The sequence below is a fragment of the Hemicordylus capensis genome, chromosome 7, assembly GCF_027244095.1.
Source record: "Hemicordylus capensis ecotype Gifberg chromosome 7, rHemCap1.1.pri, whole genome shotgun sequence".
NCBI lineage: Eukaryota > Metazoa > Chordata > Lepidosauria > Squamata > Cordylidae > Hemicordylus > Hemicordylus capensis.
Window position 1 is genome coordinate 14625040 of NC_069663.1, and position 128523 is coordinate 14753562.

A 128523-nucleotide genomic window follows, 5' to 3' on the forward strand; every position below is an offset into this window, starting at 1 on the left:
ATTCAGCCATCCCAGGTCCTTGGGAAGGACTCGATGTCTGGATAAAACAAACCAGTCAATAACACCTGTCTGACTGTGTAAACAAGAAATAATATTGATTATTATAATATTATTATTAGTAGAGTACTGATGATAAAATTCAGCCATCCCAGGTCCTTGGGAAGGACTCAATGTCTGGATAAAACAAACCAGTCAATAACACCTGTCTGACTGTATAAACAACAATAATATTTATGTAAATGCAAACCGCTTTGGGAACTTGAAATGCGGTTTATAAATTCGTCATTGTTTCCCCTACCTCTGACACCAGGGTAATTCCAGGACTGATCTGACCCTTGCAAACTTTGTAAGGAACTCTTCTCCTCACCCTCCTTACAAAGCTTGCAAAACTTTCTCTCCTGGAACATAGGAAGCTGCCTTATACCAAGACAGACAGACCATTGGTCCTTCTAGCTCAGTATTGTCTACTCAGACTGGCAGCGGCTCCTCCAAGATTACAAGCAGGAGTCTGTCCCAGCCTTATCTTGGAGATGCTGCCAGGGAGGGAAACTGGAGCCTTCTGCAGGCAAGCAGGCAGGTGTTCTTCCTAGAGTGGCTCCATCCATCCCCTAAGGGGGATTTCTTACAGTGTTCACAGGTAGTCTCCCATTCCAATGCAACCAGGGCAGACCCTGCTTCGCAAAGGGGACAATTCATGCTTGCTACCACAAGACCAGCTCTCCTCCTGCCTGTGTGGAATGAGGGGGAAATGCCTTTTCTGAAAGCTGCTTTGTAATTACTTTGTTCTCATGGAATGGGAAAGTGTCTTTGCGAAAAGAGTGAGACAGAACTCAGGTTTGCACTGGTCAAGAAATGGTTAATAGAGTTTGCAAGTGTGGAATGGAAAATTCCTTGCTGAGTTACTTATCTGCCAAGGACAGACAGGGTGGGGAAAGAGGGTACGGGTGTTGCAAACTTCATTAGCATAGGCATCGAATGATCGGCTTATTCCAAACTGCCCTGCTTCTTAGAATGTGAAAGAATCTTCTCTTAATTTGCTTATCTGTCTGCTGAAGAACCGAAACTTAGGGCAAAGTCCAGCCTCAAGGCAAACACATGTGTAAATGTAATGAATTAATTGGTCCCTCGGGCTGAATGGGGGACGCCCAGCTGTGTAACAATGCCAAGGTATAAAACCCCAAGGCACTGGGTATTTGGCGCGTCTTTCCTGGTAGGCCACGAGGCACAGGAAAGAGCCACCAGCGCTGGTTTTGGTTCAATAAATGGTGACTATTGCTTCCTTCAATCATCCTTGTCTGTCTGGTTTGTGGTAACTGGGGGCCTCCCAGGTAACACCTGCCTGCCCCCTATGCCACTTTCAAAGTTTGCAAAGATCAGTCTTAGGAGCCCCTGGTGGCGCAGTAGTAAAACTGCCGCCCTGTAACCAAAAGGTTGCAAGTTCGACCCTGACCAGGGGCTCAAGGTTGACTCAGCCTTCCATCCTTCCGAGGTCGGTAAAATAGTACCCAGAATGTTGGGGGCAATATGCTAAATCATTGTAAACCGCTTAGAGAGCTCCGGCTATAGAGCGGTATATAAATGTAAGTGCTATTGCTATTAAAAGGTGGTTGACCCCCTTAGGGTCACAAGGCAAGGCAGCATTGCCTCAGGCACTGCAAACCCTGGGCTACCCTTAGGTTAGAAGAACTCCCTTCAATGACTTAGCTGGGCTGCTAACACACAGAGAAATCTTGTTTTTGATCTTTTTCGCCCTCACAGCTTTCAGAAGACCATCCTGCTGTTAGATTGATGGCTGGCTAATAGTCAGGGGTTCTTGGCTGCAATTCCCTGATCAAGTGGCTAGGAGATGCTTTCCTGAATGGGTAATCTGTCTGCCGGGGTGGAGTTTGAGATCATGGCTCTGCAGGGAGACGGGTGTTAGAAGAGTTTGCAGTTTAAAGCTAGACAGACAGAGAGATGAGAATTTCCAGCTGGAGTTAGCTGGAACTGAGGGGTGGGGCTGTCTTGGGGAGATGCACAAGTGGTCTCTGGGGTTTTGTTGCAGTGCCCATGACTTTGCTGCCTGGTAAAAATAAAAGAGGTTATTTCCTTCTAGTATTCCACACTTGTAAATATGCTCCCTGCTCAAATAAGAACATCTCCTTCTCCGTTTTCTTTTAGGAAGATTCTCAAGACATACAGGTTTCTTAGGCTTTTAATTGATATTAAAAACAAACTATTTAATGTATGTTTATTTTGTGAGATTGTTTTATTTGTTTGTGAATCGTAACTGTTTTATACTCTTTTTACATTTGAAGTGTTTTAATCTGTACATTGCCTTCATCAGGTGGTATAGAAATATGCTTGCTAGCTAGCTAGCTAGCTAGACAGAGATAGATAGATAGATAGATAGATAGATAGAGCAAAAGCTACAAAGACACTATAGCTCTCCAGTGCCCACTCCAGTTACAGAGTAGAGTGCAGAGATTCTGTTGCTGCAGTCACCTAAAGAATACACATCGAGATTGTAATACAATCTAAACCAAATAGGTTTATTGGTGAAGTACATTCTGGATAGTAAAGACCTAGCTGTGTCTAAAAGCTACATAATGGATAGATGGGGAAGGGGAGAGATGTTTCCATCTACTCTCTGGGAGGAAAGGAAGCGGACTGCCTCCTCACATGCTTTCTTGAATGGGTAATTTAACAGCCAGGGTGGGGTTCAAGATACCTGAGGAGTCAAGGCAGGGGTCACAGAGTAGAGATAAAGCAGGGCCAGGTAAGGAGACCCACACTAACTACCTCTACTCCCAATGCCCCTAGTGGTCATTAGGATAGTTGGTGCAAAAAGTTGATGCACTGGAACATGGGAAGCTGCCATATACTGAGTCAGATCATTGGTTCATCTAGCTCAGTATTGTCGACCCATACTGGCAGCGGCTTCTCCAAGGTTGCAGGCAGGAGTCTCTCTCAGCCCTGTCTTGGAGATGCCTGGAAGAGAACTTGGAACCTTTTGCATGCAAACGTACAGGTGCTCTTCCCAGAGCAGACACATCCCCTAAGGGGAATATCTTAAAGTACTCACATGTAGTCTCCCATTCAAATGCAAACCAGGACAGACCCTGATTAGCAAAGGGGACAATACATGTTTGCTACCACAAGACCAGCAATGACCAGGCTGTGTCTGGAATTTCTCACTGCATGGAACGGAAGTAGGAAGCTGCAGTTACTCGCATGTTTTGCTGAATACAGATACAGAAGTACACTTCCTATCTGTACCATACATTTGAAGGGCCTGTATCTAGGTTCACTTACACAGGTACAGTCATTCACAGACACACGTGACATACAGCATAATGTCTGAATCGGGCTATTGTCTTCATGCTTTTCCTGGAAGCTTCTAGTGGTTTGATCTTCACTACCTTTCAAGTAGGGTCCGCTTTGGCAAAAAAGATCCCATTTTCCTAGTGCTGGGGGAGCTCTCTTGAGCCCTGGCACCATCACGGAAGGTGTGCACAGAGCACTGGAGAATGTAGTCATTCCCAGTGCTTTTCAGAAAGATAGCATAGCTTACACCATCAATCAATCAATCAATCAATCAATCTTTATAAAGAGCATAACTGTGTTGTGTCCAAATATGGAAGCCACACAATTGTGCCACGTGTCTTGCACAAGCATATTCACTCTGGACTGCTAACTGTGCTTGCACAGGTCATATAAACCGCCCTGAGCCATTTTGGAGGGGTGGTATAGTAATCAAATAAATAAATAAGCGCTTACACCATTGTAGTCGTGCACATGGAAACACTAGTCAGCAAAGCGAGCTCCAGCCATCGTGCAACTCTCTTGCTCGTGAATGTTGCACTACTGCAGGGCCCTCCTGCAAATGTTGGACTACAGTTCCCATAATTCCTGACTATTGGCCACTGTTGCTGGGAATGATGGGAGTTGTAGTCCAAAAGCAGCATGAGGGCCGAAGTTGTGCAACCCTGCGCTACTGCTACATCCTTCTGCTACTGTAACACTGCACGACATGTGAGCCAAAAATATGTAATGATAACTATTTTGGGAACTTTTGTTGAAAAGCAATATATGAATATTCATCGTATTTGTGGTATAATCACATTTCCCCCCTTGGAAAATAGCATCTAAGGGGCCAAGATCCAGACCAGGACTATAGTGGGGAGTAAGGTTAAAGCCCCTCTCTGTCTCAAACTGCTAGAGGGGTCCCCAATCTATCTGTTTTAATGTTGGAAAAACAAGCACACACTTGCAAAGCATGTGCTTGAAGTAACCTTTTGTTTGACTCCGTGGTTGACAGTGCACAACATTCTGGCTGCCTTGTAATGGAACATATGCACAGTTGCTCAAGAGTGTACAACGTGCATTAATTATGCAAATGCAGTTGTGCAATGGGCAGCCATGGGAAAGAATGGTTGCCCATCGCACAACTGTGTTGCACAATCCTTGTATTTTGCACAAGAGCACTCTTGCGCAACTGTGGACAGAACATTCCACAGTATGTCAATCACCATCTACCCCAAATGATCTTCACTATTTTTTCAAGCAGGAGCCACTTTGGCAAGAAGCCTTCAATGTGAGAGCCACCCATTTCCCACTTGTGCTGACTTCTGCACAGTACTGCACTTTGCTTGAAGGGAGGGCCCTTCAAGAGAGACAGAGCCCTCTCTTAGGGCTCTAGGCATGCACGGAATGCTGGGAAGTGTAGTCTTTTCCAGGGCACTGGGAATTGGGAAAGACTACACTTCCCAGCATTCTGTGCATGCCTTCCAAGATGGTGCAGGGGCTCAAGAGTGCTCTGTGTGGAGCCCCACTGGTGCTGGGGAAAGCATAGCACTGCTTGGTGAGAATGGTGGTCTTCACACAGTGCCAGGGGGACCGTGAGAAGTACTCAACTTTGGCCTAAGCTTTGCAGAGGCCTAGTGAGCAATTAGTCAGGGAATCACACTTAGTGTTGGTGGGGGCTGCCGCTGGACCCTGGGTCTTACAACGAAGAATGCTGATCTACCCATTCTTTGACATCCTGAGCTGCTTGGTTGCATTTTGCTCCCTCTTGACTGTGCTTGATTGAAGCTCTGAGCTTTCCACTGTGATGATGATTGCAGAAGCAACGTGTTTGCAGTATAGAAGTTCAACAAGAAGTTGCATGGATCAAGCATGGTTTATACTTAGGGAGTCAAGCTATCAATCTTAAACCTGCTACGTATTTTGATGTGGTGCTTGTTCCTAGATTTAGATGAGCTCTCACTTTAGCGGGATTAAATGTTCTTCCCACAGCAGTATTGGAAGGCAGGTACAAGGGAGTTCTGCTATCTCTATGACTTTGCCCATGTGGTAAAGGGGCTATAGAATCCACCTCGCATGTTATCCTTCATTGTGATTTTTATAGTGAACCCTGTTCAAGACTTATATCTCCTATGTTAGATAATTTGCCTGGCCGGTCTGATGAATTTTACTTAAATTATCTTTTAACTAATGTGGATAATGACATTATCTATGGCGTGGCCAGGTTTTGTTATATTATTTGTCAGATGCGTACTGTTTTATTGTAAATGTTTGCTGGTCAATGACCAAATAAACCCCACCCCCTCTCTTGCAGAATGGCCAATGTCTTGTTCAAACTTATGGCAAACTCTATCCACTCAAAACAATATTAATTCTTCCTTGCTATCATCTAGCTTTTTATCCAGTCATTGATCTTTCACTTGCAAATGCTTGCAGAAGACCAAATGCTTCTGACTGTGATGGCAAGTTGACAACCCCCTGGAATGGATCTGGCTGGATTGTATCCAATTGTCAACTCTAGAGCCTTAAGGGAAGTGATTCCTTTTCTTTGGGGACAGCCGGGTAATCTTAATACTGCCCTGCAATGTAGCTGCAGGATTCAATGGCAGTAAAAGTCTAGTAATTAATTGGAAACGTTCACTTAAGGTTTGTACAGTGTGGTTTAAGTCCAAAATTTTATTTTCTGTTGGCCTCTCTCCTTGAGTCTAAACCATATCCATTGCACAGATTTCACTTGAGAAACATTCTATTTAAAGCAAATCAGAGGACAAATTTATTAATTTATTGATTGTTAGATTGCTATACCACCTTTCATGAAAATAATCTCAAGGCAGTTTACAATAAATTTTAAAAACAATAGCAAAACTATTCAGCAGTCAAAACAATACAAATATTAAATTGGAATCTAAGAAAAAATACAAATCTATTTAAAAAGTTTAACTTTATCTATATCTACACACACACACACACACACACACACAGAAACAGAGCACAGAAGCAGCAGCAACAAGAAGAAGAAAACCACTCTTATATAAAAGCCTGGGTAAAAAGCCATGATTTCACTTGCTTTCTAAAAGCTGCAATGGAGTCTGAGCCCACCAGGAGAGTATTCAAAAGCCTGGGGGCAATAACTAGAGGCAATGATGTGTTTCAATATTTTTCACTGGAAAAAAAACCAGTTTTCGGTAAAACGACCTGTTACGTACAATCAAACCTAGGTTTTGAGTAGTTTGGGCTCATTGCTGGCCTTCATGAGAGCCCCAAAACCTCCTTTAATTGGCCTGGCTTTCCAAGGTTCTTAAACTGTTCTTAATTTTTTTAAAAATTTGTTTTAAACTGTTTTTCATTTGTTTTTATTTTGTTTTAAGTTGATGGCTTTAAATGGTTGTTGGGTTTTTATTTTATTTTATTGCTGTATACTACCTAGAGCCTTTGGATTGAAAGGGCAGTATAGAAATGTAATAGATAGATAGATAGATAGATAGATAGATAGATAGATAGATAGATAGATATTCTCCCATTTCCTGTTTAGTCTTTATGCTTCTTTAGAACAATATTTCGGGCTGTCCCCACGATCCCAAACAGAGTCGCCCACCCAGGGTTGGAGAGCCACATATGTGCTCCCAATAGGTAGCTGTGTGAAAGCAAAGATCAGACTAGGAGATGGGGAGAGAGATTGTGTGGGAGCCTGGAGCTGGGTAGGACAGCTTTTCACCCACCCTCGATAAAATGCTGGGGACAGAATGTGAGTTAACCACACCTGTCCTTCCCATCTCCTGGCTCCCACATGAGGAGAGCTGGTCTTGTGGTAGCAAGCATGAATTGTCCCCTTTGCTAAGTAGGGTCTGCCCTGGTTTGCATTTGAATGGGAGGGTAGATGTGTTTAAGAGAGTAAGATATTCCCCTTAGGGGATAGAGCCACGCTGGGAAGAGCACCTGCACAGTACCTGCAAGCTTGCAGGCAGAAGGTCCCAAGTTCTCTCCCTGGCAGCATCTCCAGGGTAGGGCTGAGAGAGACTCCTGCCTGGAACCTTGGAGAAGCCACTGCCAGTCTGGGTAGCCAATCCTGAGCAAGATGGACCAAGGGTCAGACTCGGGAGAAGGCAGCTCCCTATGTTCCTGTGATCACCTCCTCCACCTCCCTTGATCTTTGAAAACACACAGCCGCCAATTGGGGCACACACGGCTCTCCTACCCTGGTTGGGCACTCCTCCAACCTTGTTTAGGGTAATGAGAACAGACCTAATGACTTCCAAGGGGTGAGGTAGCTTTCCTGAATCCCACATAAGCCCTGTTGGCCTTGCTCACCATTCTTCTCTTGGAAACGCAGTACTTCACTGAGATGCAAGCTTCCCCCTATGATTTTTGCTCCATTCCTTACAGCATGCTATGGTCCCCTTTAGCCCTCCTCTTTCCTTTTCTGTTTGATCGGCTGACCCCTCAGTTAAGGATTTAGAATTGACATCATAAACCCAATGGTGTGTCTGCTCGCTTCAGATGGAGGGAGGCTGCAAGAGTCATGTGCTTGATGCTCACCGTGGCCTCATGGGTCGAGTGCCAGACTCCCACCAAGGCACCCTTAATGAGCTGCTCTCTCCTCACATGTGCATTCTCTGCTGCATAAAACTCTCTCCAACAACAATGTGTGTGGGGGGGGGGCAGATAGGGGGAGGCAGGCAGGTAAGGGGTCCTTGGTGATCCCTTTTCTTGAGGGTTCCAGGAAACAGCTTGTGTTCTTAGAACATGTACACCCAGTTACAGAACCACTAGTGGTGATGGCCCTCTGGTGTGAGGATCTTGCACTGTCTCTTTGTCTCAGACAGTGGAGGACAGACTAGTAAGTCAGAGGGCTAGAGAGTCAAGACATTGGTCATCCCTTCTCCACTGCTCTGATGCTATCCCTTTGAAATGTAGATTGCTACTCTTAGGGATTCAACTTCCTTCCTCTCTCTCTTCCCTACCTGCCCGTCTACCTTGCAACATGGCAAGCCTCTCTCCCTGCACCATATGTGCAGAGAGGATGCAGAATCCATCTGCATCCAGCTAGATAGATAGATTAGAGATCCTAACTCCTCACTTTCCTATCTAGAATGGAGTTCCTTAATAAATGCCTTTTATATTGATTTGAAACTATGAATTGGCTCCAAGTTACTTCACTCTCAGCATACACACACGCCTAACTAAATTTCCGCTGTGTTGTGCCTCTGTGCACTCTGCTATAATGAGAAAGGGATTCTCTCACCACAGAGAATTCCCAACACTTAGAACATGTACGCCCAGTTACAGAACCACTAGTGGTGATGGCCCTCTGGTGTGAGGATCTTATAATCATGTCCCTCCCAATTTTTATTCATGAAATGTTGGTGACCCATACCTCACGAAATGTATGGGTCAAGATCGTTAGGGTTACGGTCAAGGTGACAAAATTGCTGGTAGTGGCAGAGAAGACCAGAAGGCAACTGGTGAAGTGAGGTTGTTAGGAGATCTATTTGGGGGTGGGGGTAAAGATTGGGTTGTGTTGTGTTTTACGACTTCTGCTATGAATAGTTATAACTTATCCACTGATAAAAATACCCCTTATTGTTTTAGTTATACATTGCGTTATTGTCACTCGATTTGTATCCTGTTGAATATATGGTGACCTCTTGGGTGTATTTAATATTCTGGTCTATTGACTGCAATAAATGAAAACGTATGCCTGGAAAAGTATCCTTTCCTACGCATTTCATACGAGGCACCTCCTTGGGATAAATGCTCCCATATGTCCGCAGCTGCGTCCTGTTTGTGGAGCCTGAAACTGCCTGTTCCCACTACCAGACTCCCCTCGGGGTGGGGGGCCACTGCCTTTTTCTTTGCTTAATGAAGCACATGCTCAAGACCAAGTTGCCTGCCACTTTCTCTTGCAGGATCCACTGTTGGGCTTTAGTCTACTTGCAAACACAATAATAAAAAACCCTCTTGGGAATAGCCATGAATAGAGTCATGAAGACCAAAGAAATAGGATGCTTCAAGGGCGCCATGGATAGAAAAGTTTCCAGATGACTATTGATTTTGAATAACATCTGGAAGCAAGAGTCAGAGCTGATTCATGAACAGCTGTGGAGGAAAGAGCCAGAGAACAAGCCAAGAGCAGAGCTAGGGCAGAGGCTTGTAGTGTAAAGTCATAGCATGGGCAGGAAGCCTTTCTCGTTGAGTAGAGCCAATAACCAACCTGAATAGACAGAGCCACTGCTGTACCTGGGAACCTTTTACTGCCTAGAAGTACATGAGCCAGGGCCACAAACCTTGACCATCACAGGAACATGGGAAGCTGCCATTTACTGAGTCAGATCATTGGCCCATCTAGCTCAGTATTGTCGACCCAGACTGGCAGTGGCTTCTCCAAGGCTGCAGGCAGGAGTCTCTCTCAGCCCTATCTTGGAGATGTCAGGGAGGGAACTTGGCATCTACTGCATGCAAGCATGCAGGTGCTCTTCCCAGAACAGCCCCATCACCTAAGGGGGATATCTTACAGTGCTCACACATGTAGTTTCCCATTCAAATGCAAACCTGGGCAGACCCTGCTTAGCAATGGGGACAATGCATGCTTGCTACCACAAGGCCAGCTTTCCTCCCATCAGAGGAGACCATTAGGGTGAAATTGCAGTCATTTTTGCACAGAGGAAGGGGTCTAGGGTCAGGGTTATGTTAACAATGAACAAATTATTCATTCATTCATTCATTCATTCATTCATTCATTCATTCATTTGATTTCTATACCACCCTTCCAAAAGTGGCTCAGGGCGGTTTACATTAAAATAATGTAATTATTTTACATTACAAATGGAGTACAAATGGTTGTCCTCTCTCCATGGAGTAATCTTTGGAGGACATTCCTGCCCATTTTTATTTCCATTCTTTTGACAACATCGATAATTTTTTTTAGTAGCTTAAAACACCACTGCAAATGTGGCTGCTGTGAGCCTGATGGTCAGGACAAGAAAAGCACGATAACACACAGAAAGGTGAAAATATTGTGATGCTACCACCAGTTTTCCATCTATGGGGTGTAGACGTTGCAAAAATCACAATGAGCATTCGACCCTGCAGAGGGTATCGACCACCCCAGCCAGCTCACTTACAATAGGGAAATATTGTAGACCTAGCACAGGGTTGCCCAATCCGAGACCTTGCAGCTGTTGTTGGACTACATTTCCCATAACCCCTGGCTATTTGCCATTGTGGATGGGGGTGTGGTGAGAGTTGCAGTACAACATCTATAGAGCCTCAGATTGGCCATCCCTGCCCTAGAGGCCCACCACATGGGACAGATGTACCCAGTGCTAGGGTCTCCTGGGCCTGGTAGCTCTTGACACTAAAGCCGAATAAGAACACCCTGATTCTCCCCCATACTAGGGATGTGCAAATCAATTCAAATTCAAATTGATTCAACTCAGATCTGGGTGATTTGAGTGATTCAAATTAGAATCAATTCAACCCCTTAAAAGGGCAATTTGATTTGAATTCAAAATTTCAAAATTCGATTCAAATTTTGATTCGAGAGCCATTTGGGACATTTTCTTAAATCATCCACGCCTGCTGATTGGTTAAAAAAAGGTGCCAAAACAGGGTCAAATAGATTCAAATTTGATTCAAATTATTGGACCAGATTCTAATTTGATTTGAATTATAAATGAATTTTTGAAATTTGATTCAAATTCAAAACAAATAGAAAAATTTCTTTTGTGCACATCTTTACCCCATACCTATTCAAGAAGGTCTTTTCTATGGTAGGACCCAAACTCTGTCAGTCTCCCCCTTGGCCTGATGCCAAGTCTCCCCCTTTTCTGGTGCCCGGAAAAGTTCATCTTCCCATGCTTTCAAAGACATTTAAGATCCTTTCGTCTGGCTTTTCTGCTACTGCTTTTATCTGTTGTTTTGCTGCTTTTATCTTTGTGGTTTTTATCATTGATTGCACTGTTGTGGTTATTAACATGCTATTAAGCATTATAGTTTTATACAGAATAGCAAGAACACCCTCTCTAACCTCTCTTCGGGCTGTGCTCAAGTTGAAAGAAAATCAGGGAGACTCTAGAGCAAAAGGTGGCAGATGCAACCCTGGAAAGATCTGACCATCGGTAAAAAAAATTATTCATGGTATTGCACCCCTCCCTTTCCCTCTCTAAAACAAGAAAGGAGACAGAAAAGAAAGCAGAAGTTGAAAAACCCAAACCCAAAACTCTGTTCAGAATGGGGTTTCCCCCATCCCCAGCAAACCAAAGCAGAATCTGAACTTAAAATCTCTTGGGTGCCTTGAATCTGAACTGAATCCCTAATTTATTTATTTATTTTTTAAAAAAACCCCGAATAATGTTATCCTCGGGTTTCTCAACTTTGGGTCTTGGAATGTTGTTGGACTACAATTCCCATCATGCCCAGCAGCTAATGGTCCTTGTGGCTGGGGATGATGGGAGTTGTAGTTCAACAACATATGGGGACCCTGGGTTAATAAGTTCAAAATAAGTGGTTCAATAATCCAATTTCAGGCATTCAATTTTGAATCATATTATTCCCCCCCTCCATTTTTTTTCATCCTGTTGTATGTATTTTATGTGTAAAATCTTTTAAAATGTTCAACAAATAGCATAGTGTTTCTCAGGTTAAATAGTTCTCTTTATATTCAATACTGCAAGCAAAAAAGGAGTTTGATATGGTTCTGCATGAAATGTATCTAAAGCAACTATCTTAGTGGTTACCAAGCCACTTTTGAAAATCATTGCCTGGAATGTATTTGGGCTTTAGAGAAGGACAACATTTCAAGATTTTGAAAGCAGGTCTCCAGAGCACAAGGCTGCTAAAACAGCAGAGCTTCATGTAATAGTACCTAAATAAATTATATATTGCGTCAGTGTACTTGAGCATCTTCCCTTCTTCCTCTTTTATACCAAGACTGCTAGGTTTTGGCTTGTTTCATTCTATAAGGCAGTAGCTTATGTTCTGGTCTGTGCTCTGTGACTGTAATAAAGTATTTGATTTGATAAGATAGTAGCTTGCCCACCCACTCACCAGATTCTCTGTGGGCCTGTCTTAGAGAAGCAGACAAGAAATCCCGTTAAAGCATGCTGTTTATTTGCCTCATATTGGGTACAAAGCACGATGGAAGGTATGTATAATTCTGAGCAGTGGGACATCTAACCAAACAACTTGACAGCAGTGCCCGGGCGCCTTCCTCCCCATTCCACTAGGGCAGCTCCAGGCAGAGAGAGTGATTGGTTGGATTTTTTTTTTTTTTGGCTGGGCTCTAGCGCCACTCTGGAAATGGCCAGAGAGGGTACTGCAATTCATCTGCCCCGCAAAACCAGGTGATTTGGGGGAACCAGCAGAGCCCTGGCTGGCCCAACAATAGATGTTGCTTTAAGTCAGGGGTTCTTAAACTTGGGTCCCCAGATACTGTTAGACTACAACTCCCATCATCCAAAGACAGAATTGTGGCTAGAGATAATGGGAGCTGTAGTCCAAGGAGCCCAAGTTTGAGAACCCTTGTTCTAAGTAACTCATCACCAGAATAGCCTTACAGAAGTGAACTTTATTGCAAGGCCTGGGAGCTAGAGGTGGTTCGCATCTACCGAGTGCAGCTACGGCTGCTGCTGCTACTACTACTAGGAATATTTATATACTGCTCTTCAACCAAAGTTCTCAAAGCAGTTTATATAGAAAAACAAATAATAAATACATAAGATGGTCCCCTGTCCCCAAGGGGCTCACAATCTAAAGAGAAATATAAGGCGGATACCAGCAACAGCCACTGGAGGGATGCTGTGCTGAGGCATCCAGTTGCTCTCCCCCTGCTAAATGTCAGAGAATCCCCACTTTACAAGGTGTCTCTTTGCTCAGTTAGCAGGAGCTGCCTGAAGAATCTATATATGTATTTCTTCTAGGCGTACCCGTCACTAATCCCATGTGTGGCAGCTCTCGCGAGAGTTTGCGAGCAGCTGCCAGATAGGATTAGCGCTGAGAACTGGGGGGAAATAGGGATGCTGGCTGGCAGGAACAGGAGGCGACAGCAGGCAGCCCGGCCAGTGGGAGGAGAAGGTGGCGGTGGGCTGACCTGGCGGGAGTTGGTGGCCGCTACCAGGAGTGGGTGGGCGAGCGGGAGGAAGTGGCGGGCTGGCTTTCCGGCTGGCCTGCCAGCCAGAAACCGCAGGGTGGGGGGTGAGAAGCTGGTGGGGGGAGAGGAAGTGGGCCGGCCAGCCCGACAGAAAGAGTGTGGGGAGAAGGAAAAAGTGGTGGTGGGTGGGCCAGCCTGAGGCGCAGAAGCTCTGTGCCCGGCCCAGCTCGTTGCTATTTATTTAGCTGCCTGAAGAATTGTTTTTTAAGTCTGTGCAAAGCTTTCGCCAAAGCCACATACACCACACTAGTGCAGTGCTTTTCCTAGTGCCAGTGGAGGGGGCCTCTAAGTGAAATGGAGCCTTGTGAATACCCAGTGACATCTGGGAAGGTGCACAGGAAGAGCCGGGAAGTGTAGTCTTTCCCAGAGCTTTCCCTAGAACCTTATGAGGTCATTCACACAACCAAAAACTGTTCTCTGCCTAAGTTTGGGAGCTATGTGTACTCCCAGTTTTTGGTTGTGTGGAAGCAAGGTAAGGGAGATACCTGGGTAGAAGTGACTGTGTGGAAGCAAGGTAGGAGGAAAACCTGGGTAGTTGTGTGGAAGCAAGGTAGGATTAAAACCTGGCTAGCTTTTCCTCCGGCCAGGGGCGTAACTATAATAGGGCAAGGGGAGACAGTTGTCTGGGGGCCCACTGCCTTGGGGGCCCCCCCAGAGACAAGTCACATGACTGACTCCCCTAGCTGCACACCCACCCAGGGCTTCCTTCAGTTGTATCCATCCTCCGAAATTGTTGTGAGTATTAAGACCTGGAGCTACCAGAACAGCATGTCTTTCTCTAGTACCATTCAATGACTTGCATCGTCCACAATTTACAAAACCTTTAAAAAAATAATTTAGGATGATGTTCTATTGTGGCACATAGGTTTATATATATAATTTTACTATGCTTTTTGTTACCACTATTCAACCTCGTCTAAGATTTCTTTACTTCATGATCTGAGCTTCAATGAGGGGGGCATTTTAAAATCTTATCTCTGGGCCCACTCCAACCTTGTTACATCCCTGCCTCCGACCTTGCTTCCACACAATGGATCTCTTCTCATGATCAGTTAGAAGGGCTCCAGGGAGGTCTGCAGGGAGACTGGGTTTCACTTACTCTCTCCGCAGAGGATCAGCCTCCCTTCCTTGGGTGACCGGTGGCTTGCCCTGCAGCTCCAGGGGTCAGGGTGCTGGGACGTGCTGCTGTGCATTGCCCTGCCCCCCGGAACCCCAATAATGAACTGTGTGAGCATGCAGTGCATTCTTGGGATCCCCCCCCCCACCTGAGTGTGTCAGCCACTGTGGATTTCTCACTCCCTTAACCACATTTTAGAGGGAGGCTACTTAGGCAGGTTTGCCACCGTGTAGCCACCGGGATCGGGCCTGATCCCAGTGGTTCACAAGCAAATTCACAAGTGGTTCACAAGCAAGTTCACAAGCAAGTTCACAAGTTCACAAGGCTGGGCTCCCTTAGCCTGGTTTTGCACACACGTGTGAATAGCCTCAGTGGGTAGCTTTTCCTCCTCCCTTGCTTCCACACAATCATTTCTTCCCAGGTTTTCCTGAGAGAGACTCCTGCCTGAAACCTTGTAGAGCTGCTACCAGACAATATGGACGATACGAAGTTAGATGGGTGAAGGTTCTGACTTCCGAGGGTTAGAATGAGAACTAGAAACTTGCTCAAGGCCACCATTCAGACCTGAGAAGGAATTTGACCCGAGAAAGGATCTGAAGGAATTAGGAGGAATTCTCACTTCCTAATCCAACTCTTGTGCTCCCTGGCCAACAAGTAACTTTTAACAAGGGCCATCTTTTGAACTAAGAAGGGCTATGGCAGAATCTAACATTGGTAGAGATGAAAATAATCTCCCACTAAAGGCTGGATTTCATCATGCCGTCACGTTACATAGAAGAACTGAACATCTCCAGCTGGAGTATCATCTGGTCAGACCTCCTTGGATGTTTTCACAAGGGAAACGGATCCTACTTTCCTTGACATGGTTTCGATTATGGAACGGCTTATTAAAAAATACGGGAATATAATTATGTCAGCATTGTGCTGCTATGGAAAATACAATAATGTGATTATGTTTGCTTTGCATTCTTATGGAGAATATTTTGGAACCAATGCAAACAAGCTCAGCCTAGCCTCTGGCTATATCTGTTTTTCTTGCTGAATTCTTTCTTAGGTTAAGCAGATCTTTGTTTTAAAATAGCGAATCCTGCTGGAACAAGGCATTGGGGGTTAGAGACCAACGGCACAGTCCAGAGAAGGGTACCTGCCTGGAAGAAGGCTGCTGCTCATAGATCACCTACTCGATCAGGAACTGTTAGCATAAATTGGATGCTTTTAATGGGATGTATACATGGATTGTCATCTGGGTGTATATCTGTATCTGTATTTGCACATTTGACTATGTGTCTTAATGCACAGACAAATGATGTGCCTCGCCCATGGGAAGGAGAGCTGGTCTTGGGGTCCCCTTTGGAGGAGCTCTTACCCCTGGACTTTGGGGCTGAAGTTTGGGGCCTCCACCACCCCTTGGGGCCCCAAATCCTCTTTAGTCTATCCTGGGTGGTGTGGTTGCCACACCACTCTGCTCCCTGTGCTGTGCTGGATGGCTAAGTGCAATTGTGACCTGCACTGTGTGATTTAAAGACAGAGGGGGGGTGGGGTGGGGAAAGAAATATGTGGGATGGGTATATGTTAAGTTGCATATCTGTTTTATATTCTTACGTTCTTGTGAATTCAGTTGCTGGTTGTGCCCTCAAGAACCCCCAGGTTAAAAAATACTGCGTGTGCCATGGTGTGTGTGTAGGGGGATGCTGCTTAACTTGTGGTGGTGGGGCTCAAAAGGCCTTTAGGTCCAGGCTCCAAAATTACCTAGGTGCACCTCTGGTCCCCTTTGCTGGTCCTGTGGTCCCCATAGGTCGCATACATGGGTCTTCCATCCAGGCACTGACCACACCAAGAGCTACTTAGCATCAGCAGTGTGGCTGTATCGTGTGCGCTTAGACTAGGGGTGCACAGCACAAATTCCCTGGGGGGTATTTGCTAAGCAGGGTTCACCTTGATTTGCATTTGGATGGGAGACGATCTGTGAGCGCTGTAAGATATTCTCCGTAGGGGATGGGGACATAGCTCAGGGGTAGAGCATCGGCTTTGCACACAGAAGGTCCCAGGATCAGTCCCTGGCTGCATCTCCAACAAGTTATTTGCACATGGCTTCATGCTGCGGGGTAAATATTGAATGAAGCCACTTCGAATTACACTCGCGGCATTGAGGGAAGCAGCCCCTGCCCTCTGCTCTTGGGTTTTGTCTTGATGCAAGTTCTCATGTTTTTCTCCGTGTTTTCCTTCTAGCCAATGGTGGTGGTGGGGAGATTACTAAAGAGCAATATCTGCATTTGTAAAGAGAGCATCCTTCTCATCATGCTAATGATTCTACATCAGTGCCCCTCCCTATTTGCGCTGGTGTTTTCAGAAAAAGTAGCTTAAAACCAGCATTTTTAAAATCCGGAAATACATAGAGATCAGCTAGAATTCGCATGACAAAGCCCGATTTGTGTGTGGAGTGGGTCCAAGGATCTCAAAGGGACTTTGGGGTAAGTTTGCCTGGTGTGTGAACGCACACACACTCTCTCCCGAAGGAGATTCGGGGTAGAAGCCCTGTGTGTAAAGCCTGCAGGTAGGGCTGGCAAATGCTCCTGCCTGAAACCCCAGAGAGCGGCTGCCAGTGGTCTGACTTGGACTCCAAGGCACCTGCTTATGTAACTCTTCCCTTTCTGTGCTGCACTGATCTCTGTGCTTTTGCCTGCCTGAATAGTCCTGGGCTAACTTACCTGGCACGGATGAGCCAAGCTGGAGGTTGTTAACTCCATGAAATCATAGCCTCCTTCCTTCCTTCCTTCCCTCCCTCCCTTTAAGCCCCTCCGTGGAAAAATTTGGTGTATCTATTAAAAGGAAAAAGAAATATTTAAAGCTTGATAATTATCATTTTGTTCCATAACTAAGGATTAGCAAAGCATAAACAGCGCTGTGTGAGCAGAACTTTCCTGGAAACTTGCTTAGCGAGAACGCTGCAGCAACATCAGAAGAAATTAAAATGAAAGCGGCGGGGGGGGGGCGGGCGGGGGGGAGGGAGGACGACCCAGTCTGATTGCTGCTCCCAGTGCATGTTACATAATGCTCTCATCTAAATTTTATAAGAGAAAATAAAATTGCCTGCGTATTAAAAAAAAAAAAAGACTCACATTAAAACGGATAGTGTTGAACTTCACTCAGTCTTGATCGAAATCCAAGATGCTTCACTTATTGGAAGTGTAAATTATCCTTTTATCTAACTGGTTCACTGGGAATTGATGGCCCCTTACTTTCTAAACTGATCTCCAATCAAAAACAATACCAGCTTTATGTAATAGGCAAAGAGCCTGCCGTTAGCCGCCAGTGGGTAAAACCATCCCTCTCTCCCCCTTCCTCTCTCACTCTCCCCCCCCCCACTCCAAACCAGCCCTTAATGGCTGAGCTGCAGTGATGTAATTAAATGTTCACAGAGATGCTGGGAGCTGCAAGGGCTATGGGACCAGGGGCAGGGCAGGGCAGGGGCGGGTGCTGCCACCACCCTCTGTAACTGCTGCCACTCTCCCTGGCTCCTGAGCCCCCTCGACTTCTGTCAGGGCCGGGAGCTTCCAGGGAATGTGGGAGTGCGTGCTCCCTGAGGGAGACACAGGGCGCAGGCACGCCCTCATTCCCAGAAGGCTCCTGGCTCTGACGACAGCGGTGGGGTTTGAGAGCCGCAGAGAGCAGCAGGGGCAGAAGAGGCTCTGCTCGTGCCCCCGCCCATGGTCCCACAGCCCCTCGCCACCACTCCTGCCCCCTTCCCTCCCCCAGCTTGCTGCCCTGCTGGGATAACTCTGCAAAGGGCTGCTGAGGAGGGTGGGGTAAAACACAGCCCGCCCCCTGCCCCAGCTATCAAAAATGTCATTTAAAAAAAAAATCCTGTATTTTATTTACTATCTAAAGTGTGGCTAATAAGAAAATAAAATCAATTTTTTTTCCAAATTCAATTTTTATTGATTTTAACAATAGTAATATTGTCATTCATTACAAATAAAATCAAAATTATTAATTGTCAATTAGACACATTTTGATTAATTATTTAAAATTATTATTATTTTTGTTTTAAAACTGACCTCCGCCCCTGCATGGCAAGTCACAGTTGGTTTCGACCCACCGGGGCGTTTGAGTTGTGCACCCCTGGTCTAAGGGCACATGATACAGCCACTTTGCTGAAGCTAACTAGGACTCGGTGTGGTCAGTGACTAGATGGGAGACCCATGGATGCCCCTTTTGGGGATGGGGCTGTAGCTCAGTTGAAGAGCATCTTCTTGCATGCAGAAGGTCCCACATTCATTCCCTGGCATCTCCAGGTTGAGCTGGGAAAGCTGGAAACCTTGGAGAACCACTGCCAGTCAGTATAAATACTGAGCTAGATGGACCCATGGCCTGACTTGGCATAAGGCAGCTTCCTTTGTTTTTATGGCCCACATGTTAAGAGTTCTGAAAGAGCACAGTAGTATACCATGGTGTTACCAGGCGGACACAGAACTCTTAACAAAGCATTTTCATTGAGCAATAAAGACACTAAGTAAAACTAGCAGCTTGGCACATGCAATGTGCTTCAGTACAGAGATTCAACATGCATCAGATTCGATGTGCAGATTTGACATGCTTCGTCGTGCAGATTCAACATGCAGATTCGATTCTACGTGCAGATTCGATATGTGCAGATTAGGCATGCAGATTCAATTCGTGCAGACTTGTGATTCGAAGTGCAGATTCAATGTGCAAATTCGACGTGCTTCAGATTTGATGTACAGATTCGACGTGCTTCAGAACAGAGTGAAAGCTAACTGCAGATTCACTAATCAGTTCAACATATCAAATACCCATGCCTCTGCCATCACTGGGGTGGGGGTCACTGCCGCACCTCCACCATTGTCGTCACCAGTGGAGTTGACTGCCAGAGTAGGGAACCTGCCACCGCTGTAGGAGGGCATCTGATAAGAACACAGGCCTTCATGTCTCCCTATGCCACTGCTGGGGGTGAGCTTTTCTGGGTTCCTGAGGTCTCAACAGGTATTTGGTGATGCTGACCTGATGCCCATTCTCATTACCAGGTGAGCAAAGAGACATCTTTTAAAGTCGCAATTCTCTTACATTTAGCAGGGGGAGAGCAATGGGCCCTATCTATCTCCCGAACACAGCATCCCTCCAGTGGCTGTTTCTGGTGTCTGCCTTATGTTGGAGAGCTGCTCTTGTGGTAGCAAGCATGACTTGTCCCCTTAGCTAAGCAGGGTCTACCCTGGTTGCATATGAATGGGAGACTAGAAGTGTGAGCACTGTAAGAAATTCCCCTCAGGGGATGGAGCCACTGCTCTGGGAAGAGCAGAAGGTTTCAAGTTCCCTCCCTGGCAGCATCTCCAAGATAGGGCTGAGAGAGATTCCTGCCTGCAACCTTGGGGAAGCCGCTGCCAGTCTGGGTAGACAAGACTGAGCTAGAAAGACCAATGGTCTGGCTCAGTATATGGCAGCTTCCTATATTCCTATGTTTATTTTTAGATTGTGAGCTCTTTGGGGACAGGGGACCATCTTATCTATGGATTATTTATTTTTCTATGTAAACTTTGAAAACTTTGGTTGAAGAGCGATAAAGAAATATTCGTAGTAGAAGTAATAGTAATAACAGTAGGGTTGATAAAGGGCCAAGGACAGAGTGAAGTATCCAGCCTCAATCTGGAAAGAGAAAGACCAGAAGGAATCACAGAATAAGCCCAGACAAAGCAGATGCCTCAAGACCACATCTTTTATTCACGTCTCCAGAGGGAAGCAAGATGGTAAAATGGCAATCATTTCAAGATCTTAAAAAAAAACAAAAAAAAAACCCCTCCAAAAAACCACCTAGTAGAAAAACAGGAGAATAATCTCAAACCAACGTTTCATCCAGCGCTTCCTTGCTCTAATTCAAGTAATAGGACTTTTAAAAAAGAAACAAAAAAAAAAACCCTTGCTGATCGTCGCATGATGGAGAATGTCAAAAACGTTTAAAGCTTCCTCTGGCAGAAATCCCTTCCCAGGGCAGGGGAGCACCACACAGGAAATCTCACAGCCAAACTAGCTTATCCTCTGGGCTGAATCTTTCTGCTCCGCTCATAAAGATTCTGCTATTGCTGTCACCAAGTGCTCCTGCACACAGCTTCTAATATGATTCATTACCCAGAGCAGAAATCTACTACCCTTGGATTACGAGGATGAGAGTTTGTGATGGCATGGGCATTTTAAAACTAAGATTCCCCGCTGAGAGGGAAATAACGAATGAAGCCAGGGATGTAAGCCGCAGGACATAAATTGCCGAAGTATTCAGAATGGAGATCTCTCTTCTCTGTTTTGTGGGTCCATGAAGGAAAATCCTTAAACTGTGTCATTTTTGGAGTTACGGTCTCCCGCTTGAATTTTCGCTCATTTACGTGATCAAGAATAAGGTAGGAGACGCCTCCTGCTTGCACTCCTGATAATTGATCACCTGCAGTTAAAACCGAGGTCGGAGATGCCGCCTGTGACCATGTACCAAGCAGCAGCTGGTTCAGAGGGCTTTCCCCCCTACCTTGTTAAAGACCTGGGTACGAGGCAATGGTCAACCCCTCCTGTGTTCTACCAAAGAAAACCACAGGGCTCTGTGGGCGCCAGGATTCGACACCGACTTGACGGCACACTTTTACCTTTACCTTTACAGCCGATGGGTAGGAGGGAGCCCTCCAACTCAGCAGCTGCTTAGCACACGATCCCCGACGGGGCATCCGGCCTTGATTTTAATTGACGGTCGATCAAATATCTGGAGCCGCACAGCTCCGCAACTAGGAGTAGGCTACTTGGACCCTGTTCTTAGTTGTGTGAATGAGCCTAGTGTTTGATAAAAATGGTTACCCTTTAACCATTATTCAGACTGACATGAGCCCTCTTCAGACATTATGAGTGTCCCAGGCAGTCAGGGTTACAGCAGGCAAAAGTGGTGAGGAAATCTCGATGCCCTGCTGTCAATCACCCCCTTGCACCGATGATCATGATTACCACACCGTTCATATGAAGGGACAGAGCCGTAAGCGTGGTGGTGGCAAATCCGTGAGCAGCAACCTGGTTGGATTCAGGCTTCTGCAAATGGGTTGGCCATGTTCACACTTAGGGTGACGCCCCCTTCAAATGAACAGCGCCATAACCATGACACAAAGGGGTGATTGACAGGGGGAGGACTTCCTCCCCACTTTTCCCCGCTGTAACCATGAGTTCCCAGGGCACCCATAATGCCTGAAGAGTGCTATGAACAGCTTTGACTCAAGCAGCAGCCTTTTAAAAAAAGAAGAAGAAAGAGCTGAGCTTGTACAGTTTTTCCTTTTCAAATGCATAACAAGCTTTAAAAGGAAAGGCTTCAGACATATAATCTAAACATACACTTGCAAAGCACTTCCCTACAGACAACAAACCATCAGCATTCGGATTTATACCAGGTCGCAAGGCTGAAACTAAAACCATAAATGATATCATTGCAAAGACCAAAACTCTGGTATGAGCACAGAGCCATCCAAACTCAGTTGATTCCCACCTCCTGTGTGTGTGGTCACTGGGTTAAGAAAGGGGGTTCTCAAATTTGAGTCCCCAGATGCTGCTGGACTTCAACTCCCACCATTCCTAGCCCTAGAGGCCTTTGCCATAGTCCAGCAACATCTGGGGAGTGGGGGCCCATATTTGAGAACCCCTGGGCTGAGAGGTGATGGGGCAGCACCTTCTACAACGACTTGACCTTGGGATTTTGCTAAACTATGCTAGAAAAGGAAAGATCTCCAGCATAAGATGGTGATAATAAAGATCTGGGTCGATTGAATTATATCCAGATATGGGTGGAATAAAGGTTAAATAACAGACTGAAAGCCTGGCTTGGTAGAACTATAGCCAACAGCAGAGTAGAACAAATGCAAAATTCAAAGAATATCCCCTTGGGTCCTCACTTTTTTCTCTGATGCTCCCCAGACGGCTTTATAACATTTTGCCCTCTGTAGAGTTCATTTTCACTCCTACTCTACCTGTCTGAGAGACTCCAGCAGTAATAGTCTTTAATCTGCCCGGTGAAGTTTTATACCTAGATTGTGGCTACATTTTAAATGTGACTTTATTTAAAAGGGTTAAAAGCGTTCGCTTCCTGTGTAAGCTTAGCAGAGATTAGTCTGGGGCTCCTTCTGAAATGTACAAAATGGGTGTGGGGGTGAGGAGGGAAGGAAAGCACAGCCTTGTGCCTTTAAGTCAAGGTCTGGTTGTGAGGCAATTAAGTACATAAGAACAGCCCTGCTGGATCAGGCCCAAGGCCCATCTAGTCCAGCATCCTGTGTTGCACAGTGGCCCACCAGTGGTCCTCTGGGAAGCCCACAAGCAGGAGGTGAGGGCATGCCCTCTCTCCTGCTGTTGCTCCCTTGCAACTGGTATTTAGAGGCATCCTGCCTCTGAGATTGGGGGTGGCCTATAGCCCTCAGACTAGTAGCCAGTGATAGACCTCTCCTCCATGAATTTGCCTATATAAGCATGGATGTAATTTCATTGGCCGGACCAGGAGAGGGAGGCAAGCTATACCACTGAGCCTGGACAAGATGCCTCCTTTTGGTGGATGAGCAGGGATCAAGCTCACTAGCCAGCCATTATTTGTGGTCACCACCAATTCCCTTTCTTCTCTCAGATCCTTTTCTGGCATACAGGCAGAGGGCTTAGGAGAGAGACAAGTCTTCTGTCATTTGCACTGGGGTGTGGAGATGGTAAGAAGCAGGGGGAGCCCTCTTCTTTCGCTCAGAAAGGATTCCTGCTGTTTCTTACCTTCTCAAAAAATATCCAGGGGAACTGGGAGGAGAGTTGTATGGCGCTGAGTGTCCTGCTCAAGAGGGCTGAGGGAACTTGCCATTGACGAGATGGCAAGTGGATTTGTATATGCCTGTGGATGAGTTTGGTATTTCTTTGGTACAAGTAAGCACTGGCTAGGGGTATGCACGGAACTGGCTGGTCCAGTTTGGTTCGAGTCCAGGCCCAAACCGGACCAGGCCAGTTCATCCCCTCGAACCCCTCTGGTTCGGTCTGGTCTGGGGGGGGGGGTTTCACGAACATTTTTTAAAAATATATTATTTAAAACATACCCCCTTTGGGGGAGTTGTTGGAGGCAGTGTGTGTGGGGGGCAGAGGTTCCCCCTCCCCCCACCAGCCTCCCTTCATGCCTATACTGGCCCATTCGGGCCTTCCCCCTCCAGTGTGGTGGCCATTTTGGAGGCCGCCGCACCTGCGCAATTGGACTCTGCATGACCCAGACCACAGTCGGGGGGTGTTCGGTCCAGGGTCAGGCCTCTTTGGGGTCAGACTGAAGAGGAGATGGTTTGGTATATCCCCGAGTGGTCAAACCTGTTTGCACATCCCTAGCACTGGCTTGCTCATGAAGTTAAAAACAAACCAACCAACCCAAAGCTCTCATGCACCTACATTGGGTTGCTGGAATAGATCAACCAGCACTTGGAAAGTACCTTAGCTGGGCCACAACCTTGATGAATCTCAGACCTGTGTCTAGTCAGATATGAATAGCACCACAACACACATCAACGGCTTTGTTCCTCTTACATTAGGAAGTCGTTCACATAATCAAAAACTGTGTTCTACCCAGGTGTGGGAGCTGTGTGTGCTCCCAATTTTTTGTGTGGAAGCAAGGTAAGAGGAAAACCTGGGTAGACGTGATTGAAGCTATTCCCACAATCAGCAAAAATTGGGCTAGAGAAGGCTATCCCAATTGCTTCCGATCGTGGAAATCTACGGGAGCTACATGGCTCCCAGCGGCGGCTCAGCAGCAAGCCCGCTTATGGAGCCCGCTGCTTAACCTGGATTTCAGGCGCAAAAAACCAGGTCAAAGGATTGTGTCACTGCGGCTTGGCTCCACACCACAATTCACAAGTGGCCCCCCTATGGGGAGGTTGCAAGCCTCCCGGTGTCGGGAGGCTCCCCAGAATGCCCTGTGCACTTTCGCAGGGCATTCTGGGACTTGGGGGGGCCAGGAGGCTCCCAAACCCCACCACCCCAACTGGCTCCGTGATGGAGCCGATAATCATCTGGGTGGCTGATCTGGCCACCCAGGGAGGGCTCCCTGCTTATCTGCAGGGAGAACAGATCAAGCCCGCTCTCCCCGCAAACCCCATTTTGGTGCTTCACACTCCTTGTGTGAAGCGCGTCATTGCGTGGTAGGAGGAAAACCTGGGAAGACGTGATTGTGTGGAAGCAAGATAGGAGGAAAACCTGGGTAGCTTTTCCTCCTACCTTGCTTCCACACAATCACTTCTACCCAGGTTTTCCTCTTACATCGGAACATAGGAAGTTGCCATCGGTCTATATAGCTCAGTATTGCCTTCACAGACTGGCAGCGGCTTCTCCAAGGTTGAAGGCAGGAATCTCTATCAGCCCTATTTTGGAGAAGCCAGAGAGGAAACTTGAAACCTTCTTCTTTTCCCAGAGCAGCTCCATCCCAAGGGGAATATCTTACAGTGCTCATACTTCTAGTCATATGTAACCAGGGTGGACCCTGCTTAGCTAAGGGGACAAGTCATGCTTGCTTCCACAAGACACATCCAAAAATTGGGAGCACACACAGCTCCCAAACCCAGGTAGAACACAGTTTTAGATTGTTTGAATTACCTCTATAAGTATCTAATACAGAAGTTATCTAGCACAGGGATTCTCAATGTTGGGTCCCCAGATGTTATTGGATTTCAACTCCCATAATCCCCAACCAGAGGCCACTGGGGCTGGGGATTATGGGAGTTGAAGTCCAATAACATCTGAGGACCCAACGTTGAGAATCCCTGATCTAGCAGATCACCTGGGAGCAGCTTGACAACACTTCAATTTTTCTTAGCAATAAGATACTCCACACATTTCCAGATGTGTGATACGTGAGGGCACTCCCATGTCCAGAAACTGTAATGTGGGAAATGGCTCTGGCAGTCGGTTCAAGAACCTGGAGCAACTCCCAAGACTCCTGCTTCCACGTCTCTTGCTTGAACATCCTCCTTTGCAATGAAGAGAAATCCGGAATTGCTTTAGTGCACAAGAGTGTTGCTTGCAGTCAGGTGAATAGGGACAATGGAGTAAGTGCGGGGACACATGTTCTTAGGCTGCAGGGGGTGAGGGGGCTGCCAGGGCACCCCTGCCCCCACTTCATTATCCAGACCTCTTCTATGCAATACTACCCCCCAGTCGAGGGCAGGTTTGCTGCCAGCCACGATCCTCCCCTCACATCTATATGAAGGCGGCACAGGGGGAGGAGTTGTGGTGACCCTTCATCCTCTCCAACCGACAAAGTATTTGCTTTACAGGCTGGAGAGGGCAAGGGGGCCACCAAGTGTTCCTCCCCAGAGCTGGTCATACCCCCTGCTGCATCAGGGCGAAGACAGTCCATGGAACAGCCTGATCCTGGCCCACCATCCCACTCACTCTGCCCCTGCTTGCAGTTGTCCTTTGCATATGTGAGACTCTAGTTGTTAAGCAACATTTGCTCTACAGAAAGCATCCTTAGCTTGACTCTGTGAGGCAGGTCTCATGATCAGTGAGACCCGCTTTGTCTGGGTTTGCGGGGAGAGCGGGCTAAGCCCGCTCTCCCCGCAGACGATCGGTCAGATCGGCCGCCCACACAATTGCCGGCTCTGTGACGGTTTAAGGTGCTCTGCAAACCCGGTTTAAGGGGCGGGCTACTTGAGCGGGTTACCCGCTCAGGAACCACCGGGCTCGCAGCCGAGGCTGGTGGTTCCCACGGTGGGATGAAATCGGGCTAGCGGAGGCTAGCTCGATTTCATCCCATCGTGTGAATAGCCTCTGTACCTGCCAGGAGATGCAGAGAATGCATATTAGATGAATACGCCCTTTGACAATTACCTCCCCTTATCATATCAGAATTTTGTTTTTAAAACAAGTTTATCTCACTCAGCACCATAAAGCTGTATTGAAATTTACTTGCACTACAATAATCTACATGGCAGCCCATCTTCTGTTGACTCTCTCAGTAGAGATTCTCTCTATCACCCTCACTCAGTGATGGTTCCTCTGTGCAGAAGGCTTTAAACTCCTTAACTTCTTATACAAAAATAGAACATTGTAAGACATATTGCCTCTGCAGATTTATTCAATACTGTTCAGACTCAGCAGTCTGAGTAAATCGTGCACTATTTACAAGTTTTATGTCAGCTTGACTTTAGGAAGGTTAGGGAGAAGCTTATGAAGTTGAAGATCAAAAGCAGGGAGACGGATGTGGAGCTGGTATAAACCGGAAGCCCAACATCGTTTTTGCAGTGATGTCAAAAATTTACTTACAAAGGTAAGTTAAAAAGGATACTTCTTTGACAGGTAGACATCAACTCCACTGACCAACTGAAACGAAGGAGTTCTGTTCTTTGTCACTTCACACTCTTATCATCAGCGATGGACAGCAGAGCAGCAGCCTTGTTATGGCACTCAGAAACAGCCTCACTCAAGCTGAAACCATTACCAAACTCTGTCCATGACTTCTCATTTAATGGCTTGAAGGCTTGGTGCCATTGGTCTGGTCCAAAATACTGGTCCAAACACCAAATTCCGTTCATTGCCTGCTAGATACTAGGACAATGAATTACTTGTCACTACATGTGCTTGGAAGAGATTGAGGTCATTCACACAAGCAAAAACTCTGTTCTACCCAGGTTTGAGAGCTGTGTCTGCTCCCAATTAACGGTTGTGTGGGTGAAAACAACACGGTAGGAGGAGGGAGAAGTGACTGTGTGGAAGAAAGGCAGGAGGAAAAGCTACCCAGGGTTTCCTCCTACCTTGCTTCCACACAATCATGTCTCCCTCCTCTTACCTAGTTGTTTGCACCCCACAACCGATAATTAGGAGCACACACAGCTGCCAAACCTGGGTAGAATCACAGTTTTTGCTTGTGTGAATGACCTCATAGTGTGTTTATGTAATAGAGTTACAAGCTACATCGTGTATGAGGCAAGGAACAGGAGAGTAGGGCCTCGTTCACACAACCATTTCAACCTAGGTTTAATGTGAGTTACCAACATAAGCATGATTGTGTGAACCCACCCCACAGTGGTTTATGGCCTGAAATGAATCTGAGATTCCAATCTTGACATGGATTCATGCAGTCATGTTTATGTCGGCAGCCCATGTCAAACCTAGATTTGAAAGATTGTGTGAACCTGGCCAGTATCTGCTTCTGAAGTCATATCATTGTTTGTTTGGGGGGCAGGTTAGGAATGTTTACCTATATTCTAAGGTACAACATAAAGAACAGTAAGAGAGAGATACACACTTGGTCATTACCAGCTGTGGACATTAGGGCACTGTCTTCAAGGAGAAACTGGATTTTTTAAAAAGAGCCCCTCTTCTCTACTGAAGCTTTGTACCAGACTGCTCTGTTTTTAGATTCTTATGGCAGAAGGTTCTTTTAAAAAATATGTCCCAATTTCTTCATCTGCCTTGTGTTCTTCAGCAAAAATTCCCATGGAATGGTCTCTTGCATGGCAAAGTAGGCAGGTATCTCTATTAAAACTGATGACACTACTGCCTGCTAAAGCTTCCAGTCTCCTTCAGCAGTAGAGACCTTCGGTGGGTCCACTCCACAGTACAAGGGTGAAGACTGCAGACTTGGAGCATCAAGTAATATGGCTGTACACCTTCTAGTTATTTCAGTGGAGCTTGGGTAAATTCACATGCAAGCTTTATTGAAACAGATAGAGCAGGGGTTCTCAAACTTGGGTCCCCAGAAGTTATTGGACTACAACTCCCATGGCCTGAAGATGATGGGAGCTGTAGTCCAACAACATCTGGGGACCCGAGTTTGAGAACCCCTGAAATAGAGGATGTAGGGCAGCAGTGCTTAGTGCAGTGCATGTTTAGTTGTTTTCTGCTTAAAATGAGATGAGATCCAGGCTAGATACACCTACGTATAGATCAGCAGTACTTCTGAAGCAGAATGCCTCTTAGTGGAACCATCAGATGCTTTTGAGACTTCTTGCCAGGACAGAAAAAGTCAAGACAGTACTGGATCTACCACTTCCAAAGTTCACCTTGCACTGAACCATAGGAAGCAGCACTTTCAACACAACCCCATAGTTTGGTCATAGCTTCTCAGAAGGTCTCATGCCCTTCATTCAGAGGGCCCTATCTGCACAAACGATTAACCTATCTTCTGTTAAAGCCCTCTCCAGTAGCCTTTATTCAACCTGCTTGGATTTAATTCAGGTAAACTCTGCAATTACACAGCTTGCAGTGTAGTATGGTAACCTCACAACCAACATACATAGAGATGGACTTCATGTGGAGTGCACCCCATGCCAACCCCCTTGTTTCCCCAAATGCTGCTGGACATTAACTGTCAGCATTTTGATAGCTGAAAAAAGAAGGCAGAACAAGATTTAAGAGGAGTATGGAAGAAACACAGATGCTTGGTTCTTGCTGATGAGGAATTCAAATGCACCACTCTCCCCCTTCCCCCTGTAAATCCCAGTCTGGGGCACAAAGACGACATCAAGCACAATGGTGATAGCCTGGACTCTCTTTTTAGGCACTATCAACAAGGAAGTCAGTTTGCTTGAGTTTGGCTTCCCACCAATGCAATACACAGGTTTCCTCTTATAACTGAAGGCGTTGTCAAGATCTCCACAAAAGATCAATATAATCATATTCAGATTCAATTAGAAAAAATATCTCTTCCTAGAAGGGAAGCCACCACATCCATTCCGAGTAGCAGAAGGGATCGTATCTTTCCCAGGATCCTTTCAGCAGGTGTTCCACCGGAGCATCTGAAATCACACTAGGCCGCTGCCTTTCCAAGGCCCCAGCCTAGGCGGTATTTGGTATTGGGAGCGTAGGGCCCGCGGCTGCTGAGCTGCTCTTGGGAGGCCACCCTCAGCTCCGAGCTCACCCTCCAGCCTGGTCCTGGAGCAGCTGCCTCAGTCTTCTTCTGCAGTCTTGAACATCAGGATGGCATTATAGATTTTCAGCGCAGGCCCCAGTTTGATACTTAAGATCTTAACAATGTCCGACTGGTTGAGGAGAAGGAAAGCTTCACCATCAATCTGCTGGAGGGGAGAAAAAGAAATACCTCGTTAATACCGAGGCCCAAGAGGGAATGACCGTTCAGTTTCAGTGCACCTGAAATTAACAAGAGTACGCGCGGAGACTGATAACTGGTGGCACAGTAAGCAACACACATGGCATTCCTCTTTCACCCTTTCAGTATGCTCCAGTCCTTTTGCTGGCTACACCCTTCTGCAAGAGAGAGCAAGATTATGGATTGCAGAGGCTGGTATGAAAGCATCTAAACAGTGGACTTCACTATTTTTCAAGTGGAGACTACTGGGTGTGTGTGTGTGTGTGTTTGTGTGTGTAATATTTCAATGTGAGAGCCATTTCCCAGTATACTGACCTCTGTACAGTATTGCACTTTTCTCAGTACTAAGAGGGCCCTTTGCCAGCATTCCAAGCCCACTTTCCAAGATGGCATAGGTGGCTCCGTCATGGAGCCGGCAATCATGTGGTTGGCTGATCCGGCCGCCCAGGGCTACTGCCCCGATTGTCTGCGGGGAGAGCAGGCTTAGCCCACTCTCCCCGCAGTTTTGGCAAAAGTGGGTCTCATGGATCGTGAGACCCGCCTCAATGTTTCTTCAAAACAAGTTTTCCCTGACACTCTTTCCAGACACCTGGGAAATGAAACTAATATTCTACAGTACGATAACCAGGAGACACATTCCCTTTTAGTTTGGAAAACAAATCACAATATCTCTCTCAGCCAACCTTAGCAGCTATGCATGGAAAGCACCAATCAGCATCACAAATACAGAGCTGACAAAATTTTAAGAGATTATAGGCTTTTAGGCACTAGGTAAAAAGTTTTATTTACCCAGGCATTTTAATTGAGAACCACAAAATGAATACTCTTTTGCTGATGTTATTAGTTTGTGTAAATTTATCATTGTTTCAGTGTAATTTTATTTATGGTGAAAGGCAGGATAAAAATATTTTAAATACATACAATTCTATTTTAGCATGCTCTCTTCTAATTGAAGTTCCAAGTACAACCATCATTTTCTGGCCTTGGCTCTCTAACAGTTTTGTTCAACCAATTTGGCTCCCTTTTAATACAGCTTGCACAATTTATTCTTTTAAAAATCATGGTCATTTAGTAAATAAACATTAAATGAAAATTGAAATACAGGCAGCCAACCACCCTCCTAGAATTACTTACCTAAATACAGTCTGGGCAACCCAGCTGCTGCTAATGGGCTATTATATTGAAGATCAGCAGTTCTGTCACCTATGTCCTATTCAGAGTATAGCAAGGAGGGTGCTCTTAAAATTGGTTTAATTTCATCTCAGCCTGGCTAAGAGCCTGATAAGAAATGGAATCTCTACAAGCCAAGAGCTGAATATGGGTTCTAACAGCCTGCATCCTGGCTGACATCCAGACTAACGCTGCATCCATGCTGCAGGCAAAGGATTATTTTCAATGATTTCTCCTTCCCTCTGTACCCCACTGTGCCTCCCAAAAATATGTTCCTGAAAGTTGCAGGACCCTCAGGGGCACATTTTCAGAAGGTACACTAGGTTGCAGAGGGAAGGGGAGGCTGTCAGAAATTGCCCCTTCTTTGCAGCACGCACACAGCATTAATCTGAACATCAGTCCTTGAATTTCTGGGTCACAACACATTTAGGATCTAATTTTTAAAGTGTCAGTGGAAATTTATTTAAGAACTACCACACTTTACACTACACTACACTACACTACACTACACTACACTACACACCACACACTTAACTTTCAATGCAGTTCTTCCCCCATCCTTTCATTATATATTTAGTAGATTGTTCCACTCTAAGCCACAGGATCACTTCACTATATTACTAATTTGAACTGAATATTTCGGAAGCATCCAATTTGTAATTTGTTCAATATTAAAGCTGGCTGCCTATAATTGTCGGTCTACTCAACAGTTCCATAATGCTCATGGACATGTTAGATAGCAGGCCTTGATCTCTGGAAATATTGCATGTTTTCTGTCATAGCCTGCCAAATATGAGTGTGTAGGAGGAGAAAGAGGGTGGGTCTTAAACCAGGTTCTGAACAGCAAGGCTCTGGCACTACCTCCTTTGCCATATCTGTCAGCCATAAGCAAAATAGACAGAATTCGGTGTGACAATGATGCCTCCAAAACTGCAGTACCAGCCCTGTCCCTTAGTTGTTTCAACTCAATCCCTGCTCAGCAGGCCCTACAAAGCATTAGCCTCAGAAACTTGGCACCTCCATCTAAGTAACTTGTCTCTCCAAAGAAGACTTGGCCTAGTTAAGAAGGCTATTCTCATGAGAAGCCTAACCCAGGCTAGCGCAGCCCAGGGTAGGACAGCCAAGGATCCCGATCCACAAGGATCCCGACGCTGTGCGTACACCTAACCCCAATTTGAAGCCCAGCCTTCATTTCCCCTGGAACTCTAACCCCAGCACCAGGATCACTTGCAGCCCAAGTGCGCACAGAGATGGGCGCCTAAAGCTCATTGCACAGTGCATTATGGGATATCTAGAGGTCTGTGCTGCTGTAAGCAGCACAGATCATGTGGGCACACGGCTGATGCACCAAAGACAAGTAGAGCAATTGACTGCGGGGAAGGTAGGTTGCTGCTATGATGGAAGAAAGACGGGATATAAATGCAATTAAATATATATTCCTCCACTTCTGCCTATTATGTGGTATAACCGCTATTATATTTTTAAGATTGATTTTGTAAAAAACCCATTATTCTTGCATGACTCATGAGCTTGTTGAAAACAAACAACTGTATAATAAATGGTGCTTTTAAGGCCCTAATGTAGCATGCTAAGGAAAGGGAATTGCAATTAAAAAACCCCAGCAAGTACAGCTAGTGGTCATACCATTCAATGCATGGGAATTTTTTATCCTGGCTTCTGGGGAACCTGGCATTAAACACGCTTTTAAGTATGTTACTGGCAAACAAACTGATTGAAGAATCAAATAGTGGCTGCTCTGAGTCAGTCCAATACAGTGATAATAGAAGGGAAACATGGTGATGGTTTGGCTGTCTAGCCTCTAGTTGCTTTTGATTTCATTTTGAGTGGGGAGAGATGAAGGGGATGCATGCATGCAAGAAAGGGGGTTTGGGGAAAGGGGGGGAATTCTGGGGTTCTGGAGCAAGAGAGAGGTTTCTTCCTGCTCGTGAGAGGAGAAGTAAAGTATGGATGTGCATAGGAATCCTCAGACTACACGGGCGAGTAGCAAGAGGAGGACTATTCTGCAAGAGGACATGGCCTACTTTGATGTGCAGGTTAAGCGCAAGATACACAGTGCTCTGACATCCCTCAGAATAGATTGCATTACACAGATGAGATGGACTTACCTCTTGTCGGAATAGTGCAGCCTGATCCTTGCAACCAGGTAGACGCTGGACAAAGCCAGCCACCTAAACAGGTATGAGAAACAACCAGTGTGCATATTAAAGAAACAGACCACAACCTGACAATAAAAGCACTTTCTGAAAGTCAGGCTTTTCATTTAACCTTTTCTATTCATTTGAACAAAATGAACCATTTTGGAAACATTAAGGTTATTTTTCTTGGACCCACCAGAAGAGGCTATGTGGCACATTAAGGCAAGATTTCTGATAAGGTCGAACAGAAGCTATGTTTCAGCTGACTACAGGAAAAATGGAGAAGAACTAAGAGGAGAGAGAGGTGCTGAGAGCTGACGAAATAACTGTGAAAAGCGCCTGAGCATACATGAGAGGCATCAGCAAAGCAGCAGGCGCTCCCGGAGTGCTTCATCCTAGACCCCTTGCAGAGCCGCAGAGGATGTCTTGGACCATGCCGTGCAGATGCTTGCGCCCCAAATGGCTTGGACAGGCTGTGATACAACTAGGGTAGTTTTAAGAACAAGAGAGACCATTTAAGCCTAAGCAGCAATAAGACGTCATCTTAAATCCAGAACAAATTGGCCTGGTCCACATATGCAGCAGAAGGAAGTGACAGAAGCCTGAAAAGGCACACTGGACTTTATCACTTTAAACTGTAGGTGGCGGGGTGCCAATTTTGAATGCTCCTCCTGCTTGGAGGGGGGAGGACCCTGCAAGGGGGGGGGCGCAGAAATAATTCTAGCCTAGTCCTCGAATTTTGCTAGTTTTCCTACATGCAGGAAGCTTTGTACACAGGCAGAATTCAAAAGTGGTATTCCCCCCCCCCCCATAAAATGAAGTGGTATACTCCCTTCTACCCCTTTACTACCTCAGTCTGCTGCATGCGTGGACCAGGCAGTCTTCACAATCATATGGGCCTTAGGTGGAGGAGAAAACCAAATGAGTCTTCACGTTTTACTGCAACTATTAACTGTGAAGTCTCTGGGCAGATGAGGCACAATCTAATCAAGCAACTTAAGAAACCCGAGTCCTCCCTACAGGGAACAGTTCTATTTCACAAAGCATATCCCCTCAAGTTGCTGTCAACGTGACATTTCTGTCACCAATACCAAAGGCCAAATAGTTACAAGGGACACTGTCAGAAACAATTTCCTGCTTTTTCAACGCTTGGTTATCTAACGCCTCGCTCTAAGCTTGCATAAGAGATTCAGCCCGCCCATTCTCAGTTTAGGCGATTTACATTTAAATTCCTTTCTTATGCTTCTTTGTACAAGATCCTCACTAGCTTATTCTTCTTATCCTAATGTTGGTACTACAAGAGTCAGAACATCCCAGAAAGCAGGTCTTACTCCAAGTCATATCAAAGACCTGCAACTTAAGCAAGCAACTAGGGTCGTAAGGTGGGGTTATTATACAGATCAAAAGCAGGCTCAGCTTTCCTTATATAAAAGAACCTGCTAAAATGTACAGGGGGATACAGAAGGGTCCCAAGATGAGACCTATGTGGGGAGCAGAAAGGACAAAGCTGGTGTTGCATTAGAACTAGCTGGCAGATTAGACTGAAGCTGACAATGCTAATTTCCCAAAACAGCCCACTTTGATTCGTATTAAGATCCATTAATGGTCAACTCCAGTAACGGCCAACCAAGCAATAAGCTGAAGAGGCAAGGAAAAAGCTGCAGTTGGACATTTTAAAATACACTCCATTCCACTGCAGATGCTGCCAGTAACATGGAAAGCCTCTGAATTCACCTACCCAGCAAATGTTTCAAATTCTGTTCATTTGCAATCAACAATATGGGTTTTTTTAACACCACAAATCAGTGCAGGACTTGACAAGATCTTTTTGAAATATTGCAAACAGGAACCAGCTCCACAAAGAGTTTTGGACAGGTTCCCTGCCGCCGCCCCAAATATCTCCTGTAGGATTAACTAACAAGGAGTTAAAAGTGTCACCCATTAATACATTCGTGATACAAACTCAGCCTCCAATCAAATACTATTTGAAAAACAGTCAGAGAAACAAAACCCCCAAAATTAGAATGACAGTTCTCCCTAGAGGCAAAAGATTATTGGGAGCAAGACTTTGCTTGAGGACCTGAGTGGCTAAGGATAATTTCAGCTGCTTCCAGGGGAATCACTCCCATCACTGTAGCAAGTTGTGAACATTATAAATAGCCTCCTTGGTTTCACTGGAGAAGCCATTTGGATAATATTAGAGGCCTTCTTTTGACAGAAATTGTGCTCCTGGCTCAAAGCACTTTTGAACCGTTTATAATTCCAATTGTAAGTTTAGAAACAGAGTGTCCTCTCCATGTTATAGTCTTCCTCCTTCCTCTTTTCTGATCAGTTACTAATACAAAAACGAACCCCTTCCCTTTTTACTGATGTTTAAAGGCAGTAAACCCATTCACACAATTGCCCTGCTAACTTGGCAAAGAGGCACCTTTTAACGTAGTGATTCTCTTTATTTAGCAGGGGGAGAGTAACTGGCCCTCTCCACCCCCAGCACAGTACCTCCAGTGACTGTTGCTGGTGTCTATCTTATGTTTCTTTTTAGATTGTGAGCCATTTGGGGACAGAGATCCATCTTATTTATTTACTATTTCTCTGTGTAAACCGCCCTGAGCCATTTTTGGAAGGGAAAAAAGTCAAATGAACGGAATGAATGAGTAATTCATTCAAGAAAATAAATTGAATGAAAGAGAGAATGAATAATTTGGGATCTGTGCACATTCCCATTTTGTGATTCCGTGCGAGGGGAATCAAGACCAGTGGGGAGGAAAGGTTCATCTGGGAGGTAGGTCAGCCAGGGTTTCCTCCTACCTTAGTAAAGTCCTGGGTACGAGAGCTGGATAGGACAGCACCATCCAGTCCGACAGCTCCTCTCTTACAGATGAGCACTTCCTCTGCCTCTAGCCTTGCTTCCCCCCCCCCCACACATGATCACAAAATGGGAGTGCACACAGTTCCCAAACTAGGTGGGACTTGTCAAATTGTAATCATGTGAACGACAGTGCTAGGGTAGGACTACCCCAACTGTGTCTATCAGCTTCGGCTGATACGCCAGCTGGACCTGTTTCTCAAGATCAATGACCTCAAAACAGTGGTACATTTGTTGGTGACCTCCAGACTTGACTTCTGTAATGCGCTCTACGTGGGGCTGCCTTTGTACATAGTCCGGAAATTTCAGTTGGTTCCGAATGAGGCAGCCAGGTTGGTGTCTGGGTCATTACACCTCTACTGATGTGGACCACATTACACCTCTACTGATGGAGTTACACTGGCTGCCTATAGGTTTCCGGGGAAAACACAAAGTGCTAGTTATAAAGCCCTAAACGGCTTAGGCCCTGGGTATTTGAGAGAATGTCTTCTTCATGATGAGCCCCACTGTCCATTGTGGTTGTCTGTGGAAGTCCGTCTCCAGTTGCCACCAGTTCGTCTGGTGGCCACACAGAGACAGGCCTCCTCATTTGCTGCCCCAGGACTATGGAATGCGCTCCCTATTGAGATACGATCCTTCCCATCTCTGACAATTTTTAAAAAATATTTTAAAACCCATCTATTTACTCAGGCTTTTTCAGCTTCTTGATAATGTATAGGTTTTTAATTCTGTGATTGATTTTTAAATTGTTAGTTTTTAATTGTTTTTATGTGTTTTTAACTGTTTTATCATTGTAAACCACCCAGAGACACGGGTTTGGGGCGGTATTAAAAAGTGCAATAATAATAATAAATAATAATAACTGTGATCACATGAATGAGCCTACAGTGTTGCTAGGATCATAACAAACCCTCTATGGAATGACTTGCCTTCACTCTTTATGGAATGAATTGCCCCACATTCTTTTCCCTGGTTGCAAAACACCTTAAGAGAGTTTGTTTTTTTCAGGGTTACAACTGTATCACCTTTACTGCCTGCTTCCCATACTTTGGGTTCCCAAGTAGTTAGAACATTAACAGAAGAAAACTGGGATGAATTCCTTGCTTAGTATGTTGGTAGCCTATGGGAACCGACTGAGCGCATCTCACATAAATAGGTCAGGAACTAATACCAAGACACATTTGGTACCCAAAACAGAACATACATAGGACTTTAGCCTTTGGCTCTTACTTGGAAATAAACCCTATTTGAACTCAGTGGGACTTTCATCAGAGTAAACATGCATAGCATCAAACTATATATCTAGCAGTTCCTCTGTGATTTCACAATGATCTTTCTCTGTGAAAGGCCTTTGAAATAAGTAGATAAGTATAAAGGAATATATCTCAAGGATTCATGTACTGCCTAGGCCCAAGCCATCACAATTTAGGAATTTTGCTTTCCATCCTAGTGCGAGTATTAGCTAAAAAGTCTTTGGACAGTCAGATGCATGAGGAAGTAGTGATACAGCCAGAATGAGGAAAATTAGAAAGGTTTCCTTAAAGTGTGCTGATAAAGTCAAGAAGAGTTGGAGGAGAAAAAAGACAGAGAAACATGCTGGTGTGTTTAACTTGTTCTTCACAATACTCCATAAAGTTATACATTAAGGCACCATTGTGGGCATAAAGAGTTCTCTCATTAGCAATAATTAGACTAGTCATTTGAAGAAGAACTCATTTATTTTAAATTATTCAACGCTTGTCAACAGAATTTGAGTGTGGCAATACCTTTGCCAAGAAACCCATATTTGCAAATGCAGATAAAGGGGCTTAATTTGCACATTCACTATGAATTCAACACCTGCAATTTTACGCCAAAACTCTGCATAGTTGAGGGGAGTATTTAAACTAGACAAATGAGTATTTGCCCACAACCCAGTAATAGCTTGGTCACTTTACTTCTTTTTCTCAGGAAGAATAAGTACCATCACACTACAGGGCAGCAGTTCCAATTTGGGGGCATCTTGTTTTTGGCCAAGTCACCCAAATCACTGGGTTGTGGGGTGGGGGGTGCCATAGTGTTAATATAACTGCCTCTTCTGGTTTTAAAAGGCTGAGACATTCATAGCAAAGCTTTCTGGCCAGGGAAAGAAAGTTGACAGAAAGAGGGAGAAAGTGTTGCCATCTGCTTACCTATGGGGAGGCAACACTTAACAGGTGGGTAGCTATTGTAACTGTGCTATAATATACACTTGTGTGTTTGCACACTGCCTAGTTAACACCCAATTTGAGCATAACTTGCAGTGACACCTGAAGCTTATTTGCCAAGGGAATGACATGCAATCCAGAAAATGTTTGGGACATCCGAGTCCCTGTGAAATCAATTAAACCAAAGTGCATCTAACTTCATCTGCCATTTTAATAATAACTTTATCTAATTCTACTCTTGGATGATCTATATAAAATCAGCACCAATGTTTTATACAAGAGTGTTTTTTTTTAAAAACCAGAAGAACATTCCTGTCTCTCCCTTTTCTTCTTACAGCAGAATGTGCAAGTGACAGGAAGAAGAAGGTGAAAATGTATTCTGTCTATAGCTAGATAAAGCAGGGATAGTCCTAGCTTTCTTGGGTATTTTCTGCTTTAACTTAAACACTTAAAAAATCCTGGAAAGGCCACAGTCCAATGCAGAGTACCTGCTTTAAATGCAGAAGGTACCAGATTCAATCCTTGGCATCTACAGTGAAAAAGGAGGCTTGGGAAAGAACCTCTGTCTCAGACCTTGGAGTCACTGCCAGTCAGACAGTACTGAGCTGGATAGACCAGTGGTCCGAATCAGTATAAGGCAGCTTCCTATGTTCATAACCCCTCCACCCACCCCTGCGCTCTCTCTCTCTCTCTCTCTCTCTCTCTCACACACACACACGTTTAAAGCAGTCACACCTGGCTTATTAAACTTTGAAACATCAGTCTTTCATGACATCATAATCTGATTTTCAAACCATTGCAAGTTTTGAAGCATAAAATAGGAAAGATACAAAATCCAATTTGTTAAAGAAGATAACCTTTAAAATGCACAAAGCTGCAGACCCTAAGTTTCCAGAAGAGAAACAAGTGACCCATGGGACATTCACCCACCCATACTCTGCCACTCAGAAGGAATAACTCACTGCCATTTTGAATCGGGCAGTGCAGCCACTTTCAACTCCCCAGAGACTTAAGGCAAAAGCTGATGTGCGGCAGAGCAGACAGAGATGCTGTGTCACTCAGGCCGACTGCGGGGGAAACGCCGGGGCTTGCAGCGAAGCACAGCATCCGCTTTGATGGTAAAAAACACAGCCTTGGCAGCTCAAGGCTGCCTGTCAGCAATCATGCCACGCTGTGGGGATGTTATGTGACACAGCCACACAAGCATGCGCAGGACAATTACAATGTAAAGTGAGTCAGCAGTGGAGAGAGCACAGGAAAGCCTATTGTCAGCAGAGGCCCCCAAGGGGGGAGCTGGCCAAAGTGCCGAGGCTGCCCAAGGAAGGATCAATACCGATTCGTCTGTTCCAGGTCTTGGGCTGAACTCCCCTGCTTCCCCCCTAAAATCAGCCCCAGCTGCAGAGCAGGCACAGAAAATCACTGGGGCTGTGTTTCAATCCCTTCCAGCTCGGCAGAGGGGGAGCAGCGAGTGCAACTCACCTCGTCCACACTCCATTTGGCGACGTTCTTGGCGGTGAGGCCCGAGACCTCCGGCAGCAGCTTGCAGTGTTGCTCCCAGCAGAGATGGAGGCGGTGGGTAGGGTTGGTGGAGAGGGAAGGCATGAAGACAGACTGGTGGAGGGCCTGCTGCAGTGCAAATGCTGTGTCTGTGGGGGGGGGGGGAGAGCCAGATGAGTCAGCCCTTGGTCAGGTGCAAGGGCAGGCACTCGCTTTCCCAGGCTTGGCGGCGCTCAGAGCATCCCTCCCCAGAAAGGTAAAGGAGGAAGCCCCCTGCCGTTATCGCTGCTCTGGGGGGGAGAGATGTCCCGAGGCTAACACGGAAGGGGTTGCCAGCATTCTATTGACGGGGTGGAGGCGGTTGGGTGACTGCATCTTCGGGTGGAAATTAATGGCACTGTTCCAGCTCCCAGTCTGTTACCAGCCTGCTAAGAGCGCTCGGCATGCCAGATAATGACAGGCACGGGCCACCTCCCAGGAGAGAAGGCTCCAAGGTCAGGAAGGCTGGCACTTCTTTGCAGCACCAGTCTCCATTCGCCACTCTATTGAGGCATTACGGGGGGGGCACCTCCTTTCTTCCTGTCTCTGGCCCCCGCTTCCTGGGGAATTTTGATTACTGCTGTGTCATGGTGCAGTAAGGATCAGGGACTGACCGCCTGTGTAGCAAGAACCGGAGGCACTGGTGAACGGGGCATAGCAGCATTTCCTTGGCGAACCACATGAGTTAATGATGCTTGCTGCTCCCCCTCCTCCACCAGGACACAGAGGCAAAAAGAAGGTCCCAGCCACTGGGACGTTTCAAGATCTGGTTATGAGAAAGGTCTATGGTGACACCTAGTGGCAACAATGAGAGTTTCTTCTTTATAGGATAGCAAGGACTGAAGAACCAGTCAAATACTGAGGCTTGCTTTTCACACACGTGTGCAAAACCGGGCTAAGGGAACCCAGCCAGGTTTTGCACACGGGTGAGAAATGCCAGGATTGCGTCCAATCCCGGCGGCAACACAGCAGCAAACCTGTCTAAGGAGCCTCACTTGAAAACGAGGTTAAGGGAGCAGGGGCATAGCTAGGGGAGAGGAGGCCCGTGTCCATCCCTCTCTCTGGCAGCCCCCCCGAGTGAAGGAGAGAATGAAATAGGGAGGGATGGAGCTGGAGGGCCCTCAGAAGCTGGGCGCCTGTGTTCTTTGAACCCTTTCGCTCAATTATAGCTACACCCCTGTAAGGGAGTGAGCGCTCCCTTAGCCCCGTTTTCTGGACTGGCTGCCAGTTGTGGCTAGCAGACTCAGGGTGGGGGAGAACCCCATCATGCACCACACACTCGCGTGGTGCACTATAGGAGCTCCGGGATGGGGGAGTGGGCACCCCAATCCTCGGAGCTGCTGGCAGGAGCCGGCGCTCATCTGAGCGGGGGATGTCGTGAGGATCATCTGCGGGGAGGTAAGCGCTTTCGGGCTTCCTCCCCAAATAAATGGGTAGCCCTTTCTCACTGCATGCAAGAAAGGGCTCATTGTGTTCAGTACTGGATCTCTTGCTTCAAACAGGGTTTGGGTAGGAATACTAAAAATGTTCACCCAAGTGCTATACACGTTTGGCACTACTGGAGAGCACACCTTCAGAGCCGAATGGCCTGATCCTAAATTTTGCTGTATCAACATAGAAGTGCTTCATATGGGATTTACCAACAGAGTAAAGGCACAACACATGTCATTGTGTATTTGAACAAAGCCAGAATGGAGGCCAAAATAGTTATCCTGATAAGAGGATATGATAAGAATACTCATCTGGCCACAATGGAATCATCAACTTTGTGTAAGTAAGTGAGTATCTACCAGATATAATGATGGATTTGAACCTAGATCTTGGTATAAATTTTCTGTTGCAAGTTTTGAGAACAATTAAACTTTAGCATGCTGTATTGGCAAGTGACAGATTCATTTTTAGTTGGAAATGTAAAACCAAAATTCAGATACCTATAAAACTACGCCCCAATTGACATGAACATTGTCTGAAAGCAATGTGATAATGGCAGGGTTACAGGAGAAAAATGTAAACTGATGCAAACATGTAAAGCAGGCCTGTTCAACTTAGGCCCCCCCAGGTGGTTTTGGACTACAACTCCCATAATCCTCAGCCACAGTAGCCCACACACCACCAGGGATTATAGGAATTGTAGGCCATTTGCAGGAGGGCCGAGGTTGAGCAGCCCTGATGTACAGTTACTCATTTCAGCTTAACATCGAAAAACCCAATTCAGCAAACTACGCTCTCATGGATAAATAGCCAGGAAATTCAAAATGGGTTCAATCGTTTTAAAAAGCACAAAAACAAATTAACTCACCTCTTCCATCAGCATCCTGCTTCACTAGTTGGAGCTTTATAAAGCTATGTGAGCAACCAATCCTGAAAACACACATTTGGAGGTTAGGGCAATAAAGTGCACAGAAGAGAGACAACTGCTTTTAAGAGCCTTGCACTTCAAAGAGCTATTTAAAGGTCTATAGTGGCACAAGATGCAGTGGACTAGAGCATCCTGTTTAGTCAGCATCTGATGAAGTAGATTCTAGTTCATGAAACTTTGTCACAATAAATGCAACACTTTTTAGCTAAATAAGGAATGAAATAAAAAGGAAGAATCCACGGCCAGTTTGGGGGTCATCAGTAGTTCCAATTATTCCAATTCACATGGTATCTTTTTTAAAAAGGACCTAAATAAACTAAAATAAAATAGACACACAGAAGAATTACCAGTCCCAGAACTCTCTTGGTCCACACTCTTTTCTCCAGTGACTTGCATAGGAACCTAAGAGCCCTGCTTGATCAGAGCAAATGAAAGACAGGTCAATCGGCCTACTTGTTCAGAGGCACTGAACGCCAATTTTTGCTCTGATCAAGTAAGGCTCTTCTCATGTTCTCATGGAAGTCACTGGAGGAAAGAGTGAGGTGTCTAGTGCTCTGAAAAGCCATCTAAGCAGGTATCCATCACACATCTTATGGCCATAATTCCATAAATCACATATTGATATATATGTCATATTTCTCATATTCCTAATAAGTTGTGCCATCAAGTTGTTGTCGACTCCTGGCAACCACAGAGCCCAGAGGTTCACCATTACCATCTCCCATGCAATATGAGATGATGCCTTTCAGCATCTTCCTATATCGCTGCTGCCTGATATAGGTGTTTCTCATAGTCTGGGAAACATACCAGCGAGGATTCGAACCAGCAATCTCTTGCTCCCTAGGCAAGTTCCCGCTGCGCCATTAGATGGCTGCTGTCATATTCCTACCTTTGTTTTAAACTAAAAAATCCCAAACACCTTCAGCCTTATAGGACGGTGCTCCAAACCTGATTGGCCCTGAGAGAGAGTCTCTCTTTTCTTCCCTTGGGAGTTAGATCAGTTAAAAACCTTTTCCACTTTGAACCAGTTGCTAGGTTTTGTTTTATGCCAGTGAATTCCAAACTTGGATAAGCAGTGTATCTCTACTGAGCCCCCCAAACAACTTCAAGTACCCCAACCCCAATATTGTGTATGTGTGCATGTATGTGCAGTCTACAATGAACTATAGAACAATCCCAGGAAAGCCCTCAGATACTCTGGGGGTACACAAACCACAATTTAGGAATCGTAGTTTTGGAATATTCAGCTCAATGAAGAAAGAAAAACCTCCCTGCATCTTCAACCAACCTCTATTTCCAAATTTTCCTTCTTTGCCTCAGGTATCGCTGCATCAGGTGCAAAACTTTATGACTGCTGACTCTGGCCACCTGAGCAGTCTTGCTTACCTTTTTGATTTGATTTTGGTAGTCGTAGACGACTCCCCTTCTGCCCACTCCTTCTCTTGGCTGGTCTCGGACTGTTCCGACAGACTGTAGATGCTGCTTCGGCCTGACCTCTCCCCGTCTTGTGTGGAAGACTTTCTAAGAAGAAAATAGTACTTAGTCTGTAAAAGCCCGTTTTCAACATTCCATCTGGCAAGGAACAGAATTTGGGCAGGACTATGCAGATGAAGAGGTGGGATCATGAGAGCAGGGCTGGCTTGGTTACCAGCAACTTCTGTTGGGTTCTGTGGGACAAGATAAAGGAGCTGCAATCTGTGAAACAGCCAAGAGGGGAGGCAAAAGCCAGTTTTCACTCCAGACACTGAAACTGCCATAGGCAGGGGACAAGCGTGACTCCTACCTCAGTGGAACATCCCTCTATTTTTCCCAACAGATGCAATGGTTACCTATGTCCACCCCGTCTTGTCCAGAGGCTCCACCAAGTCCTTGAACATGAAAATAAAACTGCTAATATTATAATGCCCTTATACAGAACTATGGTGCAGCCACACTTGGAGTACTGCGTACAATTCTGGTCACCACATCTAAAGAAGGCCACTGTAGAACTGGAAAAGGTGTAGAAGAGGGCAACCAAGATGATCAGAGGCCTAGAGCACCTTCCTTATGAGACAAGACTACAAAACCTGGGGCTTTTTAGTTTAGAAAAAAAGACAACTGCAGGGAGACATGATAGAGGTCTATAAAAACATGCATGGTGTGGAGAAAGTGAATAAAGAGTAATTTTTCTCCCTCTCACATAACACTAGAACCAGGGGTCATCCCATGAAACGGATTGCCAGGAAATTTAGGACCAGCAAACAGTGGTACTTTTTCACACAACACATAATCAACTTGTGGGATTCTCTGCCACGAGATGTGGTGACAGCCGACAACCTGGATGGCTTTAAGAGGGGTTTGGATAACCTCATGGAGGAGAGGTCTATCAATGGCTACTAGTTGGAGGGCTATAGGCCACCTCCGGCCTCAGAGGCAGGATGCCTCTGAATACCAGTTGCAGGGGAGTAACAGCAGGAGAGAGGGCATGCCCTCAACTCCTGCCTGTAGGCTTCCAGTAGCATCTGGTGGGCCACTTTGTGAAACAGGATGCTGGACTAGATGGGCCATGGGCCTGATCCAGCAGGGCTGTTCTTATGTCCTTATGGACAAGGCTTTTAGGGTCAGTAAAAGGCACACTGGAAACATGCAGGTGTCTGAAGAGTTTTTAGAATCTCAATGAACTGGGGAGGAGAGCTGGTCTTGTGGTAGCAAGCATGACTTGTCCCCTTTGCTAAGCAGGGTCTGCCCTAGTTTGCATTTGGATGGAAGACTACATGTGAGCACTGTAAGATATTCCCCTTAGGGGATGAGCCATAATTCAGTGGAACAGCATCTGCATGTTTGCATGCACAAGGTCCCAGGTTCACTCCCTAGCATCTCCAGGTGGGGCTGGGAGATACTCCTGTCTGTAATCTTGGACTGCCACTGCCAGTCAGTGTAGACAATTCTATGCTAGATGGACCAATGGTTTGACTCAATATAAGGCAGCTTACTATGTATCAGAGGAACTTCCCTCTGTGAATTTTGGTTGATAAACCTAGCTGTAGTGAGAGCAGGGTCAAGGAGAGCAATGTGACTCTGTCAGCAGTAAGAAAGCAGTTATTTTAAAACTGCAAGGTTTTGCCAAACTGCCAGAGCAGAGGAGGAACAGAGACGAGGCAAGGAAGAAAAGTACACCACTGCAGCAGCAAGGCCAGGAAAACTGAAGCTCTCCCTATATGTCCCATATTTCACCAAACCTTAAAGTGTAATTTGAATTTCACCTGGACTGTGGAGAATCCTCTTGTAAGTCTGTAAGTGGTGCAGACGTTTCCATCTTCTTGGGTTTCTGGACACTGGTGCTGGGTGAAGGTTTCTCTCCACCAAGGCGATCCTGCAAGGAACTCTCTCTGTTGCGATTGATTTCTGAATAGGGGCAGCCGACTAATCTGTGTCAAAAACAGTAGAACGTCCCCACAAAAACATTTATTATACAACCTTTTTGTTGCAAGGTTGCAAGCAGATTCTTTGCATGCAGAAGGTCTCAGGTTCAGTTCCTCGCATCCTCAGGTAGGGCCAGAAATAATTCTGTTTGAAACCTTGGAAAGCTGCTGCTAATCAATGCAGGCAATACTGACCTAGATGGCCCAGTGGTCTGACTTGGCAGAAGGCAGCTTCTATATTCCTTAGAGAACGATCTGTCCTACTGGCAAAGAAAATCAGTATAGTGTAGCCACTCTGCAAGAGCAACAAGAAGCAGGTACATGGGCTAAAGGGAAGCCAACGAAATGCTCAGCAGCCACAGGAAACATTGCAGAGAGAGGGAGCTTTCAGGCAGAGAAGGAGGCCGGCTGCCAAAATGACTCTGACTCTGGAACACTGAGCTCGGGGCAAAGTAAACGAAAGCAAAGTTTCAAAGAATTCATGAACAAGGCACATTAAAAAATAAACTAGCCAGAGGCAGAGAGTACGGAGGGTCAAAAAAAGAGTGACATAACACAAAGCAATGGATGCTTTAACAAGAAAGCGAAAGGAGCAGGCACGAAATGCTGGCACAAGCACAGCTATGCAGTGCGGAATGGATTCTAGCCTGAGAGCATACACTTCTTCCCTGAGAGCATACACTTGTGTGACCCTCTCATGGGGTGGGGGCCTGCTTCCCATATAGAAAAGAGAGGAATTCCTTGTGCAGATGGTGGGCTAATACCATTCTGATGGTATTAGAATTTCTACCCCAAAATCATAGGTAGGACCATTCGGGGGGGGGGGGGATCTAAATAAAAGGCCAAAGAAGCATAATACCTGTATTAGGATCAACCAAAACAACACAAAGAAGCGAGCAAGCTGATGAGTTCTCTAGAAGTCTTCTTTAGGTTGGACAGTACTTAACAATTACTACTACAAATATTTATATACTTCTCTTCAACAAAATTCTCAAGGCGGTGTACATAGAAAAATAAATAATACATAAATAAGATGGTCCACTGTCCCCAAAGGGCTCACAATCTAAAAAAAGAAACATAAGATAGACACCAGCAACAGCCACTGAAGGGATGCTGTGCTGGGGTTGGATAGGGCCAGTTGCTCTCCCCCTGCTAAATATAAGAGTATTACCACTTTAAAAGGTGTCTCTTTGCTCAGTTAGCAGGGGTACGCAAAACAAAGGTTTAGGGAGGAGACAAATTTGGGCATAATGGAAAAGCCCCAAGGTTGCAGGAAGAACTATGTCTTGCAACTACAGTATTTAATTACATCTCCACCAAGCTTCCTGAATTCCATCTTGAAGACCCTTACAAACTGCAGACTGAGGGGTTTCAATATCCCCTTTCTTTCCCCCTCCCCCTTGTTATTTTACTCACCATCTAGGCTGAAGAAGCGTTCTGGAAAACCTGTAAGTGTGCTGACGACTATGTCATATTTTAATTGGTCCTAATAAAGGTATTACCCTACTTGGGCCTTTCATCCAAGAGTCCCAAGATTTTGGTAGAATCACATACTACTGTGCAGGCTGCCAGGACCATATATCACACTGTTCCTAGAAGATCTACATTGGTTTGCTCTAATGTACCTGTTTGTTTCAGGCCCAGTTCAAAGCACTGGTTTTGATGATAAAAACCTCTGATCTTAAAAAACCTCAGATAGACCTGCCTATCAGAAGGAAGCTTTCTGCTGTACATTTCCCAACCTCATGTTGCATGGAGATTGCTCGTGGAGGTGCTCTTGCACGTGCCCTGCCACCGGAAGTATATCTGGCGACTACAAGATCTAGAGGCTTCTTGCCAATGGCACCCCATTTATGGAACTCTGTAGCCAGGAAGAGACACTTGGGACCTTTTCTGCTGGCAGGGGAACATCTTTTTATAACAAGGAGCTTCTAAATAAATAAAGCTTTCTTTTAAGTTGGAGTATTACATTGTTTGTTCCATGTCTAAAAAACCCTATTAATTACAGTATTTTATTATAGACTATTCAGAGAGCTTTCCTGTGGAGCAGTATACAAATTTAATACATAAAATCAATGATGTAGCCCTCTTGGCACGGAATGCACTGTTTCAGATTGCAGGGAGGACCAGGCTGCACAACTTTGGCCCTTGGGCAGATGTTGGACAACAACTTCCATAATCCCTTACTATTGGCCACTGGGGCTGATGGGAACTGTAGCCCTCCCAAAACAGCTAGAGGGCTGGAATTGTGCAGCCCAGAGGTAGGGGATGACATGTGTGTTTACTACACATAAAGAGCTCACTACACATGGAAAGCCACCATATCAAGACAGAAACATAGATTTAAAAAACAAAAAAACTTTCTCCCTGACATGCTACCTTTTTATATTCAGGTAATTTTTAACACAGGGAAACTTTCTGATATGCAATTCCTTCAGCAGTCTTAAAGGCCTTCAGAGTGCTCCTTTCTGGGCTATGCCACTTCAGAAGCAGGACTTTGGAGCCCTTTAAGAACCCTGTGACTTAGGAGGGTGTGGGCTATGCATTTCCCCCCTTTTATAAAAGGGAAACAATAAACAGATGTGCAGTAATCCATGACATTCTGTGCTTTGCATTTTTACATGTGTGCTGGACAACATGCTTTCAACAGAGTTAGTCTACCCACGAGGTCCCTGCGCAGGTGCAGAACCCATTCATTATGAACGCAATGGATCACGTTCCAGGTTGTATATTTATTTTTATTTAATTATTTTTCAAATTTATAGACTGCCTCAAACTTCTGTCTTTGGGAGGTTTACACCAACATAAAAATGAGAACCTAAAAACAATTTAAAACCACAAATTGTGACAAGTTAAAAAGCTTGGGTGGAAAAAAAAGTTTTTAGGAACTTTTTAAAAGTTATCAGAGATGGAGAGCAGTGTTCTCTCTAATTTTTTTTCATCTGTGCAGAATGAGTTTTGTTCTGGGCGGCAATATCAAGGCAGTGTGTGAGCACATGCATTCAGAGTGGGACCTTCCTGACTGAAACTGAGTGGGATCTAAAATTAACTGAGTGAACATTAAAAAAAACATATGAACACGCGCACACCTTGGAGGGAATAGTGATGGGGAGGTTCTAATATACAGTCAGGTTCTGATGCAACCTTTCTGCGATGCTGATATTAAGCTTGTTGGTGAAGCCAAATATAAAACACAAGAGGGAGCTATGAGCCCAACATTTCCCAGCTAAGACACACATTCATATTCACAGTTCAATGAAGCTGCATATTGGAACAGGGACCAGGCCAGTGATACACAATCTGCTGGAAATCACCCCACAAATTTTGGGCACACGTACGTGTAATGCGTTCCATATCTGGGTCCCCTGACATGACCCATTCCCAGACAACCAGGGGTGGGGCATCCCTGTCCTGCTACCGCCAATGGGTCCGTAGTCCCTAGAGAAACAAAACAAGTTCAGGAAATGATTTCACTTGCAAGCTTTACTTTTAAGTAATCAGGCAAGGAGTGGGGCAAAACAATTCCACATGTTATTTCTCTTCTCACCTAGTGGGAGCTGTAAAGCATGTCCGGTTTTTGCACACCAGCCCATAGGGTGAATATCTGGACTGTCAGCATCAACCCAGAAGTCGAAATTATGGTCCCAGCCATCAAAATGTATCTAAAGAGGAGGCAGAACACACAGGAGAGAGAGCAAGAAAAGACGAATTAAACAGGTGAGAAAATTTGCCTTGTGACAAACCGTTTGTAGTACAATTTATGTAATGTCAATGTTTTACATTGTTTTATGAAAGCCACCTTGAGAACATGTACATCTAAAAGCAGCAGAGAAATGTAATTTTCTGTCTGTGTGTGTACACACATATTACGAATAAAGCATACAGAAAAAGGCTCCCTGGACTGTCCTTATACTACCCCTTTCCTGTGCCAGATGGAAGACAAAACAGTCTAACTAGCTCTCTTTTATACGAAGGGCACTGAGTTAATCACAGGGAAAGGTATCCAGTTATTATAGCTGCCCCTTCAATCACTGGGGCTGTATCATTTCCATAGCCCCCATGAGGATCAAATGCACAGTAGCTGCTGTTTTCTTGAACACTGTGGCTGACATTCTGTCTAATGAAGCACTTACGGAAGGCTGTTGTAGCAGCGCAAAGCTGTTGTGCTGCTACTTGTGCTAAGTCTGGAGCTTGCGTGCCAGACCAGTGTTGTCCTAACAGCAGCATGCCTGATTTGTTTTAAAGGGATGTTTTGTACAAGACCACGGTGGCTGAATAGCAAACTTGTGCAATTCTGCACAGTTCGTAGTGCAACTGTTCAATCTTCTTACACCTGCACAACTCTGCTCGTTATGCAAGCGCTTCGTTAGGAGGTCAGTGATTGCTAGTAAACAGACTTGGGGAGCTTCACTAAATTACAGAGCCCCCATTGCTAAACATGACGTTTTTAATAGGGCATCCCACTATCAACTCTGCAGTCATAAAATACAGGCCAGTTTAATTGCTTGTTTAATTATGCATATGAAGGCACAATGGTAACTAAACTACCCTCATTGTTTTGCACTTGGAGTAATCCAGGTTTGCGTGGCAGTTTGAGAAAAGTGGAACAAGAGAGGAAGTATTTCATTGTCTGTACTGCAGTATAACATCCAGCTCAGGCTCAAAACAATCCAAAATGCAAATGCTCAAGAAAGTCAAGTCGCTGGTTTCAAGATGGGCAATCACCTTGAGTTCCACTAAACATATATCCATAATGCAAAAACAAAACTGCAAGTTAAAGGTTGTTAAAACAAGAAGGACCTTAGTAAAAATAAAAAGAAGGGGATGACCACAAATATGCAGCTGATGTTCTCCAGTGCACTATCATTATTATTATTTTACATTTATATCCCGCTCTTCCTTCAAGGAGCCCAAAGCGGTGTACTACATACTTGAGTTTCTCTTTCACAACAACCCTGTGAAGTAGGTTAGGCTGAGAGAGAAGTGACTGGCCCAGAGTCACCCAGCTAGTTTCATGGCTGAATGGGGATTTGAACTTGGGTCTCCCCAGTCCTGGTCCAGCTCTCTAACCACTACACCACTCTGGCTCTCTATACAAATATATAGTTGATAGGACAAAACTACATGGAATATCCTACTGTTTACTCTTAGAAGCGAGGAGTAAATGACATGGTTGTATTTATTCATTTTCCTGATCTCTTGTACGCATTTCTTCATCTTGAATTAAGCAGTCTTGGAGACACAATACTGGTTTATATGGACCATTGCTTTGATCCAGTAAGAAGGTTCTTAGATTTCCAAATACCACCCTGCTAAAAAAGAAGTGTGCTTTGAAGCAGCACTAGAGAAAACTCACTGCTGGCCTACCTATTCTGTGAATTGAGAAAGATTTTCAGTCTCTGAAGCGGACAAACCTCCATTTTCTTCAGTGCTGAATGCAAAGCTGATGTGTTTATGTGCGCATTACAGGATGGTGAGTGGAGCCATTTAGCATAGAAATTTAAGGTTAACCTGATGTTGAGGTTTCCTTTGCAAGTCACCCTCAGGGCATGAAAGCTCAAATGTTGCAAATTTATGTTAAGATGCATTCAGAGAAACTGCTCAAGGGGAAGGAAAATCAATTCAGCAAATGCCATTTCACAATAACCGACATTACAATAGCATCCAGCAAAAGTGAGCAGGCGTGTTGCAATTTATATGGGGTGAAGCAAGATCAAGCTGTCCTATTATTGTTGAAAGCCCTCTAGATAGCTTAAATGTAATGCATTACATCTAAGTGATCAGATGTTATTTTCATCCCTTCAATCAGGTGCATTCTTAGGCAAAGCAGCATAGTGGCTGATTTGAATGGAGCACATACCTTGATGCGATAGTCATCCTTTTCTGTTATAGTTGCCACCCTAATTAGCATAGGATTTCTCTTGTCTACAGCCTCTAGTTTCATGTTAACCTGGAATCCATGGGCTGGACGCTATAAGAGAATAGATTTCAAAAACAACCACCACACAGGGTAATTTGTAGAGTGGGTGTGATACTAGTATATTCGCAAGATCACACCTTTTACTCCAGACTAATCCACACCACGATATCGTGGTTCTGCACTCACAACAGGTAATGCAGCCCACCTCTTTATAATTATTTCAGGAAACCAATTTTGAGTAGAAAGAGGAGTTAAAGGCAAAGTAATCCATATTAAGATTTTTTAAACACAGGCATATTGAGACTGGAGCAGAATAAAACACTGGGGGTGAGGGAAGATCTCTGCACCATGCATTTCTGCATTAATAATTTTGACTTTAAATAACCCATGCTGACACACCCAACAGCCTAGTTCAGATCTAATAGTAAACCACAGTTTAGCATTAGAACACACTGTGGTGAGCCTTAAGCTTGTGTGTTCTTCCTTCGCTCCACCTTTGAGCACAACTGGAAACTTTTGTTTCCCATCTTATAACAAACCGGTTTCCCATTTCATCTACATATTTCAAACTGTGGACTGTACAAACCATAATTAGTTAACAAACTAGGATATAAAACTAGGAGCCGGTTATGGTTTGTACAGACCACAGTTTATAATTGCTGTATTTCACACGTAACAGGAAACTGGAATTGAAGGAGCCAGACTGCCAAACCTGTACATCCTAATGTGTGAAACCTCAGTCCCATCCAAAAAGTGACCTGAGGTTTCTCTTACAAAACTCCAATCTGAAACCTCGGATTGTAGTGGGTTTCGCAGCTCATACCCAAGGTTTCCAGCCACCTGCTGTACGTCTAAATGCAGAACTGCAGGCTGTGCTGAAACCAAAGTTGAGGGAGGAAGCGCCTCCATCTCCCTGGCTGTGATTGGCTGTCGGGGCTATCCTTCATGTCAGAAGGAAGCCCACACAGCCAGTACCCCCTCCTTCCTGCAGTCTCCCTGACTGCAGTTCGGCTCCTGTCTGATTCGCTGTCTGAATGAGGACAGGTAAGTGCATGAAAAGGGGGAGCGCGGGGGTGGGGGGGAGCACCAGTCCACTGGACCCTCGGTTATGCATTACATGTGAATGAGGACAGTATGTGGATGAAATGGGAAATTTCAGTTTTTTACAAATAGGAATGGAAGTGGAGACCATGCGTACCCAAGACTCACTGTGGTCCAGTCTTCTAATACTAAAACAAAGATTAGTATTATGTCTAATCCAGCCCAATGTCATTTAGCAACCCTAGAATAGCAATATTTGAATAACAAAGAATTCCAAGAAATTTACACTGTATCTAGATCAGGCCTGCTCAGTTTAGGCCCCCAGCTGTTTTTGGATTACAGCTCCCATAATCCCCAGCCACAGTGGCCAATAACCAAGGATTATGGGAACTGTAGGCCAACATCTGCAGCAGCGCCAAAGTTGAGCAGGCCTGATCTAGATCATGATCTTTAATGTGGCTTGCAAACATTTGTCTGCTAGCTGATAGTCAACACTTAATACTACTCTGTTATTACTACATATTAGCGCACAAACAACAAAGCCTGTTACAAAATGATTATTGCTTTTTATGTCATGGCTGATTAACAAAAAGCCAGAAGAGAGCTTGACCAACCAGTTTAAATGCTCTTGCTGGGGCTGCTTGAGAACTAGTTTCCTCCAAATACCTCTCCCAAGAGAAGCTTTTGAAATCCTTGTATTCTGCAAAGAGATTTAAAAGTATTCTCAATCTTCAAGTAGAACTGCAAACTACAAGAAATGGATATCAGTCAAGTAATGCATGGCTATGCAAGGGAACCTAGTACTCCTGATAGCTTAAATTAGAAATTAAACCACTTGCTTCTCTTACTGAACCTGTATAAAGTTTTACTGAACATATATACACACTAGCCAACCCCGCACAGAGCATCTGTGCACTCTTTGGGGCAGGCGGTTACCTCTCCCCCTGCCTTCTGCCCCAGTCTCTGCTTCCGGGCCCAGCCACCTCTCCTCCCCACCACCACTTCTGCCCCCACTTTCTTTCCCCCCTCCTGGGCCTAGAGCACCTTTCTTATGAGGCAAGACTACAACACCTTGGACTTTTTAGTTTAGAAAAAAGGGGAGACATGATAGAGGTCTATAAAATCATGCATAGTGTGGAGAAAGTGGAGAGAGAGAAATTCTTTTCCCTCTCACACAGCACTAGAACCAGGGGTCACTCCATGAAAATGATTGCCAGGAGGTCTAGGACCAACAAACGGAAGTACTTTTTCACACAACGCGTGATCCACTTGTGGAACTCTCTGCCACAGAATGTGGTGACAGCCAACAGCCTGGATGGCTTTAAGAGAGTTTTGGATGACTTCATGGAGGAGAGATCTATCAATGGCTACCAGTCGGAGGGCTGTGGACCACCTCCAGCCTCAAAGGCAGGATGCCTCTGAGTACCAGTTGCAGGGGAGTAATGGCAGGAGAGAGGGCACGCCCTCAACTCCTGCCTGTAGCTTCCAGCGGCATCTGGTGGGCCACTGTGCGAAACGGGATGCTGGACTGGATGGGCCTTGGGCCTGATCCAGCAGGGCTGTTCTTATGTTCTCATGATAAAAATGTATAAAAATGTTTTCATAAAATAGAATAAAATAAATAAATGTCCATTCCGAGTCTTTTCTTAAAAACAAAACAAACTCTTAAGGATTGTCCGAAAGAATTGCCAAAGTCCAAGCCAGTCATCAACAGTAAAGTATTTTGGAAAGAAATAGTCTGAGGAGCAGTCGTAGTGGTTTTTGAAGACATGAGCACTTAGGTGGTCAACAAGAAACTGAGGAAAGAGATGCCTAACCGCCGCTTAAGAATACTGCAGTCACGTGCTGCGGGTGGTTGGCGTCATGAGGAGCTATAGAATTCTATCCGAAGCATGGTCTGTGCAGGCACAGAACCCAATCATTATGAGTGTCTGGAACCACTATCCAGATCACAAGGCAGACACTAGCAACAGCCACTGGAGGGATGCTGTGCTGGGGTTGGATAGGGCCAGTTGCTCTCTCCCTGGACTTCCTGGGGAATGGGAAGGTATCAAAAGCTGCTGCTCCCCCACTGCATCAGTGCAGTTAGTTGGGAAGTTGTGTTAGGCTGCTCTCTCGCTGCACAGAGATGCATTTTTGCTCTGTATGTCAGTCACTATTTGAGGATAGGAGGACCGAGTTGGGCTGCAGAGTTTGTTGGGTCAACTTCCTGTTCTCACTTCCTGGTCCTGCAGTACCTTAGTCTGGTTGACTTTTACCCAATTCCTGCATCTTGTTGCTATGCACCACTACTCTAGGTAGCTTCCCCAAACTTTGCACAGCTCTTCATGAGTTCACAGTCTGGCTGGTGCAGGAGAGACCCCCAAAATCATTTAGTATCCTTTATTTGTGGAACATGTAGCTTTTCTACCATTTCAGTGCACAAGAAATACACCTTGTTCTGTGCTCCCCTCTCCTTGTGTTCTTACAGCCTAGGTTTCATTGCACATGTGTTAAGAAACATGCAGCAGATCATTTTCACTGCAAATGAAATACTGCCAATATTTTCACTGCTACAGGAAGAAATGTGCTTTCAACCTACCAGCTGGCGTCGTTAGGGGAGTTCCAGTTTCTTGGCAGTAACCAACAGGTCGAATATATGGGCTACTAGCATCACACCTGCATCCAAAAAGAGAACTGGCTCTATCACACTCAATACATGACAAGTGTAGCTATGCAAATCCTATCTGATGTTCCATTGCTGGACTAGGAGAAGACATATGGCTGGAATTTATAAATTACATTTTGAAGAAGATCTGAGGTCTTCAGTCATTAAAGCCAACATAAAGGGCCAAACTCGATGTGATATTAATCATTCCCACCAGTGTTCCCTGTAACAGGGATTGCCAGATTTTGTTGACTACAACTTCCATCATCCCTAGGTGCAATAGCCTTTGGCTGGAGATTATGGAAGTTGTAGTCAACAACATATAGGAATCCCTGTTACAGGGAATACTGAATTTCCATACCTGTGGAATCGCTCCTGCAAATACCGTGAGGCCATTTTTCCCTAACTGAGTAGACTTCTGATCTCAGACCTCAGTAGGATAAAAAACTGGGCAGAACAGGTTGGGAGGTACATTTGCAAGGCAGCATCAGAAGGCACAGAAAGGGTTAAGCCAATTATTCTCACCCTGTGGGTCACTGGGGTGACTGTGGAGAGGGAGTACCAGGGATATAAAGCAGGGATTCTCAACGTTGGGTCCCCAGATGTTATTGGACTTCAACTCCCATAATCCCCATCCAAAGGCCACTGTAGCTGGGAATTATGGGAGTTGAAGTCCAGTAACATCTGAGGACCCAATGTTGAGAATCCCTGAAAAGGGTCTTGAGGCAGGTAGCGCCTTCCTTCTCCAGCAGCCAAGACCTGGCTTGAAAAATTGTTCGCTACATTCATTTATTGAATTAATCACATGTATTCCCACCTTTTGGTCCATAACCCAAGTCAGCTTAGAACAGCAATGAAATATAGATAATCAATTAAAAAACTCTTAACATTCTAATAACTAATAATGATGACTTAACACCAAGCAAGCATAAGCTTGCATGTGTCTTCCCTAGAGTTTCAAAATGAAATATCAGGACTTGAGTTGGTGATTTCACAGAAAAGCTTCTGGGCCCAAACATATTTACCTGGAAGTAAAGTTGCACAGATTTCAATGGAACTTAAGCATGTGAAGGACCAGAGCTTCGGAAAATTAGGAAGTGAATATTTCCTTAGGAGCCAAAATACTAAATTAAAGGCTTTTGACTCAAAAATATTCTACATTGTGCACTTTCTGGGCAACATTTGCTACCACCAAGCACCACTCTAGCTGGGTTTTTCCTTACCAATAGTCATAACTTTCATCCCAGTTGTCAAAATGAATCAGCAGCCGATTATCCAACATGTCTGCAATCGTTGCCACACACATCAAGGAAGGATTCTTTTTGTCAACTGCCTCCAACTTCATCCCCACTCGAAAACCAGAAGGTGTGACTGGCTAAGGAATAGGAATAATGAGAAAAGCACTGTCAGTAGCCACATTGTGGTCCCATTTATATTCTTCTGGGTTATGCGAACGAAATACTTTTTGAAATGTCAAATGAACTCAGATTTCTATAAGCTAGTTCACACGACTGTTAATGGGGTAGGACAAGTGTCCTGCCCAGCTTCGGGAGCTGTGCATGCTCCCGATTTTAGGTTGTATGCTAGCAAAAACTTAGGTAGGAGGAGCGGGTGAGGCAGACTCAGGTAGTGGTCAAGAAATGGTTAAAGGATCTGTGTTACCAAACGGCCTTAATTGCAAATTGCTAACTGCACAATAAATCTGTCTCCTGCTGGAATGTGGAAGGGGGCCCTGGTTTGGTATCTCTAGATAACGAAGCGTTAGCCAGAACCTTCAAGGCCAACAGCTGAAGGGAGTGGAATAGTTGGAACAAGATAAGGAGGGGAAGAAGTGCTCAATTACAGTAGAGGAATACTGTCTAATTGTAATAATTGTAAAATGACAATTAAGTGATGCTAACCAATGAGGATTGTATCCACTGAATGTAATTAAGATGAGTATAACAGCTGAAGCCAGAATGTAACCGGGGCTCAGGTTTTCGGAAATTATTCCACTGAGTCTAATTGCTAGCAATAAATTCTGCTTTTTCTCAACTGCTGGTGTCAATCTCTCACTTTGAACCCGGAGGATTCTGCTACACGGGGACTGATGAGAAAAGAGCTGGGCAGGACAGATTTCCTCTTACCTCATTAAAGTGCTGAGTACATGCTGGGTCAGAAAATGCGATCCTGCCCAGCTTCCATCTTGCAGACGATCACTCCTCCCTCCTCCTACCTGGGGTTTTTGCTAACACACAATCAAAAATTGGGAGTGTGCACAGCTCCCAAAGCTGGGTAGAATGCCTGTCCTACCCCACTAATGATAATGTGAATTGGCTTTATATATGCTGGCTGCCATCCAGATTAATGCTGCACTCACATAAACATGTTGCACTAGCTACTTCCACTACGTCGAGAGCTTGCACTCTGGCATGCTGTGCCAGCACAATGCTGTTGCACTGGGGCAAGGATGTAGTGCAAGGATGTTGCACAAAGAAAGGAAAAACAGGTTGCTCACCTGTAACTATTGATCTTTAAATGATCCGCAGGTATTCAGAAAGGAAGTGACGAGATCGGCACTCTAACCACCAAATCAACTATCACTCTGACACTCAACATGGTTAGAGCGCACGAGGAGCTACAGAATTCTACCCCACAAGGTCCTGCACAGGCGCAGTGCCCAGGCTTGTGAACACCCAGTGGATCAGCTTCTTTATATTTAATTCTCTAAGACATACCCGTGGCTAATCCCATTCATGGCAGCTCTCACGAGAGTTCAGAGAACTGCCGGATAACTACGGGACGGGTGGGGTGGGGGGAAATGATGGCGGCAGTTAGCGATGGCCAGTGGGAAGAAGCCGGCCGGCGAGTGGGGAGGAAGAAGCCAGCAAACGGGCGGGCAGGGAAGAAGAAGTCAGTGGAAGAAGCCGGCGGGCAAAAGAAGAAGCGGGTGATTGGCCAGGTGGGCAGGGGAAAGGAAGAACCTGGCAGGTGTGGAGGGGAAAACGGTGGGTGGGCAAGTGGCGGCGGGTTGGCAGCTAGAGGCTCAGATGCTCAGCACCCAGCCCAGCTAGTTTTAAAGATTGTCTGTTCCAGCCAAATCCTTGTGCTAGAAAGGAGACGCTGACAAGCTGCATAACACACTGCGCAACCTTGTAATGTCCTGGAGATCTTCTGCTAGCAGTTGCACAGCTCTGCAAACTTCTTGAGTGTGTGCAATTTGTCTCACTGTGCTAGCATGTGTGTGTCTGGATGTCAGACCCAGTTTTGCTATCCTTGTTGAAGAATTCCGCAACACTGAGCATACACACACCTGTGCGACCTTCTTGCATGTGCACAGTAGTGCTCATTGCGTTAGTACAGCATCTGCCTGGATGTCAGCCACTAGCAACTCTGATAAAAGCCCAAGGGTTCTCAAGCTTGGATCCCCAGATGGTGTTGGGCTACAAGTCCCATTAGCCCCAGCCACAATGGCCAAGCCACTGTGGCTGGGCATGATGGGACTTGTAGTACAACATCATCTGGGGACCCAAGCTTAGAACCCCTGAGCTATTGCATTTCGGCAGCTGAACACAAATACCATTGGGTTTAAACATTCAGAGTTAGAGTCTAATTCCAATGAAAACTCCACTATGGCAAAAGCTAGCTATGGCCTGTCCAAGATGCAGCAGATGTCTCCCATAAACAGAGAAAGACCAAACACTGAAACCTAAAGACTCTGGAGTGGTTCAGATGTTTGGAACTTCTCCCTGCAGAGTGGCTCTATAGATACAGGCATGTGGAAAACATAACGTCCAACCTGGCTTGCCCACAATACAGTTAATTCCCAGCAATAATTTGCATATATGAGGCTGGAAAATAGGTTGCCACACTCATGTAAATCTGCCAGGAAGTGTCTCCTGTATCCATGGACATGGAGGATCAGATGTTACTTTCTCCATAAGGCTGCTCTGCATAGAGGAGTTATGAAAGGCTTTCGAATTCACTGAAATCAACGGGATCTGACAACCATTACCAAGGTACAGATTGGACATGGTACCATGCAAGTGAGCAAGCAAGGCTATTTGACAGAGTGGAACGAGAAGTGAACCAAGCCATTTAAAAGGGGGGGGGGGGAATAGCGGTATGGATAGAAAAAATGAATGTCTTTGTATGAATGAACAGAAGTATGGTTGAAGCAGATGCAAGTATCAACAAATGTTTTCAGGCTAGGGACAGAGCAGAACCGAATGTTCCGGGAAATTGCTAATGCTAGAGAAATGTCTTTAAAGACAGGACACAAGCCATTTCTGTTGCTTAAGCTAGTGATTAGCTAGAGCCAGTCAATATGGCAGGGCTGCACAACTTTGGCTCCCTAGCAGCTTTTGGACTACAACTGTGCGGTCCGGGGTGGACGAATGCCTAGAAGTATCCAGATCCTCTCTTACAGAAGGGGGGTTTGGCTTTGAAGGAATTGGGTGGGGTGTACCTGCCCATTCCCGAGCCAGGGTGTGTCGCCCAGTAGGGTGCTGGGTAGGACTTCAGAGTTCTGACCTGCTTCTATTGGCCCGCACTGTTCTCTAAGGGTGTTCCAGTTTGCCATGCCTTGTGTAATAGTTAACAAAGTTGTGGCCCTTTTCTTCCATACTAAGTCTACGGGTCTTCTTGAGCTGGGGTCTGGGGACAATGTTTAATTTTTGTTTTAAAATGTTTTTAAATTGTTAGTTGTTGTGTAATTGTTTTTAATTTGTTTTAGCTTTTCATTGTTTTATAAGTTTGTTTTAATTGTAAACCGCCCTGAGCCATTTTGGAAGGGCGGTATATAAATCAAATAAATAAATAAATAAATAATAAATAATAACTCCCATTAACCCAGCCACAGTGGCCAACAGTCGGGGATGATGGGCATTGCAGGGCAACATCTACAGGAGGGTCAAACACTCCTGCAATGGAGCGTTTCATTGCATGGTTAGTTGACTACTTCTTGTTCATACATACAAACCCAGAAAATAAATGCAGTATATTAAACACAGTGTGAGAAACTAAATAGCTTTGTTATAGAAACACTTCACACCTGATGTCTTAGGGGTTTAGAATCTGTTCTAAGCATTTGAAAGGGGCACAGTGATATTCTGGTTAAAGCTTTACAAAGGGCTGAAACAACATACGATGTAACTTAAAAGACATCACCAACCAGCACCGCCACTCACTGTGCTGAGAGTCTTGAAAAGAGTTTTTGGGGCAGCTTGAGCTTTGCAGTTCTTCAAATATACAGTCCAATTAAATTCCCCTTCCTTGTAACCTAGAGAGAGAGAGAGAGAGAGAGAGAGATTGGTAGATGAAAGCATTGTTTTATACAGTGGCAGCTATATTCAGATTGGCTTTTCAGAAATAGAAATTATGTGGGAAGAATTTGAACTTTGTGTGATAGCAGCCCTTGTGAAATAGGCAGGGGTTACAGGCTTCAGTTAACACATCTCTCCCTTTCTCCTGTGTTTTAAATACATGATTGCTGTTCTTAATCATTAATCTGAAGCTTCACAACTCTCAGGGGAAACTGAATAATAGGAAAGGAAAGTAGTGAACACATTTGTTAAGTTTTACATTACTGAAAGAGTTTCTAATTACTTTGAGATTTCAAGTGTAAAAGCGCTTTCTGTTCAAAGACTATGTCATACATTCCAGGGAAAGTGGGTTGCCCATTAAAAAATCAGCGTATGCCCCCTTTCACCCTATGAAATATATATTTTTCCACTACATATACACTGCCAAAAAACCCAACACAGAACTCAACACTCCCAGCTGCATATTTTCATGGTGTACACACTGTGAAGGAAAGATGCTTAGCCACCTCACAGAGAAAGAGATAGATGTGACATTTTTAAACTCGTACCCATTTCAAGTTCTGAATTTAATGACTTCTTCCCGTGTTTAATAATTCAAGGTGGATTTAATATGAAATACTACCAACAGTTACATTTTATTAAAAATGGCAGCCTTTAGCCAGCAATGTTGACAATCTAGAACATTTTTTAAGGGAGAAAAATTGATGTACCTTTAGGAGGGAGCAGCTTGTGACCTGTTTTTTCACACCAGCCAACAGGGTGGATGTCTGGGGAATCGGTATTAACCCAAAAGTCGTAGCACTCTGAATAACCATCGAAATGCAATCGCATTCTGTACCCCTGTACCTGCATGCATAAGGCGACTCAACATTACTCTTCTGAGAGTCATCTGCTTTGAAAACTAAATGCAGATTTTAAAAATTCTGTTCATTATGAACTGAGCTGTTTTCATAGACATTACGTTAAAAAAAAAAAAAAAGACATACAGAATGCAACTCTGCTGCTGGAGTTGCAAATCCAGAGTATCTGCTATCAGAAATGTTCTCTCCGTAAAGTTCATGCCTATATAGTGAGCAATGAAGCTGAGTTACCCTGCTATGGATTCTGCTTTAAGCAGATGGAGACCTTTACAGGTAAAGAGCCCTTTTTCACGAGCACTTACTTCCGCCATCCTTGGGTGGCCAGATCGCTCACCCAGACAAGCACCAGCTGCTGCTGGCAGCTCTGACGGTTGGGGAGCTGGGATGTGCTGCCCCACTGGAGCTCCAATAATGCACTGTGTGGGTGCACGATACATTATGGGGAACCCCCTCCCCACCCCAAGTATGCCAGCCGCGGCTGACACACGAGCAGAAAAATTGGGTTAGGAGAGCTCTCACTCTCCTAATCCCATTTTGAGGGGAGGCTTCGTGGGTGGGTTTGTCGCCATGGTGCCGCCAGGATTGAGCATGATCTCGGCAGCTCACATCGCATGCAAAACTTGGCTCGGCTCTCTGAGCCCAGTTTTTCACACGCATGTAAAAAGCCTCATAGACTTTTATTGAATATTCAGCTACCAAAATTAACTCAGAGTTTGAATTAAAATAAAAGTTAATTAGGATTTAAAATTAACCCATGATACTTATAAAAAGCCAACTGAAGATTGCCTGTTCTACCTGGAAATAGGCTTTTAGACTGCCAATATTATTTTTTCTCATTTGCTAAATTGGCACTTATATATTTCTTTTTCAAGATGTGTTCTCTCCTCAGAAGGCATTTTTAATTAAATGGAAATGAGGTACTACCATCAGACATGTCTTCAAATAATGGATTCAGGACCTGCCTTTTATCTCCCCACTACCTGCCTGTTTGCTTATTCCCTCTATCCTAGAAAACCTGTGCATCTCCAAGTACTACTGGTGACCCAACTAAGACAGGCAAATACCTCAGCCACAGAAAGGACACAAAATAAAGATGGATGTTCAGGATCCAGGCCCTCTAACTTCATTCCAACTTTAAATCCATTTTTGTTTTGTGGAAAGGACTGAGACTGTAACAGAAAGAAAATAAAAGAAATGTTATTTTTAACTTTAACAAATAATTACTTGTTATTTATTATTTATTTATTCGATTTCTATACCACCCTTCCAAAAATGGCTCAGAGCGGTTTACACAGAGAAATAATAAATAAATAAGATGGCTCCCTGTCCCCAAAGGGTTCACAATCTAAAAAGAAACATAAGATAGACAACAGCAACAGTCACTGGAGGTACTGTGCTGGGGGTGGATAGGGCCAGTTGCTCTCCCGCTGCTAAATAAAAGAGAATCACCACGTTAAAAGGTACCTGTTTGCCAAGTTAGCAGGGTTGTTGAAAATCAACAGTTTATGGGATGGAAATAAGAAAACAGAGCATTGGTTCACTTACCGTGAAGGCTTCTTCTGGTTGCTGGAGTCAAGGACATCTCCAAGGGTTATACCCCTCACAAGCTCCAAGGCAGGACAGTTTTGATTAGTTAAATAGAAAAACATGCTTACTCGATCCTGAGGGGGATAGCCCCGCCCCAGTTCTTTCAGGCCAAGTTACAAAAGGTGTCACTACAAGTGACATGATATAGAAAATAGAAAACAGTGTACAGACCCTAGTAACGAATAGTCATAAGGAACAAACATAGAAACCAACAGTCATAAGGAACAAACATGAGCCCTAACAAGTGTTCTCTCTAATTTTTTTCATCTGTGTGTGGAACAGATTTTGTTCTGGATGGCAGTATCACATGCATTCAGAGTGGATTCAACCGGAACGGGATCTAAAATTAACTGAGCAGACATCAGAAAATATGTGAGCACACACACATGAGCACGCCTTAGAGGGAACAGTGGCCCTAACAGCGGACTATGAATGCCATAGAAAGAGTGCATCAGTAAAGGTTCGTGTTGTCCAGTTCTTTAGAGCAAGGGAGAAAAAATGTCCTCCCAGAAACAGACAAGTACACCAAGCCGGGTGGGCCTAGATGTCCTTGACTCCAGCAACCAGAAGAAGTCTTCACGGTAAGTGAACCAATGCTCCGTTCTCACTTGCTGGGGTCAAGGACATCTCCGTGGGACATACCACAGCCTGTATGTTGCCTAGGGAGGGAGCACCCTTGTCTATTCCTGGGGAATCCCCCGTTGCAGCACTCTTCTTCCAAATGCTGCTTGTGCTGAAGCATAAGAGTCTATCTTATAATGCTTGGTAAATGTTGATGGGCTTCTCCACGTCGCTGCCTTACAGATTTCTTGTATCGGGGCATTCATGGTGCAGAATGGCGTGCCGCCCATCTCAAAAACGCTCTTCACGTGCATTGGTATATCCAATTTGTTGACGATCTACACAATGCCAGGATAGTCTCTAACACCTTATTGGAAAATCCCTGCTGACTCAAGATTTGCCTTTCAGTTTCCATGCGGCAAGCCGCAACCAGTCCAAATTTAGGTACTATACTGGACCCTGAAGGAGTAAGTCTTGAGTTACTGGCAGAAACCATGGTTCTGTGGTTGTCAGATGTAAAAGTTCTGTGAATGATGCCAGTAGGCAAGAATGGAGCCACCAGAATCACTCTTGCCCTTAGAAGACATATTCTTCTCAACACCCTTGCCAGCAGAGATGTAGGTGGAAACGTGTAGGAGGCGGCCGTCCGGCCAAGGAGTCGACAGCGTGTCTTTATCTTCTGCTCCCCCGCAAGGGAATCTCACCATGAATCTCGGCAACTGCGTGTTTTGAGGCGTTGCGAATAAGTCCATATTAGGCATTCCCCATCTTTGGGCTATCTGCTGAAAAATCTTTGGGTTCAGAGACCATTTGCCTGGCATCAGATCCTCCCGATTCAAGTCAGCCAGCTGATTTAGGACTCCCTTGATATGGTGGGCTGTCAGGGACCCCAGGTGTAATTCCACCCAGCTGATTATCAAGACTACTTCCTCGTGAAGGGGTTTTAATCTTGTTCCCCCTTGTCAGTTTATGTGGGCTTTCACTGTTGTGTTGTCCATTCTTACTATGATGTGGTGCCCATGCAGGCACTGTTGAAAAGCTCTAAGAGCTAAGCAGATGGCTCGCAGCTCCAGCCAATTTATACTGTGGCCCTTTTCTTGTAGAGACCATGTACCTTGTGCTGACAACTGTTGGCAGTGTGCACCACAGCCCCTGTTGCTGGTGTCTGTAGTTACTATCAGCCTGTGGGTGGGGGGTAGAAACTGCTTTCCCTGCATTAAGTTCTATGGTAACAGCCACCATCTGAGAGACAGACGGAGCTGGGGAGGTAAGTGTAGTAGTATGTGCCTCTTCTCTGCAATGGCAGACTGAGACTGTGGTAGGAACCACAGCAGGCCTCTTAGATGAAATCTCACCCATGGGACAGCTTCCAGTGTTGTGACTATCAGGCCTAAAATCCATGCCAGTGTGAGAAATAACACCGAGGGGGCTGAGAGTGCCGCCTTGATCTCCAAGGTTATGGTCAGGAATCGATACTGGGGAAGAAAAAGACAGCCCTGTATCATATCAATTACAACCCCCAGATGTTGAAGCCTGTGCAACGGGACCAGCTGGGTTTTTTCTCAGCTGATCAGGAAACCATGTTTCTTTAGCACTGAAAGAGTTGTTAACAGGTCACACTCCACTGCCACCTTTGAAGGAGACTGGACCAAGAGGTCGTCCAATTATACAAATATCCAGATTCCCTGCAGATGGAGGTAAGACATGATGGGTGCCAGCATATTTGTAAAGACCCGAGGGGCCGATGACAGTCCGAATGGAAGGGTGGCATAATGGGAATGCCTTCCGGCATACTTGAATCTGAGGAGATGATGGCTGCTCTGGATGACAGAAAATCCAGATGGTGAAGGGCTTCTGCCACTGAGAAGAGTAGTGACTCCATCCTGAAGTATTCGTGCTTTACCCACTTGTTCAGATACTATAGGTCCAGAACCTCTCTTCTTGACCTGTCCTTTTTGGGGACGGTGAACAATATAGAATAGATGCCCCTTCCCTCCTGACAGTGTGGAACTGACTCCACTGCTCCTATGTCCTCCAAGTGTTGCTTTTAGGAGATCTGTGTGCTTGGTAAAAGAGCGAGAGCGCGGTGTCATCAGGGGGGGAAGGGGCATCCAATTCTATCTTGTACCCACTTTGAATTACATTGAGAATACATCTGTCCATTGTGGAGGACTCCCACATGTGGAACTACTCTGATAGTTGGCCTCCTAGCCTGGTAGTTCCCGAGTCATTGTTGCGGCTTGGCTTGCTTGTTCTGATTGAATGACTGTTTGGAATTTCTGAAACCCTTGGATGTGAAATGGCAATTCCAGGAACTGCTTTGCACTCTGAAATTTCCACCCCAGCCCCTGAAGGAGGACCAGAAGCCCCAAAAGGGCTGGAATTGCTGAAAAGGTTTCTTGAAAGCCAGTCTATCAGGCTTGCAAGGTGCCAACGCATAGTCTTTCTCTTGTCTTCTGATTCAACTAATACATCCTTAAGAGCAGCATCACCAAACAACTTAGTGCTGTCATATGGCACTGCATTCAGGTTATTCTTTGATATGGAATCCACTTGCTGGCTTTTTAACCACAAGTGTCTCCTACCTACTACAGACACTCTAGTGGAAAAGCTAATCGAGTCCTGTGTGGTATCCTCCACAAATGCCTGTGCTTTCTGAATTTTTATTAACTGCTGCCTCATTTTTACTGGATCAGAGGGCGGGTCGCTAAGGAGATCATTCACCCACAAAAGGGATGCCCTGGCAACCACAGAAGCCGCAGCAGAGGAACGTGTGGCCAATGAGGAATTATCGTGCACTAACCTAAGTGCAAATTCTGCCTTTTTGTCAGTGGGATCCTTGAGGGTGGCCTCTCCATCCCTCAGAAGCAGATATGAGTTGTGCACTGGTACATCTGCACATGGAGTTTTTAACAAATCTGATGGCTTCTGCTGAAAAGAATAAAAGCAGTTTGCCACGGCCATTGGCTTTCTATTTGTTGCAGGCAGAAGCCATTCCTGCTTAACAGCCTCTGTAAAGACTTCAGGCATTGGAAACAACGTGTCCCTAGGTTTTGTCCTAGGGAAAACCAGGTCCCCCTTAGTTGACAGCGCTGACTCTGGGGTCACCTCTGATTGCAACCCAATTGTGGCAATTACTCTAAACATAAGTGGGTTAAGGTCTGCTGAGACAAACCGGCAATGTCTCGCAGTGCCTGAGTCAGGATCTCCCCTTGCCCCCCACCCGACCATTCGCCCTCCTCGTCAGGGACAATGTCAGGGTCATGATTTTCACCATCTGCCCTATCTCTCTCCCCTTTGAAGTCAGCCTCTAAATCAATCACTGGTGTTGCTATGGACCTATGTTTATCGGGAACCATAGGCCTGGGGTTTTGTACATTTGGGTCCCCAGAATCGGAACTGATAAATCAGAGGAATGCTGATCTTGATTTTTGCACTTAGAAGACAAGGATTTTTTTAGATTCATTAGAATGAGAGCCTGTAATATGTACCATCTTGTGCGCTCCATAACAGGGAGGAAGGAGGAACAGGAGAAGGTGGGGAGGGAAGGCTTGAAAATTTCAAGTAAGGTTTTTTGTTTTTTTAAAGGTGGGAACATAGAGAACGAATAAAGACTGAAGATTTAAACATGGAACAGACAGTATAAAGAGTAATGATAGGTTTAAAGTAGAGGATAAAACTTCTAGGCTGCCTGGAGCTTTGCAGGGCAGAAAGAACTGGGGCAGGGCGATCCTGCTCAGGCTCAAGTAGGTGTGTTTTTCTATTTAGCGAATCAAAACTGTCCTGCCTTGGGGTTCATGAGGAGTATAACCCATGGAGATGTCCTTGACCTGAGCAACCGAGAATGGTCCATTGTTACTATGTGGGTTTGTTCCTTCTTTCCACAAAGAAGGTCACTTCAGGCACTCCTTACTCTGTAACTGTATTGCTTCGAGGCAGTGTTTTAACTAAAAGGAAGGTTAAAAGGGATCTATAACTGAATTGCGTTCTCAGATATATCTGTCTGAAGACTCACCTAGTTCAGACACAGAGATCATTCGCACAATCAAAAACTTCCCAGGTTTTCCTCCTACCTTGCTTCCACACAATCACTTTGTTATGTCACCAGGGCGGTGACATAACAGGGTGATCCAGAAAAACGTGGGACAATCCTTTCAGGAAACTTGTAACTAACGGGTCCTTAAACCAGGAAACCCGGAGGGCTGGCGAGTGCACTACTATGGCCACCAACTGTACCCTGAGAGAGGAGAGCTTCAGACCAGACTCTTTCAGGGATAGCAAATAGGTACAAATATCTTGAACAGAACAGACAGGTTAAGCACATTGAACCCATTCCGAGAAGCAAAGGAACAGAAACGGAAACGGGTTCATTTATGTTCATATGACTTTCGTGTTGACGGCTTTCTGACCACAAGCAGAATGTCTCTGAGCCTCATCGAGAAGTTGGTAGGATCTTCCAGGCTGTCAGGTGCAGGGACCGAATGTCTGGGTGGAGCACCTGTCCCCTCTCCTGTGACAGCAGCTAAGGGAGAGAGGGGAGGTGCACCCAAGTCACTGCCAGCCACCTCAGAGCTGCAAACCAAGGCCTCCTGGGCCACCAAGGGGCTATCAGGATGGTCCTGGCACGGTCCTCCTTCTTTTTGTGCAGAACCCTTGGAATGAGGGGAAACAGAGGAAACAGGTAAACGAGAGGGCCTGTCCAGGACAAGACGAAAGCATTGCCCCGAGAGCCCTCGCCGTCCCCTCCCCTGAGCAATAGAGGGCACACTGAGCACTGTCCTGAGATGCAAAAACATCTAAAGCTGGAGTGTCCCATGTTGCAAATATGCCCTGGAGGACACCTCGGTCCAACGCCATGGGAGACCGTTGTCAGCCTGCAAAATGTGTCCGCCTGGACATTCAGGGACCCCTGGATGTAGACCGCATGAAGTGATACCGCATACGCCACACACCAATGCCAGAGGTCTAGCAACAGGAAGAGAAGGCTCCTCGATGTCGTGCACCCTTGTCGATTTATATAGGCTTTCACCGTCATACTGTCCGCCTGTATTGTCACCGAGCAACCCGCAATTACAGGCAAGAAACCCTTGAGTATATGGAATATGGCCAACAATTTCAGATAACTGATGTTTCGACCTTTCTCCTTTGCTGACCAATGGTCACTCAGGCGAAACCCGTCCAAATGAGCGCCCCAACCTAGCTCCGATGTGTCAGTCGTAATCACCCATCACAGCTGGGGAACCTGGAAGGGGCACCAAAGTTCAGATGATGAGTCTTGACCCACCATGCTGTAGATGCCTGCACCCACTGAGGGGGGGTGCACTCCAAATGAGCTGAGTCCTGAAGAGGATCGAACACGTCCAGGAACCACCATTGAATGACGCACATATGTAGTGGCAGCCATATGTCCCAAGAGGCGCTGCACTGAGTGCATGGTCTGCGGCCTTCCAGTCAGAAAAATGGAGACCAACCTTACGAGCGTTCTTATGTGGGCCTCTGGGAGGAAGACCTTCTTTAGACCGATACTGAAGATCAGCCCTATAAATGTATCCTGCAGACTGGCTCCAGCTGTGACTTCTCGAAATTGATCTGGAAGCCCAGATTCTGCAGGGTATCTATGACAGATCCAAGAGCCTCCAGGGCAGCTTGCCTGGAACTCGCCAGGATGAGCCAATCGTCTAGAAAAGGCTGGATCTGCACCCCTTGTTCCTGCAGAAAAGCCACCACTGGGGCCAGGCATTTTGTAAAAACCCTCAGTGCCTTCGTGAGACCAAACGGCAAGGCCTTGAACTGGTAAGGGATCCCCCTTATCTGGAAATGCAGGAAGCATCGATGCTGAGGGCGTATCGAGATATGGTAATACACGTCTTTCAAGTCTAGGGAGACCATCCACATGTCTCTTTCTAGGAGGTCCAATATAGTTTGTACCGACAATATTCGGAAACGCCTGTACACCAGGTGCTTGTTCAGGGCCCAGAGGTCCAGTGTAGGATGCTGACCACTGTCTGGTTTTGGAACGACAAAGTACCGGGAATAGAAACTGGGGCTCTCTACGTTTGTGACCATTTCTATCACATCTTTCAAGAGGAGGTGTCATGCCCCTGCTCGAGGACAGTGGAGAGAAGTGGGGGGCAGGCAACTTACTAGAATCTGGAGAGGCACCTGAGGAGGAGCGGTCTGGTGAGATAACTGAGACAGGCTAGGGCGAGTGTCTGGCACAGGAGGAGCCATCAGGACCAGGTGATCTTTGGGGAGAAGGGTCAGAATCTGAGCCAGAGTTTGAACAGCCACTATCTCCTCAAGGACACAGACAGGAAAAATGTCAGCAACAGGTGAGGAAATTACAGAGTCGTTGCCTTGCAAGGAGGCAACAGGAGCCAGATTGAATCTATGACAGCTGGTGGGGGTGGAGTGTTGATTGAGTGCACGAGGCCAACGACTATAAATCAGGCAGCCTGTGCCTTGAAGAACTGCTGGAAACAACACATCAAATCCGCTTGAGCCTCCATCGGAGAGATTTTGACCTTGAAATTGGGTTTCTCACTCCTCACTCCTGTATCCTCAGTAAGACTGTTGAATCTGCCTCTCTAGCAAATAAAACAACTGAAACCTGTTATCTCTGACCAAGCATCTTTTGTCAGGTGAGCTTGTGACAGGAGAGTGGAGACCTCTTTGTCCAACTCCGGAGTAGATGGAGTAGTCACGACCCCGGACACAGGTGGTGTCCTGCAGAACTCAAGAGCGTAGTTCATACGTATGACTGTGAGAACCCACTGATCCGTGGTCACCCTGTCCCAATTCGCCGCAAATGGAGTCAGGTGGGTCCAAAAGGGCCTACAGTCATTGTTTCTTTTGAAAAGTGTCCGGACGCTGTTTCTGAAAGGCCGGTTTACTAGGTTGGAACCCGAACTTGTATCGAGACTGGAACTTATTGCTGTGGAAGTAACGTTCTGATGAAGATTGCTGTTGCGAAGGGGCTTTCGGTTGCTGATAAGGAGACCACCTGGACGGCCTCTGCAGCTTAGGGGACAAGGAAGAGTAGGACATTGACTTGGCTGTACTCATCAGCTTCTGGACATTATAGCATGTCATCAGTTTGCTCCGCAAAGAGGCTAGAACCCTCAAATGGAAGATCTTCAATCCTAGCGCATGCCTCATAGGTCAGACCAGACAAACGCAGCCAGGCATACATCCTGAGAGCCAAGGACGTGGCTATCACTTTGGCTGCACACTCGACAGAGTGTGTAGCTGAGTAGAGCTCCTGTTTTGCCACCTGTACCACTTCGTGGAGAAAGGCTTCAGCCGGGTCATATTTGTCTTGTGGCAGGAGATCCAAAAAGGGGGCCAGCTTCTCCCACAAAAAGTGGTTATACCTGGCATTGTAGGCCCTATAATTAGCCACCTGCAAGTGGAGATCCGAAGTTGAGTAAAGCCTCCTTCCAAAGGAGTCCAATATCCTGCCCTCCTTATCACCGGGCGCAGAGTGACTGTGACCTCTGGACTTCTGCAGAGATGCCTCCACCACAATAGACATAGGGGTGCTATGATTCTTCAGTTGGGTTGGGAGAGAGTTGCTGGCTTTTTCCAATGCTCACGCATGACCCCCAACAATGCAGTATTAAGGGGCAGAGAGGCCGGTACCTTAGCCTCCACATCAGTAAGGCTGAACAAGGGATCCAATTCCCCCGTCTGCTACGTACCGAGGCCCAGGGCAGGGGCCATGCGGGCCACATACGCAGGGTATTGCTTAAGGTCCTCTGACAGAGAAACTGGCTTAGAGTCCAATTGAATATCCAGAGGGGAAGACTCCAGGGAAACAGCATCTGAGCCCGGAGAGCCAGGTTCGCTGTCACTGTCCGACTCGGAAGGTGCTAAAGAGTCCTGGGCCAAATTTGCTTGGCTTTCCAAATTGTCTGGTACTGAGCCATCTGACTCTGCTGGCAGTACTTGGGCAGGTTTCAAAGCCTGGGCCTCAGGACGGTCTTGAAGGCACCCCTGAGGAGAGCGAGAGCGAGGCATTCCTTCAGAAAGCGAAGGAGGCTTGCGCCAATCACGAACAGTCCCGGCTTTCCCATAAGCAGGTTCCTCTCGGTGCCAAGACCCATATCAGGGTTTCCCATAGTCTGAACAGTCTGAATGATAGTCTGCGTGGTAATGTCTATAAGCACCTGTGTCTCAGCGCCAAGCCCCATAAGAGGAGGGCTCATCCTCAAAGGGGGAACGTCATGCAGGTATATGATACCTATCCGCATAAACAGGCACATGACGGTCCCGACCATGAGAATTGAGCTTGTTAGGTTTTGACGAGGTCTGTGCGCAGGCACATAGCCCATTGGTGTAAAAAACAGAGACCACATCAAAGAATTGCAGTTTTTGTTTGTGTGAATGACCTCATAGTGTGATGTACAATTTGAGAAACATGGTTCACACATAGTTGGTAAGATGGAGGTGGAAACCATGGCTTGAAGCATGTTTGCAAAGCATGGTTTGTGCTATGGTTTAGTGTGGTCTGTGAAGACTAATCATAGTTAAGGAGGCCGGTGCTCCACCTCCAGCAGCTGTTGCACTCTGGAAATGGGAGTCAACTCATGAGAGGATGAAAAAGGAAAGCAGACAAGCAGCTGTCAGCCACAGATTGCCTGTTGTATATATGGAACCAGCTCAAATAGCAGGTTTGAGTTCTAAAGCATGGTCAGGGCAATGATCTTCACAATCTTGCAAGTGAGAGCCACGTTTGCTTGTTTTAAAAAATTCAGTGTAAGAGCCATTACCCACGGCACTGACCTCTGCAAAGCTGTGTTTTTTTCCAGCTCAGGGCAGACACCATTAAGAGTATTGGGCCACCATGAGCCCCAGCCACACAGTTCTAGGGAAAGCACTAAGAAGGACTACACTCCCCAGCGCTCCATGTGCACCTTCCCAGATGTTACCGGAGCATGACAAAGCTCCGTTACTCTTAAAGGCCCAAGACCAACCTGGCACTAAAGAAAGCACAGCACTGCGTCATGGGAACAGTTGCTTCTGCACAGTGCTGGGGCTTGGCAGTGCAGCATATTTGGCTTGGGCTGAGGCTTTGCATAGGCCTAAAAGCAAGTAGTGGATCAAGGAGCTGCACTTAGGGTTGATGGGCACCGCCACTGGCTCCAAGGCCTTGCAGTGGAAAACACTGGGTTAGGCTGGCAAGATGTCTGAACTCAGCCTGTGTGTCTGCCTTATCGCAACACCATACCGAGAAACATGTTTGAGTTTGCACACAAAATAACTTCTTAATTAGGCCTAATTCTAAAACCCTGTGCCAGACTATACAGGGTCACTAAAGGGGTCTCTAGTGATATCAGCTGGATTAGTTGCAGTGTTGTTTTTGTTTCTGACCACTGCCGATTGCCTCTAAGAAGGAAATCTGTATAGTCAGAACAGAGCAAAGCATAGAGCTGTCAGGTGTTGCAAGGTGCCATTCCCTATTCTCTCCATTATCTTGCAGTAGAAATGGAGGGAATTCCACTCCAGGAAGAATGGGTGCCATAACTAGATTCTCTAAGATTGCTTTCCTGCATATTTTTAGGCCTGGCAATTGGATGCTACTTGTACCCTCACTTGTAATGATTACTTTTTAATAAAATAATCTACAATATGCTAAAAGTCAAGGACCCAATTAATTTCAGCACTACGCTAATTAGCTATGCTAAAAGCAGCTTTACACAGTTGCTTGCTAGGATATGATAGGAGCACTGAGCAATTTCATATACTCTGACACAAATTAAAACAGGGGTTGGGGGCAAAATTAAATAGGAGGATTAAACTGTCTCTGAGGGTTGATCCACACATTACCCTCTTAACAAGGGAACATGTATAATCAAAGCCCTTCCTCTGTTGATATTGGCTCCCTTCTCCAGCAGCCATTACAGTACGAGGCTGCTGGAAATTCATTCTCTCTGCTCTTGTAAAGAGAATATATAAGTCCAATGCTACCAATACTTACCTACCCGCAGCAGCAGCAAGCTCTTGTGGGGAGAAGCACCTTGCTGCACAAGCTCTGTTTCCTGTTCACCTGGTAGCAATTGCTCTTCCTTGAGTAAACGGGAACATGCACCTCTAATCATGACAGCAGCCACAGTGATCATAGAACAGGGTCAAGGCAGCAAGGGAGTCTAGTATCTTCTTCCAGAGACCAGTACAGACAGAGGTAGGGCTTGGTTACAATGGCCAACATGACACACAAGGCAATATCAGTTTCCAAGCCACTGGGGCTGCTGTGCAAGTGAAAGGCAGTCCCAGCAGTACTGTGGAGGTGGGTGGTTGCGCAAGGATTTGAAACAGCATGTGGCACCTCAACAGAAACTATGGCAGTAACACGACGGAAGTGCCTGCATGTTGTGCAACACTGCCAGGCCAATGTTGCACTGTGTGTCATGTTGGCCAGTGTTTTCCTAATTAAGAGGGTAACATGTGCATTGCCCTTAAGGTAGCTTTGGGTGTATATTTCAATAAAGGCCTCTGAATTAAAGGCTTATTGTTTACCTCTATGATGCTTATAGCTCAACTAAACCCTGTGCGAATTACACAATCTGAAAAAGAATTCCTGTCAATGACTTAAAGTCTGAAAATGCCTTCAGAGATTCACACAATGTGAAACTCCCAAAAATCTACAGGATAAGGTTCGGATTTACCAGGCCCATCCCCTGTAGCCTGTTTAGGATGATGGTTAAACCCAGCCCTGGTTTAACCACAGCACAGGAAATCAAACCTGTCTGGCTTCTCCATGCATCTGAACTTCTTCCAAATGGAGGATACCTGGGCTAGTCACGAGAGGGGAGAACTCGCTTCTACTGGAATCACCACAGCACAAGCCACAACGAGCCTCTTCTCACTATTACGGAGAAGGGCTTCAGAGAGGGCTGTGGGGAAAGCAGGTTAAACTCACCCTCCCTGCAAATGATCCCGCTCGTGTTGCTGCAAGCCCAGATGATTCCCCGTGCACTGAGTCAGTGGGAAGGGTTGGGGGCCGGGATGTGTCACCCTGGCCCCCAGAACTACCAGGATACACCATGCGAATGTACAATACATCATAGGGATCTCCCCTCCCTTCCCCAGGCTCCCCACAGTGTGGCAGCTGCAGCTGCCACAAGATTAAGAAAATGAGATTAAGGGAGCACTCGCTCCCTTAACCTCGTTTAGTAAGGTGGCTATTTAGGTGGGTTTGCTGCTGGGATCAGCCCAATCCTGGCAGTTCACACACGCATGCAAAACCGGGCTGGGCTCCCCTAGCCTGGTTTTGCATGCACGTGTGAATAGCCTCAACATCTGGCTCTTATCATTTTTCCCCTTCTAAAGTTCTGGAGTCAAAGAACAGCTACACATTCTTTGATGTTGTATTCACTAGATCAAAACAAAGCAAGTATCCAAGAGGCTGCCAACCTCTTTGAAAAGTTTCAGGGGAGCAGCTGGCATCCGTTCTTCTTCCAAGTATGAAATCCAGTTCCACACATACTTCTTTCCAGGAATAACTGAGTAATCAAATACAGAATGGAAAAAGTTTAGGTTTCTGGAGCGTAAGCTGTTGATCAGAGGGCTTCTCTCTCACACACACATGGTTCTATTTGTCAGATATACATTTCATCAGATATCCATGGGCAAGTCTTTCTTTTCATGAGAGCTGATAGCAGCTTTCAGGAACGGTTCAACAACTTTAATGCTACCATCTTCCCCTTATTTGAGAACCTGTTAGTGAATTAAACCAAGAGGCAAAATCATCAACTTCTTTAAAAGCTGCAAAATCCAGGACATATCTAGCATGCAGATATTTTTATGCAACTTAGTTGTGGTTTTCATGCCTCTGGATAACTGCAAATGGTGGACTGGCACAGAGGAGCCTGGCTGCCCAGGTCAGAGCAGTATGTTCCATCAGTTCTTCAGAACATTCCAAGAACTGGGCAAGAGGCGCAGCTATTAGCAGCTCAAAAGCAAACCCAAACAAACTGAGGCCATTCTCACAATCAAAAACAGTGTTCTTTCTACCCAGGTTTGGGAGCTGTGTGTGCTCTCAATTTTGGGTTGTGTGGAAGCAAGGTAAAAGGGAAACCTGAGCAGAAATGATTGTGTGGAAGCAAGGTAGGAGGAAAAACTACCCAAGTATTCCTCCTACCTTGCTTCCACACAATGGGGCTATTCACACGCACTGGCAAAACTGGGCTAGGAAAGTCCAGCCCGGTTTTGCCAGCATGTGTGAACTACTGGGAGCCACATGGCTCCCAGTGGCAGCATGACAGCAAACCCTGTTAGGTGCCCCAGCTGTTAGCCAGGGTTTAAGGCTAACAGATCACGTCGGTGCCATGCGGCACGAGTAGCCTCCTGACCAGCATCGGGAGGCCCCCCATAATGCACAGCGCATTCACACGGTGCATTGTGGAAGTTCCGGGGGCCTCCCAGCCCCAGAAACCCTCTACTGCCGGCAGGAGGTGGCCACCAGCTGGTTGAGAGATGCACCCAGGAAAAGAAATCCACCCAGGGATCACAATGGAGAGCAGATTGTCTGAGTAGGAGGTAAGCATTTCAAGGCTTCCTCCTCCTATCTTGCTTACATACAACCAAAAATTGGGAGCACACACAGCTCCCAAACCCAAGTAGAACACAGCTTTTGATTGTGTGAACAACCTCATTAAATGGCAAACCAGAAGTTCATAGAAAAATAAGTCAAACAGGTTTCTGGTTTTAGAATAAGAGTCCAACAAATAAATGAAAATAATAAACAATATTTGAAGATATAATGATTGAAATGTCATGCCTAAGAGTCTGCATTATATTTCCTATCTTATCTTCACAGTCTGAAACAGCATCTTCCCACTGCTTAATTTCAAAGTATTTATCATATTTAGCTTGTTCTTTGTAGAAGGGAATGTCAGCCTTCTGAAGCCAGAGGAAAGGCTCTGAGTGGTTTGGAGCCACTCTAATATTTCAATTGGCTGGTGACAAGAGATAGGTGTAATACTGACAGAACATTGTTCACAAACATTAAATGTTACAATGTGGGATATATTTTGGGTTCTACTCTCTCAGGCTTCTTGACTGCAAAATCATCCATTTTATAACAGCTGTTCAACACCAAGAAGTAAAAGATAAGATCCTCAGCTTACCTTGCTTAACTGGTTTAGTGTTTCTCCGGTTTTTCAAATTCATTTTATTCTTTTCCTAGACACAGATAGGTTTAAACACTTTAAATATACCAACATTCTTGTCAACGATTTCAGTAAAGGCAAAAGGACTAAAAAAAAATTTTTTAACTAACTTGTTTTCTCTTTAACTAATCCTAACATAACTAGAGGGACATATATGAACAACTTAAAACGCATAAGCAGTCATTTCAAAAGTGGCCCTAAAATTGCTTTTTAATGATTTCCAGTGCAGTAGCATTTTTTAAAAACAAAATTTCAGTGTCTGACTCTAATTCAATAACATTAACAGCAAATACATGGGTACTAGTGTTCCCTCTAATTTTTTTTTCATCTGTCTGTGGAATGAGTTTTGTTCTGAGTGGCAGTATCAAGGCATTGTGTGTGCACATATATTCAGAGAGGGGCCTTCTTGATTCAACCTGAGCAGGATTTTTTTTTTTTTAAGTCTGAGCGCGTGCAAATGCACATGCATTAGAGGGAACACCGATAGTTACATCCCTGCAATTATTGGTAATGCTAAATATAGCCTCCTGGCTATGAAACAAAATAGAAGCAGTTACCTCCTCATCATCTGCATTTTCCTCCTCCTCTTCAGAATCCAAAAGCAGCTTCCTCTTTCTTCGAAGTCGTTTGGAGGATCTGTCTGTTTCATAAACCTGGCTGCTACTTGTCCGGTTTCCACAGTCAGCTGTGGTATCCTTAGAGACTCTGTCAACAGACCCAACTTAAAATAAATTACTACTCATTTATATCTCACAATTTCTCCAAGAAACTCAGGGAAACATACAGGGGATACCCCCTTTAATAATCAAAACAAGCCTGTGAGGTAGGTTAGGCTGAGCGAAAAGGCCATGCAGTAAGCTTCATGGCTGAGTGGGAATTTCCCAGGGGTCCCCAGTCCTAGTCTAACCATCAAACCACTCCAACATACAAACCACTGGTTCCAAGTCTGCAATGCAAAGCATCCAAGTAGGGTTATAAAACATTTTCCTTCAAGCATGTGATGAGCAGAGAAAAGTGTCTACATTGAAGGCACAGTCTAAATGGTTTAGGGCGGACAACAAAAAGAGACCATGTCTCAAGACACTTGTAACAATGAGCTCAACAAGTTTCAGCCAAAGGTCTTCTTCAGGGGCGACTATTTGCTTGAACCTTACAAGCGATCTGTGATAAAAATGCTGTTCATTGACTTGCAGTGGACTGAAGTCAATGAACAGCATTTTTATCAGAAATCTCTTGTAAAAGTTGGGGCTGTGCACGGACTTTACAGTCTGTGCTTGTTTGAGATGCAGAGGACAGGTAAGTGTTGAAGCTAGGGGTGGGGAGAGTGCCATCGCTGCAGGAAGCTGCCTGGAGCGCCGGTCACACTGGTAAGGGCCTCTGTCTGTACTTTTAAAGGTGCCGCTTGCCCCCCTCCCCCCAAACTGCTGGACCAGTTTGAGGTTTAGCCGAACCGGACTGAACCAGTCCGCTGGACAACAGACTGGTCCAAATTCGGACCAGACCTCAAACAACAGTCTGTGCACACCCCTGGTTCAAACAAATTGATCCCGCTGAGGAAGTCCTCTGGCTTAAATATGTTGGGCTCATTAAATGGTTACAAGCATCTTGAGATGCGGTCTCTTTTTTTTTGGTGTATAATGGATGCTTCCTGGTTTTTTCCTGTGTTTTTCTGAATGATTTGGACCCAGGAATCCTGAAGACTGCCTTCAACCAAATGAACCTCACTTAGCTCATTTTCTTAGGAATTCTCCGCTCTGCATCCTCTTGCTAACTGATGTGCAGTGCCTAAATGAGAGATGGCCTTTTCAATCGTAGTTTCTAATTTGTCTAACTCCTTTCTTAGGAAGTGTTGCCCTGCTGTCTTATTAACAGAGTTTAGAGACAAGTTAAGCTCTTGTGATTTCAGAGGTTATCATTAACAGCTGACATTCTGCCCAGGTTTAGGAGAGCGGAGCAAGAGTCTTATCCTCACAGGAATCTAACTAACTGCGTGTGAAGTTTGACTTGCAGCACATGGGGAGTGGGGAAGCAAGTTTAACTCCTCTCTCCTCCCGACAAAAGCCCTTTTCACATCCAGCAATATATCCCTGAAGGCTGCACAGCCCTCATGGGCATATCCCTGGGCACACAGAAAAAATGGCTTTTGAGGGGAGGGAAGAGAAAATCGCTTTCCCCTCCCACCACTCTGCAGTTGCAAGGCAAACCTCATACACAATGTTAGATTATTGCGAGGACAGACTCTTACTCCGCTCTCCTAAACCTGGGCAGAATGTCAGTCATTAATGACAACATTTTGAATAGGTCGGATAGCAGGAAACAAGTCCTTTTTTGATCTCCTCAGCTGAATCAGCAAAGATAACAGTATTACAACTACCTTTTTGGGAGACCCCTGAAGCAGTGCAACTAAGAGTTATTTATTTACTTATTTATTATATTTGTACACCATCCCAAACCTCTGTCTCTGGACAGTTTTCAGCAAAGGTACTAATGGGTTAGTACTAATTGGCTTCCTAATTAGCAATTGATACTTTTTAAAGATACCAGAATCTGGGTCATAATATAGAGATGGCAGCTTGGGAAAAATTATGGAAAACTGATTTAAAGTTCACTGCATGTTATACTTTAAAAGAAAATTTTTATAAGATGATGTACAGGTGGTAACTGACACCGAAAAAATTAGCATTAATGTATAAAAATGTTTCAAACAAATGTTGGAAATGTGGACAATGTGAAGGAACTTTCTTCCATATGTGGTGGTCATGCAGGAAGGCAAAGGCCTTTTGGGATATGATATATAATGAGCAGAAGAAAAATTTTAAAATGACATTCCCTAAGAGGCCAGAATCCTTCTTGCTGGTAATAACTCAAGGAGAGTTCTCTAGAAGAAATTTAACTTTTTTTATATATGCAACCACGGCGGCTAGAATAGTATATGCGCAGAAATTGAAAGATAATAAAATGCCTTCAAAAGAAGACTGGTTGATAAAAATTTTGGAATATGCAGAGATGGCAAAACTTACAACACTTATAAAGGACGAAAACTTGGAATGTTTTAAAGAAGATTGGGAACCTTTCTTACTTTACTTAAAGAACTATTTTTCTAACATGGACCTTTCAGCAGGGTTTGAAATTTAGTATCACTGCAGGTTGGGGTAGGGTAAAATCGAATTGTAAGGCAGAGTATATATGTTTTGTAATATTATATAGCAATGGCTTATATGTATAAGTAACAAGAACCGCGCAGACTGGTAAGCGGGAAGTCAACATTTACTTAATTAAGTGTAACTTGATTGTTAAGATATTGTAAAAATCAATAAAATTTTAAAATGGCAGAATCATACACAAGATGACTTCCTGTAAAGCACAGGTGAAGCATGTAGAACAACCAATTTCTTTAAGGCTGTACCTAAAGCTCCCCTCAAACAGGGACAGAAAATTTCATTTTGGAAAGAGACATGGAAATATGCATTCCAAAGTTTAAAGAACACTTGTGTTTTCATTCAACATAAGCTGCTGAAAGAGTCATGGTGACTTTTTCAATTCCCCTTAAAAAGCATCTATTACTTTTTCTTCTTCTTCTTCTTCTTTTTGGTAATACATGCCTTTCTTATGCTTTAGATGTATGACCTACTAGTCAAACTCCTTTTCCTGCTGTATCCCATTTGACAGCTGTATTCTTGTTTTTACAAGGAAACTGAAAATGTACTCATTTTTTCTGCTGGAACTAGGCATCAAGGAAAGGGTCTTGTGAAGTGAATAGGAATATACTTTCCCGTTTGAGTGAAAAGACTTCATTTTTGCCTTGAATTCCATAGGTTTGCTATTTTCCCTAGCCCATGAGAAATTCTCAATGTCTCAATGTTCAGAATAAATTAAAATGCAAATTGGAATATGAAAGCATTGTGGGAAACATTTCAAGGTGGCAATATATAACACCAGTGCAGTTAGAAATTAATGGAACTTTTCTGAGTATAGTACATTTGAACAATCCAAAATCCTGAAGTCCCTTTCCAAAAGACATGCCCATCAAGTCCTTCACTTAATTCCTTCTCTAACCCTCCTTACAGTTTCTAATAACACCTTTTCAAAGTATGAATAAAACTGTTATAATTTCAGTAATAATCTCTCAAAGATAATGCTGCAGAGAGGTGAGTAAATAAGATTCTGAAAGTCTGAATACTCTTCTTTTAAAGGTGGCCCTTCCAGCAGAGAGCGTGGGCTGTACCATCTGTACTGATAATTGCACTTTTAATATAGACATATAAATAAAAATATATCCAGATTCCACTTGTGCCACTGGCAACCTATTCGTAAGTAGTTAATACCGTATCTGAAGCATAATCTCTCCATCTCTGACCATTTTTTAAAAGCATTTGAAAACCCACCTCTTCACCCATGCTTTTTCAGTTCTTTAGAATGTTAAGGTTTTAATTTGTGGATAATTTTTAAATTGTTAAATTGTTTTAAGTTTTTGTATATGTTTTAATTTGTTTTATGCTATTATTAACCGCCCAGAGATGAGAGTTTGGGGTGGTGTACAAATCAGATAGATAGATAGATAGATAGATAGATAGATAGATAGATAGATAGATAGATAGAAAGAAAGAAAAACAAAAATGGAGAGCAGAGTCATCACCTGTCTTTGTGCTCTTGATGGGAATTCCCAGAGCTGTCCATTTGTCCAGAACGTCTGGTCTTTTCACAGGTTTGGAGCTCAAATCTGGGAATGTTGTCTTTGAGCTCTGCGAAAATGATGAATTAAAAATGAACATACATGAGACTTCTGACAGCTTTTATGCAAGGGATGATCTCAATGCCTTTTACCTTTTTCATTTAACACTATCTCATGACCAAGGGATTTGATCACCATGGATCTGATATTTAAAGAAATCCTAAGCTACAAACAACTGAAGGCTCTGTGACAATTGTGGAGAAACTCCTTACCTGCAAAAGTATTAAAAGGGTCCAGTTACCAACACTGGCTGACATACTAACAAGCACGTTGGGTAGCAGATGTTACAGAGATGTGGTGGGAACGCATGCACTACTCTGGCGCCCGTGGAGTATTGCACAATGGAGTGATTGGAGACTTCTTTTAGAGAACTCCCCCTTCCTCTGACAGCCCCTTGTTGCCATAGAAAGACATAATGGCGACAGAGGCCTGTTAGAGTAAGGGAGAGACTTCCAAAAGAAGTCCCTGCTCACTCCATTGGAGCATGGGCACCCAAAGTAACGCGTGCATTCCCACCTCATCTCCATAACACGCGCCACAGCAAGCGCTTCATTAGTTGGTATGTCCGCCACTTCCTTGATGATTTCATAACTTATTTCATAACTTCAGAGAGCAGATGAATACTATTTGAAATTGTGTAAGAACCATGAACAACTCTAAGTGCTTATAGCATGGACATGGCAATTCCAAAGCTTTAGACTTTACCAATATTGACTGATTCCAGAGGGACTGCCAAGTTAGCCAGTTGATGCAAAAACTGTAAAGAGTCTTGTGGCATCTTAAAAACTAACAAATGTATTGTTGTGTAAAAGGATATGCTTAGTCAGGGCATCCTGACATGGTACTAGTGTGGATAGGCTGCACTAGCTACTAGTGTTGCACTAGTGCAAGCACATTTGCTGCACTAAACTGTGGCCGATTCTGTGCAACCGCAGTTCAGAAAAGCCCTGTGCCTCCATACAGCTATGCAATGTTCTTGCATGAGTGCAACTTTGCTCAGTATGCAAGCGTAGTGTTGATCAGGATGTCAGCTAGCAATCACAGAGCACAGGTTAATACTTGTTGGTGAATTTGTCATAGCTCTGATTAGCCATGACATTCACTGACCTCCAAACTGGAAAATAAAAGGAATCCAATGACTTCAGATGACGCAAAACGGAACTTGTGGTTTTTAAACAGTAGTTGGAGATCCAGTGTGGCATTTTGGTTACAGGGGCAAACAAGGGTCAAGTAGACCCAGGTTCAAATCTCCACTTGGCCACAAAGCTCACTGGATGGACTTGGGCTAGTCGCTCACTCTCTCTGCCTAACTTATTGAGGAGGGGGAGACCCATGTCTTACAGAGAACCATCTTTAGCTCTTTGGAGGAATGCAACAGATAAATACATAAATACATAACTAAGTACACCTGAGTTCTTCAGAAGCTTATCAAATATTCTTTAATGAGAAAATCAGTGATGTACAAACAAATACAAGCATACATTCTAATATATACGTTCTAATATATCGAATAATAAAAATATAGCTTTTTAGCATTCTGATTCTGTGGGTGGATCAGCAGAAAGACACTCTTGCTCTGACTGCCCAATAGAACGTTTTTCCCTTCCTCTCTCTCTCTGGAGGGGGAGAAAGGGGAAAACGTCCTATCGGGCAGCCGACACTGCCTGAAATGATGAGCTAAGAGCTCGTTTGGGCTCTCGGCAGCCCAGGCCACACCCCCTTGGGGGCATGGAGCTCATGTTCTAGACTAGTGTTGTGCGACTGCAAAGAAAGCTTGTGCTTGCACAACCACGGCACGTTACATTTGTTTTAAAGGGCACTTTTGCAGAATTATGCAAATCCCTGCTTTTAGCACAATTATGTGATCTTCTTGAACTAGTACAACTTTGCTCATTAGGCAAGTGCTTTGTTAGTCAGGATGCCAGCCTTGGTGTTTTTACGGAAAGGTGACATTCATACATGTTTGTAGCCATGTGTATGGCTTTAAAAATTACTTTGTGTTCATTCCAAGGTATGTTTAGTTGCATTGAATAATCCTATCAACATCTTATAAAAATACTTATAAAAATACTTATAAAAATACTTATAAAAACATCTTATAAAAATATAAAAATACTATGAACTGTAGCCATTATAAATCTTAGTCTCATACAATCATCAGATAAATCAAGAAACCCAACTAATTTTTACCTCTTTCCACTGAAAAAAAATTCAAGATTGCTAATGATGGTCGATGTTAAGGTTGATATTTCATGGTAATATGAAATATCTTTAATCAATCCTACTTCAGCAATAAATCCTACTTCAATCCTACTTCAGCAATAAATTTGTCTTGCCCATTAAATCTCTTTTTGTATAAAATCTGGCACAAGATTCTGGGCAAGAGACTGACATAACTATCAAAGAAATTGTGCACTTCAATATTTCCCCCTGACTAGTTGAATGTGCCCTGATGGTTGAACCACACTGTTTTAGAACTCAAAATGTCCCCATCTTATTGCAATAATTCCTAATGTAATATCTGGTACCAATACTAAATGAGAAACATCTATCTTTCTTTTCTTTTTTTAAGCAAAAATCTAAGAATTCCTTATTTCAGAATTTCTCACTGGATCAAAACTTAGCAAGATCAATCTAAATGCTTTTTCATGGTATTGGTTATCTTGCTGACTATACCTGTCATGAATCATGGAATCAGTATCCTTAAAAAAAACACAACCCAGCCTCATGGTCTTGCTACATTACATATTCTATCGCCCAGTCTAAGGCTCACCTTCAGGATCACAGGCAGTTATGGTGTTGGAAGCAGAAGAGTTAGACGAGGTAAGGACGGCTAAACTGGTATTTACTGAGGAGGCAGAGAGACTTTTTGCAGCTTTTGCTTCAACTTCAGAAATGATTTCTAATGTTCCAAACTCACTTAAACGAAACTGCAGAAGGGGGGGAAATGGTAAATGAAGCAAACATGCAATCAAAAGAAGTACAAACTTTGGAAGGAAGAGGAGCAGGGTGTGAGATTCAACAACACAGGCAGATTAAAGTAAAAAGAGGCACGGCTGACAAAGAAAATTGCATTGAGTACACTGAGTGCCATCAGCCATTGCAGGGACATTGCCAGTACAGCATGGAGACAGATAAAAACGGTATTCTATCTACTTAGTTCACATAAAAAGCCACAATTGGTATAACATGAATCAGACGTATGGAATGTATGGTGAATGAATGCACACAAGTTCAGTGATCCTCAAAACTATAATGCTCCCTAAGTATCTCAGTTGTACATGGGAGTAAGCACTCCCATGTACTGCTGAGTCCTTGAAATAAAAATCCTGAGAGGAAACCATGATTGCCAACACCTGATGTGTTGAAAGGATGCCTTAGTAGTCCAAGCCAAGACTGCTTTTCTGTTATATTCCTAAAGCTCTACAGCACCAACCTCCTAAGAAATATATGCAGCTGCATTAATCTAGAAGAAAAATATCTCTGCACAGATCGGGAAGTTAAGTATTCTTTTGATTATGAACAGACAAAACATAAGGCATTAGCAGACCTTTCTGTTTGATCATCCATTTTAAATTTCTCCATGTCCCTCCTGTAAGACCTAACCAATATCTGCCACAATGCATCAAGCCACTAGTTCCATTTCCTCTCAACAGGAAGAGCACAATCCAGGCAAAGTAAAGCACTCAAGTCTCACTGAATTCAATCTGAGAGATTTAAGGAGGTGTCTAAATCAATGGGACTTCAAAGTGCTTCACTTCAACTGGATTGTGCTCATAATAGATCTATTCCAGGAACAGATATATGCATCTCCAGATACTGAGATATTCACCAACAGAGGACAGAACAATATTTTTAAAATGCAGTCATGAACAGAAGTCCCCTGAAAAATAAGAACTCATTTATTTTGTGCTTAAGCATTCCTAAATATTTAATAAATCCTCATTGCTGCCATATTACTTTTGTAATAAACTTGGTCCATCCTCATACATCCCAAGACAATAACAGCACTGTTTTTATACTTCATAGAGAGCAAAAATACAAAGCAGACAATCTGTTAATCAATAATTATATACTGTCACAACTACGTTTTGCCTTCTTACTGGAAGGGTAACAGAATGGGATATAAATGTGCCAAATGTTCCTCAGAAACACACATAATCCTTACAAAGATTATTGTGGGAACTTCAATGAAGTTATGTGATGAGACGGGGGTAGATCCCAGAATAGCACAGAGTAACACCCATCTCATCACAAGTTATGATGTGCCATTAAAAAGGCAAGAGAATATTAAAAGTCAAGAGGAATTTATGCTAATGCTGCCATGTTGATAAATGCTCAGTTTAAAGATCCGGCCAAAAGTGCCCAGCAGTCATTCTCCAATAGCCATTTAGTGGCTGATTTGGGATCATCCATGGTTAACATCTAATTAGCAGATGGGAATCAGACCTATGCCTAATGGAAGGCTTTTTGGAAGGGCGGTATATAAATCTGATTAAATAAATAAATAAATAAATAAGAAAATCTGAATATCAAAAGAAAAGACATTTCATTTTTCCTGATAAGGATTTCAGATTCGATGCAGAGGAACTGTGAAGCTGAACTTTCAACTCAAAGGGTGGAACTCAAGATTTTCATAAGATGAAAAATATCAATGTTCAGAGCAGCTTCTCTGGCCAGTCTCAATCAGTCACCAACTGCTCCGTTCTTTCCACTGCGGCTGTTCCAGGTGGCTGCCAAGGCCTGGATACCAAGCTCCCTTACAAACACACAGACCCATGAGAAAACCTAGTAGAAGGGATCGAGCAGGACAGAATTCCAAAATAGCACAAAGGTGCGGTTTTGTTTGTTTGTTTGTTGCTTCTATAGACTAACATAATTGTTTTTCTGCAGTCTAATACCTGAGAGCAGATAGAAGGCTGCTACCGAGACTCTTCGAAGCCTTCCTCTGTCTCACAAAATATTTTTAGTGTGATTTCTCCTTAGTAAAGTGCACTTGTGTGGCTTAAAACATATGACACTAGTCTATGTTTCGATAAATTAAAAAAGGATATTACACTTTTTAGCCAACACCTTGTCTCCTGAAATTCCAGATGAACTGTGCAATGGGAAATAACAAACAGCTTTATCAGCAGACATCCAGAAATCTCAGCAAACAAAAAAAAATATTTTTCCTCATTTGGTGATGCCATCTCAGTTTGCTTTTGTTCACCACAGTTGCAAGTAATGTAACATTTCACAGTAAGCCTTTTCTCTACCCTGACAAAATAACATTTGGTACCTTAATGTGTTGCTAAGTTAGGGCCTTTGTTTACCCTATCCCTTGTTGTTGTTTTTCCTTACTTGTATGTTGCTACCCGGCAAGGTGGCAACGCCGTCTTTCCAGTCTAAGGCACCCATTACATCGAAGTCTGCAGTCTGGGCGGTGGCTGTTTTTTTCTCCGAGAGATTCTGTTCCATCTTTCAGCTTAGTCTTTGATTTTTTTAAATTTTAAGAAACATAACTAGGCTTGAAAACAAAACAAAAAGGCACAGAATCAACAGGCCAGTTGCTTACATTTCATGAACCATTTAAGAGAGATCCTTTCAGAAAGAAAGGGCTTTCTGAGATGAAAAAGTGTCCACCTCCAATTAGGCTGGAGGTCATAAGTATTAAAGAAATAGTTACAGGTATTAAAGAAATAGGGAGCTTTGAGATGTCAATGTTGCTTGAATGTCTGTGCATTTGGGAGTCTGGTTTGTACCACAAAGGTCATCGATTCTCACTTTATTGTGGGAGAAGAAGACTGTACATTTAAAGCACCTAGTGAGGGGCCCTGACTTAATCATAGTTCAGAGGCCCAGAGAAGGCTCCTGGCAGAGCTGGAAAAGACTGGTTACCCCAGAGAATCACTGTCAGTCAAGTTGGATAGTACTGGGCTAGATGGACCATTGGTCTGACTCACTATAAGGCAGATCCTCATTTCCAGGGGTGAAGAAATGTTGGCTCAGTTTATCAGCCAGATAAAATATTTTACTCGTCAAGTAATGTTGGTATATTGCTCATCAGAACTTTTTTTCACTTGTGAGGCATCATTTTTCACTCGTTGCAGACTAGTAGACTAGTGGATTTCTGCAGTCCTGCTCATATCCATACCAGACACTGCCAAAAATGTGTGTCATGAGAAACAAAGTGACAAATGAAAGGCTCTTGTGGACCAAAAGCGTTCATCCCCAGAGGAGTCCCCCACTATACCTCTGAGTAATTCACTGTTCCGTCATTGCCTCCTTCCAAGCAGCCTCCGCTCAGGGCAGGCAATTCTGCTGCATCTCTGCACTGAGTGAAATCATGTCATTCAATCACTCCCAGTGCAAAGATGTAGAAGAATTACTCACCCTTGGAGGCGGCCGGCTCAGGTGCCTGTGAATGAGTTATTGCGCTGATCAGAGCTCTTCCATTCAGAAGTGACTTGCACAGAAACACTGGCAATAGGTTCATCTGAGGGGAAATACTGTACTCCTTTCAAACAACTTTAAATCGGGGGCAGAGGAGGGGAGTATACTTCAGCTCTAGGATGTTTGGAAAGTATTCTTGTATTAGTAAAAAAACCAGACACTTATGTGAATTTGCAAAACTGTCCATTTTAGACCTAATTTTGATTTGTGAAGAATCAACAAGAGCTCCAGTGATCTTTCTACTTACCTCCCACTCTGCTAATGACCTAATAGCAGCTTCAGGCTACAGAATAAACTAGCCGACCCCACACAGAGCATCTGTGCGCTCTTTGGGGCTGGTGGCTACCTCTTCCCCCCCCACCTTCTGCCCCAGTCTCCGCTTCCGGACCCAGCCGCCTCTCCTCTCCACTGCCACTTCTGCCTCCGCACTTTCTTTCCCCCCTCCTGGGCCTTGCCTCCACTGTCGGGCCAGGCCCGCCACCGCCTCTGGCCTCTGTGGCTGGGCCCGCGGCGGCGGCGACCAATCCTCCTGGGTGCGCCTCAGCCAATCAGGCACATCTGCTGCCCAGCCAATCAGCTGGCCGCTGGGATGCCCATTCCAAGGCACACCCAGGAGAATTATATATATAGATAGTCCTAAACTATAATATTATAGGGATTATTATTGGATTAGGAAACATGTGTGAAGTTCAGTTACACAGCTTACATATTAGAGTGAAGACAATGGATGTATTAAAAAAATATGATTTTAGCAGAGGGAATCTTCTTAGTTTTTCCTTTTTCTGGAAAACTATTTTAGTTTAATCTAGACAGGAAAATATTGACAACCAATTCAGTTCAACCCCTATCTAATGGAAACAGGTTGCCTCAGGGAAATAAGATTTCCATTTCATTTGTACACTTCTCATTTTTTACTGTCCATAACAGAATCTAATGTCACTGGATTTCCAAAAAAAAAAAGACCTTTGAAAGGCAATAACCCCTTTGGCCTGAAGAACCACACAATACTGATTCAAACTGATTCAAGCTGCTTAAACTTTCTGTTTAATCTGGGTAATTCCTTAGTAGACATAACTCCCTAGTAGGCATAAGCAAACAGTCTCTCCAATTATCTTTTTAATAAGACTACAGCCCCTAGCGATGGCAGTACCCAACTGGAAGGCAGCACAATCTAACCTGAGGCTACAGGTTCTGTGTCTTGACGTATGCTATTTTAAAAGACACACAAGCATTGCTTTTGCAACATTTTTTTCCTCTGATCCTTATGAAATCGTCTACTATTTTAATCTCATATGAACTTCAGTTGGAGGTGTGAACTCGTAATAATTTAATAAGAGCTTTATTCAAAATCCTACCCTATAGTTAACTGATAATCTGAACTGGTCTGTTGAGTTAGTTGCCTTCCTAGGTAAAGAAAGAATGACAGGAATCATATCTATCTTTTAAGGTTACACATTATAAATATGGCACAAAACATGTCCTATATTTAGGACCACCGGAAGTTGCCTTCTACCAAGTCAGACCATTGGTCCATCTAGCTCAGTACTATCTACATGAGGGCTTCACAACTTCAGCCCTCCTGCAGATGTTGGACTCCAACTTCCATCATACCTGACTATTGGCCACTGTGGCTGGGGATCATGGGAGCAATAGTCCAAAAACACGTGGAAGGCCCACATTGTGTGGCCCTAGTTTACACTGGCTGGCAGCAGCTCTCCAAGGCTCCGGGCTGGAGTCTCTCCCAGCCCTGCCTGAAGGAACTGAACCTTCTGCATGCAAGCAGATGCTCTACCACTGAACTACAGCCCCATCTACTAAGGAAATATCTTACAGCACACAGTGCTCATATGTAGTCATCCATCCAAATGCAAAGCAGGGCAGACCCTGCATAGCAAAGGGGACAATTCATGCTCACAGGTCCAGCTCTCCTCTTAATTTATTATGGTTTTATGCTGAAGTCCAGATAATTACTGGTATTGGGACCTAAGAAGCCATCTTGTATTTCGGCAGGAATACAAGCCCACCTGGCTGGTTTCATACTTGTGTTTTATATCTGTAGCTACCTAATCTCTGGAATCCGCTCAGTTATCAGCATATGAAAATTACTTATGCTCCACCAGTAACCAAACAATCTGAAGCTTCTGCTCCCCTCATTGGAGAGCAAAGTGCAAAGCCCCCTGTCATGCCAGGCACACAGCAACATGTCAGACCATAGCACAGCAATACAAGGTCCTCCGCTTCTTTAACTAGCGGCCCAGATTTAGTGCACACACATTACCCCTGCTTGTTTCTCTTCTCATTATGGAATAATTGAAAGAAATATTTCTAAGTGAAATGAATACTTTAAGCGCAAGCATAGATCACAAATTTGAAGCTGCCATTTAAAGTTTATGGGACCAATTGATAAAGTCAGGCAATACATTTGAGAATTTGGAGCGGGGGAAGGCAATTGTGATATTTTCTAAATGACAGATATTCACATTACAATAGGAAGTTTCAGGTAATTCTAGACAGACTGAAAGATCTAGTGAACATAGCAGCATATAAAAGAAACATTATTTTTGTTTACAGAAACATGGATGGTTTGTCAGAGACCTGCAGCGATTCAGTGCACCATTAAGTTGAAATTAAGATATCAGATAACTGATGGAGGAATGACAAAATATCTTAATTAAAGTATACAATAATGGTTTTAAGAATTGTAGAAGGAAACCTTTTAGGGACAAACCAGGGGTATAAATCAACCAGTCTAAAGCTGAAATCTTATCTCAGTTCTCTTCTGACATGCTAAGCAAGCAAAGAGAGCTCATATTTTAAACTTCTATATTGAAAAATGATAGTGGCATCATAGATCAGAATTCTCTTTCAAACATTATCTACCATATTTACCTGAATCCAAGACTAGGTTTTTCCCAAGTTCTTTAACATTAGAAACCAGGGAGTCATCTTAAATTCTTCCTTTCAGGTAAATACAATACTGTATAACCTATATTTAACTTGTATTTTTAAAGTGGATTGTCTTTAATTCAGAATAATCTTCTACTTAGGTAAGGTTGGTACCTATTAGTAAACTGGATTCCCTGTATGTAGCCATGCTAGGAACTCAAATACAGGGAGAGACCAAGGAAGGAGAGTCTTTTCCAATGATTCCCTTTCACTTGTGTACAATTTGATTCAACCTTGAATTGAGTCAGGTCAAATCGGGGGCAATTTGCAAATTTGACCGTGAATCGAATCACCCTCAAAATAGAGTACTCGATTCAGGGTGGAGGAGAATCACCCTCAATTTGACCCAAATTGATCTAGGGCAATTCAAACACCATTTTGAGGCTGGTTTTGCTGGGGAAAGGGGCTTCAAAATGGCTTCCCCCCACGTCCAGTGATTGCCAGTCTACCAATTGGGACTGGCAGGTATACCAGCCCTCTGCTCCATACTTAGAATATCTGCCTGCCTCTGAGTTCTGGCAGCATGGAGGGTTGGTTTACTCACTGGCCCTAATTGGTAGATCAACTCTCTCCGGGGGGAAAACACCATTTTGAAGACTGTTTTACCTGGGAAAATGGGCCTCAAAATGGCACTTGGATCACTCAAATAGATTTGAGTGATTTGAGGTTGATTCATCGAGGCAGCCAGCCAAGCCAGCTATTTTTGACAAATCAATTCAAGTTTTTGTGATCAGATTCGAGCTCCAACTGTATTGCAAAAATTGATTCATGCACACCCCTAGTGGGTACCACATACACTTCCTTTGTGCCTAGAGAATATCCCTGGCAGCAGAGGACAATACAATAGACAGCCCTCACCAGAAACAAGGATAATTTATTATATTTGTTGAACACTAGTACAGCGTGCTTCCCTTTGCAGGACTAAAACTATCAAATCCATCTTTCCAATGGTCACCTTAGAGGCAAAGAAAGGCTGAACCTGCCCTTCCTCTCTAAAGTGATCATAGGGAGGAAGTAGATATGAAAATGGGGAAAATTTGAAAAAAATCAGGAGAAAACCTGGAGGTTTCCCATTTTTTGCCAACTTCAGAGATGGAAAACTGGAAGAAGGGGTGGGGGAAGCTTATGATTTTTTTTTCTATCTTAGAATGATGCATGAAATACTCTGCAAGGCATGACTTTGTAAAAAACTGGCCGATATTCTGACTAATGCTGTGCTTATGCAACCAAGTTGCACTAGTGCAGGAAGATCACGTAGTTGTGCTAAACTGAAGGGATTCTCAGGATTGCAATACTGTGCTATTGCGCAGAAGTTCCCTGCAAAACATCAGGGTGTGCCACAGGTGGCACACCTTGTTCCACAAGGGCAAGACTAGTCTGGAATAGACGCTTCAGATAGCATAACTAGCTAGCATAAAAACTCATGCTACAGTGCAACATTAGTCTGGACGCTGGCCACTGTTATTACTTCCTGCCCACTGCTCTTTTAAAATTCTGTCTAACAACTACGTAATACAGTATGAAGATGTTTTAAGAAAGACCATGAAAAACATTCAATAATTACGATTCTTCTCCTGTATACTAGAGAGCTATGCATAACTCTCAAATCCCAAATCGGCCTTCAGAGGGCACGCTGTACTAGAGGAAAAGGCAGGCCCAAGACCTTCTTTGCTTGTGACTTGTTGCCTGCCTTCCAAGCATGTCTGCAAGACCTTTTCCCGGGGGTGGGGGGAAGCCAGCAATCCAATACCTCCCTCCCAGGGAGAATGCCCCACTGAATTCAGTGGAAACTAGCTCACTCCAAGGTGACTACTGCCACCCCCCTTACTCCGCTGGAAGCCTATGCTGCCTTCATAGGAACATAGGAAGCTGCCATATACTGAGTCAGACCACTGGTCCATCTATCTCAGTATTATCTACACAGACAGGCAGCGACTTCTCCAAGGTTGCAGGCTGGAATCTCTCTCAGCCCTATCTTGGAGATGCTAACAGGGAGGGAACCTGAAACCTTCTGCTCTTCCCAGAGAGGCTCCATTCCCTAAGGGGAATATCTTACCGTGCTCATACATGTAGTCTCCCATTCATACGCAACTAGGGCAGACTTAGCAAAGGGGATAAGCTATGCTTGCTATCACAAGACCAGCTCTCCTCTCCTTCCTCTGGCTTGCCGTCCTCTTTGAGCTGAAGAATAGTGGAGACAGTGGACGGCATCCAGAACAGCCATTTGCAGCTGAGCTGCATCCCCCTCTCAATGAGGCTGCTCCTCTGAACTCAGCAAGAGTGTGGTCGAGCAACCATGCACATGTACAGGGGAAGTGATTTTCTCTTCTCTCCCCTGACCCTGTAAATGCTCTTTGCCTTCCAAAAATATGTCCCCGAGGATCATGCAGCCTTTTGTGTTTTTAGAAAATACTCCGTCCCACTCCTGCTACCAAAGATTATTTAACTGGAAATACCAGGGACTGAACCTGGGACTTTATGAAGGCAAAGCATATGGTTCCATCACTGAGCAATGGCCCTTTCCAATCATGTGTTCATTTTTCTTTTAATTACATAAACAAATAAGAAATCAGTTTGTTGGTGATTTAAGTTATGATAAATTGCTTTGATTTCAGTCAAACTATCCTGATCTAGACTCCTCCGCTTTGCCATCTGAAAAGCAAGAATTTTAAACACTGATTACCCATTATACATTTTGCTGATGACTTTACACTTTTCTTAGAATACTCTAATTATTCCTTTTGGAACTTATTGTCCATCTGCACTATATTTATCTTATATTTATCTGTTATATGACAGCAAAGCATTTGCCCCATGCTTTTGCTGAAGGTTCTGGCTTCAAGAACTAACAGGGAATTCAAGAACCTTCTGCCAGAGTTGGCAGTCCTAACCAAAATCTGAGGCATGTTAAGTGGCAACAAGAGACAGGGCCTTTTTCACCACAGCACCTAGGTTCAAAGAGGTTTGTATGACTAGCTTGCTTTTAAGGGAAGCCTTTGGGCTCATTTAATAGGGACTGTGGACTTGTTTTCTGCGGCCTTTTCTGCTTTTGTTTTTATTTAATTTTGTTATCTAAACATTTTAATAAATACATTCCCCACTGCAGAGACCTAGGGGGAGATGACAGCAAGAGCTCTGCACACCTGCTACTAAAAGGTCCTATGTTTTCTAGTAGCTGTCGGGATCTGGCTTTTTATTCAAAATAAATATTTTTTCAGAGCTGTCCACAGGGTGTATGGAAGTTTTAATTTGAACGGCAGATGTGTTTTAAAACTACAGAGCGCAAAGTGTTTGCAGGGAAATTGCACAAAATAATTGTATGCAGGCCACACAGAAAGAAACTAGATTTTTTAAAGTATTCTCTAAAACTAGCTTTTATTAATCCACTAAAATATAGTAGAATATAAAACAAATGTCTTTATTATAGTATTGGTCTTGTCATGACAATCTACAATAAAAGATAATAAAACAAACTCCAATATGCAGTTAAAATAGACAGCAAAATATCAATGGGCTCTGGCTTGAAAAATTAGGGAAATCTTAACTCATATAGGAATTCGTCTCCTCCCTTTCAAAATAAATTCTATTTTTTTCCCTTCATATCCAAAGAAGTTCAGAAAAACATTCTGAACTAACATGGGGATGATTCAGGGGATTCTGTAAGATGCCTTGCATATTAATTCAGATGCCCCCTCGTTCCAAGAATTAGCTTGCCTCAAAACAGAAAGTTTGTTGTAGAACCTGCATATATATACAGACTGCAAAACAATGCACTGTTTTCTAGTGCTGCAACAGGGTTGCTTATCTACTGGCAGACTGCCTGTTTGAACTGGTTATCTGAAATTAATAGCCAGCCTTTTCAACACTTGCATAAATCCATTTTCTGTGGTCACCCTTTTTTCCTGTCCACCATCATCTTCACTTATATTGCTGAGATAAGCCATGTGGAGAATTAGTGGCGAAAGCACATGAGGAAGTAAAGGTACTGTGCAGAGCTATAGGAAGGGACTGATGGTAAAGCAGATTGTCACATTTTGCCACTAGAAAATCACTACAGCATGACCTTTTCACTGCTGAAAAAATGAGATATGTCGAAAATACTTCTACTACTACTACTGATATACTGCTAACACTTCTGCTTCTGGAAGCCCTAATGCCCAAGGACCAATTCCCACAACTTTTCCATCACGGCAACCTCTACTCATGCTGATTTCTAGCCACTGGCATTGCATGTAAAGGAGAATGTTTACACACCAACTGCATGTGCAGAACTATGTGTATACTCACTTTTTGCCCACAGATTTAGGCTTTTCAAGCACTGGGAAGTGTATGCATCGATGCACACAAAATTATGTGTATGCCATGGACAACTACCGTGACTGAGGAGATCATGAGAAACTGTCCTGAGCAAGAAGCATAGCCATGAAATATAGAAATTAAACAACTGACAGTGCTAATAGACAGGATCAGAGTAATTAAACCTGCCACTAAGTCTGCCATTCATACACAATTTCAGTTTAGAGAAGTGCCTGATAAGAACAAAGTACAGAGAATGGCCACAGTTAGGTACACAGGAAGCTAAAAGGCCCGTGCAAAGCTGGGCTGCTTCGCTTTGGGGACTACCTGGGAACTTCCAAAGAGCCCCCTATTTGATTTGATTTAATTTGACTTGGCTTCCACTTGCTCCCCAACAACAACAACAAACATTTACATACCACTTTTCAACAAAAGGTTCCAAAGCGGATTACATAGAGAAAGAAACATTGGACTTACCGTGAAGGGTTCTTTCTCCTCTGAAGTAGGAGCTCAAGGCTCACAAAGGGTTAACTTCCACTCCTTCGCTCCCAATAGACAGGAAATCTCAGGTATTTTCAGGTAGCTGAATTCTGTCCCCTTCTCCCAGCATGCTCAGGTGTAATTCCCCAGTTCTGACTGTCACGTTTCATGATTTGGCTGCAGAACTCCACAGTGTGGTGGAAACGAGATAGTTAGCATGCAAGGGGTGTAAGGTAGGGACAGAGGGCCCTGAGGTATTAGTCAGGGTAGAAAACGGAGGGTTGTCTTGAAGGTTGGCACCGGAACAATTAGGAAGAGAGGCATGACCTGACACTAAGCTAGTCCCTGATCCACAGGTGGGCTGCATGACCTCCTACTTCAGAGGAGAAAGAACCCTTCACGGTAAGTCCAATGTTTCTTTCTCCCTCAAAGTAGGAGGTCACAACTCACAAAGGGACCTACCAGAGCAGTTACGGATTATCGGGGGCGGGGGGGAGTGGATCAGTTCTGTACCACCTGCTGGAGCACCGTCCACCCGAAGGCTGCCTGCTCGGAGACAAGTAAATCAATTTTGTAATGCTTGAGAAAGGGAGAGATGGAGCACCACGTGGCCATGCAGCAGATCTCCCCCAGTAGCACCTGTGCTGTGAAAGCCACCAAGGTTGCGCTGTGATACCTCGGGGAACTTGAAGTAACAGGGCTTGCTAGGCTGTGGCGATACATGCCCTCAGCCAACGTACTAGGGTCACTTTAGAGGCCTTAGCACCCGGGGAAGTCGTGTGGAAGGACACAAAGAGGGCCTTGGACCATCTTAGGTCCTTTGTCCTTCAGATCTAATTGCACAGGGCTCTGCGTACATCAAGGAAATGCCAACTGCGTTCTAGTGGACGTTTGGGCTTGGGACAAAAGGAGGGTTATACTAATGCCTGCAACCAGTGGAAGATGGAGTATTTTTGGGACAAAGGTAGGATCAGTTTTAAGAAGCACCGCGTTGGGCTGAAAGACGCAGAGCTCCTTTCGTATCGAGAGAGCTTCCAATCCAGACACCCTGCGTGCCGAAGTGATCGGGACTAGAAATAGGACCTTGTAAGATAGATACTTCAGTGGAATGGACGAGAACAGTTTGAAGGGAACTCGTGTGAGGGCTTTATTGAGGATCCATGAAGGAAAACAATGAATTGGGGGTGGAGCGATATTGGTAGCTCCTCACAAGAAACGAGAGAGGTGTAGGTGGAGTGTGATGCTTCCAGCCTTCTTCAACTTCAGGACCAAAGCTAGGGCAGAGGCCTATCATCTCAGAAAACTGGGCCTCAGGTCCTGGTCCAGACCCTCCTGTAGGAGGCCAGTACCTGGGGAACTTTGGCCAAACATGGCTCAACTTTTTTACGCCTTGCCCATCTGAGGAAAGTGGCCCAGGTCATTTGGTAAATCCTATTGGTGCTTTGCCATCTAGTGGCCAGGGTCGTGTCTTGCACTGTCCTGGAGTAACCCTTCTCAACTAATTGTGCGTACTCAAACTCCAGGCGTGTAATTGGAGCCACGCTGGGTCTGGGTGAAGTAACGGCCCTTGAGTAAGCAGGTCTGGCCGTTGCTTTAGTGGCATCAGGACTGCGACAGAGAGGAGTACAAGGTTGGCGAACCATGGGTGCCTTGGCCAGAATGGTGCCACTAGAATGATCTGTGTCCCTCTCTCTCAAAGTCTTGCCAGCACCCTTGGAATGAGGCCTATCACGGGGAATGCATACAGGAGGCCCTGTGACCATGGAGAGTTGAGTGCATCCGTGCCCTCCGCGAGGTGGTGGTGGATACGCATGAAGAAGCGAGGCAGTTTGTTGTTTGTAGGAGATGCAAACAGATCCACCTGGTGCAACCCCAGGAAGCTCTGTATCTGGTCGAACACCTCAGGATGGAGGGTCCACTCTGACTGGTCCACTGTCTGGCAACTGAGCCAGTCTGCCTGGACATTGGATGCACCGCTCAGGTGTTCTGCCCTGATCAAGGCCAGATGCCCCTCCACCCACTGGAAGAGAGAACTGGTCTCCTCCATCAGGGATCTGGATTTGGTCCCCCCTTGCTGATTCAAGTGGGCCTTGGTTGTCATGTTGTCAGTTCTCACCAACACATGCTTCCCCTGCAGGCGGTGGGAGAAACTGGCTAGTGCCAGCCTGATGGCTCTTGATTCTAGCCAATTGATGTTGTGAATGGCCTCCTCCAGGGACCAGAGTCCTTGTGTCGTCTGTTCCCCACAGTGTGCCCCCCCCCAGACAGTCAGGCTGGCGTCTGAAGAGATGGTGACCCTGTCGAGTTCCCTCAGGGGGTTTCCTCTTGTCACCGCTGGTGACAGCCACCAGAGGAGAGACTGCCGCACTTGCGGCACCAGAGGGACCTTCCGACTGATGCAGCCAGTGATTTCGTTCTGGAATGGCAGCAGTACCCACTGCAGTAGGTGCACATGCCACCATTGCCCATGGCAGGCATTCTATGCATGCAATCATGGACCCCAGAAGCTGCGCCAGTGTCAGTACCTGCGGCCGACACAGGAGAGGTTGGATCTGGTTGCGGATCTTTCCCCTCCTGTCTGCGGGAGAGATATGGTTGCTGCTCTGGTGTCGAACCAGGCCCCCAGGTGCAGTCATGCACTGGATGGCCAGAGCTGGCTCTTGGTCCCATTCACCAGAAAACCGTGTGACTGGAGTAGTTGGCGGACCCTCGGGACGTCTGCTTCTGCCTGCTGGAGGGACTGTGCTTGAATCAAAATATCATCCAGAAAAGTATGGACCTGGAGTCCCTCCATCCTCATGTGGCCCTCCAAGGCAGCCAGCACCTTGGTGAAGACCCTCGGGGCTGAAGAGAGTCCGAAAGGTAGGATCTTGTATTGGAGGTGTTTCTGGTTGTAGCAAACCTGAGGAACCTCCTGTGGGCAGGGGAGATGGGTATGTGGAGATAAGACTCTGTCAGGTCTACTGATGCTACAAAGTCGCCCAGGGTGACAGCCTCCCTGATGGAATGGAGGGACTCCATGCGGAAGCGCCACTTCTGAATGAAGTAGTTTAATCGCCTGAGGTTCAAGACCACGCACCATGTCCTGTCTCTCTAGTGGTTCCTGTTTTTGGCACAGTCTGGCCGCCTGCTCATCGGCCGCTGAGCACAGTAGCACGTCAAGACATTCATTGAGCAGATGCCAGGATAATGCTTCCCTTTGCCGTGCCTCCTCACGGGATCTGTTATAAGCCAGGGCACCTGTGGCGTGGGTGAGGGGCCCAGAGGCTTCGCCCAATCGCCAGTTCCCCCTGTTTGGGGAGGAGGTCGCCAATCTTGGATCATGGCCACTTGGGTCCTCCAATGATGGTGCCATGCCCAAGGTCTGCCTTGTTGGCAGATATTCGTGGGCAGTCTGTAAGGCACGCCCTGCTGCCCCCATTGCCCCTGCTGGGCAGCTTGCCCGTATTTCAGAGGCAGGGCCAACTGTGGTGGTGGGCAGGAGAGGTGGCAGCGGCACGTGGGCCAACTGTGGTGGTGCAGAGGCAAGATTCGTGGCCACCTGTAAGGGGAACGTCGGCGGCGCAGGCCTGCTATCTGTCGCTGAACAGCTGAGCGGCGGGGTGGAGAGGAGAGCATCCCCTCCCTCGCTTCCTGGCGCCATGGTCCGGCTGAGTGGAGGGAGAGCAGAGAGTGTGTCCCCGTACCTGCCTGCCGGCGCAGCTGCCAACACCGAAAGAAAGGGAGTCGCGGCGGCGTTAGGCTGCGATGTAGCCTGTGCTCCTGACGCTGCAGCGTGTGAGCTTCCACTGGCAAATCCACCGGCAGGGGACCTGCATGGTTGGAGGAGTCCTGGGGAGGCACCAGTTAGCAATCCCCTTTCTTTGTGTCCCAGTGTGGATGGAATGGGGGGGTGGCAAGGGGGAGTGAGGCCCTGTTCCCCACTGCTGACCCACCAGCCAGGTGCATCCACCAACCTCCAGGCTGCTGCAGTGAATCACTGCAAGCAGCCTGTATCAAAATTCTTTCGCTCTGTTGCAGAGCAGTTAGGGTCCCTTGTCTCTCTTTCCCACACTTTCCTTTGAGGGGCTTCTTTTTCCTCTCTTGGCCACGTGGGGCAGGGGGAAAAGCTCACCGGTAAGAAAGGATGAACGCAGATTAGAAACTGGGCATGAGCCGAGGTGTATGTCTGATCAAGAGAGAATACAGGAAGGAACTGGGGAATTATACCTGAGCATGCTGGGAAAAGGGGACGGACTTCAGCTACCCGAAAATACCTGAGATTTCCTGTCTATTGGGAGCGAAGGAATGGAAGTTAACCCTTTGTGAGCTATGACCTCCTACTTTAAGGGAGAAATAATAAATAATTAAGATGGCTCCCTGTCCCCAAAGGGCTCACAATCTAAACAGCTCCCCACCCCTCAAACTACTTCCTAGGACCTATGGTGGTCTTTGACTATAATAAAAACTTATTTATTTATCTATTTATTTAACATATTTTAATACCGCCCAAAACCTACGTCTCTGGGTGGTTTACAACAAAATAAAAACAGAAAAAGTAAAACATTAGTTAAAACAAAATGTTTAAAAAATTACAACAATTTAAAAATTTTAAACAATATTTTAAAACAGCATTAAAACCATTAAAACAATATTAATTAAAAGCCTTGGTGAACAGATGAGTCTTTAAAGACTTTTAAAAAGCTGTCAGAGATGGGGAGGCCATTGCCCAGCATTACTGTTTCTTTATAAAACAAACCATATTCTTAATTTTAACATTCAGAACAATTTAGACCTCAACAGACAGATACTTGCTGATTTTGGTGAAAACTTCACCAAAGGGCTGAATGTATTAGAAATCTGTCATTTACCATTTACACATTAAGAATAACACTTCATCACAGACAGAAGATTAATGGAATGCTCCGTAGGACTATGACTGCTAGCCCATAATCTGTGATTTTAACTACTGGATATCCTAATATGTCTCTTTATATAATCCCCCTCCCCTTGCCTCGTGCAAGTGGGAGGGTGTTTGTCCCAGCCCGGGACTCACGAGCCCAAGAAGAAGCCTGATTGGTTGGCTGGCTCGTGGTGGGCGGGGCTTGCTGAGAGGCCGAGCGTTTCCCCGCTCTGGCCTCTCAGTCGGCTGTTTGTTTCCGATTAGGAAGGAGCTCAGTCCGGGAGCTCCTTCCTCGAAGGCCTTAGTTGGGGGGGTGCGCCCGACAAGCGGGCGAGGCGGCATTCGGCGGCGTTCCGTCGAGGGGGCCATAGTGTCAGCGGTGGCCCCGCTGGTAGGGGGGTACTCCCGGGACTGCTCCCGGCTGGGTTGCAGCTGCAGCAGCAGCGTCTTTGGGCCTCTTCAGCGCGGCGTCGGCACTCGGCTTCCTGGGCGTGGTTTTCCTTCTGGGCGTTTGCCCTTTTGGTTTGTGGGGTATTTGGGGGGTTTCCATCAGCCTGGGTGGCTGGGCAGCGGCCCCTTTTCCATTCCCTGGAGCACTACTTTTGATGCCAACATTCTTTTATTTGTTTGGTGGGTAGCAGGTGGGTGTTTGTGCTCATCGGTGCCCTGGTGGGCCTGGCCTGGTTGAGAGTCAAAAGGCCTTTTCAAGCCTTCTCCTTGGGTGGGGGGCTCTGGTGCTTTCCTGGATAGGATTGAGTATTGTTTTTGATTCAGGACAAGGGCTTGGCTTTTGTTCTATATCCTTGCTACCTTCATTCTGTGCGTGGTTGGCGCTTTTTTCCTCCAACCCCTTTTGGAATCCCACTATTTGGAGGCAGTATGCCGGGGAAGGCCAAGGGCAAGAAAGGGGGGCGCCCTGTTAAGCAGCCCAAGAGGCCTGCTCCCCCGCAGTCCTCCTCGGAGGAGGAGGATGAGGAGATGACTCTGATACGGGGGTTAATTAATAGGATGGAAGCTTTAGAGAAAGCAAAAGCAGCCCCCTCCGACAAAGGTGCGGGTCCTTCAGGTGTGGGGGGGGTGCCTCCTCCTAAGGTCCCTCGGAGGACCAGTGGTTCTGTGAAAAGCCAGCTGCTAACTTCTCTCTCTAGTAGGCTGGCTGCGCTGGAAGAAGGGCTGAACCCTGCTGGACCGGGCCCTTCTGCTCCTGCGTTACCGCTTCCTGAACCTGAGTCTCCAGTTCCGGAGTCGCCTTCACCATTGCTACCTCCGCCTGCGGCACCAGTTGTTCAGCCTCCAGTGGATACGGCTACTCCTTTGGCCCAGGGTGAGCCAGCAGCACCTACACCGCCCGGCGTCACCGGCCAGTGGCTTTGTCCCTGGCCGATGCCTGCCATGGGTGGATGGGGCCCAGCTTCTTACTGGCCCCCATATACACAACCTTGGGTGGCGGGTTCCCCGCCGGTTTTTCCTGGAGTTATTGCAGGCTTACAAGGCGCTGCGGAGCAGGTCTGGTTGGGCAACCGGCCCTCCAGCGGGTCGCTCCCACTCCCGGGGGTGGCCTCCTCTGCTGGATCTGCCACGGGGGTGCAGGCGGGTTATTATCCGATGGGGATTCTGCCGTCACCTCAGCATGCGCCCTATGGTAGCATGGGCCTCCCGTTAGGGGATCACTTACTCCCTTCTACAAAAGAAAAAATCCTTAAGGGTGAATATGTGGACATTTTTAGCTTGTTGTTCAGGGAACCTGAGGTTAAGCATAAAGAGGGGGAATCTTGTAAGGAGCACGAAGCCACCAGGAGAAAGCCGGTCGAAAAGACTTGGAATAATTGGCTTTCTGGCTTCACGATTTATATGGGGGTTATTGTCCAAGCCCAGCCCGCAAGGGGCCCTGCCCTGTTAAAATACATGGATATAATTCACAGGGCGGTCTCCGACTTTGCTGGATCTTCCTGGGTACGGTACGATGAGAGTTTTAGAATGAGGGCTGCCCTTGACCCCACATTGCCCTGGGATGCTCCGTTGCAGGAGTTGTGGCTGGTTACTATGTCTCCAGCCCGGCCCATAGAGGGAGATAGGTCTGACAGTGGGCATTTGCTTTCTAACCCATCGGGGGTTTTGCCCTCAGGGAGTCCTGGGCAACAGTGGGTTCAACCCCACCTTGTTTGCTGGGAGTTTAACTCCAATGGCAAGTGCTCCCGTTCCCCTTGTCGGTTTAAGCATGCCTGCGGGGTCTGTGGGGCGAGGCACCCCAGTTCCTCCTGCCCCAGGGCCAAGTTTGGGGGTTCCGGGGCTAAGTATAGGCAGGGGAGCAGTAAAAAGGGTGGCCCTCCTCCACCCGCTCCGAATAAAGGGTCCTAGCCCTATCAAGGTGAAGGTGCTTGAGCAGCTGTTGCTGGACTATCCTGACCAGTCAGCAGCTTCTTATTTGTTATGTGGCTTCCGGGATGGTTTCAGAATTCCCTCTTCGGCCCGGAGGGGATTAGGCAGTTCTCGCAATCTGAGATCAGTGGTTGGTAAGGAGGAAGTCGTTGTTAGGAAAATTGGTAAGGAGGTGGCTGCGGGCAGGGTGATGGGGCCTTTTTGCCAGTCTCCCCTTCCCCAGCCTTAGGGTCTCCCCATTAGGGGTGGTCCCTAAAAAGGTTCCTGGTGAATTTAGGTTGATTCACCACCTTTCTCATCCCAGGGGGTCCTCAGTAAATGATGGCATCCCTGATAGCTTATGCTCTGTACGTTATACCTCATTTGATGAGGCCGTGGAAGTGGTCAGGGGTAGGGGCCCCGGGGCCCTTTTGGCGAAGTGTGATATTGAATCCGCCTTTTGCCTGTTGCCGGTACATCCAAATGACTTCGAGCTGCTGGGCTTTGCATTTGCTGGCCAATTTTATTTTGATAGGGCTTTGCCTATGGGCTGCTCGATTTCCTGCGCAGCATTCAAAACATTCAGCTCCTTTTTGGAGTGGGCAGTTAGGCGTCAGGCGGGTCTTCCCTACACGGCTCATTTTTTAGATGATTTTCTTTTTACAGGCAGGGGGAATTCGAGGGAGTGCCACCATTTACTTCGCTCCTTCATGGAGCTAACAGACCGGCTAGGTGTCCCTTTGGCACGGGATAAGACGGAGGGGCCGGTCACGTGCCTTGCCTTTTTGGGGATTGAGTTGGACACTGTTGCCGGTTGCTCCAGGCTGCCTCAGGCCAAGCTGCGGGTTTTATTGGACATGGTTAGGTCCCTTGGTCGCGCCCGTAAGGTCTCCCTTAGGGATCTCCAGGTTGTTTTGGGTCACCTCAATTTTGCCTGCAAAGTGGTGGCTCCGGGCCGGGCCTTTTTGCGCCGGTTATGTGACCTGACTGTGGGCGTTAGGGCTCCCCATCACAGAGTACGAATTACGGAGGGTGCCCGGGCCGACCTGGCTCTTTGGGAAGCATTTCTCACTGATTTTAATGGGGTGTCTTTCTGGCGGGATGTTAGACTTCTGGAAACCGACCTGCAGGTCCACTCTGACGCTGCAGGTGGAATAGGTTTTGGGGTTTATTTCAGGGGACGTTGGTGTTCCGCCAGGTGGCCCGAGGACTGGTTCAGGCAGGGGGTTTCCCGGGACCTGACTTTCCTAGAGCTCTTTCCAATTGTGGTGGCCGTGCATATTTGGTCCGCTGAGTTTGCCAACTCCTCAGTTGTGTTTTGGTGTGACAATCTGGCAGTTGTTCAGATTGTCAATAGTCAGACTTCCCAGTCCCCGAGGGTCATGGTTTTGGTTAGGGCATTGGTATTGCAGTGTCTGCGGGCTAATATCCTTTTCCGGTCCCGCCATGTTCCGGGTATCCGGAATGACATAGCTGACGCTTTGTCTCGTTTTCAGTTAAACAGGTTCAGAGCGTTAGCGCCCGAGGCCGCCCTTCACCCGGAACCCATGCCAGCTTTTCTGTGGGAACTTGGCAGGCGGAGGCACAGCGGGCCATAGCGGCATCTCTGGCGCCTAGCACCAGAGTGAGCTACACAGCCAAGCTTGAGGCTTTCTCTCTTTTTCGAAAGACTGAAGGTTTGGCGGAGGTGTGGCCGGTCCCTGTAGAGCAACTTCAGCAGTTTTTGGTCTTCCTCCGCAGGGCGGGGCGCGCGGTATCCACTTTGGGGGGCTATCTTGCCGCGTTAGCTTTTGAAGCCCAGGTTCGTGGGGTTGGTGATTCCTCCTCCGACCCGCGGGTGCGGCGCATGTTGGAGGGTTGGGCTAGGGGGGAGCCTAGGACTAGGGACCCCAGACGCCCTTTTACTCTGGAGTTGGTGGCTTCAACGCTGGGCCACCTAGTGGGGTGCTGCTCTGGCCCATGGGAGGTGTCGCTGTTTAGGGCTGCACTGTTGGTTGCCTTTTTTGGGGCCTTCCGTCCAGGGGAGTTGCTTCCCCGCAGCGGGTCTTCCCCCAGGGACCGCTGCTTGCAATATTCTGATTTATCGTTCGGTGACGGGGAGGTGCGTTTGCTCCTTCGTCGCTCCAAGACGGATCAGAGGGGCAGAGGCCAGACGGTTCGCCTCGCGGCGGCCGGGAATATCAATGTATGCCCCGTGGTGGCCCTGAGGCAGTACGCTGGGCTGGGCCCCTTTTCGGGGGGATGTCTTTTTACCCACAGCAATCAGACTCCTCTGACGCAGTATCAATTCTTGGCGGTGGTGAGGAAGGCTCTGTTGGCCGCGGGGGTTGCGCTCCAGGGGCTTACTCTACATTCATTTCGTATTGGTGCGGCCACCACCGCTACACGTATGGGGCTTCAGGAGGTCGAAGTTCAGAGGATTGGACGTTGGAGGTCCGTGGCGGTCAGGCGTTATGTGCGCTGACAGCGGACGGGTGTGGGCTCTACTGACCTGTTGCTTTCTTTTGACAGGTGCTGGCGGGGCGGCGGTCCCGGTCCGAGTCCTGATGTGTGGCCATTCATTGGTCTTCTGGGCTTTCAAGCGGGCCAGCACCACCCGCTGGGGATCCCAGTTGAGTTTAGGAAGCAAGGCTTCAGTTTATTGGTTGGGCATGAGGGTCATGCTCTGGAATCAGTTGCTTCCAGCATTGAGGGAGCATTTAGATAGGTTTCCCATTCCCGACATCCTGGTTCTTCATTTAGGGGAGAATGATTTGGGCCGGCGGCCTGGCCTCGCCATCCTTCAGCAAGCCTCCTCGGATTTGTCTATTTTGCGCAGCTGGATGCCTGGCGTGCGCATAATATGGGTTAATTGGCTCCAGCGCGGGGTGTGGCGGGGTGCTCATTCTTGCCTTAGCTTGGAAAAGGCACGCAGGAAGATTTCAGCCGCAATAGGTAAAGTGGTTTTGGCGGCCGGGGGGTCTGTGGTGCGGCAGCCAGATATAGCTGCTCGCTTTCCCGAGTTATTCCGCCCTGACGGGGTCCACCTGTCTGAGAAAGGTTGTGATTTGTATCTGCATAATATCCGGGAAGTGCTTGCTGAAGGTTTGGAGGGGGTGGGGCAGGAAGGTCAAGCGAGGGCTAACCTTCCTGGGTGGCGGTAACAGTGCGGGCTGTGGGTAAGGAGGTCTAGATTTCGGTGAGCACCCTTGGACATTTTAAGGTGGATTGGTCAATTGCTTCCTTGTGGCCTGTGCGGCACGGGAAGAATTACATTGCCAAGAAACCTGCTTCAGGACTTCACCTACCTTTGGGCTGTGCGGTCCGGGGAGGTAAAGATCTGAAGCTGTCCAGATCCCCTCTTCTAAAAGGGGTGGTTGGCTTTGAAGGAATTGGGCGGGAGCTACCTGCCTCTTTCCTGAGCCAGGGTGTGTCGCCCTTGCAGGCGATGGGTAGGACGTTTTGAATCCTAGCCCACGCCTAGGTGCCCGCACTGTTTTTATGTTGGTGATTAATCACCTTGTTTCCAGTCCGCCACAAATGTTGTTATATTAATAAAGCGTGGCCCGTTTCTCCCATTAAAAAAATGTCTCTGTGTCTTCTTGGGCTGGGGTCTGGGTACAATCCCCCTCCCCTTGCCTCGTGCAAGTGGGAGGGTGTTTGTCCCAGCCCGGGACTCACGAGCCCAAGAAGAAGCCTGATTGGTTGGCTGGCTCGTGGTGGGCGGGGCTTGCTGAGAGGCCGAGCGTTTCCCCGCTCTGGCCTCTCAGTCGGCTGTTTGTTTCCCCCTCCCTCCCTCCCTGTTGCAGAGCGGGTCTAGTGACTGGTCGCCTATGGGCCGAGTAGGAATTTTTTGCTCTCAACTTATTGGCTGTTGTTGGGGTTTTTTTCGCCTACTCTGTTCTGCAGTCAGTTGGTAGTTAGGTTCTAGGTTGGCCACGTTGGCGGTAACAGTGCGGGCTGTGGGTAAGGAGGTCTAGATTTCGGTGAGCACCCTTGGACATTTTAAGGTGGATTGGTCAATTGCTTCCTTGTGGCCTGTGCGGCACGGGAAGAATTACATTGCCAAGAAACCTGCTTCAGGACTTCACCTACCTTTGGGCTGTGCGGTCCGGGGAGGTAAAGATCTGAAGCTGTCCAGATCCCCTCTTCTAAAAGGGGTGGTTGGCTTTGAAGGAATTGGGCGGGAGCTACCTGCCTCTTTCCTGAGCCAGGGTGTGTCGCCCTTGCAGGCGATGGGTAGGACGTTTTGAATCCTAGCCCACGCCTAGGTGCCCGCACTGTTTTTATGTTGGTGATTAATCACCTTGTTTCCAGTCCGCCACAAATGTTGTTATATTAATAAAGCGTGGCCCGTTTCTCCCATTAAAAAAATGTCTCTGTGTCTTCTTGGGCTGGGGTCTGGGTACAATTCTTAGATGCATTTAGCTCATAGGTAGTTAACTTTTAACATTTTACTACTCACGTCATTAGAGCTGTATTTTTAATTGACCAATTTTATACATATTGCTTATATTAGTTATCTTATCAGTTTCATTACTTATTAGTTGGCTGTCTTATTTTTTAGCTATCTCTCTTTTACCCTTTAGTATATTGTATAGCCTATTTTATACTTTTTAGACATTTTTATACTCATTGATAGTTGTATGCATATATGTAGCAACTTTCAATATGGTTCTGTTATCTATTCTGCTGTATTATTACCTATGCTGGTCTTTGACCATAATAAAGTTGATTGATTACTGGAATGCAAAACAGCCATAGTACAGATGAAAGGGAAGTGATTAGTTCATCACACAGAACTACAAAAATGCTCCATTATCACTATCAAGAAGGTAAACTGATAGGAGAGGAAAGAGACAGAAGATGCCATGGTGGTTGGTCAACAGGTTCAAGAACTTAACTGAAAGTGGATGCCTTGGATGGGAATGAAACCAAATTTAGAAGGGTAAACATAATTTACTATAGGAGACAGTTTCCTTTAAGATTGTAAATTGTAAACCTAGTTGCAATGAAGGCAATAGCCCCGTACCTTTGTTTATAAATATAGATGACACGTATGCAATGCCATAGATCAGTGATCTTCACAATTTTTAAAGCAGGGGCCACTTTGACAGAAAATGTTCAGTGCAAGAGCCATTTCCCACTGCGCTGACTTTTGCGAGCTGCACTTTTCCCAGCGCTAGCAGCAACCAGGGGATGCTTTAAGAGAAAAAGAGCCCTGTCAAGCTCCAGTGCCACCTAAGAAGGTGTGCACAGAATGCTGGGGAGTGCAGTCCTTCCCAGTGCTTTCCCCATTGAGCTTTCCCCCATCCTTCCCCCCACCCCACTTCACAGTGTGCACACCTTGCACACCCTATGCACATATTTAAATATGGTACTAAAGCTCCAGAAGGCGCCGTCTCCCTTAAAAGAGCCCCACCAGCACTGGGGAAAGTGCAGCACTGCACAGTGGTGCTGTCGCCTCTGTATGGTGCCAGGGGAGCTGTGAGGAGTATTTGGCTTTGGCTGAAGCTTTGCACAGGCCTATTAAACAGTCAGGGAGCCACTTAGGGTCAATGGGAGCCGCCACTGGCTTCCGGGCCCTGCAATGAAGGATCAATCAACCAATCTTTATTACAGTCATGGCCCAGCATTAGCAATGAATTATGGACCAGCATATGCAATGCCTTAATCCCTTCAGCACCAGAGCAGTTTGAGGGTAGAGGGAACTGTCTACTTTACCCCTATTGTTCTAAAGCACTATCACTGCAGGTACACCATAGCCTTCATTCTAGCACAAGGGTTCTCAAATTTGGGTCCCCAGATGATGCTGGACATCAACTCCCCTAATCTCCAGCCACAATGGCCTTTGGCCATTGTGCCAAATAAAGAAGTGTGCCAAACAAACAAAATTAACCCCAGCCACAATGGTCTTTTCCTCAGATGATGTTGGACCAACTCCCATAATCTCACGTCACAATGGCCTTTGGCCATAATGGGATTATGGGAATTGAAGTCCAACAACACCTGGAGAAACAGGTTTGAGAATCCCTGGCTTAACAAGATCAGGTGACCTAAACAGCCAATAAAGTCCTATCTGGCTCTATATAACTAATGACAGTGGCCTGGCCTCTCACACTGAGCAGTTTGCTGCTGCTGCTGCTGCAACAGACTGTCTTGAAGCCCTACTTCAACACCCTGCTAGAGCCTACTGAACCACTGGCCTACTTCTCAGCATTCACACAGTCCTCATCTTACCTCTTTGAAAAATATGTAAAATGCTCAGACATTATAGTGTCCTTAATAATGTCGCTTGGCAAAAGAGGATGATGGCAACATTAAGATCTTGCCTAGGGTGCAAGAGGTTTCTCGTTCATGAGAGTAACTGAGTGTAATGTACTCTCATGTACATTACCATTCATCCCATTAAAATTAACATTGCCACTTGCTGTGGCAATAAAAGATAATATCATTCATAAAGTAATAGAGATTCATGCTAATCAGAGCAAATTAGAAGCAATTTGAAGTCTGACAAGAATTTATATCAGAATTCTATGTAGCTCCAAATATAGAGACCGGTTTTGCCATCTTGATTTATGGAGAATTGCGTTTTGCAAGGAACCCATTTTAGTGGAAAACATTTAGTGGAAAACATTTGTAGAGCAAGAAACTACTATTAATTCCACACACACCAAAAACTAGGGGTAGAGTCACAACTTTTAATGGAAAAAATCACTCTTCCATACTATGGTTGTTAAAGTTGACTCGTATACCTTTCTGAGTTATGTAACTATTTTGCAAAACAAAAACAAAAACTCTCCCACAAGGTTCCAAGCATCTTCTTGATGTTATCATATCTGATGCATTCAAGGTTCCTTATCCACAGATGAAACATGACTTTTCCCAATCACATTATCAGAAGCAGTCCTACAAGACTTAAAATCTGAACAGACAATATCAATAGAGTGTATGAAAGCATTAACTGATAGCAAAAAGAGGTCAGCTCCTAGACAATACTAAGAGGAGGGCAAGTCCACAACAATTCTCCCAGGTCCATTCATAATCACCTGAAGATTGGTTTAATAATAGTCTGAATCTGTCCACTATGTCATATCAATTAGATATCCAGATAGCCTGTATCCATCCAATATGCCATCCATAATTTCACTGTAGAGATAAGACCCAAACCCATGTATTCCAGCCCATACATTTTAGCCAAAAAACAAAGACTAAACCATGTCTCAGTATAGTTATATCAAAGCATACTGAGACAGGCTTTGATATACATGAATTTTACTTATATCAAATTCATGTATAATCAATCCATGGCTTCTTTCCAGAGAAACTCACAACCGACTTTACCAAACTGTACACTGGAGGAAAACATACACACCTAATGAAGCTGCCTTCTATTGAGTCAAACCATTGGTCCATCTACCTCAATACTGTCTACTCACTGACTGGCAGCACCTCTCCAGGCTTTCAGAGAGGAGTCTTTCCCATCCCTACTTGCAGATGCCAGGGATTGAACATGGGACCTCTTGTGTCCAAAACAGGTGTTCTACCACAGTGCTACAGCCCCTCACCAAAGGGGGAGGGGGCAGATGGTGACTGACACTTTGAATGCCTCTGTACCTGAAAATTTGAACTACGACTGGGAAGGATATAGTGATCAAGAGACTGAACTCTAGCAATTCACTGAATCACAGACAATTCATTGTTTGCAAAGTTAATAGACAAATAGTGATAGGAAAGCTTAAGCCTATTAATTTTCTGCTCAGCACACACAGCGAAAAGCACAAGAGCTCTACCAGGAAAGAAATGGCTAGCCTAACAGTAAAACATACTGTTGTTCATAACCTAGGCTATCCACATGGGCAGAAATGAAATGAAGGACGGAAGCCAGAGGACTGAAGCATCCTGCTGGAATGAGTTCCTTTGTTCCTTCCTATTTATTTTTGTCAACCTCCTCACCAACTGCCATCCCTTGCTATTCTCTTACTGAACTATTTAACCAAACTACGTCTTTCCTGTAAGTGGGCACATCTACCCCCAAACCAAGACTGAAGTTTCATAAGAATCCAGTTCAGGGGCGTAGCAAGGTTGTAGTGGGCCCAGAGACAAGATTTTAAAATGCCCCCCGCAACTGAAGCTCAGCTCATGAAGAGAGAGATACACACACACACACACATATATAGATCTATGTGCCACAATAGATCATCATCCTAGATAATTTTTTAAAAGGTTTTGTAAATCGTGGACGATGCAAGTCATTTAATGGTACTATAGAAAGACATGCTGTTCTGCTTGCTCCAGGTCTTAACACTCACATCAATTTCGGAGGATGAACATCAATTTCGGAAGATGAGTACAACTGAAGGATGCCTGGGTGGGTACGTGGCTGGGGGAATCAGTCATGTGACTTGCATCTGGGGTCCCCCCCAAGGCAGTGGGCCCCCAGACAACTGTTTCCCCTTGCCCTATTATAGTTACATCCCTGATCCAGTTCAATTTTGGTTAACACCCAATTTATGTCACAGTGCTGTAATTACTTGCCTAGGAAATCCACCACAGAAGAATAAACAGCCACAATCCAAGTGCACACTTGTGTTGTTGTTGTTGTTTATTTCGGCCCAAGGCCAGCATAGTGCACACTTGTATGCACCTAAACCTTACTTAAATCAAGAGTCTTTCACAGAGCCACAGTCTGTGCTGGATTGTGACCAATGATTTTAAGTCAGCAGTTCCAGCATACAGAACAACAATGCTTCAAATATTATTTTGGGTGAAAACGAATAGCTCCATAATTGTTAATAATGATCATTGCCAGCAGCAAAACAGCTTTCTTATTCTATCTATTACTTAAAAATAAATAATTTTAAAATGCTTATTTAGGGAGCATAAAAATGCAATTAAAGTTATTATTCTATGATCCATTTCCTAGCATAGGGAACAAAATTATTTCAACAGCAGTGGGGTGGGGGGAGATCTACCACCAGGGCAGAAGCTGATAATCCAGTCATGCAAATCCCTCCAATAGGTTATTAAATAAAGCAAGTGATAATAATAATAATAATAATAATAATACGTAGCACATTTCAAACACTCACAGCACTTCATATAAAATATCTCAGTAAGCATTTTAAGAGGTGTAGCCAAATTAGTCTGTTGCAGCAAAAACAAAGAGTCTTGTGGCACCTTAAAGACCAATGCATTTATTATAACATAAACTTTTGCAGTCTACTGCCCACTTCATCTTTACTGTAATGTAGGTGAGGTTTCCTAAAGCCATTTATTAAGTTTACGACTGCTAAGATTTGAACCCAGAGCTTCTGGGTTGACATTCTTAGGTGCATGTTGCTGCAGCTCAGTTCTCAGTTGCATGCCTAGTCTTCCTCTCTTTCTTGTTAATTTTATTATTTTATATGAAATATTTATATCCTGCCCTTCCAGTGCATTGCTGCTCAGAGTGGCTCACAAAAATAATAAAACAATAAATTAACACAACAAAACAATAAAACCCGTAAAAACTAACTAAAAACAGGATCCATTTAAAATTTATTTATTTTAATTGTAAACTGTTACACAGATTACTGTTAAACACTTTCAGGCTTGTGGTCAACTGCATCCCCTCCCTGCCTATACGCATCCCACAGGTGGTGGTGGGATGGAGAGGAGAGCTGGTCTTGTGGTAGCAAGCATGACTTGTCCCCATAGCTAAGCAGGGTCTGCCCTGGTTGCATATGAATGGGAGACTTGATGTGTGAGCAGTGCAAGATATTCCTCTCTGGAGATGAAAAAGAGAAGAGCTCTGGGAAGAGCAGAAGGTTTCAAGTTCCCTCCCTGGCTTCTCCAAGATAGGGCTGAGAGCTGCCTGCAACCTCGGAAAAGCCGCTGCCAGTCTGTGAAGACAATACTGAGCTAGATGGACCTATGGTCTGACTCAGTATATGGCAGCTTCCTATGTTCCTATGTTGTTCCTATGTGGTGGTGGTGGAAAGACTAAATGTTTGCACACTTCTCACCTCTTTGTGGTTATATTTGTGGCCCACGCAAGCCCATCAACAGTGGGTGGGAGAATGCATATTTTTTTATCTGTGTTGCTTCATCCCCATACAGCATGCATGTATATGAGACATCCTCCAAGAAAATCCTCACATAACATTTTTAGGTGCATATAAAATTAGCAAATGTATTTGGAAACATATGTATCAACATGGTACCCCAGAGAGCTGGGGTTGGCTGCAGCCACCTGCAAAGCGTACACTCTGTGGCCAATACTAAGTATGCTGTCACATAATCTAGGGAAAGGTTGTGAACTGCTGGAAAATCAATTGTTGTATGTTTTGTTATGCAGCTGAGCAAGGAGTAGAGATAAGGAGGAAGGAAGGTAGAATAGAAGCAGAGCATTAAAAAAAAAACTGAAGGAAAAAGAGTTGAAAGAGATGGAGAATTCTGTGAGGTAGGCAAACAGACAGACAGCAAAGGGAGCTACTGAGAGATGGTGGTACAGCGACCTGTGAGTTGAGAAAATAAAACATGGAGCACAATTGAAAGATGAGTACGGAGAGAGATTGCAGGCTGGGGTTGGAGGAAAAAGAGGGAAGGTTAATGCAAATGGGGATCCAGTAAGGTGCATGTTATAAAGTGCAGAGGGGAAAAATAACAGTCGGCTAAAATGTGAGGAAAATACTTTGAAATGCTTTACAGCAGTTACAGCCTTCCTGAGTTCACAGAAATATAAAGGTGGCCCTCAGTGTGATTCGAGTTGCATACCCTTGAGTACACAAGCCCTCAATCCTCCATCAAGGGAGATCCCAATGCTTCTCTCTTTGCTTCAAAGGGAGAAAAACCTAACTCTTGAACACCTTATCCATTGGTGTGACTACCCTCCACAGCATGTGAAGAGAAAACAGAGCTAGACAAACTTTTCAAAATCTCAGAAGAGAATCCTGTGGCACTCTATAAAGGTTAACAATCTTATTGTGGGATCAGCTTCACTATGTCAGTCTCAGTTGGCATATTTTTACACACACACATGGTGTAAACAGTGGAGTCAAAAGGCAATGCAATGCAAAATATAAAACAGTGGTGTATCAATTTGAGTTTTGCAAAGAAATGCCAAAGTCTGAACCTCTTGCATTTCATGGCCTTTTGACCCAATTGTTTACATCTTTTTTCTTTCTAGACATGTGTTTGTGTATATATGTGTATATTGTGTATATATGTGTCTGTGTATATAACCCCTGCCAACTTGGCAAAGAGGCACCTTTTAACGTGGCGATTCTCTTTATTTAGCAGGGGGAGAGTAACTGGCCCTATCCACCCCCAGCACAGTACCTCCAGTGACTGTTGCTGGTGTCTATCTTATGTTTCTTTTTAGATTGTGAGCCCCCTTGGGAACAGGGTTCCATCTTATTTATTTATTATTTCTCTGTGTACATTTCTCTGAGACATTTTTGGAAGGGTGGTATAGAAATCAAATTATTATTAATATATGGTGGCTCAGCAAGGAGACAGCAATTTTCTCTCTTCAGTCCAGTATAGTATCCTGAACCAGTCCAGTATAGTTGCTGCTGCTATCCCTCTTCTATTTCTTTTTAGATTGGTTTCCAGTCCCAAAAAGGCTTAGAATTTCTCACTCCTACTATGTAAACTATCTTGAGAACTTTTGATTGTTGCTGAAAAGCAGCGTACACAACAACAACAAGGCAGCAATCCACTGCACACTTCTCTGGAGCAAGTTTCATTAAACACAGAAGGGCTTACTTCTGAGCAAGCCTATGCCCGAGTGCACTGTATATGTACGCAGCACTGTATTACCATCTGTCTGCCAGATGAGAATAACACTCCGTGCAACTGATGAAGCAGCCTCTACACCTTCTGCCACAATAAAAATGCGATGTCTGGACGGTGCCACAAGACTCTTGGGTGTTCGTGCTTCTCTTGTGTACATTTGAGCTTTGCATAGAAACGTCCCTGCCTCGTGCATTTCAGGCCTCCATCGGTTACATCTTTCCTTCCTCCTCTCCGTGCCAGCTGAGGAGAGCACTCTGCGCATCTGACCCAGTGGGCTTGTAGTGCACAAAGCCTCCTCCTGCCACACAGGCACAGGTCAGCCTTTAAAGCTGTCAGGAGACTCTTCCTACGGACAGTGCTTGCTCCAACAGGGCTACCCCTCTAGAACTTTTTTTTTAAGTGGAGGGGCAGGAAAGTGGAATTCACCCACCACGACCCCAAGGGCCACCCCAAACCACGCGAGACAGGAGGAAGAGGAAGAGGAGAAAGAGGAGGAGAACTTGCCCTCCTCCTCAAACTTCCCAATCAGACTTGAGGAAGGGAAGGGAAGAGGCGACCCAGAGATGGGGGAAGAGGAAAGCAAGGCTCCCTCCAATGCCGCCCCCCCAAAGCGGGGGGGGGGAGAGAGCAGGGTGGAGCTGCCTTAGCTCCTCCACCCCGAAAGTTGCCCCCTCCCCAAACGCCCCCCCCCTCCACTCCTGCCACAAAATGGCGGGAGGAAGCCAAGCCTAACGGTGTGGGCAAGGATATGGGGGGAGGGGGGCGCAAGGAAAAACCAGATAAAATGGGAGGGGGCAAAATATCCTCTTTCTTAAACCCCCTCCCCGACAGTGCAACTCTCCATCCCGCAGCCTACTGAAAGTACAATCTGGGGTGGGGGGGGTATGGGGGGCTGGAGCGAGCGCTCCTCCAGCCGTCCCCGCCTCACATGCCCCATTCCCCTGCCTCCCCGCCCCCCACACAGACACCCCGCGCCATCTACTCACCTCCTCCCCTCGCTCGACTCTTTTCCTTTAAACTCCCTCAACAGTTTTTGTTTTGTTTTTTAAAAAAAACTAGAGCGAGCCACGGCGCATGCGTGGGATAACTGGGGCGCAGGCCGTTCCGGCCGACCTGTGAGGGAATCGAGGGGCGAGGGGAGGGAGGGGCTCGAGCTGAGGGAGGGAGCGAGCGAGCAAGCCCATTGGCGGGCTCCTGAGGCGGGGCGGGGGGCGTTTTGGCGGGCGCGGCTTAAATTCGGAGGCGCGCTCGGAGAGGAGTTTTTCGAGCCTGGTGTAGGCTCTTCTGGAGCCAGACTTAACAGATGTCTTGCAGGGTGCTTTTTCGTGGACTAGCGCCCACATTTCGTGTTGTTGTTTTTGATTCCCCCCCCCCCCGCAATTAAAGAGGTGGCTCAAAATAAATAAAGCATTTAAGGTGCTATATGTAAGATGAGGCCTCCATGGTTTCCTGACACGAGATTTTTCCTGAAGTAAAATAAGGAAAAATAAAAACCGCGAAATCCCCTTTGTTACAAGGAGGCCTGTCCCCACTTAGCTGTTCGCCCTGAAGCTGCTACAAGACATACTCTTCGTCCTGAAGTGAAAACAGAAATGGAAGTTCTTTTTTCCTCACAAGGAGGCTTATCCTCAGGTTAAGGATGTGGTGAACTTTAGTGTGATGAAAGAAGCTCAATTCCCATTAAAGTTTATGCCGCATAAACCTGTTAGGCTTTAAAGTGCCACAAGACATGGAGTTGAGTTTCATGGGCTGCAATTCTTTGCATCCTTTCCAGGGAGTAAGGCACACTGGATGCATTTCAACTTACTTCTGAGAAAACTTACGTAGGATTGCCCTGTTACATAAGTTATTCCTAAAGGAAAATACCATGGGACCTTCTTTTCTTTTCTGCCACAGACAGTCACAGTCTGTATCATCCCTCTAAAATTCCGAAAAACAACAAGAGTCTTAAAGACTATAGACTAACAAATACGTTATACCATAAGCTTTTGTGAACTATGGTCACAAGATTACAACAGCTGGAGCTTTTTAGTTTAGAAAAAGATGAATGCAGAGAGACATGATAGAGGTCTATAAAATTATGCGTAGTGTGGAGAAAGTGGAAAGAGAGAAATTTCTCACCCTCTCACATAACACTCACATAACCTACCTCCAGATTGCTCACATCACTGGAGATCTTCAAAAGCTAGTTCTGTACTTGCTTGTGCAGAATTAGTCCTGGGCTTGGCACCTGGTTGTTCTGCAAAACCTTACATATGAAGTCAGGCTTCCTGGGAGGTGGGAAAGCAGATTCTTTCTTACACTAGCTGGTACCCTTTTCTAGATCAAATGTTTGTTTTCTAGAACGAATGTCAGTTGATGTCCATTCCCCACTCTCTTCACCCATCATTATGGAAGGACACTCTGCATCAGTGACTGTAGTGACTGACAATTCCTAACATTTCTCTACTAACTCTTAACAGTTTCTGCTTAATGTTGGGGTTTTTGTTGTTGTTGTTTTGTTTTGGTCTTTATATGTATTGGTGCATTTGAAGTGAGTTGCATGTCACCCTGTGTGGTTGTACATTTTGTTATAATATGATGACATTTTTAAAAACCAGATAAACAAATTGTAAAGGCATTTGTAAAATAAGTACAATGTTGACATTTAAAAAAACTAGTTTTTCTGGTGTTTTAATGTGGTGAGACAAGGACTGGCAAAGCATTGAGACCTCCATTCTGGTCACTACCTGTGTGTTTTGCCACTACAGTACATTAAAAGTTCTGCAGCAGAACAGAACCTTATTATGGTCATGAAGTGAGTTGAGCATGTGCTCAAATGCTTTCTTAAGAATTAGGGGCCTTCAGTATTGTCCAACACACCTGATTACACACAGATCTTTTCGAAAAGGTGTTTTATCCCAATCCATTTCACTCCCCAAATATTCACCTCAAGTCTTTGTGTATATTCTAAAGCCTTTGTATATTCTAAAGCTTTATATTCTAAAGAAGACTGGCATACCTTCATGACTGCCTTGCCATTTTTAATGAACAATATTTTTGTTTTTCAGTTGTTCAAATTGTTTACCTCCACAATTGGAAATGTTTTATTTCTCAGTTACGTTTGAATGTTAAAACAATAACACTCTTTTTTAATGAAATGATTCCCCTCGCCCCCACCACTGGAGTTGTAAAATACAAATAATGCAGGAAAAAAATAAAGCCTCGCGCAGGCCTGAAGCTGTGACAATTTAAATGAAATGGGATCTAAGAAAGAAGATAAGTGAGAAGTTAAATGGCTCACTTGAAGTACATATAAAAATAGTCTTGATTGCTAGCGAGAGATACTTTTAAAACCTGCTATTAAAATTCACTGGAAATGAGCATACTTCTGCCTAATTTGCATGGATGCTTTGATGTTAAGACTCTGATTCTGTCAACCGTTAGACACATGTTTGTATATTTAAGGCATATTTTATATATACATATTAAGGCTGTGCACACGACCACTGTTGGCGGGCAGGAAGGGCACAGGGAGAAGGCAAGATCCAGCTTACCTTCCCCCCAGACGAGCAAGATTCACATGTGGGATGTGCAACTCACGCACCCAGGCTGGGGAAATGCATCTCAGCCTCCAGATATCTCACAATGCACCTCACAATGAGCATGGTGCATTGTGGGATTCCCCCATTAGTCAGGCGCTCTAGGAGCCCAGCTCTGTGTGTGCTCAGGCTGAATGCAGCCCAGGCTCACACATGACCCCAGACCTGAGGTAGAAGGCACACCCACCTTCTAGAGAGGTCTGGTTCCCAGCCAAAAGGTTGGTCTCTGGGTCATCTAGGAGAGACCATATCACTCCTGTCTTAAAAGATCTACACTGGTTGCCGATAAGTTTCTGGGCAAAATACAAGGTCCTGGTTATAACCTATAAAGCCCTGAACAGCTTGGGCCCTGGGCAGTGGTCCCTCTGATTTTTTTCATCTCTGTGCAGAATGAGTTTTATTCTGGGTGGCAATATCAAGGCAGTGTGTGCGCACCTGAATTCTGAGTGGGGCTTCCTGATTCAAACTGAGTGAGATCTAAAATGAACTGAGCAGACATCCCAAAACTTGTGGGTGCGCAGGTTTTTGTACATCATTGCTTATATCTCAGTTTGTGAAGTGCAGAGCTTTGGAATTTGGCCAGGTTTGGCCGCATTTTCTAAGCAGCTGCAAGATGAAACAACAATTAAGATGTTGAGGTGTCAGCCTTTTTTTTGCTGGTTTTGTCCCAAATAGCTCATCCTAGGCATTGTGAAAGGGGTGGGTGGGGAACAGGCTTGAGGATAGTGCAAAGCAAATGTCCTTGCCAAAGTAGTATACAATGGTGTACCAAGAATGTCATAACTGCTGTTTGAAAGGATTGCTCCTACAGAGCTTCTGACTCCACATTTCAAAGCTGTAATGTAGTGATAAGAGTTTAGCATAATGCACCCAAAATGATGGACAAGGCAACTCCGCTCATGTCTACCAGAGTTACTGCAAAAATTCTTTAAGCCAGTGTCACCATGAATTAAAAGATGCAACTTCTTTTATCCATGTTTTAACTTCTGTTGAACCTTTTTTTGTTCCTTTCAACCAGTTGATTCCTGACTGAATTCCGGTTTTACTGGAGAGACTGTTGCTGATCTCCTTATACCTTTTGTACATTTTTTAAAAGTTGTAACTGAAATAGCACAACTTCATCTGCCATGAGAATATGTACTTTCAAACTACAAAGGTTTTTTTTAAAAGTCATCTTTGCAAGAACAAGAACTGCTGCTCTTCAAGCCATGCTAAAACTAGGCCTTCCTTGCACAGAGAGGCCATCCCACCACCAACTGCCTGTCCTTAAGAACATAAGAACAGCCCTACTGGATCAGGCCCATGGCCCATCTAGTCCAGCATCCTGTTTCACACAGTGGTCCACCAGATGCCGCTGGGAGCCACAGGCAGGAGTTGAGGGCATGCCCTCTCTGCTGCTGTTACTCCCCTGCAACTGGTAAGCAGAGGCATCCTGCCTCTGAGGCTGGAGGTGGCCTACAGCCTTCCGACTAGTAGCCGTGGATAGACCTCTCCTCCATGAGGTTATCCAAACCCTTCTTAAAGCCATCCAGATTGTTGGCTGTCACCACATCTTGTGGCAGAGAATTCCACAAGTTGATTATGTGTTGTGTGAAAAAGTCCTTCCGTTTGCTGGTCCTAAATTTCCTGGCAATCAAATTCATGGGATGACCCCTGGTGTTATGTGAGAGGGCGAGAAATTTCTCTCTATCCACTTTCTCCACACCATGCATGATTTTATTAAAGGACAATATTTCTATTAATGTTGTAAACCTCCTTGGTGATCAAAGGCAGCATAAAAATGCTATAAATGTACGAAATAAACTACATGCATGAGCACTGTAAGATAATCCTCTTAGGGGATAGGACTGCTCTGGGCAGAGCACCTGCATGCTTGCACATAGAAGGTTCCAAGTTGCCTCCCTGTCAGCAGCTCCAAGATAGGGCTGAGAGAGATTTCTGCCTGCAACCTTGGAGAAGCCGCTGCCAGTCTGTGTAGACAATACCAGACCAGTAGTCTGACTCAACTCCTTCCTTCCTTAATAAAATAAATAATAAAAATGAAATGAAGTAAATCTAATCTATCTATCTATCTATCTATCTATCTATCTATCTATCTATCTATCTCCAGAGGACACACACTCCTCTGAAGTCTCTAGAGATCTTTTGAGCATTCCTGTTGTCATGCCTGTGTAGATGCAGATACATTTGTTATATCTGTTTTTATTCATAAATATGTATGCCCAGTTTTCCCATCCCATAATGCAGGGAACCATGCTAGGCTTGTGAGGATCCAGCCCGCCTCTTAAAACGAAATGTCCATGCTGTTCACCTGCTCCAAATCCATCGTCACCACCAAGAAGGACAAGAGACACATGGCGGAAGTCTGGTTTTCCCCTGGTGTGATTTGTCTTCCATCATCAGTCATTACCAGTCATCATAGAGTATGTTGCTTTCTTTCTTTGAATGAAGGCTTCATGATTTGAACTATATGCATGTGCAACATCTCCCTGAGTACACCGTTTCCTCCTTTTGGATCTGAGAACTCATTACTTGCATTGTATGTTCTCTTTACAGTCTCATTTTGAAGACATCTCAGACTTTGTTCAAATATCTGCATATATTGGTTTTTTTACTTTTCAATTGCATGTTGTAATTATATTTGGTATTATGTTATTGTATGTCTATATGTGTTATACAGATGTGTTTGATGGTTTTCATGTGTGTTGAGAGCAGGTTATTTATTCATTTAGCTCTCATTTATTTCCTTTCATCCTTCATTATCATTCTTTGTCCATGGGTTTCTGCATTCCCCCCCCCCATTCCGTGGACCCCGTTTTTTTCTTTGTTTATGCCTGTGTCGATGCAGATACATTTGTTATATCTATTTTTATTCATAAATATGTATGCCCAGTTTTCCCATCCCATAATGCAGGGCTGCACAACTTCAGCCCTCCTGCAGATGTTGGACTAAAACCCCATCACCCCTGATTATTGTCCACGGTGAAGGGAGATGATGGGTGTTGTAGTCCAAAAACAGCTGAAGGGCCAAAGTTGTGCAGCCCTAACCCAATGGAACATGTGGCTTGAAGGAGGAGAATGGAAGATGCCAGGAGGATGCCCTCCCATCAGGTTTGGCCCATCTCCCCTTACCATAGTGATGAACACAGGTTTGTTTCATTCTCAGTGGGCCAGCAGCAGCAGCAAGAGGAGAGGGCAAGGTGAGGCATGAGGCAGTAGCCTCAGGCAGTGAACTTCTGGGCTGCCAGCAGGGGTGGCCATTGAAGCTGTTCTTTTGGACCAGTCTGACCACTGCGAGCTTTGTAGGGAGTGTGGAAAGAAATGAGAAGGCTGCCCTCTTGTCTTCACACTCTGTGGAAAGCCCGCAAGAAGCATGAGAAAAGGATGCAAGCAGTCTGCCCTCCTCTTCACCCAACCCCCACTTGGAAGAGTTTGGCTTTTCAAGGGGGCCGGCCCCCTCCAGGGACATAGGAAGCTGCCTTCTACAGAGTCAAGCCATTGGTCCATCTAGCTGAGTATTGTCTACACACAGACTGGCAGCAGCTTCTCTAAGGTTGCAGGCAGGAGTCTCTCTCAGTCCTCGGTCCTATCCTGGAGATGCCGGGGAGGGAACCTGGAACCTTCTGCATGCAAGCATGCAGGTGCTCTATCACTAGGCTATGGCCCCATCCCTTAAGGAGAATATCTTACAATGCTCACATGTAATCTCCCATTCAAATGTAAACCATGGCAGACCCTGCTTAGCAAAGGGGCAATTCATGCTCACTACCACACAAGACCAGCTCTCCTCCCCTGGGGCAAGGGAGCATTTGGCACCACAAGGCAATAGTTTGGGCCAGGTGGCCTCATCCCCTCATGGGTGTATTCCTCCCATGTAGCTTTGCACAACATTACAGTGGGGAAATCAGGGGGGGGGGAGAGAAACCGTGTGAAAGGGAACCGCATGAAAGCCACGGAGGGTGGCTACAGTGCTGTGTAGCTGCTGTGAGTCTGCCAAGAATGAAAGAAAGCTGTATAAGGAGAGAGGGGCTCACCCAGGTGGTAGCTAGCAGCTGCTGGCTGGGCATAGCCCTTGATGGGTCCCTGGGCACACAACAGAGAGAACTTTGGTGCGCTGAGCCCTTGGCAGTTCAATCAAGCAATTCCTTTATTGCAGTCACAGATCAGCACAGTTTACAAACAGAAGCCCAACAAAATAAACCTACATAACCAGTTATGATAACCACATAGTTCAGCACAGTTAAGCATGATTCTTAATGAACTCCTTGCGAATTTTATTGGCTATTAAACAGAACTTAGCCACATTCTGATCAGTTAAAAGATAATCAAGATAAAAAGAATCTGTGCAACCTGGATGGTAGCTAATTTAAGATATTAAACATCTTAAAACGCACCTTTTTAAGGAGGCTTTTTAATGCTCCAATAATAATAATAATAATAATAATAATAATAATAATAATAATAATAATAATAATAATTTTGTTATATCTGGAAGGTTCTTTAGCTTTTTATAATTTTCAGTTTTAATTTGAACCTGATAATGATTGTGGTTCTGACAATTTTTGTTTGTTTAATTTAGTTAATTTTATTACTTTTATTGTATCTTGTGTCTATCTTATTGTTCTGAGCCGCCCTGAGCAGTAGAGCACTGGAGGGGTGGGGTATAAATATTTCAAATAAAATAAAATAAAATGTTTTACCATATCTATTGGTAAAATTGACAATAAAGGAGCACATGAGCTGTTGTTTCAATATCTCCCGATTTGCAGAGACAAGTGCATTCTTTGTTGGAGATTTTTTGATGTCTCCCTTCCAGGACTGCTGATTGCTAGGCATTGCATCGTGCGTGTGTCAAAACTCTGCAGCATTTTGGCACGGATATCTAGTTTAGGTGTCTGGTAGGGTTGAAACTCAGAACTTGGTTGCCCAAATGGACACCAACAGGAATAGAGCCCTGGTCAATTTGACGCTCCATATCATATATTATTTGTCTGAGTTTAACCGTGGCATTTTCATACCCCATAGTTATCAGTGCAAAAGGGGAGAAACCATAATGTTGCAGCCTTTCCTCTAGCTCTCTTTTCCACCTGGGAGTTATTTGCACATGGCTTCATGCTTCGGGGTAAATGTTGAGCAAAGCCACTTTGAATTACACTCGCAGCATTGAGGGAAGCAGCCCCTCCCCTCTGCTCTCGGATTTCATTTTGAAACAAGTTCACATGGCAGGCATCCGTGTTTTCCTTCTAGCCAATGAGGAGGAGAAAGAGAGAGAGCTTCCTAAAGAGCAATATTTGCATTTCTAAAGAGAGCATCCCTCTTATCATGCTAATGATTCTATGCCAGTGCCTCTCCCTATTTGCTTTGGCGTTTTCAGAAAAAGTAGCTTAAAACTAGCATTTTAAAAATCCAGAAATACTTCGAGATAAGCTAGAATTTGCATAACAAAGCCCGATTTGGGACTTTGGGGTAAGTCTGGCTGGTGTGTGAACCAGGCGCGGAGCCAGCCAAGCGGCGGCCTGTGTCCAGCCCCACTCGGCGGCCCCTTCCGAAATGCCCGTGCGCATGATGTCACGCGCACGGGGCATGGCTTGGGCTCCATAGGAGCCCAGAGCAAACTCCCCCTTCCCACACCCGGGCCGCCGAGAGCCCGGGAAAACTTTCTGCCAAGTATTTCAGGCAGCTCCGACTGCCTAATAGAATGTTTTTCCCTTCCTCTCCCTCTCTGGAGGGAGAGAGAGGGGAAAACATCCTATTAGGCAGCCGACCCTGCCTGAAATGATGCTCCAAGAGCTCGTTCGGGCTCTCAGCAGCCCAGGCCACGCCCCCATGTCATGTGACTTTGTCAATGAGCTCCCGGAGCATCATTTCAGGCAGGGTCAGCTGCCTAATAGGATGTAACGTTCTATTAGGCAGTCGGAGCTGCCTGAAATACTAGGCAGAAAGTTTGCCTGGGCTCTCGGCGGCCCGGGCATGGGAGGGGGGAGTTCGCTCTGGGCTCCTATGGAGCCCGAGCCACACAGGGCGGGGCTCTCTCGGCGGCTTCTCGCCATTGGCGGCTTGGGTTCTTTGAACCCTTTCGCCCAATGGTGGCTCCACCCCTGGTGTGAACGGAAACACTCTCTTTTGAGGGAGATTTGGGGTAGAAGCCCTGTGTGTAAAGCCTTGAGGAGTGATAGATGTCCTTTAGCACAAGTGGAGCTAGACTGTCAGGGTGAAAAACCCGCTTCAGCCAGAATTCAAAGATGTTCATCCATGCTCTGGCCTCTACTTTAAGCAGTCTTGCTTCCAGACGAAGGACAGCACTGGGCACACTCCGGGGTACCTGGAAAAAGTTCCTCAGAAACTTAGAATGCATGGCTTCCACCTTAGAGAAGTTGGAAACCCTTGGCCGTTCTGCAACTGAACCATGGGTTGATACTCTTCCAGAAGAAGTGATGTGGTAAGACAGAGGAGAGCTGGTCTTGTGGCAGCAAGCATGGATTGTCCATGTTGCTAAGCAGGGTCTGCCCTGTTTTGCATTTGAATGGGACACTACATGTGTGAGCAATGTAAAATATTCCCTTTAGGGCAGGGGTTCTCAATCTTGGCTCCCCAGGTGTTGTTGGACTTCAACTCCCATAACCCCCAGCCATGATGGCCAGAGGCCATCATTATGGGAGCTGAAGTCCAACTACATCTGGGGACCCAAGTTTGAGGACTCCTGCTTTAGGGGATGGGGCTGCTGGCATTTCCAAGATTAGAGCTGGGAGAGACTCCTGGCTGCAACCTTGCAGAAGCCTCTGCCAATATGGGTAGACAGTATCGAGCTAGATGAACCAACCGCCTGACTCGGTATAAGGCAGCTTCCTGTGTTCCTATGTGGTCCTCCATATGTGGCTCAACTATAACTCCCATCATCCCCTGCCACAATAAATCATAGCCGGGGATGATGGAAGTTGTTGTTCAGCAACATCTGGAACACCACAGGTTGGGAACCCTGGTTTATAGCATTGCTTTGGGAGGCAATAGCTGGCCTTTAATGCCATTGGCTCCGTTTCGTAATATCTTCCCATTACTTTGTGGTAAATCTGTGGTTAAAATACTTCCAGTGATGTTTCACATTTAGGAGTGGCTCTGATACAATCCAGAAGTAACAGTATAATACCTTTATCCGTGGCAGCACCAGAAAAACAAAATAATAATGGGAGAGGGCACAGAAAGTGTAAAATGTATACCCGGTGGAGTGTGGGGAGGTTCATCCCACACTTTAGATTTCTGAAAGCAACAGCGTGGTATATCTCAGACTGATGTTCTCATCCTAAATGCATTTTATCTGAAGAAAGTCCAGTTATTTCTGGTGGAGATAACTTTCAAGTAAGCATGCTTAGGGCTGCAGCCTTATTTTAATTTCCAGGTTTAGATTCAGCAATGGAAGGACAAGTAACTTGTCTGGGAGGGACATAACCCCTGGCATCTATGTCTTTTACAAGGACTAACCAACATAGGAAGCTGCCATATACTGAGTCAGACCATTGGTCCATCTAGCTCAGTATTGTCTACACAGGCTGGCAGCGGCTTCTCCAAAGTTGTAGGCAGGAGTCTCTGAGCCCTATCTTGGAGAAGCCAGGGAGGGAATTTGGAACCTTCTGCATGCAGATGCTCTTCCCAGAGCAACCCCATCCCCTAAGGGAAATATCTTACAGTATTCAGACATGTGGTCTCCAATTCAAATGCAAACCAGGGCAGACCCTGCTTAGCAAAAGGCGACAATTCCTGCTTGCAACCAGAAGACCAGCTCTCCTCCCAAGATACTCACCAAAATACTCACTACTTTGTAGCTGGAGCCTTACTAAGACATTAGCTCCCCAAAAGCGCTATTCATGTTTACAGCACCGAAGCAGGTCAGATGTCCAGCCATGGGGCATCACTCACTGCCTTGACCTAGTTTTTGACTACCTATATTGACCCTGAATTTAAGACGGACCTCCTTAAAAAATAGAGGTTAAAAATACAGGTTATATCTGTATTTACCCCAAAGGAACAGCACTCTGAATTTAAGACACACACACACACACACACACCATTTCTAACATCAAAGGACTTGGGGGGAAATCTAGTCTTCAATTCAGGTAAATAAAGTATTCTTCGCCACCAGCGTGAACATCAGAATCCACACGAAACAAGGAAGCAGCACAATATTTCTCCTGTTCCCTGCCATGACAGTGTTGCAGCTGCAGATGGTGCTGACTTCACAAAGTTATGTCTTCAAAAGACTTCTTCTCATATCTGCGGCAGCAGCCATGTGGACTTCCTGCTGCGCCAGCCCACGGCAAAGTGGATGTGCTCCAATGGCAAAGGCAGGGATTCAGCCCAGGGGCAGCATTTTGCAGAGCTTTACAAGACACCCTACAAACGTAGGGTAGCACTGATGTGCAAAGAAAGCAAAGCAAGACTGAAACATGCCTCAAAAAGTTCTCACAGCCACCTTGCCATAGGTAGGGAGAGGTCATGGCTTTCCCCAACAGTTTTTCCAACAGAGAGACAGGCATTCATTCCAGATTAATGGAGCCTGGGTAGCAATTCTTCATAGTAGCTTTCTTGATGTCCCGTTCCACTTCATGCAAGTAATCTGCAACTACTCCAGAGGAGTGGCCTCGAGCTGGTGGCTCAAGGTGTCGAGATACTTTTATATGCAGAACCTTAAAGTGACATGATTCAACTTTTGATAACAGCAACATTAATTTTAAAAAATGAAATAAAAAGCTCTGCGGATCCGATACGTATGTCGTTTTTGAAGAAGCTCCCCTCAAGCGATTTGCCCAAGGTCATGAATTAAATTGGCGCCAATGACAGGAACATGTTCTCCAGCCCCCAGCTGAGATATTTCAACCAGCCTGATGTGGAAGCCAAGAGAAAAAGCTCTTTCAGTATACCAAATTATGTTCGTTTGTATTAAATCTGCAGCAATGTATTACCTGATGCTTTTGAAGGCATAGGGTGAAGAAAATAAATATTCATATCTCCTTTTAAATGCAGATTAGTTACCCAATAGGTAGATAAATGAGGGAAATGATTATGCTGGCTTATTTCCCCATGTTTTTGCTTTTTTCCTCTTCCAGATTTACTCTGCTTTGCCAAAGGGGGGGGGGATTCTTTTATACGTGGCCACAGCAGCACTTCTGTACCTTTCTGCCCTATCAAGGAAGTACATTCTCAAGCAATATTTTTCAAAGAGGGATTTTTGAAGCCAAGAGATAAGCATGTGCTTTGCAGCTGTCTATACACAAGCTATTAAATTCTTATCATGGGTTGTTTATAGGCTGGGGATTTGTACATAAATAGACCGATGCAAATTTCTTCCAAGGTTTCTGCTCTGCAGGAGGCATTGGGGGACCACGTTTCCCGAGACTGGCAGCCCATTCCATGTCTTCCTACACAAGTTCAATGAAAAACAGATTCATCTGATTTATAATTAATAAGAGAATTGCTCACTATGGACGCAGTTAATGGTGTTAGACTAATAATTCATTGAGAGAGTTTGCAGCAGCAGCCACATTTGCATGTAATGTGGGACCACAGTTGAATAGGCTTGCGGTTCTGCAGACGTTATGTCTGAATGCAGGGAACCTGTCACCGCCTGTCACTCGTCGTCTTCCCACCACCTGTCGTCCTCTCGCCCGCCACACCAACCAACTCCTGGCGCGCACTCCTCCCTCTTTTGCACATGTTGCCCCCTGTGGGCCTGCCATTGGTCGCGGCTGCGGCAGGGGGTGGAGCTTGCCACATCCCCACGCATCTCTTCTACAGGAATTAATTATATAGAGAGATATGAGGTAGACACCGGCAATGATCACTGGAGCCATGTTGGGATTGGATGGGGCAGTTGCTCTCCCTCTGCTAAATATAAAGACGACTTTCAAGGCCCCTTCCAACTTCTACCATTCTATGTAAAGAAAGCAGGGGTCCATAAACCAGAACCCAAGTGCAAAAATCTGTTTGGAGTGATTTCCGCCCCCCCCCCCCCGTGAACTTAGGGGCAGATTAGCCTTTTTGCTGCCCATAGGCAAAAAGACTTTTTCCAAAAAATGCTGCTGTGCAGGGGCAGCAACAGAGGGGAGAAGGGTTCAGGGGGAACTTTCCTTCTTTGCCCGGGATGCAGCAGTGGCTGCAGTGAGGGTGTGGGTGAAGAGAAAGTCCCCCTATGACTTTTTTTTTTTAAAAAAAATCGCCACTGCATAGTGGTGGCAGTAGCTGTGGGGAGGGGGGCGAGGACGGGAGAGCTCCCCCTAACAAATATTTTACCACTCTCAGGGAATGAGAGTGGGATGGGGCACAGCACTAGTGGCGGCGGCTGCAAGGGGGGGGGGCAAGGAGGGGACAGTTCCCCCTTTTACCCCAATGGGAAGCTGCTAGCTCCTTCCAGCTGCCCTTCCAGCTGACTGCACAGGCCTCTCGCCTCTCTGCTGAACAGCCTGTGTCCTGCTTTCCTCCACGTGGAGGAAGCAGAGAGGCGGGACCCTGAAGGCCCTCGCAGACAGCTGGAAGGAGGGAGGGAAGCTGGAAGGAGCTCGCAGCCACCCCGGTAAAAGGGGGAACTTTCTGCTCCTCACCCCCACCCCCACCCCCACAGTCTCCACCCCCAGGCAACAATGCTGTCACCTCTTTCCCATCTTTAGCG

The 128523-nt window shown here is 45.4% G+C and overlaps 2 protein-coding genes and 1 long non-coding RNA gene across 7 annotated transcripts; 2 read left to right on the forward strand and 1 right to left on the reverse strand.

Annotated features, from left to right (window-relative positions):
• Positions 1 to 26459: 26459 nt before the first annotated feature.
• LOC128332800 (lethal(3)malignant brain tumor-like protein 4) lies at positions 26460 to 115408 on the reverse strand. 4 transcript variants are annotated; one of them, XM_053267562.1, is made up of 22 exons: positions 115272 to 115408; positions 86472 to 86637; positions 83902 to 84058; positions 81033 to 81138; positions 76954 to 77101; positions 76355 to 76409; positions 74640 to 74728; positions 62141 to 62245; positions 60927 to 61062; positions 60082 to 60173; positions 56137 to 56288; positions 54848 to 54924; positions 52881 to 52966; positions 51166 to 51276; positions 48853 to 48967; positions 48644 to 48743; positions 45147 to 45311; positions 43291 to 43425; positions 41845 to 41906; positions 39489 to 39655; positions 32928 to 32990; positions 26460 to 29596 (listed from the first exon to the last, which is right to left on the reverse strand). In XM_053267562.1, exons 2-22 carry the CDS (start codon positions 86586 to 86588, stop codon positions 29471 to 29473), a joined length of 2364 nt encoding a protein of 787 aa, XP_053123537.1. In that variant the 5' UTR covers positions 86589 to 86637; positions 115272 to 115408; the 3' UTR covers positions 26460 to 29470. The 4 variants fall into 4 exon arrangements, with proteins under 4 accessions (XP_053123537.1, XP_053123535.1, XP_053123536.1 ...); XM_053267560.1 differs by having other exon boundaries at positions 26460 to 29599; XM_053267561.1 differs by lacking the exon at positions 115272 to 115408 and adding an exon at positions 114310 to 114805 and having other exon boundaries at positions 26460 to 29599.
• On the forward strand, positions 100269 to 106878 carry LOC128332801 (uncharacterized). Its single transcript, XM_053267564.1, has 2 exons — positions 100269 to 101491; positions 105037 to 106878. The coding sequence occupies exons 1-2, from the start codon at positions 101047 to 101049 to the stop codon at positions 105666 to 105668; spliced, it is 1077 nt and encodes a 358-aa protein (XP_053123539.1). The 5' UTR covers positions 100269 to 101046; the 3' UTR covers positions 105669 to 106878.
• Positions 115323 to 120561, forward strand: LOC128332802 (uncharacterized). Of its 2 annotated transcripts, none has more exons than XR_008310764.1 (2): positions 115323 to 115917; positions 120114 to 120561. It is a non-coding gene; the product is annotated as an uncharacterized LOC128332802 (long non-coding RNA). The 2 variants fall into 2 exon arrangements; XR_008310763.1 differs by having other exon boundaries at positions 115323 to 115600.
• Positions 120562 to 128523: the final 7962 nt, after the last annotated feature.

Excerpts from the sequence above, each read along its gene's own strand:
- LOC128332800 (XM_053267560.1), bottom strand. The coding sequence starts at position 86,588 with ATGGAACAGAATCTCTCGGAGAAAAAAACAGCCACCGCCCAGACTGCA. Across the intron at positions 54,925-56,136 it reads GATGAAAGTTATGACTATTG|GTGTGATGCTAGTAGCCCAT; the intron begins GTAAGGAAAAAC and ends TTTTGGATGCAG. Across the intron at positions 29,600-32,927 it reads CTGCACTATTCCGACAAGAG|CAGATTGATGGTGAAGCTTT; the intron begins GTAAGTCCATCT and ends TCTCCCCTCCAG.
- LOC128332801 (XM_053267564.1), top strand. The coding sequence starts at position 101,047 with ATGCCGGGGAAGGCCAAGGGCAAGAAAGGGGGGCGCCCTGTTAAGCAG. Across the intron at positions 101,492-105,036 it reads GGCTACTCCTTTGGCCCAGG|GTGCTGGCGGGGCGGCGGTC; the intron begins GTGAGCCAGCAG and ends TTCTTTTGACAG.